General features: G+C 35.1%; 3 protein-coding genes across 7 annotated transcripts; 1 reads left to right on the top strand and 2 right to left on the bottom strand.

Moving 5' to 3' along the window:
• Positions 1 to 4,006: 4,006 nt before the first annotated feature.
• LOC109802376 (beta-galactosidase 15) lies at positions 4,007 to 8,851 on the bottom strand. The gene is made up of 18 exons (XM_020363718.3): positions 8,539 to 8,851; positions 8,309 to 8,404; positions 8,103 to 8,215; positions 7,909 to 7,975; positions 7,567 to 7,659; positions 7,336 to 7,479; positions 7,152 to 7,240; positions 6,930 to 7,035; positions 6,746 to 6,833; positions 6,528 to 6,646; positions 6,264 to 6,425; positions 5,950 to 6,164; positions 5,762 to 5,865; positions 5,548 to 5,657; positions 5,110 to 5,331; positions 4,721 to 4,932; positions 4,362 to 4,641; positions 4,007 to 4,259 (listed from the first exon to the last, which is right to left on the bottom strand). Exons 1-18 carry the CDS (start codon positions 8,695 to 8,697, stop codon positions 4,134 to 4,136), a joined length of 2,505 nt encoding a protein of 834 aa, XP_020219307.2. The 5' UTR covers positions 8,698 to 8,851; the 3' UTR covers positions 4,007 to 4,133.
• A 7,041-nt stretch (positions 8,852 to 15,892) lies between these two features.
• On the top strand, positions 15,893 to 76,898 carry LOC109802268 (mediator of RNA polymerase II transcription subunit). Its single transcript, XM_020363563.3, has 21 exons — positions 15,893 to 16,124; positions 16,204 to 16,247; positions 16,907 to 17,006; positions 17,296 to 18,288; positions 19,955 to 20,189; positions 34,151 to 34,368; positions 34,677 to 34,884; positions 41,668 to 41,948; positions 42,186 to 42,269; positions 42,751 to 42,845; positions 43,311 to 43,473; positions 46,996 to 47,241; positions 59,027 to 59,197; positions 59,414 to 59,527; positions 59,611 to 59,736; positions 69,431 to 69,579; positions 72,333 to 72,573; positions 72,680 to 73,451; positions 74,321 to 74,502; positions 76,251 to 76,354; positions 76,435 to 76,898. Exons 1-21 carry the CDS (start codon positions 16,008 to 16,010, stop codon positions 76,634 to 76,636), a joined length of 4,845 nt encoding a protein of 1,614 aa, XP_020219152.1. The 5' UTR covers positions 15,893 to 16,007; the 3' UTR covers positions 76,637 to 76,898.
• A 19,668-nt stretch (positions 76,899 to 96,566) lies between these two features.
• LOC109802281 (protein TIFY 6B) lies at positions 96,567 to 100,102 on the bottom strand. Of its 5 annotated transcripts, XM_020363584.2 has the most exons (8): positions 99,726 to 100,102; positions 98,946 to 99,100; positions 98,195 to 98,496; positions 98,011 to 98,101; positions 97,788 to 97,904; positions 97,631 to 97,709; positions 97,368 to 97,425; positions 96,567 to 96,996 (listed from the first exon to the last, which is right to left on the bottom strand). In XM_020363584.2, exons 1-8 carry the CDS (start codon positions 99,817 to 99,819, stop codon positions 96,954 to 96,956), a joined length of 939 nt encoding a protein of 312 aa, XP_020219173.1. In that variant the 5' UTR covers positions 99,820 to 100,102; the 3' UTR covers positions 96,567 to 96,953. The 5 variants fall into 5 exon arrangements, with proteins under 5 accessions (XP_020219173.1, XP_020219174.1, XP_020219171.1 ...); XM_020363585.2 differs by having other exon boundaries at positions 97,631 to 97,904; positions 98,195 to 98,313; positions 99,726 to 100,101; XM_020363582.2 differs by having other exon boundaries at positions 97,631 to 97,904; positions 99,726 to 100,099.
• Positions 100,103 to 118,847: the final 18,745 nt, after the last annotated feature.

Here is a 118,847-nt window from a genome sequence, read left to right as displayed (position 1 = left end):
AGCTCCAGGTATTGAAAAAAGCTTTACCAAAAATACTTCCAAATGAAGGTGGGATAAATGGTAAATGTGGTAGCAACTTCATTTCTTATATAGTAAATAGATAATAGAGTTATTTATACACAAATAATCCACCTGAGCTATCAATATCAAGCACCAAATTCTACACTACTATAAAATAATATATAGCATTACATTACACAACGATGAAGCATTCCATTTTTCAAACCTACATGGCCAAACTTGAAGGTGTAAAATAATGAATTGCAATTCATAAGTAAATATTCTCTTGATAAGCAGGCTTTTTAAATAATATCTATGTATAGACAAAAGTTACTGTTTGTCTCTAAGGAGAAACATAAATTTCTTGCAACTCATGGCTTGAAACAATGGTGGCCAAGTGAAGCACATATTAGGAACAAAACTTGTGCAACTTATCCATATTAGGAAACACATAAATGGGAAACTTAGATATTTATACACCAATACATCTTAGGAAGTAACACATTTATTAAATCCATCTTCTATTTCACTTGCCATGAGTCTTAGTAATCCGGAGAAAGGGGAGAATTTGTCTAGAATAGAATAGTCTTTAGTCTACGATTCCTTCAAGTAGTGAAACACAAGTGAGCATTAGTAATGAGAGAAACAATGCTTCAGATGTAGGATTGAAGAGTTGGATACCTCAATTATATCTTGCTTGAAGGATGGTAGTTATGGGGTAGGCAAGTGGATTTCTCAACTGTATGCTCACAAGAGTAATGGCACAGCAGAGAAGATGGATGACATGAAGAATATCGGTCCTTCACAAGTAGCACAGGGGAAAGCCAAGTTGACATTGGATTTACTCTATATGTATTATATAGTTTGCAAAATGGCTCATTTTCAATCTTACTAATGCAACATGCATTTGCTTGTATTTAAGTCTTGTATTGATGTTTGCCAAAAGGCATCTCCAATAGAAGCAACTCATTTGAGTTGTTTCATGCATTGAAAAATGAAAAAAAGTGGTCTTCAGTGTGCCATATCAGCAATGAGGAACTCAAACAGAAATTTACTCTAATAGTAAAAAATTTTAAGAAATTCAACTTTTAGAATTTTTTTTTCAAATTATTTATGAACCAAATTAAAATTTTTATTAAAAATGACAATTGCACTACAATAAAAAAAATTATGAGAAAAAATACACAATAAGTAAAAAAAATATACAATAAGTAGATCTTTCAAGTTATTTTTTTATTAATTTTTTTATTTTTTTATTTTTAATTTTTTAATTTTTTAATGTTTTAATTTCTATTTTTTATTTCTTATTTCTTAAACCGTCTCTTTTTCTTCTTCTTCTCTTCGTGAGAGGGTTTTCTTCTTCCAACTTTACCTTCACCTTTCCTTTTCTCCACCTTTTCTTCTTCCAACTCCGTCTATCGCTGTCGCCGCTGCGCGCAGGTCCAGCCAGAACGTCCACCCGTGGCAGAACGTCCACCCGTGGCAGAACGTCCACCGGCACGCCTCCTCTGTCCACCGGCGCGCCTCCGCTATCCAACCGCGCGCCTCCGCCGTTCAACCGCGCGCCACCGCTGTCCAAACCCGCGCCACTGCCGTCCAAACCTGCGCCTCCGCCGTCCAATCCCACACCTCCGCCGTGCCTCCTTCAGTTCACAAAAATAAGCAACCGTTGCTTCACTAAGAAACCCTCTCTCCTCTCCAATGGTAAGAAACTCATGTTGGAGTTGCTTGATGAGCCAAGCAACTCCCATTGGAGTTGCTCTTAGACCTGTCAAATTCAGTAACAAGTTCATCGTCGAGGCCTCTACCAACATCAAATGATTTACGTGCTTATGAGAATTTGATTGTGACAAAACTATAATGGTGTGTTTGGACGAGAGATTTTACAAATTCAAGGAATTTTAAATTTTTGATTGAATTATTTTGATTTCAATTTCTATCATTCTTAAAATATTTTGTTTGAATAAGTCAATTTAAATTTCTTAAATTTTAAATTGTTAAGTTGGATATAATAATTTGATTCTACCATGATAAAATTGATTTTAAAAATATATTTATATGTTGAGATTTTTGAATTAAATTTTATAAAAATAAATATTAGATAATTTTTAAATATTTAATAAATTTAAAATTTAATATTAGATAATATTTAATAATTTTAAAAATATTGTTGAATATTTAATAATTAAAAACATGAAGAGGTAAGAGATAAGATAAAATATATAAGTGAAATAAAAAGAAAAAAAAATATGAGGAATTTCAAATTTTTACTTTTTCGGGAGAATTTCAAATTCTACTATTTCAAGGAATTTCACAAATACTTGAATTTCAAATTCTTTATAAATTCAACCGTTACTAAATGTGAATTTTGAACCCTCCTCGTATAAACGACACCGGTATAATTTTTACTAAGTGTTAGATTGAAAATAATCAAAGTGTTTATATTTTAGTATATTTTAAAATGTATATATTACGTCAATTTTATTTTATGAAAATGAAGTATCAAATCATCTTAGATTAATATAAAATTTGCTATATATGATCTAAGTGATATGAACTTTCAATCTAACGGTTGAATTTTCAAAATTCACATTTAATATAAAGTTATTGAGCGGTGTAACACTTAGTAAAATTTACACCGGTGTCGTTTGAACCCTCCTCATATATATATATATATATATATATATATATATATATATATATATAATTATAAAAAAAAAGTTATATTTTAATAAAATAAATATAATTAAATTATCGGATGTATAAAATATAAATTTAGAAGAAATGTTTATTTATTTGACATTTATCAAACTTTTGAAAGAGATTAATTATCATATGATAAAGAATATTCTTTAATAATGAATCAATTTTCTTAAAAAAGTTAATTATAATATATATATATATATATATATATATATATATATTAATGCTCACATGTAATATATTAAAAATTTTAATTTTTGATAAAATAAAATTTACAGCATGCATATTTATTTTTTATACTTTCTAATTATTATATATTTTGATTAAAAAAATTAAAATAGTAAAAATGGTAAGATTGTATACATTAATTATAAAAAATCAAAATAAGAAAGATTGAAAGATTTATGTTTTATTTAGAATTTTTATTATAAAATATATTTTAAAATAAATTGTCAACTAAAAATTTATATTAGATATTCAAAACATGTTTATATCATAAATAAATTAAACTTAATTTTTATACAATTTAACATATTTATTTTATATTTTTATTAGTGTTAAATTATTATAAATTAGGTCTTTAGGATATAGTTTTAATCAAACATTTAAAAAAATATCTATAACAGATAAATAAGTCATATTTAGGACATGTATTCTTAAAGAAAGTTATATTGAAACATATTAACTTATAATATAACCTAGGCCGACGTAATTTATTTTCATTCCTAATCGTAATCGTATATATAAAAGCTTGTAAAAATAATTATGATATATATTTATATTTTTAAAAGTTATATATAAAATTTTTAATATTATAAATATATGAATAAGTATTACTCTCACTATATAAAATTTCTGGATCCGTCATTAGTTGCATGATTGCTGATATTGGTTTGTATGGAATAATGAATATAGAGTTATAGACATTAAGATTTGTAGTTATAGAGACATAGAATTTGTGATTATTAAAATAAGAGTGATAGTATAATATACAAATGACACGTACGGAAACATATTTGTTAATATAAATATTTTGAAAATATTTTAAGTTGATGATATAATACAGAGTAATTTGAATTTTATATTATAAATAGAATATAAATAAATAAAAAAGATATTTCACCTTCTCATTATGTTGAATTTAATCACATGTATATGTACATTGTATTACCAAATTTTTAGTGAAAGAACAATTGTAAAACACTTTTCAATATTGATATTCTCGTACTTTTAATGGTTAAGCCCTGCGTTTCATGCAAGTACCGACAAAACATTAATTATGATAATTAAAATAGGAAGAATAAAAGCATCCAATATTGAAATAATATTTTATTTATCAACTCCATTCAAAACATTACTATATCTAAGAGGTGAAAAGATAACTATTATTTATTACCGAAAGTCCTAAAGATATTCCAATACACTAAAATCTACTTGTTAGTAGTTATGTCACAAACTGCCTCTACAGCAAGCCTATTCTGTGGCACTCTGCATCCAGAAGGTCCAAGCATTCTTTCCGAAACCTCAACAGAGCAACCTTGTTTGCCAAGACATCTCTGCCAAAGAAACAAAGAAGTCCAAACATTAGTTATATTTTCCTTAACTTCTTTTCCCTCTACCATAGAAATTTGAAGAAAATGACCATATTAGTAAATTACCCTTCTGAGGACAGATAAAGCAGTAGGAGATTCACATTGGCCTTTCTCAAAGGATCCACATTCACCCTTTGGCACACCAAAGCTGGCAAATTTGATATCAGAGATGACACGGTCCTCACTGCATGCTAATTCCAACACGTGTCCTTCATAAGCATTGGCACAAATTTTGTCAACAGTTACTGTGGCAAGTTTAACATCATAGGGGTGACCTCCAAACTCTTCAAACAACACCAACGTGTTTTGATCATCATTACGAAGGAATGAGCGTGGGATATGATACCTAGAAAGGAAGTAAGAAACAAATGTTCAACATGCATTTCATTGATATTGATACATCATATCACAATTTTTGGTATTACCATCTTTGGGAAGGTCTTCCACACTTTGTAATGCACTTTTTTGGGTGATATGTTCCTCGGTAATCACAAGTGGAAATGCAATCGTTCTCATCAGCAAGATAACTTGTCCAATACCTACCAATGTTGTTACCGTTTACCCATGCTTGACCCTTTCCTAACCCTCTCAAATCCACCACAACAGGATCAGTTCCCTTAGGACTCTTGAATATGGTCTGCAGCAAAATCAGATTTCCAAATGTTAGATGAAATGGCGTGATATATAGTATAATACTCCCTGTGTTATATGATTTCACAACACAAGTATACCTTGTACCAAACAAATGTTAGATGAAAATAAGCATAATATTGCATGAAATGACTTAAGCAAATAAAGGGAACAATAATTATACCTTGTACCAAACAAAAACTCTATCAGATGGAAGAGCATTTGAGTTCCATCCTTTCTTGTTATCTGGACTGTATTGCTTCACAATCTCACCATTTAATCCCACCTTATAACTCCATACATTATTGGTAATATCCTTGACAACCTCAGTGTTATTCTTTACTGCCACCAAATGAACTGGTCCACAAACACCAACCGAGACATTGCCAAAGTGGGCACCATAATTCTGTTGAATGATGAAGAGTTCACTTTTAGTTACCTAAACAGCATCAATACTGACATAATTAGAGTTTGTTTGGATACAAGTTAGAAATTCTTTTGAGAATTTTTCTATTAGAAAAAACTTTTTATTTTTGATAGAAAAACTCTCAAAAACACTTCTGTGATTGAATCCAAACAAACATCTAACGTCAATATGAAGTGTGTTTTTGTTGTTACTTACAGGCAAACCAACAGTGCCACTGAGTAGACTTATTTCATTCTTCCCTTGCTTCAATTTGATCTTTGCCTCATAGGTGAATGAGTATTTTCCATGTTGAGCATATTGGTATCCTGGGAGGTACATGCAAGAGAGGAAAAATATATGACTTCAATTTGGAAACTTCTTTGGACTATAAAAATGTGAAGCGGTGAGAAATTTTACAGTCATGACATACCTGCTTGTCCTCCATTGACAAATACATGAAGTACATGCCCATGGGTTTTCACTCTTAGCTTAATATCATTGGACCAAATAGGGTCGTTTTTACTAATGTCAACACTGAGGAAAGTTTTTGTCACACAGATTAGAACTTAGAAGGAACTAATTAATGCAATTTTTGAGAAACCAAAAATAAATTATTACCTGGTGATGTACCATAAGTAATCACTAGTATCATTTGTGACAACCTTTTGATCCATAAGTTTAGGAGCCTTAGTAGAAACAGAACCAAGAACTTGGCCATCTTTCATTTGCACATGGGGCTCATGCATCCATTGCCAATTCAATGAGGTAGGCTCATCATCTTTATTATCTGCTTCATCGTCTTTCATGGCCATTATGGACGTCTGAACATTCACCTGATTTCATATTATTTAACTAGTTAGTACATATAATAGTATAAAACAAAACAACAATATTTTTTTTTAACAAATCATTATAAGAATAATCATTCTCACCTTTGCTGTGTTGTAAACTTCTGTAGTACAATCCTTAAGGATAGACACAGACCATGCAGGAACAGTGTACTGAGTGCTTTGGAACATAATTGTTGCATCGCTTGTTGCGTTTGCATTTCCGAGGAAGCAAACTGATTTTCCATTATAACGGTAAGCTGTGGCCTGTAAAAATATAATCAATATATGGAAATTAATTGCAACCAAATAATTCAAACAGCAAAGAATATAATATATAAGATAATAAAAAATATATATATATCTTACTGTCATCATGTTTCCGTAGTGAGTATTGTTTGAGGTACCATGAGTCAAGACTTCTTCCATTGATTTTAGAACCTCATGAAGTTGTTTAAGATGTCCCCACTTAGGTTGATTTAAGTTACCTAACATAAACAAAAAATATTGTATTAACAAATTAATAAAAAAAAATAGCTGAGAAAAAACTTTTTCATTAAATAGAAAAATATTTTGCTATGCCCTACCGAATTCATCCAAAGGAGCATCATAGTCATATGAAGTGGTAATATATGGTCCCCCTGATGTTCGTCCAAAATTGGTACCTCCATGGTACTGTTATGAAAAAATAGAATGCACAACTTTAATCATAAAGATGATTTGTAATTAATGTTCAAGATCTATACACTAATATACTAATAATCAAGTTACCATATAGTAGTTTTGGAAGGTGCCACCAAACTGGTAAAATCGTGCAACAGCAAATGCAACATCCTGGGCAGTTCTATGCGGAATTTGTCCTCCCCAATTCTTAAACCTAATTGCAAGAATTATATTGTTTAGTTGCAAAATTTTCATATAAAAATATGAATAAAAATTAAGCACAAAAAAGAAAAATATGAACCGAAAATTAAAGGAAATATAATCACTAACCAGCCAGTCCAATTCTCAGTCCACATCTTTGGTTTGTTTTTGCTGTTAGGTTTAAATTGGTCACAGTACCAACCATTACATGTGTTAATCTAAGGCAAAAAAAAAAAAAAACGGCACATTAATAATAATAATGATATCATTCAAATTTATGAACATAAAACTTTTAATTTTCACTAAAGATTACCATAGGATCTGGGGCATTACTCTGTTGACACATAATCCAAGGCACACCAATTTTGTAAGATTCAGCTAGTTGAGCACACCATTTCACATATTCTTTTCCATCTTCTCCATATGCACTCATAATGTTTCCGTACTCATTTTCAATCTGCATCAAAATATATAGATGGTAGAATAGTTAGACCATAAATGCAATCATAAACATAATAAATTAGAGAGAGTTACAAAACTAAACCTGAGCTAGAATAATGGGTCCTCCTTGTGAAGCAAAAAGATTTGCATGCTTCATCTTTTCCACTATCAAAGTCGTGAAGGTTTGCATCTCATTCTGTAGTCAAATTTTGATTCTTGTCCCGGTTAATTTGTATACCAAAATCAAATAGAAATTCTAAGAGTACATATTGAGAAATAAAAATAAAAATCATTTATTAAAAACTAAGTATTTGTTATATAAAACAAAAAATAAATGGTTATTACTTAACCTTTAAATTTAAAATTCTAAACGAGATTTATTAAACTGGAATTCCATAGGTAAAGAGTTTAATCAAAATAAACACATCAAATTATAGTGACTTACCATGTAAGCAGTGTTGTTGGTCCTAAATTCCATGTTTGGCATATTATGCAACCATACAGGAAATCCTCTGATCACACACAAAAGTAAATCAGTCAATCAAATTAATTAAAGCAAACACATGGTTGGTAAATTATAACCATTTCTTTATTTACAAAAGAAAAAAAAATGAAAATATTTGTTTTAATATTTCTTACCCATAATTCCATTCAGCACATACATATGGACCAATTCGAAGCACGGCATAAAGCCCTTCCTTTTGAATGGTTTTAATAAATTTGACAAGATCCAGATTGCCAGAAAAATCATACTGAAAATATAGAGAGAGGAAACAAAATCAATGCCAAAAACGAAATATAAAATATATATATAATTATGAACAAGAAAATTAAAATAAAAAAACCTGTCGAGGCTGAGGCTCATGAGCATTCCAGAAAACGTATGTTTCAATTGTGTTGAGTCCACCTTCTTTTGCTTTCTTAATCAAAGATGGCCACATCTGCCATAAATAATAGAGAATTAATAAAACTATGATTAAATGGGTTTATTTTATATGCACATTATAATGTAGTCATAAATAATTGTTAGATGAATGAAATAACGTGAAAATGTCACATATATAGTAACACTTACTCCAGTGGTGCTACGAGGATAATGAATGGAACCGGAAAATAACAATCTTCTTTTGCCATCAATTGTAATTGCCCTTGAATCATATGAAACCTTAGTAGCAGTGATTGCTAAGTTAATCAATGTCAAACTTAACAAGAAAAATGCAAGACGACCCGTCATTTCTGTGCTCTTGGAAAAAGAGTAAAAACTAGCAGTGATAACATAGAAGTATGACCTCAATCTATTTATAGTGAAAAATAAAATACTGATTTTTTGAAATTAAACAACAGTTTTACATGAAGATCTCAAATACCATCTCAAGATAGTTATTATTTTTTAGTCAGTTGTTTAGCTCGACAAAATTCATCTTATCTCAATAAGGTTTTTATTTTTCAGTCTGTTGCTTAGCTCAAAAACATTCTGAGATATATCTCATCTCAATATAGTTATTATTTTTAATTTTAAGTGAGTAATTCAGGTAATATACCAAATACGAAAGTTCTTTTAAGAGTTTTTCAAGAATGTTTTTAGATTTTTTTTTAACTTTTTATTTAGTTCAATTTTTATTTATCGTAATTATTTATGAATTAAATTTAATATTTTTAAAATAAATTATCAATAAACACAAATAATATTATACTACAATATCAATTATTTATCATAAATATAAAATGATTTATATTTTTAAAATATTTATTTATACAAATTTTAAATATAATTTATATTTTCTAATATAATATTTATATACATATATATATATATATAATTTATTATAAATTTTAATTATATAATAATAAAATACTTGTGCATTACACATGCTAAAATACAAATCAACCCTTATATACTTAACATGAAACTATATTTTATACAAGAGTGTTTTTAGGAATTTTTCTTCAATAAGAGAGTTTGTAGAGATTTTTTTAACTTCTTATTTAATTAAGTTTTTATTTGTCATAATTATTTATTAATTAAATTTTAATATTTTAAAATAGTTTACCAATAAATAATCAAATCCTTGTATATATTAAAATTTAAACACGAATCTCTATCTTCCATGAGAGTATTTTTAGGAATTTTTTTTAACAAAAGGGTTTGTATAATTTTTTTAACTTCTTATCTAATTCACTTTTTATTTATCATAATTATTTACTAATTAAATTTTATTGTGTTAAAATAATTTATCAATAAATAAAAATAATTTTTGTTATAATACAATTTATTTATCAAAAGTTTGAAATATAATTAAAATTCATAATAAATTATATATAAATAAATATTATATTTGAATATATGAATTATATTTAAAATTAATATATATAAATATTTTTAAGCATATAAATTATATTTTAAATTTTTGATAAATAAATTGTATTATAACAAAAATTATTTTTATTTATTGGTAAATTATTTTAACAATAAAATTTAATTAGTAAAAAATTATACCAACATGTTTTATATTAAAAAAATTTAATAACTATATTGATATATCATATGTAATATAATAAGGAACATTTATAAATCTTATTTATATCTTTAATTTATCTACCTCTAATAATAATTAAAGACAAACAATAAAAAAATTGAACACTATTGGAAAAATATGCAAAAAAATTTATAATTGTGACAAACAAAATACATGTGAAATAATATCACACAAAAATTGATAATGGAATTTGATGAATTGTGTATGTTTCTGACTTGTTGCATATATATTATTGAAAAGGGAAAAATAAAAAATGTTTACAAACATTAAATTTACAATCCAAATACACCAAAAAAATAAAAATGTTATTTTCTAAATTTTTCTTTTCTCTTTCTCTTAGATTGAATTATATTTCGTTGTTATAGAATGGTGCTTTTTAAACATGCATGCAAAACGTCTATTCCTCTCATTTTATTTTCCTATTCTTCATGCATTTATTTAATTCTATTGATTTTTCTATTTTTACTCAACAAAGGAATATGTGCTTTCATGAATTTTTGCTTTGCTTAACCAAGTCCAACAATCTTCAACTTGAAGATTGATTTCAATATGTTTCACATCTCAAACAATACAACAACCTTATCTTGTCTGTTATTCTAGTAGGCCAACTGAAGTTGAACACAACTTTAGTTTGTTGATGGTTACTATTTTTGTCAACATGTCTGTTGGGTTCTTACTTTCTAAAATCTTTCTCAATGTTAACACCTCATCCTCAACAAAGATATAATGAAGTGATAATTGAGACCAATGTACTTTGCTCTAAAATGAAATGTTGAATTTTTTGGCAAATGGATCGCACTCTAATTATCACTATGCAAAACACTATTTTCCTAGATGAATCCCAACATTGTTAATAATCCATGAAGTCGTATCAATTCTTTATTGACTTCTGTTACTGTTATATACTCAACCTCTATAGTGGATAAAATAACAATCTTATGTTTTTGTGAGATCCAACTAACAATTGTAGTACCAACAATTTAAATGTAACCAGTGACACTTTTTTAGTGAACGACATCACCTCCAAATTTTGCAGCTATGTAGCCTTGTACTTTTAATTCTCTTTTACTAATGTATGAGCACTTCTTTGTTTGTAAATACCTCACAATCCACATTTCTGCTTCCTAATGAGCTTTACCTAAATTTGACATATACCTACTAACAACTCCCATTGCATGGTCAATGTTTGACCTCATACGAACCATCTTGTACATCAAACTTTTGATGGTTGAAGCATACAAAATCTTAGCCATAAACTCTTTTTCATCCTCTGTCTAAGGGGACTGATCCTTGGATAACAAAAAATGAATGACCAAAGGTGTTATAACCAACTTGGCATCAACCTATTGAATCTTTGTAAAAAAAACATGGTTAATGTACTTTGCTTGAGATAATTGCAAAAAAAAAACTTTTTTCTTATCTCTTGTGATTTGCATTCCAAGGATCCTTTTTGTTGGACCCAAGTCCTTTATGTCAAATTCTTTTGACAGTTATTGCTTCAAGCTTCTGATCTCATCCATATCTAAACCAACTATTAACACATCATCGATATAAAGTAGAAAAAAGATATAAGTGGACTTATATCTCTTGAAGAAGCAATAGTGGTTGGTATTTTGTCATTTTATTTCTATCATTTTGTTCAATAATATCTTTCCTTTTATTTCTTTCTTAATTATATCTATCTGTTAGGTCAAAAGACGATCTTAAATCCCTTAGGTCTTTAATTTTAATGATAACAAACATAGATATTTTTCTAGAGAAAAGTTTTAAGATTAATCATTAAGATGATTTTGATATAAGACGATAGGTTATATTGACATCAAGTTTCACAAATGAAATACTTCATCTATAAGATAAAATGCTCTTAAATTATATCATTTATGATGTTTGATAACAAAATCATATTTGTTCACATGACTCCTTAATAGATTGAATTGAAAAAGCTTCTTTAGTACTAACAATTCACTAAAGAAACTAAAGACATGCTTTTCTTCAGAAAAAAGGACTAGCATATATCGTAAAGCATCGAAAACTACAATAAAAGTTGTTTCAGACTAACACACGCATGGTTCCTCTCTTTTGGTACCTAAAAGGTGATAAGTAGCTTCCTTAATCAGATAAGAAATGACATTTTGGTGAAACGCATTTAATGCAAGCATTGTGTGTGGACTTCCCGACACCAAGATTAAGAAAAAAGAGTAGAAACGCTTCAAGTGCACCAAGCATATATCTCAAATGGAGGCAAAAGAATAAAAAAAGAAAGATTTTGAGCTGGTAATTAAAGAAGCCAAATTACTGGAAGAAACCTATTGTCTCTCTACTCAAATAGCAGTAACAACTATCAATCCTTTCTTTACAGGAAAATCTATTATTGACCAAAGTCTTATACCAACATAAACAGAGGTGCCTATTGTTGAGGAGAGTATTCCTCCTACGCAGATTGGAAAGTTTGACGTAGAAGAAAGTCTTCGTCCAATTGAGATAAGAGTGTCTAAGGTTAAGACTCTAGCTAATGAAGCAATTGCTGAAGCCACCCCATCATTCCAACCCTCATCTTCTAGAGCAACTATTGTAGGAGTAGAAGTTGTCTCGTTGCTTATTAAAGAGACCCCCAAACTAACCAATGAAGTTGCTCAAGTGTCACTTAAAGTCTTTGTAATCAAAGCCATACTCTTGAGCATAAACACCTTATGGGTGGAAGCAAACCCAAGATGACCTGAGGACTTTACCTTTGTTGTGCCACCTAGTAAGAATGAAAAGACAGAGTGTTATATTCAAAGACGACTCTAAATTAGAGTGCTTAATGGAAATGTAACACCCAGTTTTCATACCTTAGATTAAGGGAATGGACTTCTATTATCAAAGAAAAGAAGCTCCCAAAGCATAGAAACAACATGATATGACATCAGAAGGTCCAAAGCCTAATAAGGGTGTTTTAGTAGCCTAGAACGGGCCGTTCCCAAAATGGAACGGGTCGTTCCCAAAACTGGAAAGAGCCGTTCCCAAACTAGAACGGGTCGTTCCAAACTACTAAAAAGGTCTAAAACCCTAGTTGAGAATGGGTCGTTCCAAACATGGCCGTTATGAGTTAAACTCAACTCTAGAACGGGCCGTTCTGGTTTAAGAACGGGTCATTCTTGTTTAAGAACGGGCCGTTCCAGATGTGAATTTAACACATGATAAAAGGATCCAGAAGGGGCTGTTCTGGATTCGAAACGGGCCATTCTGGCCACTTCTGACATCTATAAATAGTAGACTCTAACACTACTTCTAGACACACTCTCTAAAGACCAAGGAGAACCAAGAGAGGGAGATCAACCAGATTTCGCTCTAGCTTTGTCTTCTACTTATCCAGGTAAGAGGGGGAGTGAGAAACCTCACTCGAGGGTGTGAGAATAATTGTTGGGTAGTAGAATTAGCCCCCAATCCCTTGACTGATGCATGCTTCTAGGAAAAGGCAAAATATGAATGTTTTCTGTTTTGCTTTCTGATTGCTCTATTGTGTTCCTTGTTGGATGTGATGTGTGAATATGTGATTAATTTTAAGAATAAATATATTTTGATATAAATTAAAGTGCTCTATGGGTTCCTACGGGAAACCCTATGAGAAACAGACAAATTTTAGATGTTTTTTGTTTTGAATTCTGAGTATTCTATTGAATTTCTTGCAAAATGTTGAGCATAAATGTATATTTAATTTTGAATTTGAACATGTTTTGATATGAATTAGAGTGTTCTATGGGTCTTGTGCGAAACCCTATGAGAAACAATTATGAATATGATTGTGAGGCAATGTAAAAAGTGAATATGACATGATGATGATAAGAATCTCCAAATGATAATCTTATGAGTACGACTATGTGAAATATGAACAAATGACACGAGACATGATGTGAATGACGTGCTATTGTGAGCACTATGAATATGAGAATGTGAAACGTGATGAAATGAGATAAGACATGAAATGCCGTGACAAGTAAAGTGATGAGTCCATGAGTTTGTGAATGTGTGACATGCATCATATGCATCTATGTGAAGGGTACGATGTGGAGTACACCGTTAGGGAAGGCCCTCCTTGTGTAACAACTTGAGGGAGTCCTAGGAGATAGCGTGGTTTGGATGTCTGCTTCTGCCCGTTTGTGAGCATGAGACATAACTTGTGCAGCTTCCCTATCCTGACCAGACCCTAGCAATACATCCTTCTAATTGGGAGTGTATAGGTATCTCCCTACATGTAATCCTAGACTACCCTAGGTGTGTTGTTTAGGCAGCACACTAGTGATATATGATTATGAGACACGTGACTGACACCACATGCATGCATCTATGAGTTGAGTCCATGACATCATTGCATGATGAATAATTGTGTATATGTTACTGTTATATGTAAAATTTGAATTTGCACCTGATTAATGAGTAGCTATGACTATGCTTGTATGATTTGTGTGTGTGTTGCCTAACTGTTATTTCTACACCTGGAACCAAGTGAGATGTTTCTCACTTCCTTGTTGTTCTTTGTATGTGTTTAAATTGTGTCACAGGTGATCATCAACGTGAGGATGTTGGTGCTAAGGCTTAGACTTCAATTGGACATGCTCTGATAGGATACATGACATCGGGGTATAGCTAGGCTTAGTTTAGGATGCTATTTCCATTAAACTATTTGAAAACTCAGTTTTATTTCTTTGTAATTTCACTGACATGTTATTTGGATTAAGTTTATGAATGTGAACTCTTTACCCTTATGTGGTTGGAGATTTGGTTTTTAATGATGAAGAATTTTATTTTTATAATTATTGTATATGTATGTTGGGGTAGAGGGTGTCACATGAAGAATAAACCACCAATGAAAAGGATATAGACATTCATGTATATGATTCTACGTGGAGGTCACCCTACTTCAACATGAAGAAGTACCTCAAGATGTGTTACCACGATGAGCAATCCATTACCATCCATCCCCAAACTATTGAAGTGACTGAAGTTTAACCCCTTGATTTGTATGATCAACATCATCTGATTGCCAACATTTGGGAGCTCATCAATCTACAACTATATGAGCTTGAAGAAATATATGACTCTCATGATGTCTTGGAGTTAAGTTATGAAGAAACCTCTCATAATCTTCCCTTCATGATTGGTGGACTTTAGAAATGACAAGTAAATCTATACCCGTTGGTAATGCCCAAACCTATCCTAACCTTGATAGGGAATACCCAATTTGATTGGGCACAGTTACGAATATGGGTAATGCCCAATCAATTGAATCAAATATGAGGATGGAAATGAGTATATACATACCTGTCTCATACCCATACCCGTTTTTCTTTAAGCTTCAAGCTAAAATACAAAGTTAAAGTTGGATGGTCACTATTATTTCATCTTACTCACAAGACGTGATACAACACATTTATATACAAAGTTACATAGAAAAGAATGAAATGATTTTTTTTTTTACAATTGTTGTTCTCTGTTTCTTTTTTAATCTTCAATTTTTTTTATATAAGTGTTTTATGAAGATGATCGTTACAAATCATTGAACTTCTCTCACATGCTTGCTTAGTCTTTCTTTGGCTTCCTTCCTTATAAAGTAAAATGTTCGTTGGTGCATTAAATGTGAGCATTAAATGTATTTCACTAAATTATCACTTATTTGACCAAGAAGGTTACTTACCACTTTTAAGGTTATTTTACCTTTGTGGGTACTTTTGATGTGTGAATGAGGTTACATGAGAACAAATCTTCTCATTCAAATAGATTGTAAATAAAAACTACAGGAAAAAAAAATTTAAAACTAAAAATATTTATATGAGCGGAAGTGGTAAGTCCGGTAGAAGTCAAACCCACCCAAATAAGGATCCAATTAATACGAAATGACCCGACTAATATTTGGGTTGCGCAATTCTGCGAGTAAGTTGAACTTAGAACAGCAGAGTTGCATATAACTCTGAATCCATCAAGAATCCTCTTTTCAGAGTGCGCACTGGAATCGAATGAAAGCCAAACAATGGAACCAGCACAGAATCAGAGACCAGCGACAACGTCCACACCATCGCGCTCTTTCCAGTTCCACCCTGCTCGTGGCCCCATTCTTGATCTCTTCAACCTCTACTTAGGACTCGGCGTATCTTTTCCTTTCTTTTTCTTCTTCTCTTCTCTTTCTTCTTCTTCTTCTTCACTCTCACTTCTTTTCATTTTCCCAGCGAAATAGCCGCCAGAAACCCGAAGAGTCACTTCGCGAACCACCGTAAGTGCTTTCATTGCAATTTTTTGCGTTTTGCTTTTGAACTGTTTCTGGAAATTAGAGAGTTTATCAAGCAGGAGTTTCGCGCGTGCTTTCGTTGCGCCAAAACTGGTTTCACTGTTATATGATTTATGTGGTTATAGGTTTTTCGACGTTGCAAAGTTCGAATGCTTTTTATTCTACATCTTCTTGATAATAATTATTGTTACAATCATAATTTTAGGTTTTACAGCGTTGTTTTCTGAATGGATTATTCTACTTTAGGGCATGTTTGAATAAACATGTCTCGAAACACTTATAGGAGAAGGAAATATGAAGAAAAAAAATGGAATTAGTTCTCCAAACACTTTTATTTTTAACTCACGCATAACTTAATTTTATCTTGTGCAAAAGCTAATTTTCTTTTTCTTTCTTATTTTCTTCTCCTATAAGTATTTTTAGAGAAATTTATCCAAACATGTTAGTTATGAATGATTAGTTTCTGATTCAACTTTTTTTTTTTCCTTTCTCTTTTATTTTCTTAGCTCCGTGATCTAACTACAAAATGTGTGGTATTTGTGGTGTGATTGTTCCTATATCGAAAGCGTAGGTTTTCTTGTATGTGTTTTGGTTTTTGTGTTTATCAGCTTCTTACTTTTTTGTGTTGATATGGTTAATTTCAGGAACAAGACACACAAACGAGTACATGCTCTTAATCGGGAGCTTCCTCCACCAAATGAGCAGTTCATTATAGATTTTGAGCAACTCCAGAGCCAATTTCCTGTGAGTTTGAAATTATGCAGTGCAATTTCACGTGTCTTGCATTGTTGTCCCGGCATTGATTTGTCTTAATTTAAGGGGGAACATGACATTTTATCTCATTTCATTTATATATACCTGGAAAAACTATGGGCAAAATCATTTTAGAAGGATCAAGTGATTAATGGTTTGTTTTTAAGGATGATTTACTCTAAACCTTTGTGACATGGGTTGATATACTAGCCAGCCCTACCTAGTGGGAAAAGCTTGGTTGTTGTTGTATATATATTTTGATTATGTGTTTTACTTTCAGGACCAAGATCAATTACGTTCTGTTACAGAAACGATTCTTATATCGTTAGTAGTGCAGTGTAGTGGTCATGGACCCAGGGCAGACTTTCTTCTTTTTGTTTTACGGAGCTTATGGGGTATTGGATGCATTAACTGGGACTCCCTTCTGCCGTCCCTTCTTTCTTCAGTTTCTTCGGCAGAATTGCCTGTTGGTCAACTGAGTCAAGCAGTGCCAACTGTTTCCTCATCGAGCTTGTCTCAGGCAGGAATGCTGCCACCTTCTAGCACAATTGCCAATTCTTCTAATTTTCAGTCTTCAAATCCTGCATCTCCTTTGACCTCTGTTCATACTATTGGCTCTCCTGCGCAGCCAACGATTGAACCATTATCTTGTGCAGCCATGTCTCCTGTTAAATCGTCAGATGTTTCCTCTACTGGACAACAATCTAAACTAAGAGGCAGTCCATCTGTTAGAAATAATGATATCAGTAATAGTAGCCTTCGCCAGCTATGTTGCAAGATTATTTTAACTGGTCTTGAGTTCAGTTTAAAACCAGTGACTTATGCTGAAATCTTCCACCATATGCTGCATTGGCTGGTGAATTGGGACCAGAGGCAACAGGGAATTGATGAATCTGATATAATAAAATCGTGGAGACCTGACAAAGCTGTAATTGCATGGCTACACAGTTGCTTGGATGTGATTTGGCTTTTAGTTGATGAGGGAAAAATATGTCGAGTGCCCTTTTATGAATTATTACGTAGTGATTTGCAATTCATAGAGAATATTCCTGATGATGAAGCATTGTTCACACTTATCTTGGAGATCCACAGGAGAAGAGACATGATGGCCATGCACATGCAAATGTTAGACCAGCATCTTCACTGCCCTACATTTGGGACTCATCGGATCCTGACTCAAACAATGCCTAATGTTTCAGGTGAAGCAGTAGCAAATCAGCGACTATCACCAATTACATATTTAAGTGTACTTGGAGAACCATTGCATGGAGAGGTGATGAATCTCACTTCTATTTCAAGATAATCATTGTTGATGTATGAGCATGTTTTTAAATACTCAAATACTATGATGATGCTCAGGAAAATTGTTAGAGGACCACTTAACATAAAAGTATATGCTATTAGATTCCTGATAAATGACTGATATCTTGCCGTTCTTACTCACGATATATCATAACTCAGACAATATAGATACTTAAAATAACTCTTTCTATCTCTTGTTGAAAAGAGAAAAAATAATGATTGATTTCAGCTCCATTACTTGTACTGAAATTTTTAACTATAGATATTTTGATGCAACAGTGGTTAGACAAGTAACCTCAGTCAACCAAGAGTTTCATACCAAAAAATAAATTTACTGAAAAATTGTTTCAATTAAGGGCCTAGGAATGGTTCTCATAATTCTTATAGAGTTAATTTCAACTATTATTGTAAGCTGTTTGGCTTCTGCCAGCTCAGCATTAGTTAGTTTGTTATCTTGTTTGTTCCTTTGTATTCTTCTTTGAGGAGAGAGCAAGCATTTGAGAACATTTTATTTGTATTTCATATTATTTATTTTGTTAAATTGTCTTATGAGTGGTCATTCAGTTTAGAACCTTAATTATGTTTTAATTATAATTATAAATGTGCTAGTGATAATTATTAAGAAATGATAAAAAAGCATTAGGAGTTGCTGAAAGGACATTTGGAGTAGATTCTCAAATTGTTCTGATTGAACAGAAGTGTTTGATTTGGAATTCCAAAATTTCATGTACATTTCAGTTCTCTCATCCAGTGCCAACTATCTGTGTTTGGTCTTGCATAAATTACGTGTTTTTCTATTCATTTCCATGTTAAAAATGTTAAATCTACTCCAGTAGCTTCAAAAACCATGTCAAATGGCTTCTAATGACAAACCAAACACCCACTATGTTGCTTGTTGGTGCTTATAGAAAGAGTAGGATGCATAAAGTATATGGAGCTGTCAATCAAGAGAATTGTGCTAGTAAATCTCATTGCCTTGTTTGTTCATGCTTTCATTTTTAAGCATTATATCTATAACTGTTTTTCTGGCTGCTTCTACCTTTATATATTGACTAGTAAAAGTGAGGCATTTCATGCCTAGTCATAAAAGAATGAAAATAAAATAAAATAAAAATAATAAAATTTTGAAAATGTGTGGTTAACTTCAAAATAGTGGAGTAGTTATACAAATTAGTTAAAGGGTAAAAATGTATTTCAACAAATTAGTTAAGGGGTAAAAGGGTCCAAAAAAATGTATACACCAAAATAAGGTATCCCCTTTATTAATGTTATAGATATAGATATAGATATAATATTGATGGCATCATTTCTTCACCTGCCTTATTTTCACTATTATATTACTTGTTTATATATATGATTAATTCTCATGGAAAGTCCATTGGATCTTCTCATATTTGTTGGAGTTCTCCTATAAACTGTCACGTATTATTTAAATTCTGATAGTATCCTGTCCAATATTCTGCAGTCTTATTGTATTTTATTGGAATGTATTACATAATTGTACATTAATTTCTTTTAATTGCTTAAATGTACTCGACAGTTTTGCAACTATGGTTTATAACATCTACTTAAGCTATATTACATTTGATGATAATTTGTCCTGAATTTGTAAATTCGTCACTTAATACTGTCTATAGGATATTGCATCCTCTATTCAGAAGGGAAGTTTGGACTGGGAAAGAGCTGTGCGTTGCATAAGGCATGCTCTTCGTACTACACCATCACCTGATTGGTGGAGGCGCGTGCTGGTATTGGCTCCTTGCTATAGGTCTCCGTCTCAAGTGCCTACTGCTGGTGCTGTTTTTTCTTCAGAGATGATCTGTGAAGCAACTATTGATAGAATTGTTGAACTACTGAAAATGACAAATTCAGGCAATAATCTTTTCTCTATCTCTTTATTATATGTGCATGTATTATGTGAGCTGTATTGTATCATAGGGTTCTTATTAGGCTTTGGTGATAGATAAGTAGATTTAAATTGTTTTGTCTTGCTATGAGTTGGCCTTAAAAGATCTTCACAGTTTAATAAAAATTCACATTAGATTTTCTCTCAGTTTCTCTAGATTCTTTAGTTAGGAACCAAGAGGTTCAAATATTAAAAGTATATTCTAAAAGAAAGAGAGATTAATTAGTTAAAGGGAGAGCAATTGTTATGGTTGTTTACAGCAGTTATGAGTGTGTTAGATATAGTCTCTGCAGATATCTGAATTTTATATAGTGGTTGTATGGTTTAACTCATTAACTGTAGTCTCTATAACGGATAATTCTGTTCTCATCTAGTCAGTTAGGCTATTACTGTTTCAGTTGTATGTGTGCTGAGCCACCATATAGTGTAGATTGCTCAAGACTCTTCTTAGAGCTTATGAGCTTGTTTGAATACAAGCTTAGAAGAGTTTCTCTACTGGAAAATGTTCTTTTTTTTTAGTAGAGAAGCTCTTAAAGGCTCTTCAAAACATGTATCCAAACATGCTCCAAATATAAATGTACTCCGACAGTCTCGCTCACTTTCTGATTGACAAATACAATTTACACTTCCAGATTCTATCTTCTACTTTTACATTCTCTCTAATTCTATTAGAGCGGGGCTCAGGCCTTTAAATAGAATTGTATTGGGTAGTGATGAGATTTGGTAATTGTTTTAATTGTGTTGCAAGTTGTTTGAAGCGAACCCTTCCCGTTGTAGATCAATAAACTCTGATTCTTTTTTCTTTGATTCTTTCCTTCCATTTGTTCTTTCCCTTTCTTACTGTTTTTGAGAATCCATCAACATGCTACCATGCCTTCCATGTTCCATGATTTTTTCTCATGAATCCCAATATGTGCATTATTTGCTTACCTAGCTCAGAGATGGTTGTTTCTTCCTGCTCTTTGGGTTTGCTACTTTTGGTGGCAAAATTCTTTACATGTGCATTTTTTGATGCTTTATATATTGGTTTTGGTAAAACCATGGATATTAAGATTTTACTGCAGTGTGCAGTTTGTTCTGTCTTTAAGTGTACCTTTAACGAGGATTCTTTGCCAGTTTCACCCCCATGTTTGATTTGGGATAGTTATACTCGTAGCTGTTTCGATGGTTTTGTCATCTCAGATTTGTAGAGATGGAACATTTATCTGCGTTCTTAGATTTTCTGCTGCCCCCTTTTGCTTTGGACTTTTAGGTTATTTTACTTTATTTTGTCACCAGTTTTGGAGGGTTTCTTGTCTTCCCATTAGTTGTTTTCATCCTTTCTCTTTAATCTAACTTCTGTTAAAAAAGAAGAATAATTTTATGCAATGGGATACAGATTTTTGTAGAGCATTGGAATGGGAATTCCTAATTCTTATAAGTGTTTATGGCAAGGGATTGGATAGCTTTGTTTACCTATTTTGTAATTGGGAAGATATCTGTCTTCCTAATCTCCTATTCCTCCCTCACATGGATTTTTTTCTATTATTTTTGTTTTCTAATTCTAAGAATCACTTAAGATTTGAAATGGGGCAAAACGTCGGTGAGTTTTTCTCAGCTGATGTATTTTATATATATGTGTATAAGAGATAAGCTAGTACAAACAAAGGGTACAATCAGAGATAAAAGGCTACTGCCTATGACTCATGACCCATCAGTAAAATACAACAAAAAGTAGCTTTATACAGCTGTATTAAAATAATAAACTATTATTTTAACACTTCCCTCAAGCTAGAACATATATATCATATGCACCAAGCTTGGAACATATAAATTGTATCCTAAGACCTCTTAAGGACTTGGTTAGAATGTTTGCAAGCTGGTCATTAGAGTTGATAAACTCGGTACTAAGCTCCTTGGATAGTAATCTTGTACAAAATGACAATTAATCTATGTGTTTGGTTCTCTCATGAAACACTGGATTGGAGTCAATATGAAGGGTTGATTGATTATTGTTATAACTTCATCTGCTTAACTTAACAAAATCTCAACTCTTGAAAGAGTTGTTTAATTCACATAAGTTCACAAGTAGCCCAAGCCATAGATCTATATTCAGCCGTTGCATTGGACCAGGCAACAATACTTTGTTTCTCACTCTTCCAAGAGAGTGAAGAGACAATATATTTCCTCCAATGAAACCATAATATCCTAAGGTGGATGTCCTGTCTATGGGACAACCAGCCCAATCTGCATCACAATATCCTAAAATTTGAGCATTTCCGTTGTCCTCATATAATAATCCATGTCCTGGAGCCTTTTTGACATACATGAGAATGCGAATCACAACATTCCAGTGGTCAATGTGAGGATTCTACATGAATTGACTAACAACTCCAATAATAAAAGAAATATCAGGTTTTGTAATAGTGAGATAAATGAGTTTTCCCACTAGCCTCCTATATCTCTTTGGATCTGAAAAAAATTCACCTTGGTTTGCCATTAATTTTTGGTTTGGGTCCATAGGACTATCAATCGGCCTACAATTTGCCAAACCTGTCCCCTCTAGAATATCAAGGGCATATTTTCTCTATGAAATCACTACACCTTCCTTTGACTGAGCCACATCAATACCAAGTAAGTATTTCAAAAGCCAAGATCTTTGGTTTGAAAATGGTTGAATAAGTGCTCTTTTAGTTAAGAAATCCTAGTAGCATCATTTCTTGTAATTACTATATCGTCAAACGTAGACCATTGGATAAACACACTTCCCAAGAGAAGTATGACAATAAAAAACAAAATGATTTGCCTCACTTTGTTTCAATCCAAAAATTTGCACAATATGGCTAAATTTACCAAACCAAGCTTGGGTTGATTGTTTCAGCCCATAGAGAGGTCGACGCAATTTACAAACTAAACAATATACCCTTGAGTAACAAATTTAGGAGGTTGCTCTATGTAAATCTCATCCTAAAGGTCACCATGAAGGAAGACATTTTTAATGTCAAGTTGATGGAGTGACCAATGACGAATAGTAGCCATTGCAAGAAAGAGTTGGAATGTGGTGATTTTAGCTACAAGAGAAAAAGTATCAGTAATCAAGGCCATATATTTGAGTGTATCCCTTGGCCACCAACTAAGCCTTACAGCGATCAACTTCACCATTAGGCCCAACTTTAATAGCATAGATCCGTTTATAACTGACAATCTTCTTTCTAGGAAGAAGAGGGACAAGCTCCCATGTGCCATTGTTTGCAAGAGCTTGCATTTCATCAATCATGGTTGTCACCATTCAAGATGATCAAGTGCCTCGTGGATATTTTTAGGAGTAGTAAGATAAAATAGAGAAAGAAAAAGAGGAGTATGAAGGAGACAATCGATGATAACTCAAAAAATTATAAACAGGATGAGGATTACGAGTAGACCAAATACCTTTCCTAATAGCAATAGACTAATTTGAATTGGAGTTATGAGAAGGTGTTGAGGATAAAACATCCATGGTATGGGTAGCTATTGGAGGAGGATCTGAATCACAAGAAGAGGATTCGGACAATGTGGAATCAACTCTCTATATGTTTTGTGCTAATATGTAATGAGGGGTGATGGAGCAACTTCACTTAAACTATGAGTATGAGATTGAGGTTGATTTCCATCTTGATTGGAGTTAGAAGGAGCAGGAAAGGAATAAGTAGTGGACCGAAGGATGGAACTGGAAGAACTTGTTGAATGGAAATAGGATTTTCTATGGAGGATGAGAAAAAAGGCGTGTCCTCAAAGAAAGTAACATCAATAGACATATAATACTGTTTGGTAGTTGGAAAATGTTAGAATTTGTTTTATTAGAATCTATTTTATTAGCTGTGATAAGATATTCTAAGATATAGTTTAGATATATTAGTTTATCTTTTCCTAATTTATAGTTTATCTTAATCCCTAAACTTTAGGGATTGTTTTTGTTACTTGTCTATTTATTTGATTGTACCTATCAATTCAGATTAATAAGAAAAATTATTCTACCCTAAATTTTGAGGGAAAATAACATTTGTAATCTTTTTGAAAGCGAGAATATCCTAGAAAAACACATTTAATAGCCTTAGCAAAAAGTTTGTCTAAACTTGAAGAGACATTATGAACAAAACAAGTACAACCAAACACATAGGGAGAGAGACATGAAATAACGAGTCATTTGGAAAAATAATGGAGTGAGGAATCTGATTTTCAAGAGAGGAAAAGGGTATTCTATTTATTAAAAAACAAGCAGTGAGGACTGCATCTCTCTAATGATGTACGGGAACATTTTTATTCACCATTAGGGAGTGTGCAATTTCAATGAGATGCAAATTCTTCCTCTTTGCTATGCTGTTTTGTTATGGTGTGTGAAAACATCTGGGTTAATGTAAAATACCAAGGTTGTCAATCTCGAGAGTTTACATAATCTTCTGGGTAATCAATGAGATACAAATTAATAATATCCTCTATTTCAACTCTTTGTCCCTTAATGTCTCAATGAACGGTAGAGAAAACTAAGTTACATCCTTTTTTAATTTGTTTAGGAAATGATGACATAACATGTGTTCCTAATTGACACAATTCACATTCTAAAACTTGAAGTGGCTTAAGACTAAGAACCATTATCTTCAATTTTGTTAAACTTGGGTGACCCAAACGGTCATGCAAAAACCTCTGCTGCTTATTGTGATTAGAGAGAGAGAGAAAAAAAAGCAAATTAGCGGAGAAAAGAATTGTATTATTCCAGTTAGAGTCTGTAATACAATAGTCCTATATATATATATGTTTCAATAGCTTCTAGAAGAAGCTATAGAAACAATAACTAACTTGAGAAAACCAATAACCTGTTGAACAGGTAACCAAAACTAAAACAGAAAAATAACAGAAAGAATAACCCTATACAATATTATATCTAATACAATATTAAGTAGTAAAGTTATATATTCCAATATGCCCCCACAAGATCAAGTGGGGTGAGGTACAAAGTCAACCAACTTGAGCTTGGTTTGAAGTTCATAGAAACGAGTTGGAGACAATGTTTTAGTAAGAATGTCAGAATATTGGTCAATAGCTAGAACATGAACAACTTGAAGAAGATTGGTAGCAACTTTTTCACGAACAAAGAAGAGATCCAGCTCCATATGCTTGGTCCGAGCATGAAGAATAGGACTATGGGCTAATGCAACAGTGCTTATATTGTCACAATAAGCAATAGGTGTATGATGAGAAACATGCGGTTCAGACAGTAAAGTTTGAATCTACATGACTTCAACAGTGGCAAGGGCAAGACTCCTATATTCTGCTTTGGTGCTTGAATGAGCAACAACTGTTTGCTTCTTGGACTACCAAGGGATGAGATTGGGTCCAACAAAAATAAAAGCGCCAGAGGTAGATCTTCGATCATCAAGATCAGAAGCTCAATCAGCATCACAATATGCTTGAATAGACAAAGGAGAGTTAGATGGAGCTGGTTGCAAATGTAATCCCAAGAACATAGTGCCTTTTAAGTAGCAAAGGATGAATTTGACAGCAGACCAGTGTTGTTCAAGTGGATTAGACATGGATTGACAGACTTTATTAATAGAAAAATTGATTTCAGGTCTAGTGATGGTTGCATATTGTAATGCACCAACCACGGATCTGTATAAGGATACATCTAGGAATTTTTCAGAACCTGTTTTAGACAATTTACACCCACTAATCATGGGTGAAGAAATAGGATTAGAACCTTCCATGTTAGTGCGATTGAGGAGGTCACGAATATACTTGCTTTGAGTTAATGTAAGTGAGCCATCAAAATTAGACTTGACCTCAATGCCTATAAAATAATCCAAGTGACCAAGATCTTTGAGGGAAAAGGCTAAATTGAGTTGGGAAATAATATTATGTAGAATAGAGGAATTATTACCAGCGATAATAATGTCATCTACATAAACAAGAATGTAGATTACATTGTTATCATGAGAATAAACAAACAGGGAAGGATCACACTTGCTGACCTGAAAGTTAAGCTGTAACAATGTAGCTTTAAGCTTATCAAACCAAGCACGTGGTGCTTGTTTAAGGCCATAAATTTCCTTATGAAGTTTGTAAACCAAATTCTTATAAGATGATTCAAAACCTGGATGTTGAGACATATATACCTCTTCTTCAAGATTTCCATTTAGAAATGCATTATTGACATCCAATTGTTGAATAGACCAATGATGAGTTAAGGCTAAGGTGAGAATTAGACGGATGGTAATAGGTTTAACAACTAGTGAAAAGGTTTCATTATAATCATACCCATATTGTTGATGAAATCCTTTTGCAACCAATTTGGCCTTATATTTATGAAAAGTACCATCAAGATTTTCTTTAACGCGAAAAACCCACTTACAACCAATGGCTGTTCTGTTGGAGGGAAGTGAAACTAGAGTCCAGGTTCCATTATCTAGTAAAGCATTATATTCCTGCTTCATGGTAGCAAGCCATGTATCATTAGCTAAGGGTTGTTTGGGTTTGACAATACCAGCCTTGGCCCTGGTAGTCATGGGATGAATATTAGTAATTGGAGAATTATGATGAGTGGGTGAAGAAGTGGATGGAGGTTGGGGAAGGGTAAAGGATGAACTATGTGAAGTGGCAATGGGGCTAGATGTAGGAACAGAGGTAGAAGTTGCAGGAGTTGTGTTTTGGGAGATGATGATGTGAGGAGAATCAATAGGCATAGTAGGCTGCGGACTAGTAATAACAAGAGGAAGAAAAATAGAAGAACGAGGTGGATTACAGGATGATGCAGGGAACAAATTGGGATAAGGGAACCAATTTTCACAAAAAATAACATCTTCATAGATAAAAATTCTGCCATTGGAAGCTAGACACTTGTAGCCTTTATGAGAAGTAGAGTAACCCAAAAACAAACATTCTTGTAAGCAAAGTTGAAGTTTGTTCTTGTTGTAAGGCCAAAGGTGAGGAAAACAAGAACAATAAAAAATTCTCAGAAAATTATAATTTGGTAGATGATGAAATAGTTTTCTAAATAGAACATCATTCTGAATGGAAGATGAAGGTAGTTTATTAATGAGATAAACACTGGTTAAGAAGGCATGATCCCAAAAATGCATAGGTAGCTGAGCTTGAGCTGGCATTGTAAGACCTAATTCAACAATGTGCCGGTGTTTGCGTTCCACTACTCCATTTTGATGATGAGTATGTGGACAAATGAGGTAGTATTGAATGCTAGTTTGGGCAAGATAGGAGGAGAAAGAACGAAATTCTCCTCCCCAATCAGTTTGAATAGCTTTAATAGGTAACTGAAATTGATTTTGAATCATAGCATGAAATTGCTTAAAAACATCAAGCGCATGAGCTTTGACTTTGAGAAGAAAAACCCAAGTTAACCGAGTATGCGCATCAACAAAAGTAACATAGTATTGATAACCATTACCAGATATAAATGGTGCAGGGCCCCATAAATCACTATATATTAGTTCAAAAGGTGTATTATATACTATTTTGGATAAAGTTGATGGTAATTTGTGAGATTTGCCAAGTCAACAAGGAGTACAAAAATCAGAGACAGATTTCAGTACATCATTGTGTGGATGTCCTAGTCTAGAATGCCAAGTGGCATAAGAAACAAAATTACAAGAAGCTGTATGAACAGAGGGTGTAGGAGTTGTTTGTTGTCTTGGCTGAAGCAAAGAAGGGAATTAAGCCATCAGGGCCAACAACTCCCATGAGAAGAGTCTCTTTAGTGTCCTGTGAATTTACAAAACAAAAAGTTGAGTGAAATTCAAAGAAGACATAATTATCTTTACAAAATTGACTCACATTGATGAGATTTTTGGTAATATTGGGAACATGTAGAAGATTATTGAGAGTAAGGGAAATGTGAGGTTCTAAGGGGGAAGAAAAAATAGTAACACCTGAAGAATTTATAGGAAAACCTTGACCTGGTGATTTGATCTGGTCCTTCAAAGGGAGTGAATTACTGGACATTTTGAGATATGTTGGTGACATGATTAGATGCTACTGAGTCTGGATACCACAGATTTGAACTAGGAGAAAAAGAAGTCATGGCCATAGCTAATGGTTGAGTCTGAATACTATCATTGGAAACAAGATATGCTTGAGATGAATTTGGGTTAGGTGGTCAAGAAACCAATATGCCATTGGAAAATCCAGTGAGACGAGTGGTTGGCTGAGAGTTGAAAGGATGAGGATTATATCCAAAACCTGGGGTGGCAGATGAACCAACAGTGGAAAAGGAAGTGTCAAGAGGTAAATCTGGAACAAAATTTCCATCAAACCAATAATAGCAAGATGAGGCAATGTGACCATAACGGTGATAGACTTGACATTGAACACCTGCAAACCTGCCATGCCCACACCCACGCCCATAACGGTTGTTGGATCGCCCACCACGACCATTTCGTGCACCAACTCTTCCACCACAAAAAGAAGCAAATTGGGAATCTTGATGAGCAAGATTGGCTTGAGGTTGCAAGATAGGAGAATTTAGAGCTTGAGGAGGTTTCAGGAATGTTGACAGAGATGAGGTTCTTTTTCTTGAATTTCTCAAGACACGATTCATGAGCAAGAAGGAGAGTTTCGCATCTATGGAAAGCTCATCGAAGCAGCTGCTGATAAGAGAAACAATGGACTCATATTCCTCTAGAAGCCTTCAAGAACAATATCAAGATGTTCTTTGGAGGAGACCGAATCACCAATAGCAGTTAGGTCATCGACTAGGGAGTGAATTCAAAGAAGATAATAAAAAATTGAGCAATTGTCAAGATTCGTGTTGCAAAGATCATTTCGGAGTTGACGTGTTTTGGCATTAGTGTGCGCATGAAAATATGCATGGATCTTGTCCTAAAGTTGGAAGGAAGACTTGTAGCCAATAACTCAAGTGAGCATGTCCTTGGACATTGATGATTGTAACCAAGAAAGAAGTAGCTGATCTTGCTGTTCCCAAGCAAGATATTCTTCAGAAATACGATTAGCATCTCTGTTAACAATTGAAAGGAATTTCTGTGGAATTTGGGGATTAACCAAGAAATGATGAAGACGGTGGCCTTTGATGACAGGTTCAACCTGTTGACACCAAAAAAGATAGTTCTTGGTATCTAAAGGCTATCTGATAAGCACCGAAACATTATTGCTACCCCCTATCAAGACTAACAATCTCTCTGATAAGTGGCGAAACTTTATTGTTGCCATTGATGCCACAGAAATTCCTATCTCAGTCTAGGAAGCCATGAAAATTGAACATTAGACTCAAGCCATGAGAGAAGAGATGAATGCATTGGAAAGAAATTCAACCTGGGAGATTGTTGATAAACCAAGAGACAAGAAGGCTGTAGGGTGTAGATGGATATTCACAGTGAAATATAAGGTAGATGGGACAACAAAAAGATATAAAGCTAGATTGGTGGCAAAAGAGTTACGCCCGAACTTATGGGATTGACTATGAGGAGACATTTGCCCTAGTGGCAAAGATGAATACAGTTCGAGTTGTTCTTGCTTTAACTGCTCATTTTGGTTAGGACTTACACCAATTGGGTGTGAAGAATGCCTTTTTTCATGAAGATCTGGAAGAGAAAGTGTACATGGAGATTCCCCCAGGTTTTGAAGTGCAGAATGAAAGAAACAAGGTATGCCTCCTAAAGAAAGCATTATATGGTCTTAATCAATCCCCTAGAGCATGGTTTGGAAGATTTACAAAAGCAATGATTTCCTTGGGATACTAACAAAGCCAAGGAGACCATACTCTATTCATAAAGTACTCTTCTACAGGTAAACTCACTTTACTACTTGTCTATGTGGATGATATGATTATTGCATAAGATGATGAAACACAAAAGTTGGCATTAAAAGAAAAATTGGTAGCTTAATTTGAAATGAAAGACCTAGAAAAACTCAAGTACTTTCTTGGAATAGAGGTTGCTTACTCCCAGAACGGAATTTTCATCTCCCAAAGGAAATATGTACTTGATCTCCTCAAAAAAACAGGAAAGCTGGAATATAGAACCTTAACAGTTCTTATAGAACAAAATCATAGAATTGGAAGTGAAGAAAGTACTCCTGTAGAGAAGGCTCAATACTAGAGATTGGTAGGAAAGTTGATTTATCTATCACACACAAGACTAGACATTGCTTATGCAATTAGTGTAGTAAGTTAGTTTATGCATGACCCAAGAGAGAGACACATGCAAGCAATTGACAAAATTCTCCAGTACTTGAAGTCAAGTCCAAGAAAAGGGTTATTGTTCAAAAGGGAAGACACGTCGACTATGAAAATATATACTGATGTTGACTATGCAGGTTCTATCACTGACAGAAAATCTACTTTTGGGTATTGTATGTTTCTCGGAGATAGTTTGGTAACGTGGAGGAGCAAAACCAAGATAGAATATCTCTTTCTAGTGCAGAAGTTGAATTTCAAGCCCTTGCTCAAGGAATGTGTGAAGGACTTTGGATGAAAATCATTTTGGATGACCTTAAAATCAAGGTGGACAACCCCGTGCAACTATATTGTGAAATAAGTTTGCCATGAGCATTGCCCATAATCCAGTTCAACATGACAGGACCAAACACATTGAGATTGATAGACACTTCATCAAAGATAATCCAGACAGAGGCTTTGTGCTTACAACTCATGTTCCTACAGAACTTCAAATAGCATATATTTTTACAAAAGGGCTCTTTCAGGGTAGATTTCAAGATCTTGTAAGCAAGTTGGGAATGGTTTATCCATTTACCTACTTGAGGGGGAGTGTTGTAATTAGAGAAAATATCTTCCTAATTAGAGAAAATATTTGTAGAATCTTCTATTTATTTTTCAGCATATTTTAGTTCCTTATTTCCTTATTTTGGAAGATTAGATTGTTACAAATAGGTGTAATGATAATTTAATACATATGAATGAAATAATAAAATCATTCTCTCTTTTCAAGTGTTATATACTCCAATAGTGCTAAAGTTGTAAAATAGGACACAGGCGGGCTTGTTTCCAAGTAATAGAGATCTCATGATTCATGTTATTTGCCAATCCAATGACTTGTACCACGTTTCTGAATGACCAAGGAATTAACATCAAATGTTATTGAACAATTTAATGAACGACTCAATTGGCTTCACAATATTAAGTTATAAGGACAACGAGGATTGAACAAAACAAAATTTAAATTTAAAGGAGACATTGGAACTTGACCAATTCCTTGAGATGTAACTTTGGACCCGTTGGCTACAGTAACAAGGTGAGGAAATTTTGGAGAAGAAATGGTGTGAATAAGGATTTGTTACCAAAAATGTGGTCAAAGGCACCTGAGTCAAGTATCCATAGACCATAACCTTCCACATATTGAGAAATACATGTCGTTGAAACACTTGGCATTGAAGATTGAGCTTGGCTATTGGATTTTTCAGGTTTAAACTTCAAATATTCCTGGTATTCCTTATCAGAAAACTTGGAATCTGGCTTATTAGATTTAGACTCATAGGCTACCTTGTCAGGAAAACCATGCAAGGAGTAACAATTTTCTTGGGTGTGACCCATCTCTTGCAATACGTACATTGAGGACGTCCACTTTTACCACCACGTCCTCCTAGGTTATTATGGCCTCCTCCTCTTCCACGAGGTGTTACCTTCGTTGAAGTTTTAGAATCTGTGGTTGAATTTTCATCTATCGCCAAGGTAGGCACATGAAGAAGTCTAGTGACTAGGTTGTCTATAAAAGGGATTTAATCACCCACTGGAATTTGTCACGCACATAATCAAAACCTGAATGTAAACTTCTCAAAATAAGGACCATATATAAGTTATCGAGCTTTTTGTTGATGTCCTGCAATGAGTTAGCCACAAGGAATCTTTTTAGTTCTTATATTGCAACACGAGCTTTAGCTACATGTGCGACCATATCATGGTTGGTTTGTTTTAGCGAAGCTTCTCTTTGGGTTGTATCAAAAAGACGTTGAATGTCATTAACAAAAATATCTTGGGCCTTCTTTCAAAACGAACAACACGTCTTGAATGATCTGAGTATCTCTAAAGCATCATGCTCAACTAACTGTCATAGAACAACATAGTTGGAAATCAAGTTTCTCCCATTGAGATTTATTTTTAATAAATAGCACTAGCATCCTTCTCCAAATTGTCATGGTAATGATGGTATCCTTGACCAAGAAACCACAACTCCACCATGGCAGACCAGGACAAGTGATTTTTCCAGTTGAGTTTTGTAGTGGTAATGGTAGGAGTGCCAAAAAAGGGGGAAATTGGACCTGCGGAGGCCATTTCAAGGACAAGGACAAAGCTTGTTAAGGGAGAAGTAGTTTGAACACCATAACCAACAACTTCAAGTAGGTCGAAATAGAGAACCAAGGACCAAAACGTGCCTAGAAAAAGTCAATGAGATTGTTGGAGGTGGTCCGATGGGATTCCAACAAGTAGAGGGTGGTGTGTAAGCTACACGTGCTGAATTGAGCATTGAAGTAGATTGGCATGTGAGGGAGATGCTTGAGTATTAGGCCACGCAACATGTTGGGTTGGGTTGCACTCCTTGAGGTGCACCTAACCTTCAGTTCATCGGAGAAAATGGTAGCGACCAGTGGCAGTGGATGGTGGTGAACGACGACGGACAACTGCTCAGTGATGGAAGAAGTTAACGAGATCTTACATGTCAACTTAATATTTAAAATGGGGCAAAAAATTAGTGATTTTTTCTTGACTGATGTATTTTATTTATATGCATACAAGAGATAAATTAGTACATGTTAATGAGGGAATCAATTACTGTTATTATTTCCTATTATATATTATGTATTTTAGGAATAGCGATCAATTTATTTATTGCGTATAATTAGACTTACAAATTAGGAATTAGATTTATTCTATCATAAATAATTGAAAACAGCTTTGTACTATTTATTTGGGAGAAGGGAATAAGAAATCAATCAGAAAAGCCAACTTATCTGACAATACAAACAAAGGGTACAATCAAAGATAAGAGGCTATTGCCTATGATTCCTGACCCATCAGCAAAATACAACAAAAAGCTGCCTTTTACAGCTGTACTATAATAATAAACTACTAACTTCGTTCTTATATATAAGAACCAAATACCTAATTCACTAAGATTAAGAAAAGTAGTTAATCTAGTTGATAACAATAAATTTGTCCTATTTTTATATTTTTTTCCAAAGCTACGCTTATTAATTTGTCCTACGGGAGGCAACAGTGGGGAATTTTCCACAATGGGCGAAAGCCTGACGGAGCAATGCCGCGTGGAGGTAGAAGGCCTACGGGTCATGAACTTTTTTTCTCGGAGAAGAAGCAATGACGGTATCCGGGGAATAAGCATCGGCTAACTCTATGCCAGCAGTCGCGGTAAGACAGAGGATGCAAGTGTTATCTGGAATGATTGGGCGTAAAGCGTCTGTAGGTGGCTTTTTAAGTTCGCCGTCAAATCCCAGGGCTCAACCCTGGACAGGCGGTGGAAACTACCAAGCTGGAGTACGGTAGGGGCAGGGGGAATTTCCGGTGGAGCGCTGAAATGCGTAGAGATCGGAAAGAACACCACTCACATCTCTTTTAACCAATTAAAGTGAATGTCCTATACTACTTCTCTCTCATAATTAATACCGCTTATTCTTCTAACCAATTAAAATGCATGTCTTTTAAAGAGTATAATTAATATATTTCATCAAATTAATAGAACATTTTTTAATTAGAGGGGTATTTTAGTCTAAAAATAAATAATACATCAAACACTATGGATTGGATCTTATATAAAGGAATAAACAATTGTTGTAAGTTAGGTCTTATAAATAGGAATAGAGGTAGTATTATTTTAACAAATACAATCTAAATTTGTTCCAAAATGAAAATGATTAGTTTTAGGAAAATTTTTGTTATCATATTCCAAACCTGATTATTTTTTAATATATCTTGCAGAGATAAATTGCTGGCAGGACTGGCTGGTTTTCGCTGATATTTTCTATTTTCTTATTAAAAGTGGGTGCATTGATTTTGTCGATTTTGTGGACAAGCTGGTTTCACGTCTTACAGATGGTGATCATCATATTCTCAAGACAAATCATGTTACTTGGTTGCTTGCACAGATAATTCGAATTGAGCTGGTCATGAATGCTTTGAATTCTGATTCTAGAAAGGTAGTTAATTAAATTTAAAGCTTAGTTATTTTATCTTGATTCCATTATATAGAGAAAATTGTAGTCCTTTCTACTTTCTAGTTATTCAAACATAAATTCATTTTTGATGTCTAAAACATTTTTTATAAAATGAACATTTATTTTGGTTTAGGGTTTAGTCCAAATTCTTCTCATTAAATATATTTTTCATTTCAATTTAATGAAATGATTGATTCTGGGAATAATACTTGGTTTGGTGTTATAGCTATTTCATATCATGTTGTAGTAGTAACACTGAAGTTGATGTGTAATATGGCACTGCATAATAGGTGGAGACAACCAGAAAGATTTTATCATTCCATAGAGAAGACAGAACCTCAGATCCTAATAATCCTCAAAGTGTCTTGCTTGATTTTGTAAGCAGCTGTCAAAATTTACGTATTTGGTCGCTGAACTCGTCAACCAGAGAATATCTGAACAATGAACAGCTTCAAAAAGGAAAACAAATAGATGAATGGTGGAGACAAGCAAGCAAAGGTAGACCAAAACATGATTACAATGTCAAATCCCTAAATATTGTGTTTCAATTCACTCTACTAGTGTATAATTTTGAAAAAACATGCAGTTTTTTCTTTTTCCTGAAAGTTGGTATGGCCTCTTACGAACATGGAAAGACTACCATTAATTTGTATTACAGATTATCTGCTGTGTTAACTGATAAAATTTCCATGTTCACAATGCATGATAAAAAATTGATGTACGGTCATGTTAGAATTAAGCACATGCTTCTTGTCCTTCTCATCTATCTTGAATATTGTTAGATTGATATATATATATATATATATATATATATATATTGTATTGTGTATTATCATATGTCATATAAAGCTGTTTATTTTACTTTTCCTACTGCTATTGCCGTCTACATACTCTGTTGTAGTTTTCTGTCGTAGGGATTCAGAATGCAATCCTTCTTTTTTGTCTTATTGTAACTTTGTTCTTACACACACACTTGTGCTGAGTGAGTTGAGTCACTCAAGCATTTTATTCAAAATCTAAATCTCAAATTGGTACCATAGCGGGTTGATCCTGCTCTGCATGTACCTGTCCCTGTTCTTCATCTTCAGTCACTGGCCATTACCTCTGGCCACCATCCACCACCTTCAGCGGCCGTTTGCTACTGTCATTTTTCCGGTGACCACTGGATCTGGTGCGCCTCATTGAATGCTGCTCAACGCAGGTGGTTTCATGGTCTAAAACCACCTCAGGCTGCCACACACACCTCTGTTCTGCACTCCTCTGTTAGGCGCGTGCTGCTTACACGCTGACTATGAAGCCCAAATACTTAGTATGACACGGGTACAATACGACACAAATATGGGGATACGACAATTTTTTCAAAATTTAGGATAAGATACATTAATAAAATTTTATAGAAAAATTTATATACATGTAGAATATTGATAAAGAAAGATACATTAATTCAAAACTATGATGATTACAATTTACAAAAAATATATTTGAGATCATAATAACAAAAAACACAGTTTTTACCCATATCAAGTTAACTATATTAATAAAAGCATCTTTGATAGAAAACACATGACTGTACCTGTCTAGAAATATCAAGGAAAAAAGGTTAAAAAACATAAATAAAAAAGATATACTTTTCAGATACGTATCCAAGGAGTATTGGTATTTGACACAGGTATGACACTGATACTTTTCCATTTTTGGAGTATCCAGGCATCATAGTGTGTCGATCTTTGGTCATTAAAAATTCATCTCGCCACCACCTTTTTGCTTGTTGGAGATTTCCAGTTCAATATCAAACCTTACATCCCATGTTCGATCTCTTTTGAGAGTGGGTCCATCTTCTTTCTTTGGCTTGGGTTTTGGTTATACCTTGTGACAATAAAATGGCCACTCCAAGCCATGTTTTTTTTCATCTTAGTCAAACTAACCATGATATGACCTCATTTGTTGCTCAAGCCCAATATGATGTTTAAGAACTAAAGTTGTTCTTAGAAGCTGATTCTCTTGAAGAAATTAAAAGGAAATTGGACAAATTGTATATGGTGATGGTCCTTTGCACTATGAATCCAAATCTTTATCACATTCGTGATCAAATTCTAACTAATCAAGAAGTTACTTCAATGGAAAATTTAGTAACATGTCTTCTTTGTGTTCCCATTCCTAAGAGTGGACATTCACTTGAGTATGCAAAATCTTCAACGATGGCATCCACTTAGGGAAGAGCAAGTCGTGGCAACCGAGGAGGACGTAGTGGTGGAGGTGGCTGTTCTCAATGCTCTTATTGCTAGAGAATGGGTCACACGCAAGAAACTTGCCACTCTCTACATGGTTTCCTTGACAAGGCAGTCCCAAGTTAGAGAAAGTAGAACCTAGATTTTCTGATGAAGAATAACGGGAATATTTGAGGTTAAAATCATCTTCAGCCCCCATTATTTCAAAAGCTTGTATTTCTCAATCCATGGAAGGCCAGGGTCCATGGATAATTGATGCATGTTACATGTGAGTCAGTTTGAATAAAGGTGCAACCCCTTTACACTAGTGACACACAATGTCTCTATAGTGTTTGTTGCGACTTAATGGGTCCATTTGAGTCATTAAAAATCATGGTACAGGATAAGACAAATATAATTGTTCCGTGTTTAATTTACAAAATGGTCATGAGATAGGACAAAAAAGATGAAGAAGGATAGGACCAAAGTCCAATTTTTTGTTACTCAATAAAGCGTGGGACAATTTTTTGTCCAAGTACAAAAATACTCACTCCATGGTGTTGTACCAACACCACCTCGACCTTTACTATTGTTGCCTAACACAGCCACCACCACCACCATTGCCATCACCCTCCAACACTTGGTCTTTATTACCATCGTTGATTTTGCTGCCGCCACCACTAATGTTATTGACTTATTGTCATCATCACAATTTTTGCCACCATCCTTTCGATTAATATAATAATAATAAATTCATTATGATAATTAATATTAAAAATGATATTGTAATAAAGTTAACATTATTTTGTTTGTGTTGTCTGTTATTCACCAAATAATGTACAAAACAAAAAGTTATCCAGTAACTTTAACATTTGTCCTATGCTGTTCTCACTATGGCTAATGGTTCTCGCGCCACATCTCATGGTGTTGGTACTGTCCATCTTTCTCCTTCTCTCTCCATTGACAATGTCCTTTATGTCCCAGAGTCTCCCTTTAATTTATTATCCCTTAGTCGTCTTACTCGTTCTCTTGATTGCCTTATTTCTTTTACCAAAGATTTTGTTTTCTTACAGGACCGGAGTTCAGGACGGATGATTGGCACCGGATGTGAGTCTCATGGCCTTTATCACCTACGCACCTCTGCTCCTGTTGGTTTGGTGGCGAATTCCCCTTCCCTCATCCATGCTCAATTAGGTCATCCTAGTCTTGCCAAGCTTCAACATCTTGTACCACGTCTGTCTAAGTTGTCTCATTTGTCGTGTGAGTCGTGTCAGTTAGGCAAACATGGTCGTAGTTCCTTTTCTCCGAGTGTCCACAATCGAGCATTGTCTCCTTTTGCTTTAGTTCATTCTGATATTTGGGGGCCGAGTCGGGTCCCGTCAAATTTAGGATTTCAGTATTTTGTCACTTTTATTGATGATTACTCTCGATGTACTTGGCTATTTTTAATGAAATCTCGTTCCGAATTATTTTCTATATTTCAATCTTTTTATAATGAAATTCAAACTCAATTTGGTGTTTCTATTCGTACTTTTCATAGTGATAATGCTCGTGAATACCTCTCTCACTCCTTTAAAGCCTTCATGGCTTCCCATGGCATTCTTCATCAGACTTCTTGTGCATATACCCCTCAACAAAATGGGGTGGCTGAGCGCAAAAATAGACACGTAATTGAGACCACTCGCACCCTCTTACTTCATGGTCACATTCCTCAACCTTTTTGGGGCGATGTTGTTTTCACTGCTTGCTATCTCATCAATCGAATGCCATCTTCTGTCCTCAACAACCAAATACCTCACTCTATTTTATTTCCCACTCAACCTCTCCACCCTCTACCTCCTCACGTCTTTGGATCTACGTGTTTTGTCCATAATCACAGTCCTGGTCTTGACAAACTCTCCGCTCGATCTCATAAATGTGTCTTTTTAGGGTATCCTAGGTCTCAAAAAGGGTATAAATGTTTCTCACCCTCCCTTCGTCGCTACTTAATTTCAGATGATGTCACCTTTCTTGAATCTTCTCTCTACTTTTCATCTACTTCCTCTTCTCCTACACCTGTCCTTGCCCCTTCACCCTTACCTCTTGTCTTTGGTACTCCTCCTGTGTCTGCTGTGTCACCCGACCCACCACCTCCGCCTCCACTTCAAGTTTATCATCGTCGGCAACGCTCCAGCCTTCCCATTGGACCCCCACCTGACTCTACTTCGGTGCCTCCTCCTTTGTCTCCTCCGGCCCAACCACTTGAGTCTGACCTCCCTATTGCCCTTCGGAAAGGTAATTGTTCTACTCGTAATCCTTCCCCTCATTATATTACTCTGAGTTATCACCGGTTATCCCCCTCTCAATATACTTGTCTCTCTTCTCTTTCCTCTGTGTCTATTCCTAAAAATGTAGGTGATGCCTTGGCCCACCCTGGTTGGAGACAAGCCATGCTTGATGAACTGTGTGCTCTTCAGAACAATGGTACTTGGGATCTTGTTTCTTTGCCTCCTGGGAAGTCTGTGGTTGGATGTCGATGGATCTTCACAGTCAAGGTTGGTCCTGATGGCACCATTGATCGACTCAAAGCTCGTTTGGTCGCCAAAGGTTATACTCAAATTTTTGGATTAGACTATGGTGACACTTTCTCTCCTGTTGCCAAGATGACCTCTATCAGATTATTCTTAGCCATGGCTGCTCTTCGCCGTTGGCCTCTCTATAAACTGGATGTTAAAAATGCCTTTCTTCATGGGGATTTGCTTGAGGAAATTTATATGGAGCAACCTCCTGGGTTTGTTGCTCAGGGGGAGTCTTCCGGTTTGGTATGTCGTCTCCGCAAATCACTTTATGGTCTTAAGCAGTCTCCAAGGGCATGGTTTGGTAGATTCAGTACTGTAGTCCAACAGTTTGGTATGACTCGAAGCGAAGCTGATCATTCGGTCTTTTATCGACATTCCACTGCTGGGTGCATCTACTTGATAGTGTATGTTGATGATATTGTTCTTACTGATAGTGATCATCATGACATTTCTCAGATAAAACAACATCTTTGCCATCACTGTCAGACAAAAGACCTTGGTAAACTTAGGTATTTCTTGGGGATTGAGGTAGCGCAATCTACAAATGGAATTGTAATATCTCAAAGAAAGTATGCATTGGATATTTTAGAGGAAACTGGGCTAATGAATTCCAAGCCCGTTGATACACCTATGGATCCTAATGCTAAACTTCTACCAAGTCAGGGGGAGCCTTTCTCAGATCCTGAGAGGTATAGAAGACTGGTTGGGAAATTGAATTATCTCACGGTAACTCGTCTTGACATCTCTTTTGCGGTTAGTGTGGTGAGTCAATTTCTCAATTCTCCATGTGCAGGACATTGGAATGCAGTCATCTGCATTCTGAAGTATATCAAAGGTGCTCCAGGAAAAGGTTTATTATATGGCTACAACAATCATACCCAAGTTGTGGGATACTCAGATGCAGATTGGATAGGCTCTCCCTCTGACAGGAGATCCACCTCAGGTTATTGTGTCTTTATCGGTGATAACTTGATTTCCTGGAAAAGTAAGAAGCAGAATGTAGTGACAAGATCTAGTGCAGAAGCAGAATACCGTGCTATGGCCTCTGCTACGTGTGAGCTTATTTGGCTCAAAGAGTTGCTTAAAGAACTGAGATTTGGCGAAGTTACATAGATGACTCTCATATGTGATAACCAAGCTGCCCTTCATATTGCCTCAAATCCAGTATTTCACGAGAGAACCAAACACATTGAAATAGATTGTCACTTCATTCGTGAGAAGATTTTATCTGGGGACATTACTACTCAGTTTGTTAACTCTACTGATCAGTTGGCAGATGTTTTCACCAAATCATTACGGGGTCCTAGGATTGATTATATTTGTAACAAGCTTGGTGCATATGATCTATATACACCAGCTTGAGGGAGAGTGTTAGATATAGTTTTTATCTTATAGTTTTTATCTTATAGTTTTTTTATCTTATGGGCCTAGGCCCACTGCTTTGTATTTAAACACATCTTTTGCTTTGCAATACACAAGGAATATGTTCTCTCCATTCACCATTACTCTCAACAATTACCATTGTTGTTTTTGCTGCCGCCACCACTAATGTTATTGACTTATTGTCATCATCACAATTTTTGCCACCATCCTTTCATTTAATATAATAATAATAAATTCATTATGATAATTAATATTAAAAATGATATTGTAATAAAGTTAACATTATTTTGTTTGTGTTGTCTGTTATTCACCAAATAATGTACAAAACAAAAAGTTATCCAGTAACTTTAACATTTGTCCTATGCCGTTCTCATTGTCTTGTACTTTAATGTGTAAGAAACACACCCAATGACTCTCATTGTTCCCCAACAATTTGATGGTCCTATGTCCACCTACCTTGGTCGAGTTCATGTTGCTCTTCATGACTTCAATGAGCTCTTACCCCTTGCTTGTTTGAATCTTGCAGAGGTTAAGAAGGAATTTGAAAATCATAGTACATTCTTTATGACTTTTGCTCTTTATGGTTTGCCCTCAGTTCACTGCTGCCCATGATCATATCCTTGGATATCCTGTGGTTCCTACTATGACTACAACTTTGTTTGCCCTTCTTCAGATTCCACCAAAACCTTCTGTTGAGTCACCTTCTCATATACTTGGTGATACATCAATTCTTGCCTCTCAAAGTAGCAATTTGGGACACACTCGACATTGACAATTTAGAGACTAAAAGTGAAAGTTGACAAAAGTTTTAGGACTAAAAACATATTTAATCCTTGTATTTAATTTTGATTATTATAAATAGAGGGCCAAGGAATCATTCTCCTCATGCATTCAGATCAATTTGAGTCTGATATTCAAGTTTCATTAATCAAACAATTTCTTTTCTATTTTCTAATTTTAAAAAACTACATAACTATTTGTGAAAAGAGAAACAAACATGCCCTAATGCTCCTATTTCCAATAGTTCTATATTCTTTATAATTTTTGGCATTTTTCTGGAATATTATGTTGTAGTTAAATGGTCATTCTAGTTTGCTTGATTGCATCATTCTAATACGCATTTGAATTTTCAGGGGACAGAATGATGGATTATATGAATATGGATGAACGCTCAATAGGGATGTTTTGGGTTGTGACCTACACAATGGCACAGCCTGCTTGTGAAACAGTAGTGAATTGGTTAACTTCTGCTGGAGTTGCCGACTTACTGCCAGGAACAAATCTACAACCGGGTGAGAGATTAATGGCTACAAGAGAAGTGAGCCCACTGCCCATGTCATTGTTATCGGGATTTTCACTCAACTTATGTATGAAGCTATCTTATCAAATGGAAGACAATCTATTTTCTGGGCAGGTTGTTTCCCTTTCTCTCTATCTCATGTTAAGATTTTTTTATCAGTATGGTTATTTTGCTCCAGACTTGTAATTGCATGACCATTGCTATGCTATCATTGAGACAAGCCAGTTATTTATTTTTATTTTTTCAGTAAAGATTTCCTCTTAAAAGAACTAGAAATGAATAACTATAATGCACCTTTTTATAGGTTAGAGGATAACTGTACTCTGATATTTACCTCATACTTTCATGCAGGTTATACCCAGCATTGCAATGGTTGAAACTTATACTAGATTGTTGCTCTTGGCACCTCATTCACTTTTTCGTTCACATTTCAATGTAATTTCCTTTGCCCTTTAGTGATATTAGTTTGTGTTATTTGTCTTAAATGGTAATTTGTAAGTAAAAACGTGTTATTTTTATGAATTCATCATATGTTATATGGAACTACTTGTACTTTTCAATCATTTGTTGAAATGTGAAATTGAATGTTAAATGAGCAATGTAATGTGGCGATCGGACTGCTTATGATTAACTTTTATCTTGAGAAAAATAGTTATATGGACAAATAAAGTAATTAATCTAGCTTGTTGGTACAGTCAATCTAATATGTTATATTAATAATATTACTTATTTTGATGGAAGACAAGATAGACTATTACAAGTTTAAAAATTGCAATATAGAGTTATGTTTATCCTTTTCAAGGTCTCATGAAATATTTTAGTCATTTCTTTGCTCCTTTTTATTGTTCATTTATTTAACTTTCTAAGTACTCACCGATGTTCTAATTACATTTCTCAAAAATGTGATTTATTGCAGCATTTGGTGCAAAGAAATCCTTCTTTCTTGAGCAAACCTGGGGTAACACTGTTAGTGCTTGAGATCTTGAACTACAGACTGCTTCCACTATACAGGTGATTATATCTATGTGCCATAGTAAACATTTTTTTCCCGTAAAAAATAAACATAGATTTTTAACTGTATGGACTCTCTTTTTTTCTTTCCTATTGTCTTTCATTGTTTAATAACTGGTTTTAGAACTATTATCCTTTACTATCGATCTGGGCCTTTGCCCAAAATGTATCTCTAGCTTCCAGAAATGGGCATAGATGAGAATAAATCTTTTATATTGCATGGAATGAGACATATTATAAGTTATCTGTATTCTGATTATAGTATGAGGGTACAGATGCATTTATAGGGGATGGAAAGCTGCATCACAGAGCTATGTCAGTAACACAACCTTACAGCTGCTATAACACTACTATTACAGCTGATAACAGAATAAACAACTAACAGCAGATGTAGTAACTGCTGCCAGCCAGCTAAGCATTTGCTATATCTATATCCTAATAAAATATAAAATTTTCTTTGTGTAGGTACCAGGGAAAAAGCAAAGCCCTGATGTATGATGTTACAAAGATCATTTCGGCTATAAAAGGAAAACGAGGAGACCATCGAGTATTCAGATTAGCTGAAAATTTGTGCCTGAATCTTATTTTCTCTTTGAGAGATTTCTTCTTTGTTAAAAGGGAAGGAAAGGTATTTGCTTTGGTCTCTGTTAAAATAGTTGTTTATTATATGTTGTATAGCTTTATAAAGTTGCTTTTTGGTCATATCTAGCTTAAGGGTTAAGCATCACATGCTGTAGCCTTTTCCTTGTTTTGTACTTGTTTTGATCTTTCTTATATATATATAATATCAGCTGAGAGAGACGCACTGATTTTTGCCATACTTTAAATCTCAAGTTGGTATCAGAGCGGGTTAGATACTGCTTTGCCTTCTTCAGTTATCGGTCAGCCATTGTTCATTGTCGTTCCATCACTGTCTGCTGCTGCCACCTTTTTCTGTGGAAAACTCAGGATTAGGTGTGCTTCAAGGTGTGACCCAACCTAGGAAGTCATGTGCCATAATACTCGTGAGCGTTCTATCACGTGCCAATCTTCTCCGGTGCTTTGTTTGGTGCATGCATCTCACATGCTGCCTTCTGCATGTCAGAATCTTGTTGGACCACCTCTAGCAGCTTTGTCGGCTCTTTCTACTCATGTGTCTGCTCTCGGTTCTCAGTTTCAACCTACTTGAAGGTGTGGGTTGTGGTGTTCAAATTGCTTCTCCCCAAACAACTTTGTCCTTGTCCTTGAAATGGCTTTTGCAAGTCTTGTTTCCCCTTTTTCTGGTACTCCTACCATTACGAACAAAACTAAATTGGAAAAGTTTTGTCTTGGTCTGCCTTGGTGGATTTGTGGTTCCTTGGTCAAGGATATCATGACCATTTGGAGAAGAAGGAAGCCAATGCTATTCCTAGTGAAAATAAATATCAAGGCAGAAACTTGACTTCTAGCTATGTGCTGTAATATGGCAGTCAATCGAGCATGATGTATTGGAGATACTTAGATCATTTAAGACATTTGTTCTTTTTGGAAAGAGAGCCCAAATATTTTTGCTAATGACATTGAATGTCTTTTTGATGTAACCCAAAGAGTAGCTTCCCTCAAATAGACTAACCATGATATGGTCTCACATGTAGCTAAAGCTCGGGCTGTAATTGAAGAACTAAAAATATTTCTAGTGGCTAACTCATTGGAGGATGTCAACAAAAAATTTGATGTTATATATGGTCTTGATATTAAGAAGTTTTCATTCAGATTTTGATCAAATACGTGATCAAATTTTGGCCAGTGATCAAATTCTGGCTGATGATCAAATCCCTTCAATGGACAACTTAGTCACTAGACTTTGTTGTGTTCTTACCTTAGTGAAAGATGAAAATCCAACTGAAACTATTGAAACTTCCAGCAATGATAGCACCTCGAGGAAGAGAAGGTTGTAGCAACCGAGGAGGACATGGTGGAAGAAGTGGAGGTCCTTAGTGTACATATTGCAAGAGAATGGGCCATACTCAAAAAAATTGCTACTCCTTGCATGGTTTTCCTGACAAGGCAGTCCATGTGGCTTAAATCTAAAAAAATCCAACAACCAAGCCGAATCTTCTTCGGTGCCCAAGCGTTTCAACATAATGTATTTCTTAATCTGTGGAAGGTCATGGTCTAGAATACTTGACTCAGGTGCCTTTGACCACATTTTTGGTAACAATTCCTTTTTCTCATCCATTTCTTCTCCAAAGTTTCCTCATCTTGTTACTATAGCTATCCAAGCCAATTGACTTGTTCATTAAATTGTTAATTAACATTTGATGCTAATTCCTTTGTCATATAGTTAAAGTTGGGCCTATTGGTGAAGTTGATCACCTTTAAGCTCACTTGGTGACCATAGGACAACTTACCCTTGAGATATGTTAATTCTCTTGACTGCATTCCAGTTTTTTTCTAGAGGATTAGCCATAAACTGGCAGACCTTATTCATAGCAAAACTGAGTTCAGGTATGGTTATGGTAGCATATTGAAGTGCCCAACAATTGACCTGTAGAAGGTAGAATCAGTTAGTGTCAAAACCATGCTTAGATAACTTGCATGATGACACCATAGGAGATGAAATAGTTTTAGCTTCAAGCATATTAGACCTTTGTAGATCTCTGATATATTTGCTTTGTGTGAGAAGAATAGAACCATTTTGCAAATGTCTTACTTCTATTCCCAAGAAGTAAACCAACTTGCCAAGTTGCTTTAGAGAGAGAGTAGAATTGAGCTGATTTATAAGCTGCTGAGTGAACTGCAAGGAGATGCCTGTAATAATAATATCATCAACATATACAAGTAGGTAGACAATATTAGTTTGCATGTGATAGGTAAACAAAGAGGGATTATACTTGCTGGCATTTATATCCTTTGTGAGAAGTGGAGTACCCTAGAAACACACACTCATGGGATTTGAAATTTAGTTTCTGATTACTGTATGGCCCTGAGGAGAGGAAAACATGCACAACCAAAAGGTTTTAGAAATTTATAGTCTAGGGACTGGTAAAATGGAACAGTATATGGAACAACAAACTTGAGTAAAGTAGTTGGTAGCCTATTGATGAGATAAATAGCAATAGTGAAAGTGGAATTCCTGAACTTTAGTGGAAGAGAAGCATGGCTAAGAAGAGTTAAGCCAAGCTTTACTATATGTTTATGTTTCCTCTCAGTTACCTTATTTTGATGAGTGTGGGGGCATATGACCCTATGATTAACACCTTGAATTGTAGTCTTGCAAGAGACCTTTAAGAATTACATCAACATGTTCTTGCAAAGAAACTGATTCTTCGACAGACACGAGTGCATCAACTAGTACTTTGATGCGAAGAAGAAATTCTTTCATAGGTTTTTTTCGAGAGAAGTCGATTGAAGTTCGGTTCGCAATTGTCGAGCTCTTGCTGAAGTCTGCTTGTTAAAGAAATCATGAATTTTGTCCTAGACTTGATAGGAGTGAATGCTTCCTAAAATGTGAGAAAGAATCACAGGAGAAAGTGAAGATTCAAGCTATGACATGAGCATTTGATCTTGCTTCTCCCAGGAAATATACTCTAGATTGATTCTTCCTTCATCTTAATTTGATTCACTCAAGAATCAAAGAGGAGTTTTTGGACAAACAAAAACGTGTTGAAGTTGATGAGCTTTGATAACTGGTTCAACTTATTGATGCCATATGAGGAAATTCGTCTTATCTAATTTTGACGCACAACTGTGATCGGTGTAGAGGAAGAGTGTAGCGGAGACGATTTGGCCGTTGTAGATACCATGTTAAGAAAGAGAGATAGAAACTAAATATAGCTTCTGTAACTGATTTTATTACAAATGAATATTACACACTCAGTGGAGCAGAACCACTATATATTACACAAGCTGTCGTGATGACATTTCTAACTAACTGATCAAAACTAACTAACACACCTGAGTCAGTTTAGTAACTGCTCTTTTACAATACATTCACAATATTTAATATATCAGCTGAGAGAGACTCACTGATTTTTGCCATACTTTAAATCTCAAGTGTCTCAAAGCTAGAAGTTTTCTATTTTTTTTTCTTCCTTTTTTCATTTGATCTTATTAGTAGTCACTCTAAGCAATAGTGATTGTTTTTTTTCCCCCTTCTTGTAATCTGTTTTATTTTCTGAACTATTTGCAGGGCCCAACAGAATTTACTGAAACTTTGAATCGAGTGACTGTTATAACACTTGCTATCCTTATAAAAACTCGTGGGATTGCTGATGCTGATCACATGCTTTATCTGCAAAATATGTTGGAACAAATAATGGCAACTAGCCACCATACATGGTCAGAAAAAACACTACATCACTTCCCTGCTGTTCTGCGTGATGCATTGAGTGGTCGAAGTGATAAAAGGAGCCTTGCAATACAGACATGGCAGCAGGTTTGTAATTTTTTAAACAAATTGTTTTACCATATTTAGGCATGCTTTGTAGATCAAGAAAGAATACAGGCACATGATGGAGCGAAGTTTTGGTTTCATCCTGTGTAATTATTTCATTTTGAAAAAATTCTGGGAGCAAGAGATGGAGGGTTGTATGAAGGTAGTAAATGGGAAACTCTAATATACGAAGTAAATAAACTACCTTCAATGCAATTGTTATCTTGCTCTTTCCAAAAGTTTTTTTGGAGTGCAGTGTTTGATTGCATGAAAATTCTCATCCTTTTTTGTAACTAAGCATTCATCCTAGTATGGAATGGGAAAAACAAAATCAGAAAAGGGCAACCTATGGCAAATCCATGTTTCTTAATCCTTGCAAGCTTGTAGCAATTTTGTCATTGTGCTCCTTTTAGTATATATAAATAATAAATAATATAGCACAGTAAAGTAGTAAACACAATTTCTACCAATTGTTATTGTTGAAAATCAGAATATATTATTCTTTCATGATAGCATATTATAGACTAAAAATCAGAATATAATATTCTGCATTACTAGCAGTTTATATGCACATAATGCTCAAAAAATAAAACATTTATTACAAATTCAGTCATACAGCCTCAAAAAATAAACACAATGCCCCTATCCAAGATCATTCATCATCCCCAACCCTAAGATCTACATCACTTAAGTCATCTTCATCTTCCAATATCAAAAGTTCTTCTCCTTCATTAGGGTTCTCACCAAATGGAAGCGAACCTAAAATCAACACGGTTCACAAAAAAAATTGTTCTCCAGAGACAGTAGGTCTGTTGGGCAAAGGTTTCAAAAGTGAACCCCTATTAGGCTCTTGATACCATATTAAGAATCAGAGAATAGAGAAGAATAATTGATTGAAACCATGTGTCAATAAGTACGGGATGAATGTGTATATAGATTTATTTCATAGATTACTCATGAATATAAAAAATTTCCTATAGTCTCTAAGATATTATCTCTACATACTATATTTGAAATCTAGATAAGATAGTATCAAGACAAGATAATATCAAGATAAGATGATATCTAAGATTCTTAACGGGAACAACAAAATAAAATGACCAGACCAACAATCTAACAACATGTGCAGAGGTAAACAACAACACTCCAACAACAACCAACACTTAGATTTATGAGAGAAGGGATAGGACCACAAGCACCAACTAGTGTATTTGAGGTAGAGAACAAGGGGCTACACTATTCTATGGATCACTCGTTTGTTCAATGAAAGAGAAAAAATATCAAAGAGTGATAAAACAGTAAAACATGAAAAGTGAAAATTGAACGTTAAAATGTGCATGTTGAAACTTGAAACCCATCAAGTGGGCCACATAGGATCTATTTAGAGGGAACAGATTGTCACTTTCCCTATTTTTCGTTTTTTTTTGAAAAATCATCTTTTAGGGGTTTTAGAATTGGGTTGCCCATGACCTGATCCAATTCGGGGTGTGACCCATTGTTTCGAAATTGTGCAATACGGTTTTGAATTGCGATTTTTCCGATTCAAGCCATGATACATACGATTTGCATATGATTCTTAAACAAAAATGAGATGGGCGATTCAAATTGTTGGGCCTCAAAATTGTATTGTATCGTATGGTATGAATCATAGATCATGGGATACTTACTACTAGGGCTGAGTTGAGCTCAATTTAACTTGGCTCGACTCAATATCATTTGGTATAACATGCTGGTCCACTCGAGTTCGACATAAACCTTTTTTTCTAGTTGGAACTTGTTTCCATTCATGCTTGTTAGTAGCTCATTAGCTCGAATAAGATGAACTAATTACTCAATTATTTTGAATCTTATATATTTCAAAATTTTAATATAATAATAGATTTTAGATAAAATGATTGTTTAATTTTTTTTTAAAATACAAAACATAAGTTATAATATTAGTTTTACAAGATTACAAGGAACAACTCTATAGAAACATGATTACAATTAAAGTCTATATAAATTAAAACTTTTCCACTTTGCACAAAATTATAGAAAACCCAATCCATAATCATGAAATTCTAGAGTGTTTACTTCTTTTATTATTATTAACTTATAACTAAGTTTCAAAAGTTCTTTTCAAATTTTAATAAGCTGAAATTAAATAGAAAGTTATTTATATAAATTATATATTTATTTGTCAAGCCAATTCATGAACCAAACGAGTTGAACTATACACAACTCAAGTTTGACTCATTTATTTATCAAGGTCAATCTTTAGCTCACTTGGTTCATGAACTAAGTTCAATGAGTTAATTATCAAATCTGAGTTTTAAACATTTTCAAGTTGGTTCAGTTTATTGCCAACTCTGCTTACTACCATGTTTCAGAAACATGATTTATCCCAAATATGTCCCTGTTTAGAGCTAGGCAGAGACATTTTCATTAACTTTTTTTTTTCTCGGTAGACCTACTGTCCTCGGTGATAAAATTTTTATTTTCGCAAACCGTTTTCATGCTTTGTTCACATCTTTGATTGTCACCCCTGTTTAGTGACCCTTTCAATGTCTATCCTTCCATCGCGGTTGCCTTTGTTGGTGGCCTTAATGGCCGCCATCACCACAAAATGACTTTCCATTCGTTGATCTACTCAACCTTGCAAAGGGGAGTCCTATTAGAGAATAGAATAATAAACACTTTTATTAAGTGTATTGAAGTTAGTTAACTGTCATAGTTAGTTAGAAGTTGGTTATGACTATATATATGCTTGTTGTAATCTTTGTACATATCTTTTTCATTCATCAATAATACAATTTACTGAATTTTCTAAATCTCTCTCTCATATCTCTCTCTCTTATATGGTATCATCGTGAGCTAGGGTCTGAGAATTTTTTTCTCTCTTCTTCTTCGTCTTCGAATTCTCTGTTAGCGCACGACGATTTGTTGTTCTTCGTGCCTGTTTCTGCATTGCGCTACGATTGCGATTGCGCTACAACTGCGATTGCTTGCATCGCGTTTGTTCATTGCTTCCGATCGCAAACCTTGGGTGTTTGTGTTGTTTCCTCTTTTGTGTTCAAAATCGCTTCTCTGACGCTCGTCCGTCGCGTTTGGCTGCTCCACTGTCACTGATTGCGCCATTCTTGCTTGGTCGTGTCGCGCTTGGCTGGTTTTTGTTGTTCGCTGTTTTGTTACGATTCGCAAATCTCTGTTGCGATACTTTTTGGTTCGAGGGGTCTCCTATGCACTCTTCGTTGTCTCTGTTCTTTGTTCTTGAAGATTCTTGCGCGTTTGTCTCTGTTTTTCTGTTTCGTCTGCTCAATGGCTTCCGCTTCTACTCCGGGTTCGTCAATTGTCTCCCACACTTTTTCTCAAAGTGTAACCTGTAAACTTGATGACAAAAACTTCATGACCTGGCAGCAACAAGTCACGGCTGTAATTCGTTCTCATGACCTTGAGAGGTTTGTTGTTAATCCGAAAATTCCGATGAAATTCATCACTAGTGAAGATCGTGATGCAAACAATGTCAACCCTGAATACACCACGTGGGACCGCAAGGACTCGCTTCTGTTCTCTTGGCTCTTAACTACACTGTCTGACTCCATTCAAGCACGAGTGGTTTCTTGTCGTCATTCATATCAAGTCTGGGATATGGTGTTTCAGCATTTTCACTCTCTCACCAAAATCAAAGCCACACAGCTCCAACTTGAACTTCGCACCATCAAGAAAGGTACCAGAACCTGTTCTGAGTATCTTCTTCGAATTAGCACTATAGTTGAAATTCTTGCTTCAATTGGAAGCCCTGTCTCCCCCAGAGAGCATGCTGAATGCATTCTTGGAGGTCTTCCAAATGACTATGATTCGTTAATCTCCACAATCACAGCGTTTGTCAGTCGTGATGATGCCCTCTCCCCTGGTGAAATTGAAACTATGATTCTTGCTCAAGAAGCGCGGTTGGAACAAGCCAAAGCATCTGTCATTCAAGAACCTTTGACTATAAATCTGGCTCAAACTACCTCAACTGTCAATGGCACTCCAGGTGTGAATCTGGCATTTCAGCAGTCACAAATGCCAAATTCTCAGCAGAATATGTTTCAGAACTCATCTTTTGACTCTCAGGGTGGCTACAATGCGGGTTTTTCTGGTCAGAACCGTGATGGAGGACGTGGTCGTGGTGGTTCACACAGTGGCAGAAACTGTGGATCATCAACTCAGTGTCAAATATGCCATAAAAGAGAACATGAAGCTTCAAAATGCTATCAACGATTTGCTCCTAATTTTTCTCCTTACACTTCCTTTGGATTTGCATCTCAAAATGGTTATGGTCCTCAAAATTTTGGCCTTGGTCTTGGACCTCAAACCGGCTATGGCTCTCACACTTTTGGCTTCCTTCCTAATACTGGAATTCAAGCTTTTAATGGATCAACCAATGTTTTTGGACATCCAGGATCATCACAGTGGCCTACACATGCATCACGTGGTTCTTTTGGATCGAATTTTCTTAATTTTGGCTTCACACCACCTGGTTTTTCATTCCAAGCAGCTCCATCTGCCACTCAGCAAGCTCATTCAAGCTCTGCATCCTCTTCACAGCGAACTGCTCCTGTCCTGAACACGGCCACAACTTGGATTCCTGATTCAGGAGCCTCACACCATGCTACTCCAGATCCACAACATTTACTTCAAAGTGCTCAATTTACTGGAGCTAAGCACATTGTTATGGCTAATGGCCAAGGTACATCCATTACCTCAATTGGTTCTAATGTGTTTCGGTCCCCTACTCGTCCCTCTACTTTTCTTTCCTTAAAAGATCTTCTCCTTGTTCCCAATATAACCAAAAATCTGATGAGTGTTTCCAAATTTGCCAAAGACAATAATGTCTACTTTGTATTCTATCCTCACTATTGTGTTGTCAAATCACAGGATTTGAACGTGACTCTTCTTGAAGGAAAACTTGGTGAAGATGGTCTTTATCGGTTTCATCCATCTTTAGCAAAGAGTGCATCACCAAAAGATGATATTCCAGAAAATTCTGTTTCTAGTTTCTCAAATCCCTGTATTTTTCTAATTGAAACATGTACAAAGGCTGTTCCTACTGTTTACAAACAATGGCACTTGCGGTTAGGGCATCCTCATCATGATGCACTAACTAAGGCTTTAAAATCTTGTAATATTCATGTTCCTCCTATCAATAAAAATTCTGATTTTTGTGACTCATGTTGTATTACAAAATCTCATAGACTTCCATCTCAATCTTCAACAACTGTCTATTCTAAACCGCTTGAACTTGTTTTTCTTGATGTTTGGGGACCTGCATCATTAGAATCTAGTTGTGGTTATTCTTATTTTTTAACGTGTGTGGATGTGTGTACACGTTATATGTGGATTTACCTTCTTCACAAGAAATCGGATGTATTCTCTCATTTTCTGAATTTTAAGGCTCTTGCGGAAAAATAGTTTCAATATCCTTTGAAATCTGTCCAAACTGATGGTGGTGGTGAATTTCGTCCTATGGTTTCCTATCTTCAACAACAAGGCATTGCTCATAGACTTACCTGTCCGTATGCTCATCACCAAAATGGCATGGTAGAGAGAAGACATAGACATGTGGTTGAACTTGGACTAGCTATGATTCATCATGCCTCACTTCCATTAAAATTTTGGGATCATGCATTCTTGACTGTTACCTACCTAATCAATAGGTTACCATCTTCCTCAATTGATTTTCAATCACCCTACAAAATGATTTACCATAAGAATCCTGATTACCAATTTCTCAAGATCTTTGGCTGCTCCTGTTTTCCTCTACTTAGACCTTATAATCAATACAAAATTCAAGCTAGATCTGAGGAGTGTGTCTTTTTGGGATATTCTCCTAGCCACAAAGGTTATAAGTGTTTAAGTAAATCTGGCCGAATTTACATCAGCAAGGATGTTATTTTTAATGAAATGCGGTTTCCCTACCATGAATTGTTTTCTCCCAAGTCCAAAATTACCAACCTTGCAACCTCGGTGTCAACAATCCCTTCTTTAATCTGTGCTCATAATCCACCTTTGTCAACACCAACTCAGCCTACATCTGACACAAACTCAGACTCCTCAAGATTCAGCAATTTGCATTCTGATTCTATTGCTGATACTGCTGTCTCTCCTTCAACTTTAGTTTTTCAGCAACACTTGTGTGCTGCTCCTGTTCTTCCCTCAAACTCATCTTCTACTAGGCCACTTAATGTTCATCCAATGATTACTCGCTCCAAGAATGGAATTGTTCAACCACGAATCACTCCCACACTTTTACTGTCTAGCACAGATCCAAAGATAGTGAAAGCTGCTCTTACTGACCCAAACTGGTTAAATGCCATGAAAGCAGAAATCAAAGCTCTTTATGACAATCAAACATGGATTTTAGTTGATCTACCCCCTGGAAGAAAACCAATGGGTTGCAAGTGGGTTTTTCGAGTTAAGGAAAATCCTGATGGTTCTATCAACAAATATAAAGCTAGACTTGTTGGTAAAGGTTTTCATCAACAACCTGGTATTGATTTTTCAGAAACATTTTCTCCAGTTGTGAAACCAGTCACAATTAGGACTATTCTCTCTCTGGCAATTTCCTTTCGATGGCCTCTTCGACAACTGGATATTAATAATGCATTCCTTAATGGAGTGCTTGAGGAGGATATTTATGTCTCAGCCTCCTGGTTTTGTTCAATCGGGAAACAAAACTCTTGTTTGTAAATTGCAAAAAGCACTTTATGGACTAAAGCAAGCCCCTCATGCTTGGTTTGAAAGACTGACCTCTGTTTTACTTAGGCTTGGTTTTACCAAAAGCAAATGTGATCCGAGTCTGTTTATTCTCTCTCACTCCACAGCCACTGTCTACATGCTAGTCTATGTAGATGATATCATTCTTACAGGTACTTCATCGGTCTTATTGCAAAAATTGGTTGATGAGCTTCATACCAATTTTTCTCTCAAGGATCTTGGTTCCTTGGACTATTTTTTGGGTATTGAAGTTAAACCTACTCCTCAAGGTGGGCTGTTTTTATCTCAAGACAAGTATATTACTGACCTTCTCACTCGAGTTAAAATGGAGGATTGTAAAGGAATATCCACTCCTATGATTGGTGGTCAACAACTCACTAAGGATGGCACATTATTTGATGATCCAACCTTATACAGATCCATTGTTGGTGCTCTACAATATGCCACAATTACAAGGCCAGAAATTGCTTTTAGTGTTAATAAAGTAAGTCAGTTTATGTGCTTGCCAATGGAAGAGCATTGGAAAGTGGTTAAACGGATACTTAGATATCTCAAAGGCACTCTTGGTCATGGTCTGCTGTTCACACCTACTACATCTACTAATCCTTTTAATCTTACTGCATTCACTGATGCTGACTGGGCATTTATCTTGGTCCTAATCTGGTATCTTGGTGGTCAAAGAAGCAACTGCTTGTTGCACGGTCAAGCACTGGAGCTGAATACAGAGCCTTGGCTCAAGCTGTTACTGAAGTATTATGGCTTCAATCTCTTCTAAAGGAATTGCAAGTCAAATTTAATACTCCCAAAGTACTTTGTGACAACCAAAGCACTGTTTCTTTATCTCACAATCCTGTGCTACACTCAAGGTCTAAACATATGGAACTAGACATCTTTTTTGTTCGAGAGAAGGTGTTAAGTAAAGCTCTTATTGTCTCACACATACCTGCTCAGCATCAATATGCAGATGTTTTAACTAAAGCTCTGTCGCCTAAGAGATTCCTGTTTCTTCGGTCCAAGCTCAATGTGACTGACTCGTCCACTATCTTTCATCCCCCTTGAGCTTGTGGGGGGTATATTAGAGAATAGAATAATAAACACTTTTATTAAGTGTATTGAAGTTAGTTAACTGTCATAGTTAGTTAGAAGTTGGTTATGACTATATATACGCTTGTTGTAATCTTTGTCATGGTTGTCAATATCTAGTGACAACTCGTAAACTCGTAGTTTACGAGTTTACAAGAGCTTACCTGTACAACTCGGAGGTAAACTCGTTTTTTAGTGAACTCGGAGCAATCTCGGTGAACTCGGGTAAACTCGTGTAAACTCGCGAGATTACCTCCGATATTAAGAGATCAACGTTTTTTTTTTTCCACTTACACAAAACGCACGTTTTGTGTTGTGTGTTAGGGCACTTTCGTCTCCTACTCTCCTCTCCACTCCAGACCTCCGCAGCGCCTCTTCCACGGCTCTCCTCCTTCGCGCCTCACCTCCTTCGCGCGCCTCACCTCCTCCGCGCGCCTCACCTCCTTCGTGCGACACCTCCGCGCGTCTCCTCTCCTCTCCGCGCGACACCTCTGCGAGTCTCCTCTCCTCTCCGGCGAATCTCCGCCGATCTATCCTCTCTGACAGTGGCTCTGTCTTCCCCGACATCTGCAGATCTGTCTTCTTCTAAGAGGGAAGGCAGCGGCGACGGCTTGAGGAAGGATTGCATTGCAGGAAAAATAATTAGGGTTGGAATATGGGCCAAATGGGCCAAGTTTTATTTTTTGTTTTGATTTGGTTAAGAGGGTTTTTACTTCATTATTTTTTTTAGAAAGTAACCTCTCTTTATTAATTATTAATTATTATTATTATAATTTAGATAATATTTTAAGTAATACAAAATTTAATATAAGACCTTAAATATTTTGTTTTCTTAATTTTTTTATTTTGTTTAACTACTATAAATTTTTATTATTAAAAATATTTAATGTATAAATAGTTATATTTTTATTTTTATATGTATATTATTAATTATTTGTATTATAAATTATCTAATATTTATATATATATATATATATAAATAAATTAGAATAGTGTAATCCTGCTATATTTAATAAATTATTTTATTATTAATATAATTTGTTATTTTACTCTTTAATATAAAGTTAAAATGTTTAATTATTATATAATTTTTAATTATTTTTATAATTTTGTTTATTGAGTAATCTCTTACGAGTTTACGAGACGAGTTTACGGAGCCTTCACGAGATTACGTAAACTCTCGAGATTGACAACCTTGATCTTTGTACATATCTTTTTCATTCATCAATAATACAATTTACTGAATTTTCTAAATCTCTCTCTCATATCTCTCTCTCTTATAAGTCCATACTTGTCCTCATGTGCTTGCACGTGCCTCTTTCTTAAGGTGCCAAACAGCCCCTCCTAATGGTGCTTGATGGTGTGTTCAACACTCTTTGCTAGCAAACCTCTTGGTGTTGTTGTGCCTTCCTCATGTGACCCTAAACCTTGACTTGCATCACGATCTGACCTTGTTTGGCGGGTCCAATAGTTGCATCGCTGTTGTTCACCATAGTTTAAGTACCTTTTTCCATTCCATGTCTACATTTTATTTTACTAAATATGTTTTCTTCTAGCACTTTAGATCCCTCTAAGGCTAGCGCTCTTATTTTTTCAAACTTCCCATTATTGATTGAGAAGTTGGATGGTTCAAACTACCCAAAGGGATTCCAATATTTCCCGTTGGATTAGTGGCCTAGGGTATCATGACCACCTTAGCAGTACCGTTGAGTTAGTGGCAACAAATGACTGTGTCATGTGGGAGATAATTGATGCTCAACTATGCAGTGTGAATAATCCATTCTCCACCCCTCTATCAAACCAATTTTTCGACCTTGCATCACTTGTGAATCGGTTTGGATTGAGGTGATGCCTTTATACTAATGACACTTGACTTTTATATGGAGTGTGTCACAATTTAATGACTTTATTGCTCCTTAGCGATTTGATTGTCCAATGGCTGCCTATCTCTGGTGAGTTCATTTGGCTGTTCATGATTATAATGAACTTTTCTGGGATCATGGAGTTCCATAGCCGTGCCATGATCATAGAGTCCTCTTCATCCCATTTTGTAAATTTGGGGTCTTCTTCCTTAGGAGCATCTTCTGTCAAGTGGTTAGCTTTCCCTTTACCTTTCAAAGTTCTACGAACAAGCTGGGCCCATTTCAAGTAATTCTTCCCATTCAATCGGTAGGCAGTGTTGAGGTTCTGCAGTTGTTCCCGAGTGTTCTGAGACGCATTATTCACCACTTCAGCAATTGGGTCTGCCATGTCCACCGTAGTACAACGACCCTAATGCAGTGAGTATGTATTTGATTGTTGCGACGGCAACTAAGAAACAACACTGCAAATCACAGTAGCAATGAAGGCTGGCTGTCCCAAAAAAAAAAATGATTGATAGCAATGAAGGTTGTCCAGGAATGAAGGCTGCAGTCTAGGGTTTTGGTTTGCACAGTCAGAGGCAGCTCCCAGAATTTGAGAGCTCTGATGCCATCTTAGAATAGTGGATTTAAGCCTAACTTAACCCTACAAAACCGACTTGTAAGGTGAGGGTTGCTTTCCACTTATATACTATTCAATTGCCTAATCTCTAGTCGATGTGGGACTTGGATTTTTTCCCAATACACCCCCTCACGTCCAGTACTATTGGGCTTGGTACGTGGATAAGTGATGGGTCGCCTTTTTTAATGATCTAAGATTGGTGGGACTTGAGTTTTTTTCAATACACCCCCTCATGCTTATGGTGCATGTATCAATGGTGGGTGACCCATTTTTAAGAATCTAGGATAGCTCTGATACCATCTCAAATTTAGAGTAGAATAATTTTTCTTATTAATCTGAATTGATGGGTACAATCAAATAAATAAACAAGTAACAGAAACAATCCCTAAAGTTTAGGGATTAAGATAAACTATAAATTAGGAAAAGATAAACTAATATATCTAAACTATATCTTAGAATATCTTATCACAGCTAATAAAACAGATTCTAATAAAACAGATTCTAACACTACTAGAAACAGATTCTAATAAAACAAATTCTAACACTACCTAATCAGGAGAAGCCATTTTGAATCTTGGGAGATATAGGAGGTTAGTTGGAAAATTTAATCATTTCACTATCACTTGTTAGATATTGTATTTGCACTAAGTGTGGTGAGTCAATTCTTGAATCCTCCTTGTTTGGTCTTAAAAACTTGCCCCTTTGCCAGGAGCACTTTTCAAGTACCATAGGATTTTGTAGATAGCTTTAATGTGTTCTTCACGAGGAGAGTGCATAAATTGGCTCACCAAACTTGCTATGAATGCAATAGCAGGTCAAGTGTGATATAAATAAATTAACTTGTCCTACTAACCTTTGGCGCCTAAGGATGGTTCACTATTCTCATCTCAAACAAAATATATTAGAGATTTTCTCATTAAAGCAAATATGGAAGATTCCAAAGGCTTGCCTAAACCATTGAACTGTAAACTAGTGCCTCTTCTAGTTCAATGACTAATCTGGTTTTCAAGACATTGGTTTATACATCTAAAACTAAGGTCAAAGGATAAGGGCTAAAAGTCAAACAATGGACTAATCCTATGATTGTGGGGAAATCCTCCTTTCTTTGTCTCACTCTTAATTAAATCAAATTTCAGAACAAGGTAAGATGGGCATATGCTTGAAGCCTAATGCGATTTCATAAGAGGGTGAATAGAAACCCTTCATGACATGTTTTTTTAGCAGAGTTGATCCTTGTCATACACCATTGCATTGCCATCACTAATATGTAAAATAATTACTAAACTAAGTATACCACAGTCTGCAATTGTTTTTACAGAAATATTTTGTTCAAACTGTTTCTATACATCAGATTTAAGCAGTAGTGTAACAATGGTGCAGATTTCAATCTCAGTTCATGTACAGAATATTGTATATATATTTTTGTTGTTTTTATATCCTGATTTTATTCTTTGACATGTAAAATTAATATTTAAGACTTGTGCAGGCAGAAACCACTGTAATAAACCAGTGCACCCAGCTTCTTTCACCATCAGCTGATCCTAGTTATGTTATGACCTATATCAGTCATAGTTTCCCTCAGCATCGACAGTATCTTTGTGCTGGTGCATTAATATTAATGCATGGTCATGCAGAAAACATTAACAGTGGAAACCTGGTATTAATCTTTTATCTGCTTTCCTAATGCTTCCCATTGTACCATTACCCTTGTAAAATAACCATGAAATAGAATTTACCTTTGTTATATAGAAATTTTCACATGTATTTCAAGGCCACTTTTTATTCTTTCTTGTATAGCTCTTTCCTTTCCAATTCTAAAACTGCTGTCATTTAATAAGGAAGAAAAACTCAACAGTTTTCCAAATTTGTCTAGGGACGCGTCCTGCGGGAATTCTCTCCGGAAGAGGTGACATCTAACATTTACACAATGGTGGATGTTCTGCTTCATCATATGCAAATAGAGCTTCAACAAGGACACTCCTTACAGGTTAATAGCTATGATGTGGGTTTATCTTTCACTTCTGTAGGTCAGTACTTGTATAACACTTTTCATATGCTCTCGCTTTATAGGACCTTCTGTTAAAAGCTTGTGTAAGCCTTGCCTTTTTTGTTTGCACAAATGAGTTACTTCCTTTGGACATCTTGCTTCTGGCACTTATTGACCGTGATGATGATCCACATGCTTTGCGTATTGTGGTATGCACATTCAAACTCTTCTCTATGATTGTATATTTTTGTTTTTCTCTTAAGCATGCCTGAATCTCCATCCTTACCTTACTTTCCAAAATAATTAAATAAAAGAATGAGAAAGAAAATTTGTGAACAGATCAAACTTGCTGAGATTCTGATAGTAAATAGTCAATTCATTTGTCCTTTAGATCTATTTCCTTCTATTTCCCTCACCATAGTCAGAAGTTTAAAATTAAATTTTGAACCATTTCAAAATCAATTCTCAAATTGTTTTGCCTACTGAAAAAAATGAGATCCTGCATAGCGAGGTTTCACATTTTGGTTTCATGCAACGGTAATCTCATTAATGAGATTTATTTTTCCTCATGATCCCTTTAAATGTTCAATAATATCATTTTCTTTTCTTAAATCCAAATGGATGAAAACTACCGGCACACCACTTAGAGCATCCCAACAACATATTATAGAAAGAAATAACAAATCATCAATATTGCAACGATCATCAATCCCTTTCCATGTTTTGTGTAATGCAATATATAGTTGGAAAAAAGAAAATTGTATATTAATTGTGTATTTTGTACATTCCCTAATCTCCCATTTTACAAGGTAATTGGCTATTCTTTAAAAAGGAAATAACAATAATAAAGAAACAAGGAAATGAATATCTAAAGATATGTCGAGATATTTTTTATCCCCTAAATATTTATGATATTTACAACACTTGATGGAGTCTTCATGTGTGAAACTCCATGGATGCTTCAAAACTCCTCCTCGGTTCCTTGTGATTGATGCAAGGAGATGAGACTATGAAGAGGAGCAAGTGTAGCCAAGGTTAACCTTCCAATTCCGGTTAGAAGATTGGTGATCCTAACTCTACAAAGAGAGAAGCTCAAGTAGAGATGAAGAGAGGATCTTAGAGTGACTTTCGGTGGAGAATTTGCACAAGAAATTCTCATATAATATCCCAAAAGTGGCTACAATATCCGGCCAAAGTGAATATATAGGGAAGCTAGTGTAGTGAACAAGTTTGGCTTGACCCAAGGTTAAGTTAAACCATACCATGGTTTAACTAACCTTAGGCGCCAAAATTTGAATGTTTAAATTCAAATTTTGGTGCCAAACCGGTCACCAACATGTGCGCCTCTCATTTGGATGTAATTTGGTACTCATTTAAGCATCATTTCAGTCACACCTTGTGCATGTGTGCACATGGCCGAAATGCATACCAAATGAACTACTAATTACATGCAAATGAACATGCACATGCTAACCTAGATTAACCCTAAATTCACATGGCAATGAAATGAAAATTCCTAACCTAGGTGGCCGAAATACAAGGCCCAAAAATACAATACAAGCCCAAAGGCCCAAACCTATACTACAACCTAATCTACTTGGGCTTGAGTCAAAGCCCAACTGAAGAGTACTATGGGCTTCTCTTGAGCATGGGCCCATTCTTCATGTATCCTCTTGGCCATAGCCCTAGTAGTTGGGCCTTTGGCCCATGGGCCTCCTCCATTAACACTCCCCTTCAATTTGATAATCATTTCTAACTTGTCGATAAGCTCTTGAAATCTAGCACTAGGAAGTCTCTTTGTGAATACATTTGCTACTTGAAGCCCTGAAAATATGAGTTGTAACCTCTGAAGCACAGATACGTGAAAACAGATCTCGTATCTGTATCGGATACGTATCTGATACGGATACGTTTTGATACGTGAAAGATACGTATCTCATCCATATCCACAGTGATTTTATTAAAAAAAAAAAAAAATTTCAGATTTGTTCCCAGAACGAAAATATTCGGAAATCAACTATAAAATAGGAAGAAAACACAAATTTGAGAGGGAGATACTTTGCATTCCAAAAGCCAGATAGGATTTGCTGCTGCGTTTAGGCACCGAATCCGACTTAGAAGACAACCGCACACCAGACCCAGGTAAAGCATATAATCTCCTTTTCTCCGTTATTCTTCCGGTCATGCATAGTGAGATGGAAACCTAAGGCTCTGGTCTCGACTTTGTTTTTTTTTGGGGGGGGGGGGGGCTCTGGTCTCGACTTTGTTTTTGTTGGGGGGGGGAGGCTTTACGCTTTTGGGGGAGAAAACTTATTTGATGCATATATATTTCACTTTTACGGTCAGTGACATGCTTCATGCTTTTTGATAAAATTATAATATTAAAATATAATATTAAAATAAGTTAAATATTTAAATATTAATTAAAAGGTGCATATAATATTAAAACAATTAAAATCTAAGCAAAATATTTTTGAGTCTATTGCCATTTCATTTTTTTTTATTTTTTATATTTTACTGTGCTATTTGTACCTTTATTTAATTTTATAATTTATTTAAAAATATAAAAATGTTAGCATAAAATTATTAATTTTATAATTTATTTGTACCTTTATTTAATTTTTGAATAATATTTATTTGCAATTACTATTTTACATATATTAATTTATTTTTTTTAATACGTATCTTAAACGTATCGTATCCTATATTTTTAAAATTTGACGTATCGCCGTATCGGATACGTATCGTATCCGATACGCGTATCGTATCCGTGCATCATAGGTTGTAACTATAAGGTCACTGTCCAACTTCTCTTTGATGAAGTGGCTATCAATCTTTGTGTTTCGTTCTATCATGTTGAATTGGGTTATGAGCAATGTTGATAGCTGAATTGTTATCACAAAACAACTTTGTCGGACCCTCATATATAACTTTAAGGTCATCAAGAATAAGTTTTACCTGTAATCCTTTACATATGTCATGTGCCATACTCGAAACTCAACTTTTGCATTGGATTGAGCCTCTATATTTTGCTTTTTGCTTCTCGATGTTACTAGATTCCCACCAAGAAACGTGCAATAATAGGAAGTGGATCTTTTATCTATGACTTACCTTGCATAGTCAACATTAGTGTATATTTCCATGGACTATGGACCGTCTCTTTTAAATAATAATCCCTTCCGTGGACTTGTTTTCAAATATTGGAGAATCCTCTCAATTGCCTGAAGGTGTTTCTCATGGGGGTCATGCATAAATTGGCTGACCACACTGACAACATAGGCAATATCAGGCCTATTGTGTGATAGATATATCAACTTTCCTACCAATCTCTGATATTGGGACTTCTTTACTGGTGGACTTTATTCATTTCCAATCTTGTGATGCTCAATGGGCACTTGTGTGGTCTTGCATCCCAATTTTCTTGTCTCCTTCAAAAGATCAAGTACATACTTCCTTTGAGAAATAAAGATGCCTTTTTTGAAATAGGCAACTTCTATTCCTTGGAAATACTTGGGCTTTCCCAGCTCCTTCATTTTAGAATGAGTTGCTAATTTTTCTTTTAGAATTAGTTTCTCTACCTTATCATTACCTACGAAAATCATATCATCTACATACACTAGGAGAAGGGTGAGTTTTCCATCAAGGGACTTTATGAGTAGAGTGTGATCACCTTGACTTTATTTATATCTCAAGGACTTTATGGTTTGAGTAAATCTTCCGAACCATGATTGGGGAGATTGTTTTAGACCTTTCAACCTACATACTTTGTTCTTTCCACAAGATTCATATCCTAGGAGAATCTCTATGTAGACTTTCTCATCCAAGTTTCCATGCAGGAAGACATTTTTAACATCAAATTGTTGCAGATCCCTACCCAAGTGGTGGCTTTGGAGAGAATGATTCTTATTGTATTCATTTGTGCTACAAGGGAAAATGTCTCCTCATAATCCATGGCATAGGTTTGTGTGTACCCCTTGGCCACCAATCTTGCCTTGTAATGATCTACTGTCCCATCTGATTTACACTTCAAAGTGTATATCCATATGCACTCTACAACTTTATTGTCTTTGTTTATCAACAACCTCCCAAGTTGAGTTTCTCTCTAATATCTCCATCTCCTCATTCATGGCTCTAATTCAATTTCTATCTATCGGAGCTTCTTGAACTGACATAGGTGCAACCATTGCATCGATGGCTGCAATAAAGCTTCAATGCTGAACATAGAAATGATCAATACAAACAACTTAAAAATAGGATACCTGATACATGATATCTTCCCTTTCCTCAAGTTATATCATCTATAGCTTGCCCATAATCATTATCATCCTCAATACATTCACCTCTAGTTCAAACAATTCAATTAGTTGTGGGACCAAAATGGGTTTCTCTCACCTTTCATATTTCTTTCCAAAGATAGACTCAACTTGAAGAATAATCACCTTTGAAGTTGACTGCTAACAAAGAACGGTTCTATTTCATGAAAAGTGACATCTTTTGAAACAAAAAGTCGACGACATTGAGGGTGATAACACTTTTACCCCTTTTTATTAGAGGGATAACCAATAATGACACATTTGGCAACTATAGGGTCTAGCTTACCACAATGAGGACTATGAGATTGAACAAATGCAACACATCTAATCACACGGCATGGGAAACTTAATCGTAGGGGAGGAGAATAGAAAAATGACTTGTTCAACTGAACTAATACCATATAAGACACGTGTAGGTAACCTCTTAATAAGATAGGTAGTAGTTAGAACAACTTTAGTATACAACCATTACTAGACCAAAAATCAGTTATGTTATTAATAAGGTTTGCCAATTTATGGCAATACCTCTAGAGGCACATTGGGTTGCTGTTAAATGCATTATGTGGTATCTCAAGGGTACTATTAGTCATGGTCTTCAACTCTACTATGCTGTGCCATCATTTTCTTTTGCTCTTCGTGCCTACTATGATGTAGACTGGGCGACTGATCCTGATGATCACCGGTGTAAGTCTGGAGCTGCTATCTATTTGGTTCCTAACCTTGTTTCATGGTGGTCTAGAAAACAAGTGGTGGTTTGGTTTAGCACTGTGGTTGAATACCGTAGTCTAGCACGAGTTACAATTGAGTTTTTATGGATCGAAACACTTCTTATTGAATTAGGTGTTCAATTTTTAACACCTCGCATTTATTGTGATTATTAGAGTGTAGTTGCTATTGCTCACAATCCAACTCTTCATGCTCGTATGAAACACATGGAAATTGATCTTTTCTTTGTTAGTGAGAAAGTTGCTCAAAAGCAAGTTCAAGTTTTTCATGAAGCAGCTCAAGATCAATGAGTTAGCTCATTGGTATTTTTAATCAATTGAGTTAGTATTCTATTAGGATAGTTTGTTAGTTGTAATAACATCCCTATATATACATAGGGTGTAATAGAAATATTCAATGAATGAGTAAAGATCATTTTCTCAGATTCAGTTTGCAGTCCTTTCTTTTTTCTCTACTCTATCAAGTAGTCATTAGGGACAAATATTTGAAAAAGTAAAGCTCTAGCGACATTTAGTAGGTGATGATTCTTTCTTTCTATAACCCCATTTTGTTTAGGAGTATGATATAGGTTAATTTATGGATAATGCTTTGCTTTGTAACAAACTTAGAAAACTCAAGATAACATATTTAGTTTCATTTCCTGGCCGAATTCTTTTAATAGACTTACTAAATTGATTTATGACAAGATGGAAAAAATTGACAAATATTTGAAAAACTTTAGATTTGTGTTTCATAAGGTAACTCAACGTCAGATGAGTACAATCATCGAAGTAAGTTACTAAATATTTTGCCCCAGGAACATATTAAACATGTTTCCATACACCAGAATGGACAAGATTAAAAGGAGAAACATATTTATTATTTGTAGATAAGAAGGATGCACGATGGTGCATAGAATCCTAACAAATATCACAATTAAGGACTCAAGAGACTCTTTTGTAAACAAGTGTGCAAATAAAGATTTAAGTAAACCAAATGGAGGATATCTAAGACATTTGGGATGAAGCCAAATTTGTGGAGCAACCTAAGTGTCTAAGGTTGCTTGCTGACAGGAAGACAACATTTTTCTAATACTGTCATCTATCTTATGTTGCAGAAAATACTATTTGTCCTGCCCTTTAGCAATTAAAATTGTCTTCCCTGAGGTCTGAAAGGCACAATGAGAATGAAAAAAAATTACTGAGAAATTTAAATCTCAAGTAAGCCTATGCATAAAAATGAGATTATTAACTAATTTAGGGACATGAAGAACATTGTATATGGACAAAGATGATTGGAGTTGGATGTTGCTAGATCCAACATTAGGAACATGATCTCCATTAGCAACTATAATAATTTGTTTGTCAAGTACTCTGCTGTATGTTGTAAACTATGTATAGGGAATGGAGTTACGTGGTTTGTTGCCCTAGAATCAAGAACTCATGCTTTGGGAAATAAAACTAGAAATATTTAAGGAACTTTTACCTTTCATAGTCAAGACATATGAATTGAAGGACTTACTCATGGAATCTATTATAGTATAGTTAGAATGGGTGTGCAGACTTCAACAGTGAGTGCTGTTGTACTATATCATTCTCTGTTTAGTTAATTTTTAGTTTAGGTTTTGTTACATTACTGTTAAGCATTCTGTTAAAACGGAACCCTTGTATCTCTTCTTTATATACCATTGCTTAGTGCATCAATAATACAAGTCAATATACAGTTTATTTCAATCATTCTCTTTAGATTCTCTCTGAATATTAACATGGTATTAGAGAATTCTTGATCTTGCACGTGTGTGTGCATTAAAGTGGTTGTGCAACTTATCCCAAAGTTGCCAACAATGAACACAACTAATGAGACGGGTTAAGATTGGTGTGGTGATGGACGACGGTAGCCAAGAAAGTAAGAGACTTGCTGCTCCCATTTTGCATATGCTGGATTCAGTATTCCTGTTTCATGATCTTCTTTGGTGAGAAATCTTGGGGAACCGAAGGATTGACAAGAAATCTGCTGTTCCAGAGAAGAAAAGGAAGTGGGTGGAAATCCAACTTTTCCGGGAATCATATTTATCCCTCTCAAAAAAAAAAAAAAAAAATCCAATAGGGACGTGGAAATCCAACTTTTCCGAGTTAGGAGAAAAGTTTTATGTATATAAAAAGACCCCAATATCTCTTTTTAAAACAAAAAATATCTCTCTCTCCTTCTATTTCTCTTTCTCCCTCTCTTTCTCTCTGTCCCACTCTCACTCCCCCTCTCTTTTCCTCTCCCTCTTTCTCTCTCTCTCTCTCTCAGTCTCACTCCCCCTCTCTTTTCCTCTCTTCCTCTCCCTCTCTCGCTCCTTCTATTTCTCTTTTTCCCTCTCTTTCTCGCCTTTTGTCTCTCACTCTCACTCCCCCTCTCTCCCTCTCTCTCTCCCCCTCTCCCCCTCGCTCTCCCCCTCCCTTCTCTCACTCCCTCCCGTATCTTTATTTCTCTCTCTCTCTCTCTCTCTCTCTCTCTCTCTCTTCTTATATCTCATTATTTCTTGATCTAGTCAATTTTAATAATATTATTAAAATATATTTTGTTTATACATTTTAATGATATTTATTAACACTTTTATTTTTTTTATTTGAATGAAATAAAATAATATATTTTTATTCTTCTTAATTATAATGTTGCATTTTTCTTTTCCTTTTTCCTTTTTTAGTTTTTGTTGAATTCTGTATTTAAATGATTTTAATAACTTTTCAACTTTTTAAAATAGTTTATCATATTTGTAATAAGATTTAAGTAAATAAATATATATAATGAATTTATTTTAGTAAAGAATATTTTTGTAAATAATATTTATAAATCCAGGAATATACTATTGTAACCAAACATGAAAATCTTTAATTCCTAAGAATTATGTTTGAATATTCCTAAGAACTTTTATGGGTAACCAAACAAATTTTAACTATTCCCGGGAATCATGATTTTCAGGATTTGTAGATGGTAGGAGATGATTCCTGAGTATGAAAAAACTTCACCCCTACCAAGTGCCCCCTACTAGTTATTTAAACACTAGCTCTCACTCATAAATGGCCTTTGAGGCAACGTGATGTAACAATGCCTTCTTAAATGGTCTCTTAGAAGAAGAGGTATATATGTAGCAGCCTCCTGGATTTGAAGTCACTGATCCAACTTTATACAGAACTGTACTGGGCTCACTACAGTATGCAACAATTACTCATCCCAAACTTTCATTCTCGGATAGCAAGGTTTTTCGGTTTATGTCTGCTCCTTTGGAGTCTCATTGGACAGCAGTTAAACGCATTTTATGTTAGCTAAAGGGTGCTTTGAATCATGGCTTACTTCTGCAAGCAGCATCTCTTATGTTCCTTTGCAGCTTACTGCATTTTCAAATGCAAATTGGGCTTGCATCTTTTTTGGTCCTAATCCCCTATCTTGGTCCAAAAACAAACTGTTGTAGCCCGGTGCAGCACTGAAACAGAATATCGTTGTCTTTCTGCCACAGTTGTTGAAGTTCTATGGGTTCAAACCTTGTTGACAGAACTCAAAGTGCAAGTACTGTTACAACATGAACACTGTGGCTCTATCCCACAATCTATTTTTCATGCCCATACAAAGCATATGGAATTAGATATCTGTATCAAAGAAAAGGTTATGAACAAAAGCCTGAAGGTTTTACATACCCTCTATGAAGAACAAGGTACTGACATTTTGACAAAAGCTCTCTCTCCAACTCGTTTTCAGTTTCTAAGAGACAAGTTGCAGGTGTCTACCTGCAGTGATAAGCTGCAGCCACCTCCAGCTTGAGGGGGTTTATTGGAGTATAGTTAGAATGGGTGTGCTGGCCGCGGTACTGTATCATTCTCTAGTTAGTTTTCTGATCAGGTTCTGTTACATAACTTGTAAGTATTCTGTTACAACACAACCCTTGTATCCCTCCTTTATATACCTTTGGTTAGTGCATTAATAACACAAGTCAATATACAATTTCTTTGAATCATTCTCTATAGCTTCTCTCTGAATATTAACAGAACCAAAGAGGGTTTGGAAACAATCTTCTTCCTCCTTGATGAAGATTCAAATATCCCGGTGAACAGTACAAGTGAGCAGTGTTGATGAACAGTACTGGTTAACAGTGCTGATAAACTGCACTGTATGAACAGCATTGGTGAACAGTACCGCACAGAGTGTCTATAACGGTAACACATGAACAGTGCAATAAACAGTGCACGATGAACTGTGCGTGAACAAAGTTTTTTTAATTTCTGACGGGCAAGGGAAGTTGCACATCCTGGTCCAACAACTGGTCTTGTAGGTGCACAAAGACTGTCTATGACAGTAAGACATGAACAGTGGCAATAAACAGTGCATGATGAACTGTGCAAGAACAAAGGTTTTTTTTAATTTCTAACAGGCAAAGGGAAGTTACACATCCTGGTCCAACAACTGGTCTTGTAGGTGATAATGGTGACTGACTGACAATAACACCGGTATTGAATAGCGGAAACAAAACTCTGAAGATCGGGAGCTCTGTTACCAAGTTGGAAAAAAATAAACTATTTATGGATATTAATTGTGTATTTTGTACATTCATTAATCTCCCTTTTTATAAGGTAAATGGCTATGCTTAAAAAGGAAATAACAATAATAAAGAAATAGGAAAACAAATATATAAAGATATTTAGAGATATTTTTGATCTCCTAAATATCTATGATATTTACTATATACATATATATATATATATGTGTGTGTGTGTATATATATATCAGGATCTGTACATGAAAGAAATGCTACGTAATCATATGTATTAGAATTATATAGTGGGGGTAATTGAGCTTCTGTTCCTTTCTTATATGAAGATTAATAATGTTATGGCAATAATTGCAGATTAGTCTACTTGATAGGCAAGAGCTTCAGCAAAGAGTAAAACTCTTTTGCTTAACTCGTGGGCACCCTGAACATTGGCTATACTCAGGAATATTCAAGCGGGTTGAGCTACAAAAGGCTCTGGGAAATCACCTTGCATGGAAGGATAGGTACATTCTATTAAAACAATGAAAAAACCATGTCATTTTTGCTTAGATTGAGCATACTCTTTTAGTTGATTCGTTGTGGAATTTGTGGTTGAAAAGAACATGAAAATGGAACTTCCAAATCAATATAGACTTATTTATGGCACCAGCAAGGGAGCCTATAATCTGTATATCTTTCTTAGAATTCACAAGTTTATCTGTTCTTGAAATAAATGATTGGAGATCTATAAATGCTCTTATTAGTGCTGAAACATTAAGAAAAGAATGAACAGAAACACGAGATCATTGATGATAACAATGGATTAATATATATCTCTACTCCCTCCATTTCTAATCTTTGGTTTTTTAAGGCTTTTGCACACAAATTAAGAAATATTTAATAGGTTTAAATATGTTTTTAGTCCCTCAAATTTAAGGTAACTTCGATTTTAGTCCCTCATATTTAAAAGTGTTGTTTTTAGTCCTTGTAATTTCAAAAAAATCTTGTTTTAGTCCTTATACTCAAATTTTGTCATGGAATCTGTAAAATATTGATGCAAAAAATTTACCTATTAGTATCCCTGTTAGTGAAAACATCACATTAAATCAACTGATATTGTATAACTGTTTCAATTTGTCACTTTCAGATCTGTTATTAGTGGCTTAAGGGATTAAAACAAGATTTTTAAAAATTATAGGGACTAAAAATAATAGTTTTAAATTTGAAGGATCAAAAACAAATTTATCCTAAATTTAAAGGACTAAAAACATATTTAAGCCTATTTAATTTATACAACTTTAGATCAATTAATCCTCATTTATTGTTTTACAAATTTCTTTTCTATTTCCAACTACTTTTTCAATGCAAATTCCACTAAGAAATAGAATTAATGCTCTACCATTATGTAAAAATAAAAAATATTAATACTCTTTCGAGAGCGGTCGTAAATACTCCACCATTATAAGGATATAAATGGAAGAAAATGCACAATTACATATGGAATTCTAAAACAACCAAAATTTTGAAACAAAAATAAATTGCTAAAGCAACCAAAGATTAGGAATGGAGGGAGTAGCAAAGAAGCTGAAATTTTTTTCTTTGCAATTGAGTTGCTTGATCTTGTGTCCTTTTCTTTAGAATTTGTTTAAATAAAATAAAATAAATTAATAATAAGAGGACAGAATTTCAATGTCTTGGTACAAGATTGAATTTTTTAAGTAAAAACAGAAATTAAAATCAAAGTTAAAAGTAAGAAAATGGTGATGATTGATAATCAAATCCTGCCAGCCCCTCTAAAGGAGTAAAGATCGTCTCCATTTCTTTCATTACTAAAGTTTTGAGAGCATAAATGTTACTCTCTCTAAAATATGTATCATCTTCATTTTATTCATTTTTCCAAAACTTTAGGAAATGGAAGAAATAGATACTAAAGAAATGGAGAGGATCCGAATTTCCTCTAAAGTGTCAGAACAACACAATCCTGGGAAAGATTCATCCTCGAAAATTCTGGTGTTTCTTTCGAATCTTGTACATCAAATAAGCATGAATACTGTGTACCACTGTAAAGTGTAAAGCCTTGTCCTACCTCTTTTCCTCTCTAGAAATCAATTAGTGGAAATTTGTTAGCATCCAATTGCAAAGTACGGGACTTGAGTCTCACGTTGGATATATGGAATTCTAGTATTGGGTTTTAAGGCTTGGGTTCTCCACCTACAATAACTAGCTTTTGTGGTGGTTCTCCTAAGGTTCTTAGTGATTGGTATCAGATCTTTCTACCATGTATCTCAGATGCAAATGAGCCAGCACGAATGGTGATGTGACATTGAAGTGTTCGCTGTAAACTTGTCAAACAGCTAGTGCACATATGTCCAACATTAGAAGTATGGAATTCTAGTGTTGGGTTTATAAGGCTTTGGAATATGGGATTAATATCCTAAATGTAAGAATAAGACATGACACTAATATAATGAAAATAATGCTTTATTTTTTCTTCGAACCTACCTTGGAAAGAATTGATGGAAGGAATAGATCTCTATTTGTAAATGAATGATAAATTGGAAGGATTTACGTAATGAACAAATGATAGAACCCAAAATTCAAATTCTCTTATAAGTTACTGTAACCAGGTGGTGCAAACATAAAAGAGAAGAAAATAAACACTGACAATTAATACAGTTCAACTGACAGAGCAAAGTAGGTCTGTACCCACAAGTGAAAGAGAAATTTCAAAGTAATCAATAAAGAATAAAATAAAGCTAATAAGAAGACAGTAGCCACTAATGCTCAATACCCTAACTCTACTACACCCAAATCCTCCCTTTTTACTGACATTTAGTATTTTAGTTTACTTTACAGTATAACTAATGAATGTACGACAAACACACTGGGTGTTCAAACTGAAAATTGGGAGAACCAAAATACACATAGAATTTAATATGATTCAACTAATAAGTAGTAACTTAGCATGGTAATACTAAGAATATTGTAAATACTGAATAGGTCGTATCTAAATTTTGAATTGTAACTTACAAAAACATTCCCAAAATCCTTCTGGATAAGAAAATAATTGTATAATGTTAATTATCAATTCCATTCTCGTTAGTGCATCCAATATTTTTGTTTGAAATGAGAAATATAAAGCAGCCTTAACAAATTTTCTTTAAGTGTGTTTTTTTAGATTTTTTATTTGGTATGTACTGTTGGGATATAACGCATCTTCCTGTGCCCTCACTCTGGAAATTGCATGGACTGATGCTGCCTGCAACAAACTTTCCAGGTATCCAGTGTTCTTTGATGATATTGCAGCACGTTTGCTTCCAGTCATCCCCTTAATCATTTATAGACTTATCGAAAATGATGCAATGGATACAGCAGAAAGACTATTAGCCATGTATTCTCCATTGCTTGCTTATTATCCTCTAAGATTTACATTTGTCCGTGATATACTTGCATACTTCTATGGTCATCTTCCTGGAAAGCTCATTGTTCGAATCCTCAATGTACTTGACATCAGTAAGGTAACAAACTTCATTTTTGCTTGTTAGCTTTCTTGTCTTTCCTTGAATTATTTAACATGAAAATGTTATTATTCTGCAACAATTATTGATCCTGTTTTTCTTTCAGATTCCCCTTTCAGAGTCATTCCCACAACAAATAAGTTTGACAAATCCTGTCATGTGCCCTCCTTTGGATTATTTTACGACTCTGTTACTGGGAATAGTGAATAATGTTATTCCTCCATTACATAACAATTCAAAATCTGGATCTATAGGAGATGCATCAAACAATACATTGCGTACTGCACAAAGCAAGCCTCCAGTATCTCAGTCTGGTCCAGCAAATGCTTCGGAGGGCCAAAAGGCATTTTACCAAATTCAGGATCCTGGCACATACACTCAGTTGGTTCTTGAGACTGCAGTTATTGAAATACTTTCCCTTCCCGTATCTGCCTCTCAGATAGTACAATCACTTGTTCAAATTGTGGTTAATATACAACCAACCTTGATCCAGTCCAGCAATGCTCTCCATGGTGGTTCAAATAGTGTAGGGCAGGGTTCAGTATTGCCAACATCACCTTCAGGGGGAAGCACAGATTCCTTAGGTGCAAGCAGATCAACTCCTACAGTTTCTGGAATAAATACCTCTAATTTTGCATCTCGAAGTGGTTATACAAGTCAACAACTGTCTTGCTTGTTAATTCAAGCTTGTGGCCTCCTGCTGGCTCAGCTTCCATCTGATTTTCACTCACAACTTTACTTGGAAACAACGCGTATTATAAAAGAGAACTGGTGGCTTAAGGATGGAACAAGGTCGCTTGGTGAAATAGACTCTGCCGTTGGCTATGCTTTGTTAGATCCAACATGGGCTGCACAGGACAATACCTCCACAGCCATTGGTATGGTTTTGCAGAGAAGTTGTTTACTAGAAAACTGCTTGCTACAATTATCCATTAGATTTTTAATTGCCATTAATCTGTCTTCGATGCTAAAAAATGTGTCTTGTGTATTTCTTTATCTGGAATATTGATGGCTTATATCCAACTAAAAGAATCTGCTTTATGAAGCAAAGATAAGCTGCAATTTTGGCATGTCAACATTTGTGGCTCAGAAATTTTATGAATGTATCAAGATATATTGTTTGATTTGTTTGGGGAAAATAAAGGAAGATACAAGTTAGGGTAAAGGACAATTGTAGATTTTAAAAACATGTTAATTGCCCAAAATGAAGTCTATGGCAACTGAAGTGTGACCAATCAATAGGGTAGAAGTTCTAGAAGATATTTTTTTGAAATTTATTTTAATGACTTGAGAAAGTGAAGAATTAAAAGAATATGGCTCTAACTTTGATTATAAAATTCTCTTTTTGGTTTCTAAACACTTTATTTACCATAATAGTTTAATCGTTTGTTTGTGGATGATTACTAGGTTTTAGTACTACACTATCAGTTAGCATCTGTATGGAAATTAAAGTGTATATTACTTTGATGAGGATTGCTAGATAGTGACACTCTTTTTAACACACCCTTTCGAAAAGGTTCTTTACTATATACTGAGATATGTTGAGAATTAGTGAATTACAAAATCAAGAGACTCAAAATAGGGAGACTCACTCAATTTCATGATTCCCAATAAATTTCATTCCATAGTAAATAATGTATTGGAGAGAGTATGTTGCTCTATTTTATCTTTAATGCTCAGTCGTATAGAGTATACTGCTTCCATTAATTGTGCCTGAAAGGAACTTTGATCTTATGTGTAATCACAGGGAATGTGGTGGCATTGCTTCATTCTTTCTTCAGTAACCTCCCTCAAGAATGGCTTGAAGGGACCAATGCTATTATCAAGCAACTTCGGCCAGTAACATCAGTCGCAATGTTGAGGATTGCATTCCGTATAATGGGACCACTCCTTCCAAAACTTGCCAATGCTCATGCACTTTTCAATAAGGTACATAAAATCTTCAATTCTACGATCTTAAGAAAACTTCTGATAGAACTGGATCATAACTTGTGAAGATAGATGGAATTTTATTCAATATAAATGCAAGATCTGAGGAAAACGAAGAATACTGGAAAATGAACTTCCACCCAATTAATCTAGAGACCTGGACTGTCCCACTAATCAAATCCTTCCCTGATAAGCGTTTATTTTCTCCTCTCTAACCGATTGTTTATTGGGTGATCCCTATTTATTTTCTCCCGACCTTCACAATTAATTGTATACTGAACAGTCCCTATTTATTCTCTTCTGACAATGTTACAATTAATTGTCTATTGATTGGTAAATGCTGTTACCCACTCTTTCAGGGAAAAAGATCCTCTCCATTTCCTCCATTACCATGCTTTTGAAAAAATAAATGACACTCTTCATTAGGTGTAAACATATCTCCATTCTTCAGATTCCAATATTCTGTTCTGCTTCTTTTTATTTATTTTGGTAGAATGTTATTATCAAAGACTTAAAGCCTCTAGGTAAAGCAATATAGCAACTATTCACCCTCAAGGCCTTACAAATAAGGAGGAGCAACATCAAGTTGTATCCTGGATGAGACGTACAACAGCCCTTTGTCAACAACTTTATTGCATTCAGATAGTCCAAGTAAATTGTTGTTTTCTAAAGCTTCTTCTCCAGACAATCATTACGCCATGAAAGATCCCCCCCATAATTCTGTTTGGTGAATAGAACAAATTCTGAAATTTGTGGAAATGCCAGAGGAAAGTCCCATTCTCACCCCTCTCTACACCTCCACAAGAATCTACACCTCCAACATTATTCACGAAAACCTCACAATTAACTGCTAATTCTAGTGGCTCAGGGTGCTTCCACCTGATTAAGCATTCTCGATTATACTGTGACAGCAGAGTGCTAGACTCCTGGCAATCTGGGGCAGCCAATATGACGTGCAAGGTATGCGGAACCTTTGGATAACCTGGGAGTGCTGCCACCTATTATTGTGAAATATTAATTCATTCCTACCCCACTAAAGCGTGTCCAACATGACCCCAAACATAAGCCCCAATTGGAATCCACAGAACCAGTTGTGGGCTTCATATTAGCATGCAACCAGTCGCCCCAATTATCCAAAAGGAATAAAGTATCATGTCCTCATATTTGCAGGAAATGATGCCAGATTGGTCTCACCATGCAAATCGCCCAATGCGTCAAATAGGCTCCCTGGACGGGTTCCATAAACGCACAACAATCATCTTGACTCAAGCCCAGCCCATTTTGTCTTTTATTTGATTAAGCCATAAGATAGCCCTGAACTCTTTCAGGATCAGGACCTTTCCAGTTTGGTATTCAATACTTTGACGTTGAGAACAAAGCTATGTAGAATCTGAATTTTACATGCCCGTGGGGATTCATTATTTCCAAGTCATAAATACTACTCATGGTTGTCAATCCCAGATAGTAGAGCGACTGACCCAAAAGTGGGATAGCAGGTTGACTGCTGTTATAATATTATATATATGTATATGTATATATATATATATATATAAGCTTAAATAAAAATAACTCAAAATTAATGCATTAATCATTTTTAATAATTAAATTTCATAGTACTTAAACAAAACATAAAATAATAAGTCAAGGAAGCACTGCTTAAAGCCCTATTGGATGATTTATTGGAACATTGATAGCTTGACTAAAATTTTGGGTATTAATGGTTTTCTTCTCCCCTGAAATTGTCACAGACCCTTTCATCACTACTAAGCATATTAGTGGATGTATTTGGGAAAAATTCCCAGACACCTATTGCCGTTGACGCATCAGACATAGCAGATATCATTGACTTCCTGTAAGTGTTATGATTTTTATAAAGCATAAGATCTTATAAACAATTTTTGAAATCCTTATCTTTTACCACTTGGTTTTCAGCCATCATGTCGTCCATTATGAGGGACAGGGAGCGCCTGTGCAGGCTAGCAGCAAACCACGACCAGAGGTTTTGGCTCTCATTGGAAGGGCATCAGAGAGTTTACGTCCAGACATTCAACATTTGCTTGCACACCTAAATACTGATGTTCATTCCTCTGTTTATGCGGCATCTCATCCCAAGTTAGTCCAGAATCCAACTTAGGTGCGAGAGTATTACATACTCTGAAGAAACCAGCACAGTTATATTTTCAGTTGAAAAATGGTATAGACTATAGAGGAATATTTTTTATTGTGGTTTCTTCCGGTTATATTTTCTGTATAATCACTTGGTTGTAGTCTTGTAGATTTCTATCGGGATACGAGTATACAACATTTAGAAATTGTAAAATTCAAGAGTTGTATATAAATTGATTCAATTCCCCCAAAATTGAATCAGAAAAGCGTATGAATATGTTGCATATCAATTGAGCTTCTTATCATGAATACAATAGTGTGGGGTCTAATCAGAAAAGCGTATGAATATGTCACCGCTTAACATTGTATCCACTTTCTGCTTTTATGCGTTGCCTGGTTGAAGGTACCTGCTGTAGTGGTGAGTTCATTGCGAGTCACATGTTGGGACGCAGAAAGGTGGCATTGCCACCAACAAAATCTTAGGAAAATAAATAAATAAATAAATACTCGCCACAAGTGGTTGGACCGGGAGAACTTGCAAAGTTTACGATGCTGTATCATAATTTATACGTGAATTTCATTTCATGTATATCAACAGTGTAACACCCATTTTTTTTATGTGTAAATTTGTTTTTTTTTTTATAAAAAAAGTAATCTAACTTAAACTAAAGATCAAAGCAAAATATCATTGAGTACCGAAATTTGGACATCCAGCAAGTAATTTATATCCCATAGACATCTAAATAAGGACAAAATCAGTCAACATTATTTTATTATTTTTCTTATTAAATAATTCATTTGAATAATGTTGGGGTACAAATAAAGTCCAACATAGAACAAGTGAAAATATAAGAATTTATAAAATATACAAACATAAGGAGTTGATAATCTTGAAGATCAAAATAAAAAATTTATAAAAAATACCAAAATAAGAATTGGTCAGAGGTCTTTAGCCAAAATAAAAATTTATAAAAAAATAAAAAAATAAGAATTGGTTAGAGGTCTTTTTGCTAAAGATCAAAAGCAAAACTATGATGTATTAATCTCGAAGTTGATAATATCAAATTAATGTGGAGTTATTTGCAAACACTTCAAGTAACAAATAAAATATCAAGATATAACAATTGATATATTAGTGAGTTTAGTTAGTGGATTTAGCTAGTGTAAATAATTGATATATTAAATGTGACTTGTATTAGTGAGTTTAGTTAGTGATGATTGTAAATTCTTATTAATTTTTGTAATTTAATTCATTTTTATACTTTATTCTTGTGCAGGTCATATCTGAAACTCTCAATATCGGATTTAGACATTCTTGGTGTCCTTGAAAATATAAGAGAGAGCTTTACAACTTCTCTATTGAGAGCATAGGTCAGTTTGGATGTTAAGTGACCCAAAAGTACATTGAAAGTTGCAACCTTGCATAATATTTTCTTAGGATTTGTGTAGTGATGTAATTAGTTGATTTAATAGGCTAGAACTTTAATTACTTTGATTAGGCCCATTAGTGTAGTGTATAAATAAGTGTAACACATGTACACTTAATATTATATACCTTATTTTTCAGAATTTGAGTTTCTTCTCTTAGAAGTTTCTCAAAATTTTCTCACTCTCATTTGTCTTTCTCTATCCGAATTTTATGCTCTGTTCTTCTCTACATGAATTTTTGTTACATCTTGATGATGATGTTTGGCTAAATTCATTCTACCGATTCAAGAATTCAATAGTTGTGATGACTTTTCTTTTATTAGAATTTCAATTTTGTTTTTCGTTTTTGAATGCGAACCTCTGAAAACACTAAATTAGATTCAATTCGGATTGAATTTAAACAAAGAATTTCAAATTGCGATTGTCTTTGCGTTTGCGGTGAATTTTCACAGAATGTGATTGCATTCTTTGTTTCTTCATTCGAATTAATTTTTAGATGGTAAAATTTGGATTATTCTTTGAGACCGCAATGTGTGTCTTCTTGAATTCATATTTCTTCGATTAGAATTCAATTCAATTAAATTTTTGTAATTTAGCATTGTATTTAAATTGTTTGTCAAAAATTCCCTTGTTAATTCACATCATAAAATTCATGTTCAATGATTGTTGCCTTTGTATTTTGACCTATGGTTCCCTATATTTCAAAATGTAAGGGGAAACTAGTTTGATTTAATAGTATCTCGATAGTGCTTATCACTCCCCTTGAGAAAAATATGTCCCCATCAAACAAACAAAATAACCCTAATAGTTAACAATGGTGTGAAAGTCTAGTTGGATTTTGTAAACAACCAATAACCCCATAAGTTAGATTCCACTAAATGGGAGGTTAAGTCCTTTGTTTTAAGGGGGATTGTTGAGATACAAATAAGGTCCCACATCATTAGAAACAAGGAAAGATAAGAATTTATAAAACACATATACTTCATTGGCTAGAGACCTTTTGGGTAATAAAAAAAAAACTATGAGTGATTAATCTCAAAGTGGATAATATCAACCAATGTGGAGTTATGTATGCAAATACCGTAAATGATAGATAAAACAAGATATAATTCTCTTCTTGATAAAAAAATATATCACCATTAAACATATTGACAAAATAAACCTAACAAATAATTCATTTAAAACTATCATAAAAATTGTTACAAAAAATAAAATTAGGGGTAGGTCTATTTCACTTGTCTATGTTTTATTAGGATTAGTAATTATTTGAGCATTAACATGTGTTTGTTTATAATTTATATTATGATTTTATGTGTTTTGATATATGGTTAAATTACACATGAGTAGTTAAATGAGAAGGATGAGTGGTTAGTTGAGCATTTACATGTGTTTGTTTGTAATTTATATTTTGATTTTGTGTTTCCTATTATTTGGTTAAATGAAATGGATGAATGGTTAGTTGAAAATTAAAAAATGTGTGTTTGTAGTTTATATTATAATATGATTTTGTGTATTCTTATATACGGTTAAATGAGAAGGAAGAATGATTAGTAGAGCATTTACAATTGTTTGTTTGTAATTTGCATTTTTATTTGTTGTGTTATGATATATGGTTAAATGAGAATGATGAGTGGTTAGCTAATCATTTACCTATTGATTGTTTGCAATTTATATTTTGATTTTGTGAAATATGATATATGATTAAATGAGAAGGATGAATAGTTAATTGATCATTTACTTGTGATCGTTAGTTTTATATTATGATGATGTGTATTTTGATTATGGTTAAATGAGAAGGATGAGTGATTAGTTGAACATTTACCCAAGAATGTTTGTTGTATTTTAATTGTATAATGTGATATATAAGTAATTGAGAAGGATGATTGACTTTGTATATGTCATAATTTATGTCCTAAATAGTCTTTTAACGTTTTGGATGTAATTTTTATTATTATGATGTGTATTTTGTAGGATGGCCTTGAAAGCATCCTGGTCTAAAAAATGAAAGACAACTTTAGTGAAAGATTCCTTTCAACCTTGGCAAAAATGCAAAGTAGGAGATTTTGATATCGATATTTATTGAAGCATGAACTATAACATACTAAGGTGGCTTGGAATGATGTAGATGATGAAGGTTGGATAAGGGAATAAATGATGTAGATAATGAAGGTGATGAACAAGATTATGATGATAGAGATGATCGAGTATGAAAATTTTGCTCTTGTTTTGTGATTTTGTTATAAGTAAGATCTTTAGTTTGTTATTTCACTACAAAATAAATGGTATTTAGTGATTACTAAAATCAGTCGCTAAATTGTTAAAATCGGTCATTATTTACCATAGCGACTGAATTAAAGATCGAATTTAAGTAGTTGCAAAAACCCTGGTCACAAAGTTATATAGCAACCAAAAAATTTTCGGTCGCTGTTTAGCGACTGAATATTTTGGTCGCAAAATGATTGCAATGATTTTGGTCACTGATGTGTATGGGGACCAAATTAGTGACTGAATAAATCGGTCGCTAAAGATTTATTTTTTATTTTATTAAATTTTATAGACGTCGCAAATTCGGTTGCTACGAACCACTCATATTTGGCCTCTCAAGAATTCTATTTCACAATACTTCACTTTTCAGCATGTTTTGCCCTTAATTACACAATTTTTGGGAAACTTCCCAGAAGGTCACCCATCCCTATATTACTTCAAGTCAAACGCGCTTAACTGTGAAGTTCTGATGAGATAAACTACCGAAAAGCAGATGCATGTTGTTGGTATATGTAGTACAAATTAATTTATTTAAGTCATCCTCAACTAAACAATCTCAACTTATACTATCCTTGGATCCTTCTCATTTTGGTATGTTCAAACCGTTATAATATATAATAATATATATAATAATTATATTACTAATAATAATTATTATATTATATTTAATTAATTTTTATTTATATATATACTTATTTTTATAATTAACAATCTGCTTATTTCTATTTAAAATTAATATTATGATACAATTTAAATTATTTATTATAAATTTAAAAGTTTAAATAATAATTTTTATATTTTAAAATGAGAAGGGTTATAATAACAATGGTATAACTTTTACTAAGTATTACACTGCTCAATAACTTTATATTAAATATGAATTTTATAAATCCAACCGTCAGATTGAAAGTTCATATAACTTTATATGTTTATATCAAGTTTTGTTAAAATTGAACAATAACTTGAAGGTAATCAAAGTGCTCATATTTTAGTATATTTTGAAATGTATATATTACGTCAATTTTATTTTACAAGAATGAAGTATCAAATCATCTTGAATTTATATAAAATTTTGTATATATGATCTAAGAGTAAAAAAATTTCAATCTAACGGTTGAATTTATAAAATTCAAATTAATATATAACGTTATTGGGTGATGTAATACTTAGTAAAAGTTACACCGGTGTTATTATAACTCTTCTCTTTTAAAATATTATTTTTATAAATTCAATTTTAACATTTTAAATAAATTATTAATTAACTTAATATATTTATTCATCTTAAATCTAAGATATAAAATTCAAAAAATGTATTTATCCTTGTTTTATTTTCTAATTATCAACCATTAATAAAATACTAATTTAAAATCTTATCAAGTTATATCATTATATTTTCACATCAAGTTTAAAACCAGATATTAGTTATAAAATATGTTAATTTGTGTTGGGATTTTATTTCAACACGAAACTTTAAAATAAATGTGCGAATAAAAAAACTCCATTAAAACGGTCACATATTCTGTTTAATAAAGAAAAAAGCAAGGAAATACATTGTGATGTATTAAAAATTGATCAAAAAGAACAAGTGGGTAGTTTGCCCAATTAGTTAAGGGGGAAGACTTAAGATTTTCTCTACGTAAGTATGTGTGTGAATTCGAGCTCTATTGTCAGCAATTTTAACCTTTTTAAACAAAGGAGATGTAATTGTAATAAAAAGGAGGTGTATATATCATAAGTTAAATACTATGAATATCTTTGAGTAAATTAAAATCAAAAGATAATAATTTTTTTAAATTACTAAAAAATATTTCATTTTATAATTGTTTCACAAATTCTTAATTTTTATATAAGTCAATTGCTTTTAAACAATGAAACTAACACGATTATATCAATTGAATTGAATGGTTAAGTTTAACTTTTAAAATAACAATTGAAATAAAATAAGATTCATGAAAATAATTTTAAATATATTAGGTAAATAATTTTTATACATAATAAAATTAAAGACAAGGATTAAAATAATTAATGGAGTTAATGTAATATTCATTTAAAAATATTTAAATAAATTATAAGTAGCAAGGTATTATTTAATTGATGTTTAAAATAAAATATTTTATAATGTCTAAATGAATTGATTTTTAAGATAAACTATTGTATACATATTTAATTAATATAATTTTAAAATATATATGTATAATTAGATACATTTTAAATAAATATTTTTATATTAAAAATTAATTTATCATTAAAAAAAATAAAAATATTTCAAAATATGGTTGTTGTTGAATTAGTTTCCCATGATGAGATCATATTCATATATAATAATAGAATCATGTCTCCTCAAAGAAACGATATTTACCTCAAAGTAGTACGAGTATAATCAAAGATAGATGGTATACGTATTTTAAGTAATTGATCTCATGTGTTATTGGTGTATATATTTATATATATAATTTATTTTATAATTTTTATTTGTTAAACTAATGGAATATTAATTATATTTTTATCAAATTTAGATTTGTTTGATAAATTTTTATTAATCCTTATATAAGCCAATTATTTTTTAGTTTGATGGAACTAACATGTTTATATCAATTGAACTAGATGTTTAAGTCAATTTTGAAAATAATAATTAAAATAAAATAAGATTTATGAAAAGAAGTTTATTTACCTAATAATATAATTAAACATTAAGCATGATAAAAGAGAAATAAATTTCTCAAGAGAAAAATAAATAAATTTTTTAGATAAATTATTATTTAAATTAATCTAATTTTTTTAAAAAAAATTCAATTAAAAATATTATTATTTAATTTTCTTTTATAACATTATGTTTCTCATTTTTTAATACATCATGATATATTTATTATCTATTTTAAATTATATAATTTGTATTATTTTAAAAAATTAATTAATTTTATTGGGAGGGTAATGATTTTTATTTCTTATCATTAATATTTTTATCATTATAAAAATAATATTATATATTTTTATATTTGCTTTCTTTTAAAAGAAATATATTTTAAATTTTTTAAAAAAATTTACATTTAGCAAATGATTTTAATTTGGTCCCTAAAATAATTATAAATAATAATATTTTTATTTTTTTAGCGATCAATTTTAATTTTTTCGTTAAAATTATTATAAATAATAATATTTTTATTTTTTTAGCGATCGATTTTAATTTGGTTGCTAAAATAATTATAAATAATAATATTTTTATTTTTTTAGCAACCGATTTTAATTTGGTCGCTAAAATTATTATAAATAATAATATTTTTTTTAGTGACCGATTTTAATTTGATTGCTAAAATTATTATAAATAATAATATTTTTATTTTTTTAGCAATCGAAACCGTTCTATCGCTATTTTAACCAACAACTATTATTTTAGCAACCGATTATTGGCCATTAAAAAATTCGGTCGTTAAATAAAATATGCAACCAAATCAGATTCGATCGTTAATTATGTCGTTATTAGCGACGAGAAAAACTCGGTCACTAATTTCAGTGGCTAAATTAACTTTTTTTGCTTGATCTAGTATTGCTACTACACTAAGTTAAAAAGTCATGAGTTGAAATAGTAAAATGTTTGAGTCAATAATATAGTCTTTAACGCTAAAATAGTAAAATGATTGTGGTTCAAATTAGTTGTAATAAAAAAATATGTAAATTGGTCCAATGACTAGTTTTGTTCATCAAATGACAATGACAACGGTTGGTCAAGTCGTTGAAATTAAAACAAAAAAAATCAAATCTATAGTTTTATAAATAGTACCTAAAATATTACATTTTTTATGAAGTGTGTTATACTTATATGACTAAAATGAAATTAATATAAAATGTTTGACAATAATAATAAAATAACAAATGTTGAAACTTCATATATTAAAAAAATTAAAAGCAGGTTTACAAAAAAGGTTGTCACATACATGCTTGACACCTTAGAACTTCATGCAAATTGTCATGCGCCAAGCATCATACAGAGCCAGGCGTCAATTAGTTAAATGATTGTCAAAAAAATGGATAATAAGCTAATTGTGTAATTCAATTAAATGGATAACGAAACGAAAAATACACATGAAACATAATTCAATTAACATAAAAATCACATAACAATCTGCTTTAATTCATAAAATCAACTTCATACTAAAGGTTTTGATTTAAAACAAGTGAAGCAAAAATTTGTTGTTACATTGATTACTCTTCAAAAATAGATTGTCTAGTTAACCTCTATGTCAACCTGGTTAATCACGTGGTATGGTTGGTGAGACACAACATGTGGGAACGACTATTTTGGACTAATGTACACAAACATCAAGTGTCATCATTAGGGACTAACATGCATACAAAACAAGGTCCGTCAACAATCCCCTTCTTATGTTATAGGGTGATGAAATATGGTTAACCATATTAAATTAACAAGTTAACTAACTCTAACAAGTGGTAATTCTTATCCATTTTGTGGTCTAGTGTGTATTTCCCATCACTAAATGAATTATGCACCTATGACGTCTAAAAAGGCACTATATTAGGTGTCGAGGACATGGATTGACCTCCTTCTCAAAAGACACACTTTGTTTAGCCTTTAAAGCAAATGTAGTTAAACACATGTGTTGTGTATAAAATGCACTTAAAGACAATCGTACCTTATCATTGTAGTAACAATGGAAAAAATCTAGATATCGAACCCAAAGAACTAGGTTCAAATAATTATTAACCTAATTACATTGTTTTAGTAGTTTGAAGAGATAAAAATTTGATAGTCAAAATTTGATAGAAAATAAAAATTAAAGTAGGAAATAGATTGATTGTGATTCAAAGATTAAAATTCCTAGAGTTGTGATTTATTATCCTCCATTCCCCTAGCATAAACTTCACAAATTCTAAAATATTGCTACCAATTTACTTTTGAAATTGCTAGCAACCCTTGATCTAGGAACTCAACAGTCTTTACTTTAGGAAAACTCCAAATTGATTGTAAGAAGTTTATTTGTAAAACAAAGTGTAGAAATGTATAAGAAAATTAATAAATTAATTCAATTAGGTATTAAAAAATGTTTGATCATACAAGTTTTCATAATTTATTAATTTAGAGATCTATTAAACAAAAGAGTTTGAACATACACTTCTAATTAACTTAGATAAGAATTTAAAACACTAAAATAATATGACAATTACCAAAAAGAATTCATTCAATTCATCATTGGTTTTTCACAAGAAACAATTACATCACAACCTTAGAGCAAGGAGACTAGCTAGACACGATAGGTGAATAACACAACATGATACTAGAATTCATAACACAAAGGAAAAGAATTAATCAAAAGGGAAATCTTCCTCTAAGGGTTTGACTTTTAGCCTCTTATAAAACCTCAATCCAAAACAAAAAGTGAGAAAAAAGAAAATCTTATACTAAAACTAAAAACTGCATAATTAAAATGTAATAAAATCTAGGGAAACCTTTCTAGCACAACTACGCATCTCAATAAGTATGGTCATGCCTAGTAGCCAAGAGCGTGCTTGCCTAACAATAAAGGGTGTGCTTCTTCAGATAGCGGGTGCTCCATGGGCAAGCATAATTGTGCATATAGGCCTACACAACTGTGCTTAGTATCATAGGTGTACTTCATTAGTGGCAAATGTGTGTTTCCTAATCCAGGGAAGCTCCAAGGTGAGCATGACCTACTTCATGGTACAGGTGTGCTTCATCCAATCAAGGTGTGCTTTCTCTTGAAACACATTCGTACTTCAATTGAGCATGCCCATGCATAGTTTCAAAGTTCATAATTGCTCCATTTTGTCCATAGATGCATTGATTTCATCTTGTTAAGCATTTTTCCTATTTGTTGCACACTTAACAAGAAAAGTGAAGTTTTGTCATATGCTTAACCATAAAACAACAACGAATAACATATTATTAAACAACATTTTGCGGGTTTAATAACCACCTCACTTGAAATTTGTTTTCCCTCAAACAAAAAGAAAGATAAATCATCACTATTATAGGTAAAAAGATATTTCCTAAAAGGTTCCAAGGTGTAGAGTTTTGTTATGTCAATGAATTAAGCATTGGGTCAAAGAAACCATCTCAAAATTATTTCCATTTTTTTTAGGTTTTCTACTCAAAAGGCACTTACCTACCAATTAAGGGTGGGTATTTTACTCAGATGCTTTGCATTTTCCACACAAAGTTTCAAAGGAGTGTTGTTTAGGAACTATTGGTAGCTAAGCATTTCCCTAGTAGCTTTTTTTTTTCTCTAGGATAACGAGATTATTCTAATAACCTAAATCTTCAAAGGGGTGCCTCACAAGAATTATTACATTTTTTTATTTTATTTTCACCATGAAAACAAACAATTCTTGTTAAGCAATTTTGTCAAGTGCACCTATCACACAAGTATCAATGATGAGTAAATGTCATCTCATAAGGGACTTATGCAATACACAACAATAAATACATTCAATAACTAATTTAGACTAAAGAACTTTCCATTAAATGATATTGATTGATAAAAAAATAAAAATAAAAACTATGTAAAAGAAAGGAAAAATTCTTTTTGGTATTTTTGCAAATACTTAGAAGATGGTTTATATAAGAAATAAAATAGTATGTTAATGTTGGGATTGGACTTCAATGAACCTCATTATCATGCATTTAAAACACTCAAATCTTCTTTCACATTTAATGTTAATATTAACCCACTCAAATCCTAATTCCTTAGAAGAAAAAGTCTAAGTTTCCTTATTGAGCATCAATCCCTTTGATACTTAATAAATAAACTTGCATTAATTAGAAGGTTTTAAGACAACTAATGGGTCAAGTTTTATTCATAGATACAAGTTTCATTAGGTATTTTGTTCTTGTTCAAAATTACAAATATATTTTCGAACATCTAATGAATCAAATATCAAGCTATGGTTGATGAATCCACAACAAGTATTAAGATTAGAAACTATAAAATCCAACAGTCTTGAAAGGTGATCTACCACTACATTTGCATACCCTTTTTTTTTTATCTTTGATTTCCAAGTTAAATTACTGAAACAATAAAATCCGCCTAACTAATATTGGTTTAGAATTAGGTTTGGTCAAAAAGTATTTAATGGCATCATGTTTAATAAAAACAATCAATTTAGACTCAATGAGATAGACCTAAATATTTTTAATGCATACACTATAATTAGCAATTCCTTTTGAGTAGTTGCATAATTAATTTTATTTTCAGTGGGGACTTTGCTAACATAATGTATTGCATGAAAAAAAATTATCTTTTCTTTGACCAAGGACACCTCCACTACATAATCACTCGAATGACACATAAGATCAAAAGCTAAATTCAATTAGGTGTAATGATTTTGGGTGTGGAGACTAGCCTAGCCTTTGACATTTTAAAGGTACTCAAACAAGATTCATCAAAATTAAATGGAGCTCCCTTGCTAAGAAAATTCTCAAAGGGTTTAGAAATCTTGGAGAAATATTTGATGAAGCATTGATGAAAACCAGCATGGCCAAAAACACTCTAAATTCCCTTGACATTAATTGGTGGTGGTAGCTTTTCAATAAACCCCACCTTGGCTTGATCAAGTTATATGCCCTTAAAGAGATTTTGTGGCCCAAGACTATCCTTTTGTCACCAAAAAATGACATTTCTCCCAATTCAAGATAATATTAGTCTCAAAACATCTTTGTAGCACCACTTCAAGATTTACTAGGCATATATCAAAAGATTGATCAATTTTAGTGGTTATCAAAGAGGCTATAGGACAAGGAAATGGTGGTAAGTTATACTAGGAAAGGATGAGGTGTTAAGGTTTAAAGATAGGGTATGGGTACCTAGTGATCTAAATCTTAGGAAGTTGATCCCATATAAGGGACATAAGAGAAAGGTTAGTTTTCACTCAAGTTCCACTAAGATATATAAGGACCTTAGGAAGATATTTTGGTAGCCTAAGATGAAGAGATACATAGTTGAGTTTGTGTGTATGTGCTTAGTATAGAAAGTTAAGATAGAACACCAAAAACTGTCAAGTTTGTTATAGCCTTTATGTGTGTCTCTGGGTGGAAGTGAGATAGTATTTCTATGGACTTTATGGTTAGGTTGCCTAGGATCACAAAGGGTTTAAATTCCATCCAGGTTATAGTGGATAGACTAGCTAAGTCTGCTTACTTCATCCCTATCAACATCAGGTATTCATTCCTTGGAGATATTGGCTAATCTCTACATTAGTGAGATTGTTAGATTGTATGGTGTGCCTTCTAGCATTATTTATGATAAAAACTATATGTTTACCTCTAGATTTTGAGGGAGTTTTCACCAAGTCTTGGGAACCAATCTTAGGTTAAGTTTAGCATACCATCCCCAAACCAATGACCACATTGAGAAAACCATGCAACCTTAAAATACCTACTCAAAGCTTGTGTATTAGAATAATGGGGTAGTTCGGATAACATCATAGCTTTGATAAAGCTCACCTATAACAATAACTATCATTCTAGTATTAGTATAACACCTTATGAAGCCTTATATGAGAGGAGGTGTAGGACACCTTTGTATTTGTGTGAACTTGATGATAAACTTATGTTAGACCTGACATAGTGCAATAGACTACAAAAAAGATTAAGGTGATCCTAGATAGGATGAGAGCAGTCTAGAATAGGTAAAAGAATTATGCCAACAAGAAGAGAAAGAACCTAGAGTTCTAAGAGGGAAATCAAGTATTCTTAAGAGTCACTCCATGGATTGGGGTTTTTAATACCTTGAAGTCTTGAAAACTTGTCCCTCATTTCATTAGTCCATATTAGATCCTTAAGAGAGTCGGTGAAGTAGCTTGTGAATTTTCTTTACGTCCACACTTGTTAAACCTTCATAATGTTTTCTACATGTCTTTACTCCATAAATTTGTCTGTGATCCATCGCATGTGATAAAGTTGAATCATCTTGAGGTTAGAGATAGTTTGATGATCTTGACCTTACTAGTGAGAGTCAAGGACCAAATGGTTAAAGAGCTTAAAGATAAAGATATTCCTTTGGTTAAGGTTGTTTAGGGAGGAGTTGTTTCAAAGAGTGTTACTTAGGAGTTAGAGAGCAATATAAAGGAAGCAAATCCGAAGTTGTCGCAACAAATAAATTTGAGGATGAATTTTGTTTTTAGAGGGGATGAATTGTAACATCCCGATTTTCATAAATAAAATAAATATAAGTTTTTTAATAAAAATTATATTATAAATATAATTAATTGATTATAATATAAATACATTTTTATTAAATAAAAATAAAACAAAATGGGGCTATAATTGGAGAGAAAAGTGTTGGGTTGGACTTTAAGCCCAACTTGAAGGCTTTTAAAAACAAAAAAAAATTAAGGATTAAGTATTTTCTTTACGTGTCATTGTAAACCCTACAAGCACCTGTAGAGGAGAACCTAGAGAAGACCATCGGTGAATATGAAGTAGCGATTGAGTTTACGAAAAATGTGCTTGTAATATGGAATCATCACTCAATGTAAAGGAGAGTGAGAATGTTTCATTCATCGGCATGTATAAAGGGTATGGGTAGTGAAGCGGCCCTTAAGCCTCTTAGGGTGTTAATTGAATTATTATGGATGCATATTTGCATGTTCTCAAATTGATTTATCACCTTGTCTATGTAAATTTTTGAATTATAATGATTGATTTGAATGATTGTATATTGGGGGTTAGGGTTGTATGTATGATTTGGAAGTTTAGTGTGATTTGTTTAATTTTGAGAATTTTCATATGAACATGCCTCACTATTTAGGTGATTTCTCTCTACGTAATTAACCAAATAGTGTTTCATTTGTTAGACTAGAAATTATACATTTGGGGATATAGTTTAGACTCAGGGAATCACATAAAAATACTAAGAAACGATCAAATTATATGAGTTAGAAGATAAGCCTCATGTCTAGTGTGCTAAAAGTAATGTGTGCAACTTGTAAGGCTTTTATGGAGTCTTAAATAATCAATTTAAGTTTCATGGTTTTCATAACAATTGTAGACTTGAATGTTATCTTTTCAATGAAGTTTGAATCACCTAAAAAAGAGGTCTATAACTCAAGTTATAATCAAATTAGTGAGTAAATCAAGTTGTAAGAATTAGGCTTAAATAATTTGGTTTGTAATTTTTAAAAATTGTAGATGGTAAAATAAACTCTTGAGGTTAACATAGAAGTTGTATATAATTATCTTATATTTCTAATAAAATTAAGATAAATTAGATAACATAGGTAAAATTCTAGATATCATGTTTAGACCACACAGTGTCGCAAAACTTTAAGATAAAAAATTTTTGTGAGTTTTAATAGTGAGTTGTTTTATTCTTTAAGAACCTATATATGATGTGGGATGGTTGTGCATGATATGATGTGAAACGTTGATGTTTGAAATAAGAATATTATGTGCAATGTTTGCGACATTCATGATGACGATATGTGAGAAAAAAAATAATTGATGATGATGAAAGTATGGGTAATGATAATGTGTAATATTATGATGCTACATAACGATGAATATATTATAATATACAATGGGTCCCCTAGGTGGATAAATCCTAGAGGTACCCCTACCTTTGTTCTTTTGGAATTGTTCTTTTTCATTTTATTTTTTTATTAAGCATAACCTCGACCCTAGCTTGATTCCGAGACTCTAGCAATTCTTCCATCTACATATATTATTTAGACCTTATTCTTAGATCATTCATGTCCATAGGTGTTTTGTCACACAAATTGTTCACAAAAGGTCCAGGCTTTAAAGTTTATTCAATCTGTTTATCCCCACCACTAGGTTCACATTTTTAATTTCCATAGTAACCTTATTGAACCAGTCCATAAAATATCGAAGAGACTCCCTTTTTTCATGTCTTAGATTTGCTAGTGCCAAAGACGTCAACTAATATGGATGACTAGTGACAAATTAATCAGTGAATAGAAATGCTAGCTCTTCAAAGGAATTCATAGATTCTAATGGCAACTTGATAAACTAGCTATGTGCCCTAGCTTTTAGCGATGTCAGGAAAATATGACATAAGGTCGCATCCTCCTAAGTGACCAAAGTTACCTATGTCAAATATGCATTTATGTGCTTATCTAGATCAATCGACCCATCATACTTCTCCAAAAGGAGACTTGTCAAATTATCTTATAATATTGTATTCATAATCCTTTGAGTAAATGGATGTTTGAATGTCCTTTTCATAGTTCTCGAACAAAGCGAACCTTACTCAAGCACAATTGAGAACTGCACCAAGTGAATGGGTACTTGAGGTGTTGTCAGTACATGGTTTAAAGATGCTTCATTATTATGTTGATAAATGGGTATCCATATTCTATTTAAACTTCTTAATTTAGTATTCTATCTTTTAAGGTCAAGAGCTCCAAGCATCATGCTCTCGTGCTTGCAACCTCAATCATAAATAATTTACCTATATCATAATTCTAAAAGGGTTTTTCAACATCAATTAATATTATAAAATCATGCATTGGTTAATTAGGCTACAATAAGCATTAAGTATAAAGTAAAATGATTAATTGAATAATGTATTGAATGAAAATAGGGACAATTACATGAGTACAATAGTTATCTCAATCTCCAAAAATAAAGACTTAGTCGCTCTTGACTAAGAATTACACAAGAAAGAAAAGATTTTTGAGTGATCTGTGATTATAGAAATGCTTTTTGATGAAACTTTCTATAATCTCTCTAAAATTGTGTTCATGGAAACTTCAATACAAAGACCCTTTAAAAACCCTAATTTATAATATTTTAAATGGATTTTTGTCCGTGTATGCTCACTTAGAGCATTCATGAAGTTTACTTAAGCGATCTTATTCAATCCTTTTAGAGGAAATCAATGACATGTCTCGCTTAGATGATGGAGGACCATCCTTGAAGATACATGTGGAATCCATCACTAGGTCCATGGCTAGGAGGATAGAAGAAGAGGAGGAAGCTCACACACCAAGAGACACTCTTCTCATGATCATAGAGTATTAAGTACTCTCCTAAGCCTCATTAGTATAGTGATTATTTTGCTTGAATTTTATTTCCCATTTTTACCCTTGTATTTTGGGGTACGTATGACTTAGAATTTATTTTACTTTGTATTTCCTATTTTGCCCTTGTATTTTGGGGTACTTAGAATTTAGGGCTTTATTTTCCTAGTGATATAAGTGTGTGGCCGTGACAAAATGGGTCTTTTGGGCTAAGAGGAGCATTGGCCCAAGTGGAAGGGCACCTAGGTTGCATACTCCCATCATGCACCTAAATGTAGCTTCACTTAACCTAAAAAGATACCATTTTTAGGATTGCATGTGCGACACCTTTAGGGTTGCATGTGGGTGTCATTTGGAGTGCATTTCCTTCTCATTTTGGGAAGGAAGGATCATCCAATGATGACCTAGCCGTCACACCTCCCTAGGGTTATGACCTCACCCATCACTTATAAATACCCTAGGGAGCACCTCTTGTAAAAACTTTGAAAATCAATATAGAGCGAGCCTTTTGAGCCTTTATATTTCCTTAGTCTCTCTTGGTCTATTGTTGACCAAGAACCCTACCTATCTCCACCTTGAGAGAAAACCCTAGAAATGGCCTTCATCACCCATGGAGTGAGCCAAACCTTAGAGTACCCTTTCAAGCTTTTCATCAAACACCTTTCCCTCATCATCCATTTTCATCCATCCATCCAAGAACACGCCCTCTTGAAGAGCTTTGATCCAAGGATTCAAGGAGTCCTTCCTATTGCTCACATTTCTCCCTTTTATGCAACAATGATTCCATCATTAGAGAGCCTATCTTGGTTACTTTAAGCAAGTTCGTGCTCGCTCTAAACAAATTCATACTCTCTTAGAGTGAATAACTTGTTTGCTTAAATGAGCTAGCATCATCTTCTAGGCGATACTCTTTAACTTGTCTCGCTCAAATTGAGTTATTGGTTGCTTTAAGTGAATTTTGGCTCGCTAAAAGTGAGCACTCCACTTGCTTAAGCAATCTGGCATCTTCTTCCAAGTGTAATCTCGGACTTGCCTAACTCAAAGTGAGTTGTTGGTCGCTTTAAATGAATTTTTGCTGGTTCAAAGCTCGTCCAATTGATCTTAGAGCAACACTGAATTGTTTTCTTTTGAAACTTGTAGCTTTTAAGTTCCATTCTCATGTATCTTATCTCAATAAAGAAACTATAAAAAAAAAATACCTAATATCAAACAACTACATCTAAAAGTAAAATTACTCCTAACTAAGTGTTTTGTGATCAAAAACAAGATTTTGAAGTATAAGATATATTTAATAATTACCTAAATTGAATAAAAATTATATACATATTTGACAATTATCTGGCATAGTGCATGTATACAAAGTTGACACATAACAAAAAAAAAGTTGTTTGATAAAATTATAAGCTACTAAAATATGTTTTTCTCTCCAAATATATACACAATAATATTTAAAGGATATTGTATAAAATCATAAGGTAAAACTGAATTTTAGAATGAAAAATTATGAATTATTTATAATGTTTGAAAATATTTGTTTTTAAATGACAAACTATATATATAAGAAAAAAAATTCAATATGATAATTAAAATTATATTAAAAAATATTTTTAATAAAATAATAAGATGAGAGTTGGTATTTAATACATTAAGCTATCAAAATACTTTAATATTTTTATATTTTTAGTTTTATTTTTTTTTGTGCACAATCTTAAAAAAATAACATAATATTACATATTTTATTTGATTTTTTAAATAAATCATTTTAAAAACCCCAATAATCGAACCAAACAAAATAGTAAAAGATTGATTTTGCTTGATTCAAATTTCATAAATCATTCAAACTAAATTCCACTTAATTTTTTTATTTGGTTCAAATGATTTTTAAGATAAAAATCAACAAAATCACACTACACACATTTCTACTATAAATACTTATTTTAAAATTGAAGGAGCAAAAATAAATGTATTTCAAATTTAATATGGATCAGGTATAAGCGAATTCTTACTCTCTTAGAGCAAACAACTTGCTTGCTTAAATGAGCTAACATCATTTTCTATGAGATACTCTTTAACTTGTCTCGTTCAAAGTGAGTTATTGGTCGCTTTGAGCGAATTTTGGCTTGCTCAGAGCGAGCACTCCACTTGCTTAAGTGAACTAACATCTTCTTCCAACTGTAATCTCTGACTTACCTCGCTCAAAGCGAGTTTTTGGTCACTTTAAGCGAATTTTTGCTCATTCAAAGCTCCTCGTATTGATCTTGGTCTAACGTTGAGTTGTTTTCTTTTGAGACTTGTAGCTTTCAAGTTTCATTCTCCTATATCATATCTTAACAAGGAAACTATATAAAAAAAATACCTAATATTAAACAACTACATCTAAAAATAAAATTACTCTTAACTAAGTGTTTTGTGACCAAAAACAAGATCTTGAAGCATAAGATATATTTAGTAATTGCCTAAACTGAAACAAAATTGTATACATATTTGACAATTATCGTACATAGTGCACGAAAATTGACACATAACAAAAAATGTGTTTTTATAAAATTGTAAGCTACTAAATGTTTAAATATATACATAATAATATTTAAAGAATATTTTATAAAATTATAATTATTAAATTGAATTTTAGAATAAAAAATTATGAGTTATTTATAGTGTTTGAAAATAAGTTTTTTAAATGAAAAATATATGTGAAAAAAATATTCGATATGATAATTAAAATTATATTAATGAAATATTTTTACTAAAATAATAAGATGAGAATTGGAGTTTAATATATTAAGTTATCAAAATATTTTAATATTTGTATACTTTTAGTTTTATTTCTTTATGTACGATCTTAAATAAATAATATAATATCACGTATTTTTATTTAATTTTTAAATAATTTTTTTAAAACTACAATAATCAAACCAAATAAAACATCAAAACATATTATTTTTTTCTTCAAATTTCATAAATCATTCAAATCAAATTCCACTTAATTTTTTTATTCGTTTCAGATGACTTTTAAGACAAAAATCGAACAAAATTACATTACAAACATTTATACTATTAATATTTATTTTTAAATTGAACAAGCAAAAATAAATGTATTTCAAATTTGATCTGGATCTGGATTTACCTAAATTTGTTTTTTTTTTTAAAAAAAAACATATTTTAGAAAAAATGTAATACATGAAGATGATATGCATTTGAAAACGATCTTAAAGGCAATAACAGGAGAAATATCACATCAAAAGCAAAAATATTTGAGTGGTTGGTTGAAGCTTTGACACAAATTCACACCTTCGTTGAAAACGTGATTGATGGTTTCACCACACCGTATGGTTTGTAGATTTTTCTTCTTCTTTCTTATTATGTATCTGTTCCTTAATTAATAAATAAATTATCTTTCAATTGTTTGGTTCCACCAAAAATTATCTACTTCGCATGAACCAGATTTTATTAAAAATGGGCAAAGTGCAAGTGGGAGGGATTGTGGATTGTGTGGTGAATGAAAACGATAACACGCCATTTCAATTACAACCACTCAAAACTCTTGGAAGGACCACCACCACTTGTTTATAATCCATCATCATCACCACGTGAATCTCGTGCATGTTGCTCGTGAAACCTCATTTTGGATCATCACTATCATTCTTTTTTTCTTTAGTCTTTGGAGAATCAAAGTTGTCTCTTTTTTTTTTTTTTTTTTTAAATGGATCAATTAAATTATTATTTCTATTTATTTGTGTGATGAATGGAAGAACAAAAACAAATTTAGAGCCAATGGCTAGCAATTCAAACAATCCATGTGCTTTCATGATTTGATTGGAATTTGGAAGTCGGTTTCTATTTTGCACCACTGAATTATTTTCAACAGATTCTTTTGCTTTGCCTTTTCTCTCCACTTCCAAAAAACAATTATATTTATAAAAAAAATGCAGTTTTAAATTATATATACAAAGTCGTTTTATTTTGATGTGAGATTAATCAAGCACATGCATGCTATTCTTATAGTCATATGATCATATCATATCTGTATCTTATATGTTTTCTAGATTAAAATTTCGTACCTTCTAGATCTGCCCCAGTATCCATCGGTTTACATTTTAAATTCATCCTTTTCTCCTTGTTTGGCAAATAAAAGAAAAAAAAAATATATATATAGAGAACAAGAAGGTATAGCACAATAAGTTGTATGAAAAACCAGTGATTTAATAAGCATATAAAATTCATCAGCAAACATAATAAAAACTGAAAGATAAATATAAATATCTAAACTTGCTTTTAATTCCCAAATTGTCAGATACAGTTGCATTACAATTACATAGTGGTCTATATGCTAATGCTGTACTGTTGGAAGGTAAAATCCATCCACTTTCAAGTAATATGATAGAGCTCTAAACCAAAAATAATCAAGGTAAAGCCCTACCTAGCACTGAACATAGTTTGTACTTGTAAAAAATAAAATCATCTGCATACAAAACACATATATATATATTACAAGTTACAACAAATATTCTCTAATATATGATGAAGTAGTCTCTTGTATAAGAAGGGGTTCCTACTATCCTTGCTTGTTTGACAATGCATCAGTAGCAGCACTTGCAGTGATGTGAGAAACCATTGTATTCAGCTACGCCACGTTCTCAGACGTCTTGTTTGAGGTTATATGGTGCTGCATTCATCACCCTACATGGACAAAAACATCTGACTCAAATAATCTTTCATCCACTCATGATGATACCATATACCAAGCTTGTTACTATGAGTGATAATTTAAAGGTACAAAATGTGGGAGCACATTTGACATTCCTATCCTCTTCATGAAATTTTAAACTTCCAAAAATGTGGAATTATTTCATCTTCTTCCAGCAATGTAGATAAAAATATCAAATATGCACCACTGACAACAAAAGTTGAGAACCACACAAATGGAAAATCTATTTCATATAACAAAGCAACATGTTTCAATTGGTTAACTGATGATAACTTTTTACAAGGATAATGTAAAAATCATTTTTCTTGTTGAAAAACAGAAACCATGTTGTATATAGACTAACCTTTCCTTGCGCTTCTCCAAAAATCGAGCCAATGATGCCTTGCGAGCCTGTGGCACAGCTGCATAAAAAGATAAAATGCCAATTTCATTTAGCAAATCCTTCTGATTCTAGAATCATTAAATACAAACACTTGCAATAATCTAACACACAGATAACTGTAGACTACAAGAGATGCATCATTTATTCACTATAATCTCCCCAAGCAAAAGAATGTGGAGAACTAAAGAAACATTAAGTAGCAAGAAACTACATTGCTACCATACCTGAGGGTAACATTGTGGTCGCGTTGACAACTTTTGGAGTCTCAACTTTGTCATCATTGCTACTTGAACCACTCCCTGACTGTGTACCAGTATGTGAAGAAACAGATAAAGGACTTGAAAGACTAGAGCAGGGTGGCATATTTATGGGTTGACTTACATGCACACCATCACCTACAGCCAACTTCAAGCCGTGCACCGGAACATTGGACTGTGTGTGTGCCATGTTAGAAGCAGCTGATAAGCCATTCCCAGCCAACAGCATGATAGCTTGGGCCTGAAGAAAGACGGTCAAATTCAAGCTTTAAGCATGAGATGTATGCTCCACTTTATACATAAATTGTTTATTTATAATTGATGGAGCAAAATCTGAGTGAAATTACCTTCTCAGGGGAGATATCATCAAAGACATTCACAGTGCCCGCGTAGAAGATTGTAAGTTTGGGAGCAGACACAAATGGTTTCACACTGTTACTTGAAAATAATAGAAATTAGAGACAAACAAATTTGTTTACTGCAATAAAATCATTTCTCTAGATATCGGTTCAAGCTCAAAACTAAAATTACCATGTTTCAGTCAATCCAGCAACAGCACCACCGACAGGAAGAATGGGATGAACTGCATGAGGCACTGTAACAGGTATTCCCCCAAGTAGTGGTTGCTTCACACCAGCACCATTCATATTCTGACCAACAGTTGCAAAATGATTCTTTAGGGAAGGGTGTGCCATGGAAACTGAAATTGCTTGATTGGGAACTGAAAACATCTTTACATCATGAGGGCGATTCACAGAATTCACATCATGTTGCACATGATATGGAGTCAGGGAAAAATGAATGCCACCTTGTCCATCATGATTGAAAGATTTCTAAATAGTAAGGAAAATATGATCAATGGAAGGAAAGGGAAAAAGTAATCAGCTGATACTTATTTTGTGTGAAGATTAAATGGATGAAACAAAATTATGAGAAAGATATTGGAACAACAAACATGAGATAGTGCAAAATCTCCTAAAGCTAGGTTCAGATCTAAAGGTCAAGTTAATATTCAAGAAAGACTAGTATAAATAATTAAATATCATAAGCAGATCTATAGAAAATAACATGAACAAAAAGTTTTCCTCTTAAATCACATATTGAACTGAAAATTAAAATACCAATCTGAACACACTGGAGTCATCTTATCTGCTAGGAGTGAATATGTTTTACTCACTTCACTTTAGCTTAGTCAATATAAAGCCTAATAAATTGAATGCTGGGCTAACTTGAGAATTATGAGCAAATACACAAAATCAGAGAAAAGGTGTATTATTCAAACCTGTGGTTCACCGGAAAAACGTTTTTTAGCGAGCAAATCAGACACCATGAATTTAGCCTTATCATCCTGAGGAGCATTGAAAGACATCATCAAATGAGGATGAACAGAGACTTTGTTCAAGAAGGGCCATTTTACCACTGCACCGTTCGTGAAACCTACACATACCGACGAAGAAGCCATTGACATAAACTTCATAATCATACCTTAATTAAGGTCAGTTTGATACAACACAATAGCCTTAATTATGGGGAAGGTAAAAAGAATAATGCAAAATTTCACCGAGTTTAAAGAGCATAGTACTAAATTATTTATCAAATTTTACAACTATGTATGTCTGTTCAGGAGCATCCATGTGGGTCTATCAATACCCAAATCAACAAAACTGGTATAGAAGTGAAGAATGATCATTTACCCCCCAAATATAGAAATTACATGAACAAAGCAGACACAACTAAATATAGAAACGAGAGGCACAACATGTCTAGCTCCAGTAGTGAAATTTATCACACGTGAACCCCCTAATAAATAAGCCTGCAACAGAAGTAAAGTTGTAGGAAAAGCTTTCATTGTCTAAAGAGGGAGAAAATAGAAACTAAATACGTACAAGATAACCTTATCAACCAAGCAAATTTAGTAACAGGTTCAACTATTGGACCCCCAAAAACAGAAAAAAATTGGACTCCCAAAAACAGAAACATGGAAAAGCAACCAAAATAAGAAAAGAAGCATTGAAGTGGAAAGCCATAGAGAATTAAAAAAAAAAAAAAATCAGAAACGTACCTGAATCTTTGTACCCGTTAATATCATTATTCATCTCTTCCTTGACCACAGGCAATGTTTCTTTTGAGCTCAGACCCAGAAAATCTCTCTCCATTTTCAGAGCAAAACACTGAAGAAATCCACAAACCAACAAGAACCCACCTCCAATTAGTACTCAAAAGTTCCTTTCCTTCTTTACAATTCACAAACAAAACTCAAGCAACCTCCCTTCCTTCCTTCCTCGCATTAACCAACAAAAGCAAGCACACCATAAAAATAATAATAATTATTATTATTATAAAGCTTGTCGTTACAACTGGGAAAAATAAAAAAATGGAATAAAATAAAATAACAAATCCAAAGGGGTATTTTATTTATTTCAATTAATGAGATCTTGACCACCAAGTTTCTTTTTCTGATTCTTAAAAAAATCAAAGGAACAATGATAAAATATCAAAGGTTGCAATATAACCGGTAGAATAACCGGATAGTCCGGTAAAGAACCACGTGCGCGTCTGTCACACCTTACCATAATGCTGGTCCCCACTTGTCGTCGGTGTCTGACAGTAATCCTTCGTACTGCAACCCTTATCAAAATTATGCACGTGTGTACGACACGCGGCTACTATTGCTGCTCATATTTCATCATTTTAAAAGGTTAAATTAATTTTAAAAAAAATTAAATATATTTTTAATTCCTATGTAATTAATAAATTTTGATTTTAATTTTTGAAAAAAAAAGTTTTTTTCTATCTTTAAAAAATTTAAATTATTATTTTTAATCTCCATGATTATTTTTAATTATTTTTTATTTATTAAAAAGTTAAATAATCATGTATTTAATATTTTTAAAAAAATTATAAATTTTTAAAATAAATATTATTTATCTATCTTAAAATAATCATTAAAGACTAAAAATAATTAGTTTAAAAAAGATGAAAATCAAAGAAAAATATTTTATAAAAATTAAAATTAAAATTTATTTATTTTATAAAGATAAAAAAATATTTATAAATTTAAAAGGATGAAAACAAAGAAATTTTTTTAAAGAGACTAAAATCAAAATTATTAATTTTACAAAAACTAAAAATATATTTAAGTAAAAAAACTTAACTTAATGCGATGATTTTTATTATTTTTATCAAAACTTTCATTAGGTTGTTATACTCTGATAGATTATAATTAAATCTTCACACAGAGAAACTATTTAAAATTTTGCTAATTTATATTCAATGAATCCCACATCACAATTATTTTTTAATAAGGTAATTAATTATTTTTTATTTTATTTATTTTAAATACTTTTTGATCAAATTGTTAATTTTAGTATAATAATGACACTAAAATATAAAATTTATTTCACGTTTAGATTTAAATTATATTTTAATTTTTAAATTGTTTAATATTTTTTAATTTACATCTATCATAAAATTAAAAAATTGTAATTGTAACGACCCGGCTGGTCACTACACACTACACTGTACACTTGAAACCGGACAGAAAAGAACAAGTGCATACATATAGTGTCTAGAATATACATATATACATGTCCAAGTCTGACTAGATTCAAAATGTACAACAATCCATCCAGAGCTACTACCCCAAGTAGCTAAAACACCAAAACATCCATAAGAAATAAGCTCTATCTGCCAGCTACCGACCTGCCACAAGCCGCCAACCTATCCTTGCTCTGCTCCCATACATAGTATGATCATCGCAGTCCAAACCACATGGAAACAACAAGGGTAAGCTAGTGAAAAGAAACAACATACAAATATATAATTTAAGAATAGTAAACAGCTACCGCTATCAGAACATCCATTAGCAATAAGAACCGTAAACAACAGTACACATCGATAAATAGTAGTAAACACACAATGCGTCGTCACGCATATCAGCTCGGAGATCTCCTACCACAGCTCAGCCTTACGGCCTACAACAGCTCCTATCAGCACGGAGCACAGCACCGACTTAGCGGCTATAACAGCACCGACTTAACCACAATAGTGGCTAACAGCACCGACATAGCGGCTATAACAGCACCACAATAGTGGCTAAACACAGCATACATCTCAGCAATAAACAGCATAGCAAAACAGCTCACAGCACAGTACAACACAACAAAATCCGCATGCAACACAGCTAAGTAGTCTTCAACACAACTTATTACTCACAACTCAGTTCATCATTCTAGAGCATAGCCATAATATAAATCAGCATTTAAATTCATCAATAACAGCCCAGCTCAGCATAGCGATATACATCTATTACAACTTAACATTATTTTTCAGCATTTACATCTAGTCAGCACAACATATTTATCAATTACATCTCAGCTCCGCAATTTCAGCATAATTCAACAACTATCAGCATATGATTCAGCTCGACTCAAATAACAAGGTTCAGCATTAGCATCACACAGCACAACTCAGCGTTACATTATTAACAACATACAGCATAACACAACTTTTTATCACACGACATTGGCAGCGTTTATCAGCATGAACAACATTCAGCATAGCTCAACTTAATAGCACAGCCTATCGTCTTATAGCACATCTAAGCATCTTACAGCAATATACACCTAACACAGCTCAACATCTTCAAACAGCAATTTTAGCTAGTCATCACATCATATTCATCAATTTCGGCTCAACCATACACCTCTAATACAGCTAAATATTATTATCTCGGCTTTATCACTTAGTCATCACAACATATTCATCAAATACAACTTAGCTCAGCACATAACAACATGGATTAACAAGTTCAGCAAAATTCAACAGCCAACAGCATATGTTTCAATATCCCCTCCGCGCCTAGCGTGCTCGAGGTCGCGCCCAATGCGGCCCGACCCGAGAGCACCAGGGGCCATCACGCCCAGCGCAAGAGTGCTCGCGCCCGACGAGACTCAACCCGAGAGCACCAAGGCTCTCACGCGCCTGGCGCAATTCCAAGTTGCGCCCAGCGCCTGCCTGGCAGAGACTCAAGGAGTCTCGTGCGCTCAGCGGCCTAACCCGCGCCCAGCGTGGGGAAGGTAGAGACCTACTAAGGTCTCGCGCCCGACGCAATTCGTATTGCGCCCAACGCCCTCTTGGCAGAGACACCCAAAGAGCCTCCGCGCCCAGCGGGTCCAACCCCGCGCCTAGCGCGGCTCCATAGTACCCAAAACATGTCACCAGTGATATCGCGCCCGGCACAGCCCAAGTCACGCCCGGCGCGGGCCAACCAGAGACTCCCATTTACAAGCTCGCCCAGCGCACACAACATTGCGCCCGACGGGCTCGCCTAAATGGAGTCCCCTGGTGGTCACGCGCCCGACGCGAAGAACAGCGCCCAGCGCGAATTCAACAGCAACCATCCCCAAGTTCGAAATTTGCCCAAAATCCTGCAAAACACAACATAAAACCAGCATGCAATCCAGCCAAAAGTTCCCATATTCACCAAAGATCAATAAAAACACTTCATTTCTCACATGCAATCACGATTCAAGGATTTCCCCAAAATTCTCAAAAACCCCAAAAACCCGAAAGGCCCCCAAATCAGCAATGTCAACCGTTCTCAGCTCAAATGCAGCAAACACCCTACCATCAAAGAGTTCTTAGAACTCGTTTTCGGCCAAACAAAGCAAAGGACCAGCTTCCCTTACCTCGGTGAAGAAATTCGAGCTCCGGGACGGGACGAACGGAAGAGAAAGACGAAAGAGAGCTTGAACGAACACGGAAGAACAAGAGAGAACTCCAAAAATCAGCTAGCAAAATCCAAGCTCACTCAGCACAGCTACCTTGAGATATCAAGAAAAGGGGAAGAAGGTAAGGAGAGCAAGTGGGAAGTCAAAGAAAAGAGAATAAGGGTGGAAGGGGCTTGCGGAAGGAATGGGGTCTCACAACCTCCCCAACAACAAGAGTTTTCGTCCCCGAAAACAGACTTACTTGGGAAAAGAAACGGATACCGCTCCCTGCACTGCTGCTCCACCTCCCAAATAGCCTCTCCAGTAGCTGCATCCCACAACACATTTACCAGAGAAATGGACTTGCCCCTCAGCGCTCTGCCCACACTAGAGGTCGGAGTCACCTTCAGGAACACATGTTCTCCTTCGGCAAACTCCAAAGGCTTACACCTCTTGTCAGCATAAGATTTCTGCCTACTCTAAGCAGTCTTCATCTTCTCCTGGATCATCTTCACCTTCTCAGTAGTCTGTAGGATCAACTCCGGTCCCACAACCACTGACTCACCCTCCTGGTACCAGCACAGAGGAGTCCTACATCTTCTGCCATACAAGCTTCATATGGTGCCATCCCAAACTCCACCAGCGGTAGGACCTCCTCCCAGCTACCCAAGTGGTCTAACACACAGGCCCTCAGCAGATCCTCCAAGGACTGGATTGTCCTCTCTGACTGACCATCCGTCCGTGGATGATAAGAAAAACTCAGCTTCAGTTTCGTGCCTAGGGCCTTATGTAGACTCTGCCAAAATCGGGAAGTGAACCTCGGATCTCGGTCGGAGATAATACTAGAAGGCACCCCGTGCAACCGTACTATCTCCTTTACATACAACTGCGTCAGCTTCTCCAAGGACCACTTGATGTTGACAGGAAAGAAATGCGCACACTTGGTCAACCGATCAACAATCACCCAGATAACATCACTATTCCTAGCTGACCTAGGCAATCCCACAATAAAGTCCATAGTAATGCTATCCATTTCCACTCGGGAATCTCAATCTGTTACATCAACCCACTCGGCTTCTGATGCTCAACCTTTGCCTTCTGACGGGTCAGACAGGCTGCCACATACTCAGCTATCTCCCTCTTCATACCAGACCACCAGAAAGTCTTCTTGAGGTCTTGGTACATCTTAGTCATACCCGGGTGTATGCTAAGTTTACTCTTGTGGCTTTCTTCCAATACAGCTCTCCTCAGCTCAGCATCCTGAGGTAAATAAATCCTGCCTCTGAACCTCAAGATCCCATCTTCTCCTAGCTCAAAACTAGCAGCTTTCTCGGTACCCAACAGACCAAGAAGTCTCACCAACTCCTCATCCTGCAACAGCTTGGGTCCAACCTGCCTCAAGAACTCATTAGTTATGGTAACTGCCCCACAACTAATGTGATCCTGAGCTAACTCCACACAGAGATTCAAATCCCTGAACTCCTCAACCAACTCCAACTCTTTCTCCATCATACAAGACATGTGGATGGATTTCCTACTCAGCGCATCCGCCACGACATTGGCTTTCCCAGGATGATACATCAACTGGAAGTCATAATCCTTCAGAAATTCCATCCACCGCCTCTGCCTCATGTTCAGCTCCTTCTGATCAAACAAGTACTTCAGACTCTTGTGATCACTGAAGACGCTGAACCGAGCACCATACAGATAATGCCTCCGTATCTTCAAGGCAAAAAAAACCGCTGCCAACTCAGTTGCATTGAAGCATACGTCACTACTTTCTTGTTTTCCATCAGCACGCACCCCAGACCCCGGTGAGAAGCATCGCAGTACACATCAAAAGGTTCACCAGAATCCGGCAACACCGGCACAGGAGAAGTAGTCAACCTCCTCTTCACCTCATCAAAACTCCGCTCACAGGCACCTGTCCCAATGAACGGCTGCTCCTTCCTTGTCAACTGGGTTAGAGGCGCTACTATCATGGAGAATCCATCAATGAACCTTCGATAGTAACCCACTAAACCCACAAAGCTCCGAATATCCGCGACAGTCCTTGGACGTCCCCACTACAACACTGACTCCACCTCAGCCAGATCAACAGCAATCCCCTCAGCTGAAATCACATGGCCCAAGAACTTCACCTCATCCACCCAGAACTCACATTTTGAAAGCTTAGCGTACAACTACCTTGCCTTCAAAATCTCCAGCACCAACCTCAAGTGCTCTCCATGCTCCTCCGGGGTCCTTGAATAAATCAGGATGTCATCAATAAATACTACCACTAATTTATTCAAGAACGGCCAGAAAATCCTGTTCATGAAATCCATGAGCACAGCAGGGGCGTTGGTCACACCAACTGCTTCTCTAACAGATCCCCCAACTGACGTTTCAGCTCAACCAGCTCAGTTGAGGCCATCCTATAGGGAGCCACCGACACTGGTCCCGCACCTGAAACCAAGTCAATGCTAAACTCCACTTCCCTAATAGGAGGCAACCCAAGCACCTCATCCGGAAATATCTCAGCAAAATCCCTCACCACATCAATCTCAGCAATGACCCTCTCGGTCTCCACTCATGGCAGCAAGCAGAAGACAACACTCTGCTTCATCCCTCAACAATGATTCAGCTTGACCAGCTGAAATCAACAGCTCCTCCTCCACTTGAGGAAAGATCAACCGCCTATTGGCACAATCTATAAGGATGTGGTTGGCAGACAACCAATCCATCCCTAGGACTATGTCAATCTTCACCCAAGGTAAACAAATCAAGTTCACCTTGTACCCCTCCACCAATGCTCAGCCTCCCCAACCAGCATGTAGACAACATATGCCAGCCTCCTCTCCTGAGAACATCCCAACACAGTGAAGATCTTCTCCATCTCACAGATCTAGTGGTCAACTACCTCTAGGTTTGCATCTCCCTTGAACTGAGGAGGACGAAATTTCCGGAACTCAGCTAGATCTCAGCTCTCTTATGACCCCACGGGGCTTGCTGCACTAGCTGCAGCTCTATCAACGTCCATCCTAGCAAAATAAGCATTTTGCTACAACATAGCCATAACCACCATCTCCATGGCACGGGCTATCAGCTCATTGGTTGTAGTCATTGTCTACAGAAGTAACAACATCTTCAGTATACAATAACTAAACCAAACAACCATCAACAACACAACAAAACAACACAGCAATCAGCACAACAAACAACACAGCAAGACATCACAGCAAGACAACACAACACAGAGTTCAGCACAACAAAAGCCTAAAGGAACCACCCCCAAAGAGTGTCCACTAGACTCGAACTGCTCTGATACCACTAAAGTGTAACGACTCGGCTGGTCACTACACACTACACCGTACACCTGAAACCGGACAGAAAAGAACAAGTGTATACATATAGTGTCTAGAATATACATATATACATGTCCAAGTCTGACTAGATTCAAAATGTACAACAATCCATCCAGAGCTACTACCCCAAGTAGCTAAAACACCAAAACATCCATAAGAAATAAGCTCTATCTGCCAGCTACCGACCTGCCACAAGCCGCCAACCTATCCCTGCTCTGCTCCCATACATACTATGATCATCGCAGTCCAAACCACATGGAAACAACAAGGGTAAGCTAGTGAAAAGAAACAACATACAAATATATAATTTAAGAATAGTAAACAGCTACCGCTATCAGAACATCCATTAGCAATAAGAACCGTAAACAACAGTACACATCGATAAATAGTAGTAAACACACAATGCGTCGTCACGCATATCAGCTCGGAGATCTCCTACCACAGCTCAGCCTTACGGCCTACAACAGCTCCTATCAGCACGGAGCACAACACCGACTTAGCGGCTATAACAGCACCGACATAGCGGCTATAACAACACCACAATAGTGGCTAACAGCACCGACATAGCAGCTATAACAGCACCACAATAGTGGCTAAACACAGCATACAGCTCAGCAATAAACAGCATAGCAAAACAGCTCACAGCACAGCACAACACAACAAAATCCGCATACAACACAGCTAAGTAGTCTTCAAAACAGCTTATTACTCACAACTCAGTTCATCATTCTAGAGCATAGCCATATTATAAATCAGCATTTAAATTCATCAATAACAGCCCAGCTCAGCATAGCGATATACAGCTATTACAGCTTAACATTATTTTTCAGCATTTACATCTAGTCAGCACAACATATTTATCAATTACATCTCAGCTCCGCAATTTCAGCATAATTCAACAACTGTCAGCATATGATTCAGCTCGACTCAAATAACAAGGTTCAGCATTAGCATCACACAACACAACTCAGCGTTACATTATTAACAACATACAGCATAACACAACTTTTTATCACACGACATTGGCAGCGTTTATCAGCATGAACAACATTCAGCACAGCTCAACTTAATAGCACAGCCTATCGTCTTACAGCACATCTAAGCATCTTACAGCAAAATACACCTAACACAGCTCAACATCTTCAAACAACAATTTTAGCTAGTCATCACATCATATTCATCAATTTCGGCTCAACCATACACCTTTAATACAGCTAAATATTATTATCTCGGCTTTATCACTTAGTCATCACAACATATTCATCAAATACAACTTAGCTCAGCACATAACAACATGGATTAACAAGTTCAGCAAAATTCAACAGCCAATAGCATATGTTCCAATATCCCCTCCGCGCCTGGCGTGCTCGAGGTCGCGCCCAGTGCGGCCCGACCCGAGAGCACCAGGTGCCATCACGCCCAGCGCAAGAGTGCTCGCGCCCGACGAGACTCAACCCGAGAGCACCAAGGCTCTCACGCGCCTGGCGCAATTCCAAATTGCGCCCAGCGCCTGCCTGGCAGAGACTCAAGGAGTCTCGTGCGCTTAGCGGCCTAACCCGCGCCCAGCGTGGGGAAGGTAGAGACCTACTAAGGTCTCGCGCCCGGCGCAATTCGTATTGCGCCCAGCGCCCTCTTGGTAGAGACTCCCAAAGAGCCTCCGCGCCCAGCGGGTCCAACCCCGCGCCTAGCGCGGCTCCATAGTACCCAAAACATGTCACCAGTGATATCGCGCCCGGCGCAGCCCAAGTCACGCCCGGCGCGGGCCAACCAGAGACACTCATTTGCAAGCTCGCCCAGCACACACAGCATTGCGCCTGGCGGGCTCGCCTAAATGGAGTCCCCTGGTGGTCACGCGCCCGGCGCGAAGAACAGCGCCCAGCGCGAATTCAACAGCAACCATCCCCAAGTTCGAAATTTGCCCAAAATCCTGCAAAACACAACATAAAACCAGCATGCAATCCAACCAAAAGTTCCCATATTCACCAAAGATCAATAAAAACACTTCATTTCTCACATGCAATCATGATTCAAGGATTTCCCCAAAATTCTCAAAAACCCCAAAAACCCGAAAGGCCCCCAAATCAGCAATGTCAACCGTTCTCAGCTCAAATGCAGCAAACACCCTACCATCAAAGAGTTCTTAGAACTCGTTTTCGGCCAAACAAAGCAAAGGACTAGCTTCCCTTACCTCGGTGAAGAAATCCGAGCTCCGGGACGGGACGAACGGAAGAGAAAGACGAAAGAGAGCTTGAACGAACACGGAAGAACAAGAGAGAACTCCAAAAATCAGCTAGCAAAATCCAAGCTCACTCAGCACAGCTACCTTGAGATATCAAGAAAAGGGGAAGAAGGTAAGGAGAGCAAGTGGGAAGTCAAAGAAAAGAGAATAAGGGTGGAAGGGGCTTGCGGAAGGAATGGGGTCTCACAACCTCCCCAACAACAAGAGTTTTCGTCCCCGAAAACAGACTTACTTGGGAAAAGAAACGGATACCGCTCCCTGCACTGCTGCTCCACCTCCCAAATAGCCTCTCCAGTAGCTGCATCCCACAACACATTTACCAGAGAAATGGACTTGCCCCTCAGCGCTCTGCCCACACTAGAGGTCGGAGTCACCTTCAGGAACACATGTTCTCCTTCGGCAAACTCCAAAGGCTTACACCTCTTGTCAGCATAAGATTTCTGCCTACTCTAAGCAGTCTTCATCTTCTCCTGGATCATCTTCACCTTCTCAGTAGTCTGTAGGATCAACTCCGGTCCCACAACCACTGACTCACCCTCCTGGTACCAGCACAGAGGAGTCCTACATCTTCTGCCATACAAGCTTCATATGGTGCCATCCCAAACTCCACCAGCGATAGGACCTCCTCCCAGCTACCCAAGTGGTCTAACACACAGGCCCTCAGCAGATCCTCCAAGGACTGGATTGTCCTCTCTGACTGACCATCCGTCCGTGGATGATAAGAAAAACTCAGCTTCAGTTTCGTGCCTAGGGCCTTATGTAGACTCTGCCAAAATCGGGAAGTGAACCTCGGATCTCGGTCGGAGATAATACTAGAAGGCACCCCGTGCAACCGTACTATCTCCTTTACATACAACTGCGTCAGCTTCTCCAAGGACCACTTGATGTTGACAGGCAAGAAATGCGCACACTTGGTCAACCGATCAACAATCACCCAGATAACATCACTATTCCTAGCTGACCTAGGCAATCCCACAATAAAATCCATAGTAATGCTATCCCATTTCCACTCGGGAATCTCAATCTGTTACATCAACCCACTCGGCTTCTGATGCTCAACCTTTGCCTTCTGACAGGTCAGACAGGCTGCCACATACTCAGCTATCTCCCTCTTCATACCAGACCACCAGAAAGTCTTCTTGAGGTCTTGGTACATCTTAGTCATACCCGGGTGTATGCTAAGTCTACTCTTGTGGCTTTCTTCCAATACAGCTCTCCTCAGCTCAGCATCCTGAGGTAAATAAATCCTGCCTATGAACCTCAAGATCCCATCTTCTCCTAGCTCAAAACCAGCAGCTTTCTCGGTACCCAGCAGACCAAGAAGTCTCACCAACTCCTCATCCTGCAACAGCTTGGGTCCAACCTGCCTCAAGAACTCATTAGTTATGGTAACTGCCCCACAACTAATGTGATCCTGAGCTAACTCCACACAGAGATTCAAATCCCTGAACTCCTCAACCAGCTCCAACTCTTTCTCCATCATACAAGACATGTGGATGGATTTCCTACTCAGCGCATCCGCCACGACATTGGCTTTCCCAGGATGATACATCAACTGGAAGTCATAATCCTTCAGAAATTCCATCCACCGCCTCTGCCTCATGTTCAGCTCCTTCTGATCAAACAAGTACCTCAGACTCTTGTGATCACTGAAGACGCTGAACCGAGCACCATACAGATAATGCCTTCGTATCTTCAAGGCAAAAACAACCGCTGCCAACTCAGTTGCATTGAAGCATACGTCACTACTTTCTTATTTTCCAACAGCACGCACCCCAGACCCCGGTGAGAAGCATCGCAGTACACATCAAAAGGTTCACCAGAATCCGGCAACACCGGCACAGGAGAAGTAGTCAACCTCCTCTTCACCTCATCAAAACTCCGCTCACAGGCACCTGTCCCAATGAACGGCTCTTCCTTGTCAACTGGGTTAGAGGCGCTACTATCATGGAGAATCCATCAATGAACCTTCGATAGTAACCCACTAAACCCACAAAGCTCCGAATATCCGCGACAGTCCTTGGACGTCCCCACCGCAACACTGACTCCACCTCAGCCAGATCAACAGCAATCCCCTCAGCTGAAATCACATGGCCCAAGAACTTCACCTCATCCACCCATAACTCACATTTTGAAAGCTTAGCGTACAGCTGTCTTGCCTTCAAAATCTCCAGCACCAACCTCAAGTGCTCTCCATGCTCCTCCGGGGTCCTTGAATAAATCAGGATGTCATCAATAAATACTACCACAAATTTATTCAAGAACGACCAGAAAATCCTGTTCATGAAATCCATGAGCACAGTAGGGGCGTTGGTCACACCAACTGCTTCTCTAACAGATCCCCCAACTGACGTTTCAGCTCAACCAGCTCAGTTGAGGCCATCCTATAGGGAGCCACCGACATTGGTCCCGCACCTGAAACCAAGTCAATGCTAAACTCCACTTCCCTAATAGGAGGCAACCCAAGCACCTCATCCGGAAATATCTCAGCAAAATCCCTCACCACATCAATCTCAGCAATGACCCTCTCGGTCTCCACTCATGGCAGCAAGCAGAAGACAACACTCTGCTTCATCCCTCAACAATGATTCAGCTTGACCAGCTGAAATCAACAGCTCCTCCTCCACTTGAGGAAAGATCAACCGCCTATTGGCACAATCTATAAGGATGTGGTTGGCAGACAACCAATCCATCCCTAGGACTATGTCAATCTTCACCCAAGGTAAACAGATCAAGTTCACCTTGTACCCCTCCACCAATGCTCAGCATCCCCAACCAGCATGTAGACAGCATATGCCAGCCTCCTCTCCTGAGAACATCCCAACACAGTGAAGATCTTCTCCATCTCACAGATCTAGTGGTCAGCTACCTCTAGGTTTGCATCTCCCTTAAACTGAGGAGGACAGAATTTCCGGAACTCAGCTAGATCTCAGCTCTCCTATGACCCCACGGGGCTTGCTGCACTAGCTGCAGCTCTATCAACGTCCATCCTAGCAAAATAAGCATTTTGCTACAACATAGCCATAACCACCATCTCCATGGCACGGGCTATCAGCTCATTGGTTGTAGTCATTGTCTACAGAAGTAACAGCATCTTCAGTATACAATAACTAAACCAAACAACCATCAACAACACAACAAAACAACACAGCAATCAGCACAACAAACAACACAACAAGACAGCACACTAAGACAACACAACACAGAGTTCAGCACAACAAAAGCCTAAAGGAACCACCCCCAAAGAGTGTCCACTAGACTCGAACTGCTCTGATACCACTAAAGTGTAACGACTCGGCTGGTCACTACACACTACACCGTACACCTGAAACCGGACAGAAAAGAACAAGTGTATACATATAGTGTCTAGAATATACATATATACCTGTCCAAGTCTGACTAGATTCAAAATGTACAACAATCCATCCAGAGCTACTACCCCAAGTAGCTAAAACACCAAAACATCCATAAGAAATAAGCTCTATCTGCCAGCTACCGACCTGCCACAAGCCGCCAACCTATCCCTGCTCTGCTCCCATACATAGTATGATCATCGCAGTCCAAACCACATGGAAACAACAAGGGTAAGCTAGTGAAAAGAAACAACATACAAATATATAATTTAAGAATAGTAAACAGCTACCGCTATCAGAACATCCATTAGCAATAAGAACCGTAAACAACAGTACACATCGATAAATAGTAGTAAACACACAATGCGTCGTCACGCATATCAGCTCGGAGATCTCCTACCACAGCTTAGCCTTACGGCCTACAACAGCTCCTATCAGCACGGAGCACAGCACCGACTTAGCGGCTATAACAGCACCACAATAGTGGCTAACAGCACCGACATAGCGGCTATAACAGCACGACAATAGTGGCTAAACACAGCATACAGCTCAGCAATAAACAACATAGCAAAACAGCTCACAGCACAGCACAACACAACAAAATCCGCATACAACACAGCTAAGTAGTCTTCAACACAGCTTATTACTCACAACTCAGTTCATCATTCTAGAGCATAGCCATATTATAAATCAGCATTTAAATTCATCAATAACAGCCCAGCTCAGCATAGCGATATACATCTATTACAGCTTAACATTATTTTTCAGCATTTACATCTAGTCAGCACAACATATTTATCAATTACATCTCAGCTCCGCAATTTCAGCATAATTCAACAACTATCAGCATATGATTCAGCTCGACTCAAATAACAAGGTTCAGCATTAGCATCACACAACACAACTCAGCGTTACATTATTAACAACATACACCATAACACAACTTTTTATCACACGACATTGGCAGCGTTTATCAGCATGAACAACATTCAGCACAACTCAACTTAATAGCACAGCCTATCGTCTTACAGCACATCTAAGCATCTTACAGCAATATACACCTAACATAGCTCAACATCTTCAAACATCAATTTTAGCTAGTCATCACATCATATTCATCAATTTCGGCTCAACCATACACCTCTAATACAGCTAAATATTATTATCTCGGCTTTATCACTTAGTTATCACAGCATATTCATCAAATACAACTTAGCTCAGCACATAACAACATGGATTAACAAGTTCAGCAAAATTCAACAGCCAACAGCATATGTTTCAATATCCCCTTCGCGCCTGGCGTGCTCGAGGTCGCGCCCAGCGCGGCCCGACCCGAGAGCACCAGGGGCCATCACGCCCAGCGCAAGAGTGCTCGCGCCCGACGAGACTCAACCCGAGAGCACCAAGGCTCTCACGCGCCTGGCGCAATTCCAAATTGCGCCCAGCGCCTGCCTGGCAGAGACTCAAGGAGTCTCGTGCGCTAAGCGGCCTAACCCGCGCCCAGCGTGGGGAAGGTAGAGACCTACTAAGGTCTCGCGCCCGGCGCAATTCGTATTGCGCCCAGCGCCCTCTTGGCAGAGACTCCCAAATAGCCTCCGCGCCCAGCGGGTCCAACCCCGCGCCTAGCGCGGCTCCATAGTACCCAAAACATGTCACCAGTGATATCGCGCCCGGCGCAGCCCAAGTCACGCCCGGCGCGGGCCAACCAGAGACTCCCATTTGCAAGCTCGCCCAGCGCACACAGCATTGCGCCCGGCGGGCTCGCCTAAATGGAGTCCCCTGGTGGTCACGCGCCCGACGCGAAGAACAGCGCCCAGCGCGAATTCAACAGCAACCATCCCCAAGTTCAAAATTTGCCCAAAATCCTGCAAAACACAACATAAAACCAGCATGCAATCCAGCCAAAAGTTCCCATATTCACCAAAGATCAATAAAAACACTTCATTTCTCACATGCAATCGCGATTCAAGGATTTCCCCAAAATTCTCAAAAACCCCAAAAACCCGAAAGGCCCCCAAATCAGCAATGTCAACCGTTCTCAGCTCAAATGCAGCAAACACCCTACCATCAAAGAGTTCTTAGAACTCGTTTTCGGCCAAACAAAGCAAAGGACTAGCTTCCCTTACCTCAGTGAAGAAATCCGAGCTCCGGGACGGGACAAAGGGAAGAGAAAGATGAAAGAGAGCTTGAACGAACACGGAAGAACAAGAAGGTAAGGAGAGCAAGTGGGAAGTCAAAGAAAAGAGAATAAGGGTGGAAGGGGCTTGCGGAAGGAATGGGGTCTCACAGTAATACATAAATACTTTAAAAATTATATACACATTATTTATAATAAATAATAAGAATTTAGTTTATGTAACATCGTGAATTGAATTATTATTTATTTAATTTTATCAAGTAAGTGAGTTATGTGAATTTTGTTTTAATATTTTAAAACTTTAAGGATTAAGGAATCCTTATAAATTTAGTTGTTTGAAGGTGGTTTGGAGTTAAGGTCAAAGTTGACCAAGTTTAGGAAAAAGTATATAAGATTTTCTTAAGATTTGAATTTTATAAGTTCATGTCTTAAAGATTTCTAAAGAGATTTTAGAGAAATAGGCTTTGGAGTCAAAGAAGATTCTTCTTCCTTTTGACTTCATAGGAGGGTTCTAATCCTTCCCAGGAGCTGAGATTTGTGTTGTGATGTTGTGATTCAAAGCTTGAGAGTTGAGAATTGAGAGTTTGGATTGTTGTAGTACAAAAGCTTGAGGGAAGCTCCATTCTTCACCTTCCCTTTTTCGCTTCTTTATTTCTTGGAGAGTTGAGGTAAGGGAAGCTTGTCATTCAATCTTATGTTGTATGAGTTGATTTTACTGTGTTGATTCATGTTTTGGATGACTTTAATGTTGAGTTTGAAGGATTAAAACATGGTGTTCTTTGTTTTTTTTTTTTTTTGGGTTTTCCTTAGTGAAGAAAGTAAATTGACGATCATAGATAATATTATTGATGCATTTTGTGTTTCTAGGTGATTCTATGTTGTTTATTATGCATATATGTTGGTTTATGGATTACATGTTGAATTGGTCTGAAATAATTGGTTGAATTAATAGAGAGAAGATGGATTCTATAGGTGTAGAAATAACCTTTGAGTTAGACCCAACTTTTGGCGTTAGGTGTGAGCAAGTTATAGGCTCTCTGTCTCGTTGATCGAAGCCGTATCCGGTCAAATAAATACAATTAAATGTAGTACTAGGAAGTGACTCTTAGGTCGTCTCCCAAGGACCATCTTTTACTACTAAAGGCTTAAACACACGGAGGGGGTTTTGGTTCAGAATTTTCAGTTTGTAACACAATAAACGCAGATAACACAACAAGTAAAATATATTAGCTCCTTGTTTGGATTGCAACTCTTTTATCCCTGGTTCTCAAAAGATTACTTTGTTAATCACTTAATCCTTGTTCCATCCGAGTTAACCAACTAAGCAAATATTAACTCAAGATTTCCCTACACGAATTAAGAAAACATAAACAACATCAACCTCTTCACAAATTAAGCAACTGTGGCATTGAGCACAACCCATTAAGCATGGACACATTGATACAGAGGTTAAATGAAGAAGACAAAGCAGAACAGAGATATACAACCATAACTGAACCTCAAACAGAGATTACAATCCGCAACAAGAAGCCAACCCAGAGGTTTTTAGCCTTCCATTAAAATAGAACAGAAACAAAAACGAAAATGCAAGGCAGAGAAAGAAAACGAAAATGCAAGGCAGAGAAGGAAAACGAAAATGCAAGACAGAGAAGGAAAACGAAATGAGTAATCTGTATTCTTCAAATATCAATGTTCAACTTCCACAACTAGAGAAGAGAAAAGCAAAACGAAAATGGCAGCTAAGAGAGCAAAACGTAAAACTGGGCTACAAGAGAGCAAAACGTTCAAGCTAGAACTAGAGAGAAGTCAAAAACGTAAAGGAATAATGAATGAGAAGAGAGCAGCTACGTAGTCACATCAACCTCTCATGTTAGTGGCTGCCAAGTCAGCCCTAACCTAGACCTAAATGACCTAAAATGAAATTAGGCCCCAAATAATTACAAGTCTGACCCAACAACAATAAAATAGACTTAAAACAAAAGATGAATACTGAGGTGGAAAATGGTGCAGCAGTGACATGGCAGATGACGTGGCAAATGACGTGACAGCTCCACTTGAAGTCCAGAAATTAATTCCAAGCCCAGTTAATTATTAAACTGCCCTGAAAATAAAAATTGGAATAATTAGATTCAGAAAATTCAAATTAGTTAAAATATGAATTACTGGTCCAATTAAAGCCCAAATAGAAAATAGTGCAGTATATCAACAATTAAGCACAAATCAGAGATTAAAATAAGTATAGAAAGGTAAGAAAATAAGGGAAAATAATGACTCATCAAATTCCCCCACACAGCCTTTTGCACTCCTGGGAAAAATCAAAAAACCGAGCCAAAGACAGCAAAGAGAGTGCACAGCATGTAGAAACAAAAACAAGAATACACACAAGAAAACAAACAGATTTACACAATCCTCAATGAATCCTGGGAAAAGACAAGGAGTAGACAACATCCAACACACAAAGAGTCAGAGAAACCAAATACTTTATGGAAATCATCCAAGCATTTCAAAACATGGCAAGACAATCAATCAGCTCAAGAGGTGAATCAAAAGCAACAGAACCTCACAAGATGCACTGTATCACTGTATCTCTCAAGTGTCTAGGCAACTGTATACTCTCAAAGAACTCATGAAAAACAAGCAACATATAGACTTGGCAAGCCTCTAAAATCAACACCCAACACACAAGCACATAAGGATCAAAAGGTCTTTTCAGGGTTGTAATGAGGCCAAGGAGAGGGTAGAGGATAATATATGGGATAAGTAACTGCAAACCAAAGGAACTAGAGGAGCAATGGGGAATAAGTCAAGAATACGCACAAGAAACAAACCCAGAAACCTCTAATGACCTCTATGATGATCAATCCTCTTTCTCTTGCCTAAAACAACTTCTCTTTTTTGTTTTTTTGTTTTTTTGGATTTTTTTTTGAATGAACAATACGTGTGAACAGTACACACAAAAATTTGAAATGAGATAAGATAACATGCAGAGAAGTAAAGTGTACAACATAAGGAATCAACTAGCCAATATACAACATCCAATGAAACATACACACATCCCCACACTTATTCAAAAACTTATTCCCAAAACAATTCCAAAGCTCCAAAACTCCCTAAGGTTAAGGTAATCATGGTTTTTCGCTTAAGGCTTGTAATGAGCTTCAAACAAAGAAGGGGAAATAGGCTCAGCAGGGGTTATTAGAGGAGTTAATTCAAGGTAGGTTTATTTGGCTAGAGGCTTATGAGAATCAAAATGCCTTAATCATATCCAAACATGCATGTGAATCAAGAAGTATCAAACAGAGTCAAGACAAGGCAATTGTGCAAGCAATCAAAAGGCATAACACACAAGAAAGAACAGAAAGTGGCTCAAATCATCACACAGGGTATATCTGTTACAATTAAAACAGCCTCTCAAACCTCAAAATCATCTTTCCAAGCAGAGAAAAACAGGGATTTCAAACCATATAGTATCAAGAAACTCCTATCCAAGAATGAAGTAAGTGCCTACAAACTATCAAAACCCATAAATCAAAGAGAAACATGCAAAACTGCACATAACATCTAAACATAAAACCTAAACCCAAAAATAACAAATAAACCTTAAAAGCATGTAACCAAAACAGTTCCCCCCCACACTTAAATCACACATTGTCCCAATGTGGCCCAAACAGAAGATCAGAGCAATCAGAACAATCAATAAATCTGGACAAGTGCAATAAAAGTAAAGAAGCAGAAAGGGAAAGAAAACTCCCTAAGTCATGGTGGAAGAGTAGCAGGGTCGAGCAGAGACATCTCCTCTTCAACTACATTCAACAGGGATGGATTGCTGAGGAAAGGCTTCAGATGGTGCCCATTAACTTTGAAGCTCTTGTCTGTGGATTCACTTTTGATCTCAACTGTACCATAAGGAAAAACATTAGTAACAACAAAAGGTCCAATCCACTTAGAACGTAACTTACCACCCATGAGTCTGAGCCGAGAATTGTACAAGAGAACTTTATGGCCAACCACGAAGTCCTTCCTAGCTATCAAGCTGTCATGGAACTTCTTGGTTTTCTCCTTGTAGAACTTAGAGTTCTCATAGGCTTCAAGGCGGATCTCATCAAGCTCACTCAGTTGCAACTTTCTTTCCTCTCCAGCCTGATCAATAGAGAAGTTGCAGGTCTTCACAGCCCAGTAGGCTCGGTGCTCTATCTCCACAGGTAAATGACATGCCTTGCCAAAGACAACCCGATAAGGAGACATTCCTATGGGTGCTTTGTAGGCAGTCCTATGTGCCCAAAGAGCATCCTCCAACCTGTTACTCTAATCTTTTCTGTTGGGCTGAACAATCTTCTCCAAGATCCTCTTGATCTCTCTATTTGAAATCTCGGCTTGCCCATTAGTCTGGGGATGGT

This window comes from Cajanus cajan, chromosome 11, assembly GCF_000230855.2.
Source record: "Cajanus cajan strain Asha chromosome 11, NIPB_CcT2T_4, whole genome shotgun sequence".
In the NCBI taxonomy this organism is placed as follows: domain Eukaryota; kingdom Viridiplantae; phylum Streptophyta; class Magnoliopsida; order Fabales; family Fabaceae; genus Cajanus; species Cajanus cajan.
This window is presented reverse-complemented; position numbering and strand designations above follow the sequence as displayed.

Bases quoted from the DNA above. Each gene is read 5' to 3' on its own strand.
- LOC109802376 (XM_020363718.3), bottom strand. From the start codon at position 8,697: ATGACGGGTCGTCTTGCATTTTTCTTGTTAAGTTTGACATTGATTAAC. The intron at 5,332-5,547 runs GTAAGTAACAAC...ATCATTCAACAG, and splicing joins GTGGCACTGTTGGTTTGCCT to AATTATGGTGCCCACTTTGG. The intron at 4,642-4,720 runs GTAATACCAAAA...CTTCCTTTCTAG, and splicing joins GGAAGACCTTCCCAAAGATG to GTATCATATCCCACGCTCAT.
- LOC109802268 (XM_020363563.3), top strand. From the start codon at position 16,008: ATGGAACCAGCACAGAATCAGAGACCAGCGACAACGTCCACACCATCG. The intron at 34,369-34,676 runs GTAGTTAATTAA...ACTGCATAATAG, and splicing joins TGAATTCTGATTCTAGAAAG to GTGGAGACAACCAGAAAGAT. The intron at 72,574-72,679 runs GTAACAAACTTC...TTTTTCTTTCAG, and splicing joins ATGTACTTGACATCAGTAAG to ATTCCCCTTTCAGAGTCATT.
- LOC109802281 (XM_020363582.2), bottom strand. From the start codon at position 99,819: ATGGAGAGAGATTTTCTGGGTCTGAGCTCAAAAGAAACATTGCCTGTG. The intron at 97,905-98,010 runs GTAATTTCACTC...GTCTTTCTTCAG, and splicing joins ATGATATCTCCCCTGAGAAG to GCCCAAGCTATCATGCTGTT. The intron at 97,426-97,630 runs GTATGGTAGCAA...CTTTTTATGCAG, and splicing joins GACCACAATGTTACCCTCAG to CTGTGCCACAGGCTCGCAAG.